The sequence below is a fragment of the Lycium barbarum genome, chromosome 5 (assembly GCF_019175385.1).
Source record: "Lycium barbarum isolate Lr01 chromosome 5, ASM1917538v2, whole genome shotgun sequence".
In the NCBI taxonomy this organism is placed as follows: Eukaryota; Viridiplantae; Streptophyta; class Magnoliopsida; order Solanales; family Solanaceae; genus Lycium; species Lycium barbarum.
Window position 1 is genome coordinate 5,407,945 of NC_083341.1, and position 121,896 is coordinate 5,529,840.

The following is a 121,896-nucleotide window of genomic DNA, read 5'->3' on the forward strand; positions in this document are numbered from 1 at the left end:
TGAGGACGAGATTGACACATATGTGGCCATGCAGCGGTCCTATGAGGCGAGCAAGAAATCCAGGGGGGCCTACCGAACCTCGAGGGCGGGTGAGGCCAGTTCATCCGCCGCCCCTCCAGCTGACACACTATTTCCCCCGTCTGTGGGTCCTGAGATTGTGACATTCGGGCCTCCATTGATAGTACCTCCGTTGGAGGTCCTCCCTGCTGCTTAGACACCATCGGACGCTCGACGCGTCCATCGTGAGTTACTCATCTCTTGTACTACATTTGATGCATTGGGGACACTACATATTCCTTTTGTTGGGGGTGGAACAGCTCACGCTTCATATGTTTGTTTTTGTTGTTGTAGGATAGCTCATGTTTAAGTTTGTGAACTTGTAGTTTTTCATTGCCAAGTATAATAGTGATGGTTGATCAGTTTATAGCATAAATGTTTTTGTCTTGTTTCGTTTTTCCATCGTATTTTAATAACACTCCTCTCCCAAATTTTTTGCATATGTACTCAGAGGGAAGGAGCAACACAAATATGACTCGTTTGGTGACATACAGATGTTTTGCAAAGCCTAGAATGATGGGTTGAGAAGTAGTTAGAAAATAGCAAAGTAATCCATGTGCCATGTGTGTGAGAGGTTATTGTTTTAGTCTTGTGCATAATTGTGATCTAGAACTTGCCCGAAAAGTGTCCCAAGGCGAAATCCTAAACTAAACTTGTTTGAAAGAGGATATTAGGCTCTCTTTGGACCGCCACTAAACCTAAAAATTCCTACCCATTGCATTTATATCCTATTTAACCCATTTTTTAGCCTTGACTTTATTTTTCTTTTCTTTTATTACAACCTTGTGACAAGCCCTGTCCCTTTTGCTCTTGTTTACCCACCTTTTGGCACCCTATCTCCCTAAGCAAGTCGAATACGCTAAAATAGGCTAAAGCGCTTAAGTTTGGGGGTGGTAGCTGGCAAGAAAAGACATGGTGTGTGATGGAGAGTAGATGACACACAAAAAAAAGTGTATATGTAGACATATGTGTATAGAAAGGTGTGTATATGTACATATAAATTTTATGTTTAGCTGTGAACACAAGGGTGTGAATAATGGTTGTGACGTATGAAATAAATAGGGAAACTAGAGAGGCAATAACGATATTGGCTAAAGGAGGCACGAATGGGCGGTAAATGCTTAAATGTTGAAGAAGGGATGGATTAGGTGAAGGAAGCGTGTTCGAAAATGCTTAGGGAGAAGTCAAGTCACTCTTACCCAAATTACACCCCACCTTAACCTCGAACCTTAGTTATGACCCGCAAGTCCTAATTGATTTTGAACAAAGTATGTTTACATTAGTGGAGAAATACTTAAAGGGCAAGCTTATGGCACCGCATTTGTGTACTTGTACATTATCTTTTCTGAGTGTGAGTTATTCTCCCCTTATTCGTATTTTGTCCCAGTTGCTATTTGTGAATATGTGTATGTGGGACTTTCTTTGGTCTTTTGTGAGGGCATGTGGATTACTAAGCTCAACGAAAGAATTACTTCTTGACGCTTCATTTGAAGATGTTTCCTTAAAAGATAGAGTAACATTGTGTCACCAAGTGCAGCGGTTGGTTAATGCTCGACCTTTGAGGAAAGGCACCATGTTTCGCAACAAGAGGGAGGGGAACTTATATGTTAAATGAATATGTTTTGACTGATCACGATCATCACTGTAGTACCTTAGAAATTGGCATACATCGTAGTTTTTGTTTAACTGCTTGAAGACAAGAAAAAGTATAAGTTTGGGGGTGTTGATGTGCCGTGAAATTACGGCACATTCGACGCCAACTGCTTAGTCTTTTGTAAATCCCCAAGTACTTTTGATGTCGTTTCTCGTGTTTTTGTGTTAATTTGTAGAATAACATGTGCTGGAAGCGACTCGAGGCAAAATGAAGCAAAAACCAGCTGAAATGAACCAGAACATCACCTGCGAATCGCATGTACTGCATGCGAGTCGCAGGTGTTGCAGCATCTATTGAAAAAGATGGCAAAAAAAATCAAGACAGTGGTGCAACACATGCGAGCACCACATGCGAGTCGTATCTTATGCCGCAGATGCTGCACCACAGCTGATTGGAGATGCAGTACCTACGAATATTTGGTGCAACCTGCGACTCGCAGGTTGCATATGCGACACCAAGTGCGATTCGCACCAGATGCGCAGGCGTATTTTTGTCTGGAAATTGTTCCTGTTTTGGACATTCTATAAATAGATTTTCTAGGGTTTTGGACTCACTATTCTACAAATTTTTAGTCTAGATTTTTGTGGAGCTCATTTATTATTGGTTGGTGAAGCCTTTAAGATATTCCTTTTGCTTTTGTCATCTTCTCCATTCAATACTTTTGTAAGCTTTATAAATACACTTTACTTTATTGCTTTACCTTTAATGAATATTAGTAGCTAATCCTTTTAGCTAAGGTTGTGGGATCAAATGTGTTAGTTATGTGATTGGGTTTCATACTCATACTTCATTTATATGCTAATGATTTTTTCTATTAACTCTTCAAGCATTAATGTCTTATGATGGTGTACAACATTACTTGTGCCTTAATACCATTACTTTGCTTGGAAAAGAAAGTAGAGGTTAGGAAAAGAGTCAATAGCAACAATTTGGGTCATTAAATCAATCTAATAGCTTGAGTTAGGAATAAGAAAATTAGTTGAGGCTACATGAGTGTTCTCGTATAAAACATTCTAGGGCTTGGAAAAGCCTAGGATGAAATTTGCTAATTTGGTTGGAAAACTTTTAGCAAGATTCGCGTGACCCTTGGTTTAATACATCTAGGCATATAAATAAGTTGAATTGATACCCAAGCGCATTACTTTCCATTGGAACCACAACCTTGGTCCCATTTACCAATAGTTTATATCTTATAACCACTCTTAGTCTTTAATGAACAAACAACAACCAAACTACTATTATACTCCCCTCTCCCTTGAAATATAGACTAATAGTCGGGTGTTACACTTGACAAGTATATTTCTTCATTGTATTCTCTCTGGGATTCGACCCCAAACTCGTTGGGTTCTATATTTGACAACGCCCACTTACTGCTGATATTAAAGGTGTAATTTGGGCGTATCAGAAATCAATTTAGTGAAGGAACTGCCTAAGAGGGTACAAATTAATGTTGTACATGGGACGAAAGTGAAGTCTAGGTGGGTGAAAATATAATATGACTTCATGCCAAAATATTATAAGAATTGTAAATTGCAAAGTCATGATGAACAAGGTTGTTGGAAAATTCATCCTGAACTTATGCCTGAGACTGAGAAGGAAGAAGATGACAATGGTGATGAGAAAGAGGAAGGAAAAAATCCAAAGATGGAACCAAACCCTAGCCATGCAAACTCTAGACATGAAAAACCCTTGAAGGTATTAAAAAGAGGATTAGTTGTGGGCAATTTTGATGATGTTAATAAATGGAAGACTCAACATGGTAAGAAGAACCAGAGGAATAAGCCTAAGGGCCAAAAATAGGTGTCATTACCAACTGATGATCAGAGAAACGATACTAATATACGAAAAAACAATAGCCTATCAATTCCTAATCCTAGTACTGTGAAATAATTTGCAGCACTAAAATTAGGAGAGGGAGGTGGTAAGGGTGTTGGTGATAGAGAGAGTATTAATGAGGATGTGAATAAGGAGGTGGTGGAGGTAGCTGCAATGGATGTTACTAATACACAGATTCAGCTGAAGACTCCTTTGGATGCAGTTACTACCAATGCTGCAGTTATTCCTAAGAAAAAGATGAATTCACCTGAGGCAACTAAACAATGGGTGAATAGGTCACTTTTAAGCCTGCTGCTGATGGTATTATTGATGGTTCTAAGAAGAAGCTAGTGGCTTTGTATCAAGAATTTGTAGATGTGCCATCTACTACTGGCTCTGCTGAGAAGACAAAAAGGAGGTGGAGTGATGAAATGGAAGAAAATGGGGAGGAAGATGCTATCCCTTTGGATGCAGCAGATCATGATATGTCTACAAATTCAATGACAACTTCTCAACAAAGGAAGGACATGTTGAAGAAAACTGCATATTTTATTGAGGATCCAATCTCAAATGATTGGCCTTTGACAAATATGAAGGAAATTGATGAAAATAAGGTGATTGATAAGGATGCTAAAGTGCAGGAAATATCAACTCAGAAGGCAAGCAAATGTGATGATGTTATTATTAAAGAGGTAATTGAGCATAATATGCATAAGAAGTCTGTAGTTGATATTGGAAATAAAGTGATGGGGAATGACAAAATTCCAAGCTCTAATGTTCTCAATGTTACTAACGATTCTAATGAAAGGATGGTTGCTTCTGATAGCAGTACAAAGAAACATGGATCAGGTAGGAAAGGAGTGGTTATCAATAAGAATAAGGGCAGTGCAATATTATTCTGATTCATCTAAAAAGAACCACAATCAGGTTGCAATTACTCAAAATGTCAAAGGAAGTATGCAGGTGGCTATACCAGATGAGAGAAAAGAAGATAGGCAAATTGATCTGGATGAGGAATCTACCACTCAAAATTTCATGAATACAGCAAGAGAAGGTGACTTGTCTCCTAAACAGATAGAAAAATTGATTGGGAAAGGCAGGAGGAAAGCAACAAAAGAAAACAATGCATCTCAAGCTCATAGGGTGCACACAAGAAAAACTGCATCTAATTCCAATAGTGATGATGAATGCACTAATTTGGAATATAAGGTTAGTAAATACTAAAAAGAAATCCTTTAAGAGGCTTTTGAAAATGCATAAAAGACACCATTTCTTTCTTATTGGTTTGATGGAACCTTTCCAACAAGCTTATAAGATGGAATCATACAGGAGGAGTCTTGGACTTGAAACTGCAATTGCTAATGTCTCTAGGAAGATTTGGGCATTTGTGGATGAAGAATATGAAGCTACTATCCTTGTTAATAGTGTACAACAGCTAACATTGAGTTTACTTAATAAGAATCTTAGCATAGAATTGGTGGTTACACTAGTTTATACTAAGTGTAACAGGTCTGAGAGGATAGATTTATGGGATTCCTTGCATCATTTGGCATCAGATATGACAGCATCTTGGCTAGTAGGAGGTGATTTAATGTTATTATTAATGAAGAGGAGAAATATGGTGGATTGCCAGTCTCTCTTGTTGAGGTTGAAGACTTTAGACAGTTCATTCAAACTTGCAACTTGAATGATTTGGGACATAAAAGGAGTATTTATACATGGTGCAATGGAAGAGGAGGGGATGAATGCATATTCAAGAGGCTAGATAAGTGTCTAGGCAGTCTTAAATTGCAAGAATTGTACCCTTGATTAGAGGTTAGTCACCTGATTAAAAATGGATCAAATCACCCTCCTATGTTGATTGAGTTCAAAATATAGGTGCCACAGTTCAAAAAATCATTCAAGTTCTTGAATTTCTGGACCAAACATGAGTCATTCACGGATGTGGTAAAAGAAAATTGGAACATTGAAGTTGAAGGTAATTGGAGTAGATCCATATATAGGGATATTTTCCAGAAGATCACAAACTTGGAAGAGGTCATAAAGGTGCATGAGGCTTTATTTGAAGCAAATCCTTCCTGTGTTAACAGAGGAAAGCTTATGAAGGTAAATGTTGAATACACACAAGTCTTGGCTATTGAAGAAGAATTTAAAAAACAAAAAGCTGGGATGACTTGGTTCCAAGAAGGGGATAAAAATTTCAAATTCTTTCATGCTTATGTAAATTGTAGAAGGAAGTTTCTTCAACTTAGAAGGATTCAAAGCAATGGTGGGGCTTGGTTAGAAACTGATCAACAAATTGCTGATGAAGCAGTTATATTCTATCAAGAACAGTTTCGTGAATCTACTAATGCTATAGATTTTAAGATCTTACAACATATTGATCCTATGATAATTGCAGACCAGAATCAGGCACTTGATGCCATGCCTATTAAACAAGAAGTGAAGGATGTTGTATTTGGTCTTAATCCTACAAGTGCTGGTGGACCTGATGGGTATACAGGTTTGTTTTCCCAAACTTGCTGAGAGGTGGTTAGAGATGATATCTACAGGATGGTGCTTTTTTCAAGGCAAGGAACTTCCAAGGTATGTTACTCATACTAACCTTATTTTACTGCCTAAGAAAAAGAATGTATAGAATTTTGGTGATATGAGGCTAATTAGCCTTTGTAACTTCATTAACTAGGTGTTCTCAAGGGTGATTCATAACAGACTTGCAAGCTTATTACTTGATTTGATCTCCTCAAATCAAGCAGGATTTGTGAAGGGGAGAAGCTTAGTTGAGAACATTTTGTTGACTCAAAAGATCATTACAGATATGAGGTTTACAACCAAAAGAAGTAATAAGCAGATTATTCCTAATGTAGTTCTGAAGTTGGACAGGACTAAAGCCTATGATAGGTTGTCATGGAGTTTTTTTGACTAATGTGCTAAGAAAGATGGGGTTTGGTGAAAAATTAATTGCCCATATATGGGAACTGGTGGCTAATAATTGGTATTCTGTGTTGATTAATATCTAATCGCATGGATTTTTCCACTCTAGTAGAGGGGTGAAACAAGGTGATCCATTGTCACCTACCTTGTTTATACTTGCTGCAGAAGTCCTCTCAAGAGCTTTGAATTCTTTGCATCATAACCCTTGTTTATACTTGTTGCAGAAGTCCTCTCAAGAGCTTTGAATTCTTTGCATCATAACCCATGCATCTGTGGATTTGGTTTGCCCAAATGGTGTCCAAGATTCAATCACTTATGTTATGCAGATGATACCATTATATTTGTTACACCTCGGAAAATTTTTCGTTGATGTACAGTGAATATACTAACGAAGAGCACAAAGTATGCAATAATTTGATAAGTGGGGAATTACATTTGATGACCCTAGTTAAGATTTCAAAGATGTTGGAGATAGGGGAGGAAAGTTTGCCCAGAGAAGGCAAGGCTTACGATAGGTATCGAAAAGGAATTACGAGTAACGAGTTAACGATGACTTAAGGGTATTTTGGAGAAAAGTTACAACGTCCCTTAGATGGTTAATGAGGTGATAGACAAGTGCTAAGAAGGTTCCATAAGGATTGGAGATCGAACGAGTCGACGAAAACGAACCTCGGAGATTGGGGATTATACGGCCAAACATACTGGCCGTATAAAACATACGGACCGTATGTTGGACCGTAAAATCATCCCAGATTGTCACCATTCTCTGGACAAATTCTACGGCCAGACATACGGTCAGTATAATTTATACGGACCGTATGTTGGTCCGTAGAACTGGTCGGGAACAGATTGGTGTATTTAATGAGGGATCCAAGTTTCATTTCATTTCATTTTCCATATCACACCCCTTCTCTCTAAAACATCTCTCTACATTTATTCCACAATATTTCAAGAGATATTAGTGATCAACTGTTGCACCTCATTTTTACCAAAGGCTAAACAAAGCACAACTTATGGAGCTCTGAAATAATTAATTATGTACAGAGTCGCCACCTAGCATTTAAGGTATACTAGGATACCTATAAATTATTAATATATGCAGCTTAACATGGTCTACAAAAATAAGTGAGATTCTAGGTAAGGGTTCAAATTATTCCGAAGGGAAGGTGTTAGGCATCCTTCAGAATCCACAAATGTGGTTCCCGGCTGGACCAATTTAACTATACGAGGGATGTGTAAAAATGCTTGATTATTATTTACAAAAATTAATAAAATTTAGACTAAAGAATTACTAATATGACTATTCACATAAATAATCATGCAATACGTATTTTATACATATGTGATATAATAATTATTTTTAAAAAAAAGTTATGTGCAACTTAGAAGTTTGGGTATGTGAAAAGAGTATAAGGAATGGACATGAAATTACTCAAGGTAAGTTAACTAATTTAACTAGCCTAAGTATGTACGCCTAATCAATTAATTATGAGAGTATATTCTAAAGCCTAAATATTGAGGCAAATCACCCTATTTATTTACTTAAGTGTGCTAAGCTATTGAATTAAAACTCTAGCAAAACATGATAACTAGAAGAATATTAGCTACGAAAAATAATAACTGCCTAATATTAATTTGTCTAAAACACATAAAATTTAAATCACCTAAGCAGATCATAAATAAATACCACCAACCTGCACCCTAAAAAGTAAAGTTTCACTATATTTTATGCTTGCATAATTTAAGAATGTAAAAAAAATATATAAACAAAGAATTTAAGAAGCTATTTGAACTTCTTTTGAGTGTCATCTTCAAAAAGTAACTCTAGATACTTGTATGAGACTTAATAAAATGTTAGTAAGAGAATAAATGATTATCGGATGAATTAAAAAAAAACAATGAATAAACTTAAAATAAAAACCCGTCTTTGTACATGGAAGGCCTTGGAAATCGACGAAAATTTCTTCATCGGCCAACATCCTTTTCCGCTATATTGTCACACCTTATGTCATCAACTTCAATATCCGAGTTGTTGCCCAATCCATCAACATCAACCATACAGTACTCCATTCAAACCAAATGAAACAAATAGTCATTTCTCAATATCCAACATCGTTTCTTGAATTTTCAAGCAGGACCCACATCAGAAATTCCATGAATTCATGTAATTCAACCAAACAAAGACTGCAAATTCACACAACCAACATCTCTAAAAAAAAAAACATAAAACCTAAAGGAATACAAGCCAAAAAATCATCGAAGCTACAATTATTATTTTTGTCAAGTAATGGCAGATTTCCTCCCATCTATCAAGATATTACATTAATTTACTCAAAGTTCAACCAGAAAAGAAAACATAAAAAAACCAAACACAAAAATAAAAGTTTCTTTGGGGCTAGAAAATTTCAAACTTTCTAACCTGATATCAATTCCAATTTTATCCATAACAGCCATGTGTAAACAAGAATTTTTTTTCTTTTGCCAACAGATTAAACCCAAAAAAAAGGTTATCAGATTTTCTACCTATATCTTTTTTTTCAACCGAAAAAGGGAATAAAATAAAAAAAAAGGCAAAAGGGGTTTTAGAAATGAAGAAAATATATAAATGCAATGTGTCTGTGAAGAGAGAGAAAGCCCAAAAAAAAAAACTCTTTCTCCAACAAAGACAAAAAACATAAAATAAAATAAAATAAGAAGCACTAGTTGTAACTAAATCAAGAACCTGTTAAAAACGTATTAAGAGGAGATGTGAAGAGAAATAAATGCCAAAAGGGTGTGAATGGGATTTTCATATGTAACAAACAAAACAAAAACAGAACCAAGATAAGCTTAAAGAAAAGATTTACTGAGAATGGGGCTGTATTTCGCGGTGGTGGTGTTGTTTGGTTGTTGGCTGCTACGGTTCACCGGAACTAGAAGCTCCTCGCCGGAGCGGCGAAGAAGACGAAGAGAGGGAGAAAGAGAGCGGAGGGCGTAGTGGGCTGGCGGTGTGATTGGCGTTCGCCGGAGCTCGGTGCTCTGGCGTGAAGGGGGCTGGCGGCGGTTTGTGGGGGGAGATGGGAAATGTTTTTATTAGGTTTAGAAATCTGAGTGTTTGTGTGTGTGTGTGTAAATATATGTAGAAGATGAATACCCCCTCCCTTTTCTTATAATGCAAAATGGCCCCTTGTTTTGTCCAAAGAATAGAAGATTGCACCCTTTTGTCTCCTCAATGCTTACTTTAATCCTTTTTTAAAAAAAAGTAGTGAAACCTTGACTTGATCGGATTTTACTCTGCGTTTAAAAATTAATTACTCCGATTTTCTCTGCACTGTCAGACTGTACTAAAATATAGTTAATTAATACATGTATAAATAATAACGCAAGTATAAAATATAAACATTAATGTCTATGATATGAAAATGTATTACTATAAAATTAAGAAACAATTATTAATTTCACAAAAAAATGTAGTATTACGCTGTACATGTGCAAAATAATGATTCTTGAAAAATGAGAATAAATCGAGAAAATTCCTAAAATAAGGATAATCATCAATAAATTGTTGAAAAAATGTAAAATGTGTAAAAAATGTATTTCGTGCTCTTTAACGAATCAGGGCCCCCAAAAACGTTAATTTTAAGCACGTCGAGCCAAAATTAGGTGTCAACAACTTGTCCCTCTTCGACCGGAGACGATGAAAGAGTTTTCGGACGATGACGTTGACATTTAGCCTATTTTGGATCGACCAAGAATTGCTAAAAGGATATGTACGGAGAAAGAGGCTAGACGTTGGTAGAGCTTTGACAATACTCTCAGTTTGTCGGCAGGGTTGCGATAAAAAGAAAAATGATAAAAAGGGGAGGATTGTATACTTGCTGGGGAAAGAATGATTCTCGCCCTGATGTGACCGAACTCTGCATAGAGCTTCCTACATATCTCGTCAATCACGAGAATCGGGTCAATGTAGTTCGAAAGGTGATAACTAATAGAAGTTTTTTTTTTTTTTTTTTTTAAGCCGGCATGATGCAATGCGTTTGAAGGGTATCTGAAAGTGATAATGCAATGCATGTGCAGTGTGTTTGCGATCATTCGCAAAGTAATGATGCAATGTATGTGCAGTGCATTTGCGAGCATTCGCAAAGTAATGATGCAATGTATGTGCAGTGCATTTGCAAAGTAATGATGCAATGTATGTGCAGTGCATCTGCGAGCATACGCAGGGCATTTAAAACAAACAAATGCAGGTACGGTGCAATGCGTCTGCGAGCATACGCAGGGGCATTCGAAAACAATAAAACAATGCAGGTGCAGTGCAATGCGGCTGCGAGCATACGCAGGGGCATTAAGAAAATAATAATAAAACAAGGCAGATGCGGTGCGATGTCTTATGCAGAAATTTTCAAAGGGCGGTGCGCGGCCCGTGCAACATATAAAAGGCGGTGCTCAGCCTTATGCAGAAATTACAAAAGGACGGTGCGCAGCCTTATGCAGAAAATTGAAAGGGCGGTGCGCAGCCCAGGCAACATATGAAAGGCGGTGCTCAGCCTTATGCAGAAATTACAAAAGGGCGGTGCGCAGCCCATGCAAAAATTACAAAAGGGCGGTGCATGGCCCATGTAACATATGAAAGGCGGTGCTCAGCCTTATGCAGAAATTTAAATGGGCGGTGCGCAGCCCATGCAACATGAAAGGCGGTGCTCAGCCTTATGCAGAAATTACAAAGGGCGGTGCATGGCACATGTAACATATGAAAGGCGGTGCTCAGCCTTATGCAGAAATTTAAATGGGCGGTGCGCAGCCCATGCAACATGAAAGGCGGTGCTCAGCCTTATGCAGAAATTACAAAGGGCGGTGCATGGCCCATGTAACATACGAAAGCGATGCAAAGGGCGGTGCACAGCCCATGCATCATATGAAAGGCGGTGCTCAGCCTTATGCAGAAATTACAAAGGGCGGTGCATGGCCCATGTAACATATGAAAGACGGTGAGCAACCTTATGCAGAAATTTAAATGGGCGGTGCGCAGCCCATGCAACATGAAAGGTGGTGCTCAGCCTTATGCAGAAATTACAAAGGGCGGTGCATGACCCATGTAACATATGAAAGCGATGCAAAGGGCGGTGCGCAGCCCATGCATCATATGAAAGGCGGTGCTCAGCCTTATGCAGAAATTACAAAGGGCGGTGCATGGCCCATGTAACATATGAAAGGCGGTGAGCAACCTTATGCAGAAATTACAAAGGGCGGTGCATGGCCCATGTAACATATGAAAGGCGGTGAGCAACCTTATGCAGAAATTTAAATGGGCGGTAAGCAGCCCATGCAACATGAAAGGCGGTGCTCAGCCTTATGCAGAAATTACAAAGGGCGGTGCATGGCCCATGTAACATATGAAAGCGATGCAAAGGGCGGTGCGCAGCCCATGCAACATATGAAAGGCGGTGCTCAGCCTTATGCAGAAATTACAAAGGGCGATGCATGGCCCATGTAACATATGAAAGGGATGCAAAAGGCGGTGCGCAGCCTTATGCAGAAATTACAAAAGGCGGTGCATGGCCCATGTAACACATGAAAGCGATGCAAAGGGCGGTGCGCAGCCCATGCATCATATGAAAGACGGTGCACAGCCTTATGCAGAAATTTAAAAGGGCGGTGCATGGCCCATGTAATATATGAAAGCGATGCAAAGGGCGGTGCGCAGCCCATGCATCATATGAAAGGCGGTGCACAGCCTTATGCAGAAATTTAAAAAGGGCGGTGCATGGCCCAGGCAATATATGAAAGCGAACTAGCCTAAACTGTCCTATTAAAGGCGGACTAGCCTAAATGTTCAATTAAAGGCGGACTAGCCTAAAATGTCCAATTAAAGGCGGACTAGCCTAAAATGTCCAATTAAAGGCGGACAAGCCTAAAATGCGGTACTTTTGCGAACAATGATGTTGCCTCTGCATGGCATTTGAAAGTGATAATGTAATGCAGGTGTGGAAGAAAACGCCTTTGCTTCGGCGCGAATGCAGTGCAGAAGGTAAGGTCCTTGGGCCATGAAATGGTGCCTTTTAGGCGATGAGAATGATGCCTTTAGACCATGATGCCCTCGGTGTCCTGTTTTGGGGCTGGACGAGCCAATGCAGCGCCCTACTGTGGGGCTGGACGAGCCAATGCAGTGTGCTACTGTGGGGCTGGCTGAGCCCGTGCCTTTTCTCTCAAAATGTGCCATTGGTGGAATTTTTGAGGGCCCCCTCAAAAATTCTGTCCCAGTTTAGAAAACAAACAAAAATTTGCATACTTCCCGCGAAATGCGATGTGCACTTGCGTTTTTTTTTTTTTTTTTTTTTTAAGCTACTCAAAAGTGTTCTCCCAATTTCATGCTTCAGCGGAGAAATACGAGGATCTTTCATGGTAAGACCAGATGTCGATACCTCCTAGAGTTAGTAACAACACAACAACCTTGAACTATATTTACTGTGCAATAATAAAAAACAAAATAATAAAAAAATAGCAAAATAGCAAAATCATGAGAGAAAAATCTAGCAAAAACAATTTTTTTTTTTAATAACAATGATTGATATAACATACCTCAACATTAATTGGTACGAACAATTAGTATTGTGCATAAGAATTCACCATTATTTATCGTCCAACAAACCAAGATCGACTTATTGGTAATTCCTATAGCTTCAAGTGGTACCTCAGACATACCTAAGGATCGACAAGATTGGTTCATTTTGTTTCAAACAAAGATTTTGAACTATACCTATCCTCATGTTTCAAGTGCCCTCACCAGAAAGAAAGTCCCTTTTTCACACATATTCAATATATTTTTTTTTTTAACTTTGGGATGTCTAGAGAAGTACACTCATACTCAGAAAGATGTTCAATGCATGCAATTGTAATACCATAAGCTTGGTCGTCATGTAAGTATCCACTAATGAGAGAAACTTTAGCATAGGATCACGTAGGGCTTGTTATGGTGTTGTAATGTAGGCTTGGGAAAAGGGTAGGATATTATTTGGGTAAGGAGTGACTAACCCTTCCCTAAGCGTTGCACTATGTCTGTGCTTAGTATTTTTGTGCTCTGACACTTTGTTTTATTGTCCATTTCTTTTGTACTTGTGCGACCTCTTTTGCAAGTTAAAGCCGTTTTTTTTTTTTTTGAGTTTAGGGTTGCATGCCCGAAACTCTGTGGGGATTAAGAGAATTGACCTGGGTTGCACGCCCGAGGTCTTGATAGTAATTCCAGATTGTATGCCTGAGTGTAAAAAATAAAAATAAATAACGGGTTAGATGTCCGAGATCCCGAATGACTGAGTTTTTTTTTTTTTTTATGTGTGGGCTCCTTCTTGCTTTGGAGGTCATTCTTAGCCTTTGTTTTGCTGGGACGGTCGAATCCCCCTTTTTTTTTTTTTTTGAAGCTTCATCTCAGATCTCTATCCGCAGTTGCATGTTTTTTTTTAGTACGCTCAGGGAGGTTGGGCCAAGAGAGAGATAGTGCATGTAAGCACTCAGAAATGGTATAGGCTTATGATGTGGTGGCCAAAGAAAAGGCTTTAGGCTCAAAGGTGGAATGCTAGAGATAATGTCATTTGGTAGGCTAGAAAGGCTCAAACGGGTCAAAGAAGGCCTACGATCCTTTTCTATGCTGAGTGTTACTCATAATTTCGCCTCAACAGACATTCAAGCCAAGTTCTAGATCACAATGCAATGCAATTGAACGCTATCTAAAGCTCACCACAAAATGCACATGAAACAATGAGGTCGGTTTTGTTCTTCTCTTACAAGCATGTAAGAGAATTTTTTCAAGTGTCACTTAAAGTATGAATGAGAGGTACCAAAGAAACTATAGTTTATCACGAAGTCAGTCCTCTCCATCATATTGATCGTTACTTGTTTCATTCCTATGCACATTCCTAACTGTGTTGGTACCAACCAAGTCAAAGATATGAATCTAAAAAATATTTTTGTATTTTTTGAATAGGGGTACCGAACCCGAAAAGGGTTGCCATAAATAACTGCCTAATATTAATTTGTCTAAAACACATAAACTTTAAATCACCTAAGCAGATCATAAATAAATACCACCAACCTGCACCCTAAAAAGTAAAGTTTCACTATATTTTATGCTTGCATAATTTAAGAATGTAAAAAAAATATATAAACAAAGAATTTAAGAAGCTATTTGAACTTCTTTTGAGTGTCATCTTCAAAAAGTAACTCCAGATACCTGTATGAGACTTAATAAAATGTTAGTAAGAGAATAAATAATTATCGGATGAATTAAAAAAAACAATGAATAAACTTAAAATAAAAACCCGTCTTTGTACATGAAGGCGTTGGAAATCGACGGAAATTTCTTCATCGGCCAACATCCTTTTCCGCTATATTGTCACACCTTATGTCATCGACTTCAATATCCGAGTTGTTGCCCAATCCATCAACATCAACCATACAGTACTCCATTCAAACCAAATGAAACAAATAGTCATTTCTCAATATGCAACATCGTTTCTTGAATTTTCAAGCAGGACCCACATCAGAAATTCCATGAATTCATGTAATTCAACCAAAAAAAGACTGCAAATTCACACAAATAACATCTCTAAAAAAAAAAAAACATAAAACCTAAAGGAATACAAGCCAAAAAATCATCGAAGCTACAATTATTATTTTTGTCAAGTGATGGCAGATTTCCTCCTATCTATCAAGATATTACATTAATTTACTCAAAGTTCAACCAGAAAAGAAAACATAAAAAAACCAAACACAAAAATAAAAGTTTCTTTGGGGCTAGAAAATTTCAAACTTTCTAACCTGATATCAATTCCAATTTTATCCATAACAGCCATGTGTAAACAAGATTTTTTTTTTCTTTTGCCAACAGATTAAACCCAAAAAAAAGGTTATCAGATTTTCTACCTATATCTTTTTTTTCAACCGAAAAAGGGAATAAAATAAAAAAAAAGGCAAAAGGGGTTTTAGAAATGAAGAAAATATATAAATGCAATGTGTCTGTGAAGAGAGAGAAAGCCCAAAAAAAAAAACTCTTTCTCCAACAAAGACAAAAAACATAAAATAAAATAACATAAGAAGCACTAGTTGTAACTAAATCAAGAACCTGTTAAAAACGTATTAAGAGGAGATGTGAAGAGAAAGAAATGCCAAAAGGGTGTGAATGGGATTTTCATATGTAACAAACAAAACAAAAACAGAACAAAGATAAGCTTAAAGAAAAGATTTACTGAGAATGGGGTTGTATTTCGCGGTGGTGGTGTTGTTTGGTTGTTGGCTGCTCCGGTTCACCGGAGCTAGAAGCTCCTCGCCGGAGCGGCGAAGAAGACGAAGAGAGGGAGAAAGAGAGCGGAGGGCGTAGTGGGCTGGCGGTGTGATTGGCGTTCGCCGGAGCTCGGTGCTCCGGCGTGAAGGGGGCTAGCGGCGGTTTGTGGGGGGAGATGGGAAATGTTTTTATTAGGTTTAGAAATCTGAGTGTTTGTGTGTGTGTGTGTAAATATATGTAGAAGATGAATACCCCCTCCCTTTTCTTATAATGCAAAATGGCCCCTTGTTTTGTCCAAAGAATAGAAGATTGCACCCTTTTGTCTCCTCAATGCTTACTTTAATCCTTTTTTAAAAAAAAGTAGTGAAACCTAGACTTGATCGGATTTTACTCTGCGTTTAAAAATTAATTACTCCGATTTTCTCTGTACTGTCAGACTGTACTAAAATATAGTTAATTAATACATGTATAAATAATAACGCAAGTATAAAATATAAACATTAATGTCTATGATATGAAAATGTATTGCTATAAAATTAAGAAACAATTATTAATTGCACAAAAAAATGTAGTATTACGTTGTACATGTGCAAAATAATGATTCTTGAAAAATGACAATAAATCGAGAAAATTCCTAAAATAAGGATAATCATCAATAAATTGTTGAAAAAAATGTAAAATGTGTAAAAAAATGTATTTCGTGCTCTTTAACGAATCAGGGCCCCCCAAAACGTTAATTTTAAGCACGTCGAGCCAAAATTAGGTGTCAACATCAACAACATAAACTAAGTGAATCAAGTGTAAGAAAACCCATTAAAGATCATCCAAGTCAAGAAATCTCATTGGAGATGAACTAGGGTTTTGACTCAAGTGAAGTATTTCCACCCAAAGCTTGTTCCTACAACGTCTAAGGTAAGTTTTATGGTATTTCCGTGTTGTTTAAGATATTTGAAAGTTGAAACACTTCGATTGTAGAAGAGTATAGAAAAATGGGTCATGAATGTTGAATAGTGCTATTTTGAGTAATAGCTTGAATTGAGTCATGATTCTTGATATGTTGTGGAATGAATATGTTATAAATGGCGTTAAGAACATGAGATAGACATTGTATATGAACAAACGTAGTCGTGTGTTATGACCATGGACATGAGTGATTGGAAGTGAATTGAGAAATATGGATAATGTGGATGAATAATGACTATTGTTATGATATTGTGAAACTATTATTGACGTTGGGAGTTGATATATGGTATGGAGGAATGTCGTATAAATAAAGGAGATGCTGTCCAATTTTCTCTAGCCTTAGTCATGTATGCCAGCCATCGATTTCTAATGATAGTATGACTTTAATGAAGGTAGAAACGTGAGCATTGAAGGAGAACGTGCGAGTGGTAAAATAGTTGAACGGAAAGGTATATAAGGATAACCCTTCTTTCATAAGGCATGGTTCTTGGGCCAATCATCTAAATATTCTATATGTCTATGATGTCCTCCAAATGATTCTATCTTCGGAGCTATTAAGCTCATGATTCTTGATACGTATTACAATTATACTAAGTTCCTCATATGACGAGTAATCCTATAAGGATAGACGTAATGAATGACGATAATGGTAATGACGATGATGATATAAATAGTAATAGTAACGATGCTAAAGATGCTTATGAGCTTATATGTATGCGTGTCTATGTATGGCTATTGCGAAACCCCGAGCCTATATAACCGGGTAGAATATATAGATGTATATATATGTATATGACGATGCGCGCGCACCACTGCAGTTGGGTATGGATAACCCCGAAGCCTTGGTAGGGTCAGGTATGTGGAACCCTGAAGCCTTGGTAGGGCCAGGTACGTGTAACCCTGAAGCCTTGATTGGCCAGGTATGTATATGATATAAGTATGTATATGATATGGATATGTATATGATATAGATATGAGTACGAATACGAATATGATATGAATATGAATACGAATAGGTATACGAATACGATTATGGACACGAAATGTAAATGAGTACGGATACGAATACGGATGTATGTACATAATCTCGCATTAGTAATGGAAAGTCCCTGTGAAAGGCAAGTAAGTGCTTATGAGGATGATTCTACTATCTCTCATCTTATGTTGTTTCTCATATTGCTTATTATGCTTCTATATTGATATTGATCATGCTTTACATACTCAGTAAATTTTTCGTACTGACGTCCTTTTGTTTGTGGACGCTGCGTCATGCCCGCAGGTGGCCGGGGAGACAGGCTTGATCCATAGCTATATTTTCTCAGGGACTACATAGTGGAGCTCCACTTCATTCGGAACTATAACTTTTTGGTATTGATTCTTTTGTGTACATATTTATGGGCATAGCGGGGTCCTGTCCTGCCTATATGATATGACATACTCTCTTTAGAGGCTCGTAGACATGTGTATATGGTTAGATGTATTTGGCTTTGTCGACCTATATTTTTTGATATCATCTTGTTAGCCTCGTCGGCGTATGTACTTTGATATGGGCTAGTTGCTAATGTTGATATATAGGCAATGCTGCCCAATGGGATTCGTATGATTGATGAATAGAAATTTATGATTGTATATGTGTCTCACCTAGATGCAAATGTAAAGGTATGCTAAGGGGTGCCCGGGTGGGCTAGCACCGGGTGCCCGTCGCGGCCCTCTGGTTGGGTCGTGACAAAAGTGGTATCAGAGCAGTTCTGTCTACGAGCCGTGTCCAGTAGAGATGTGTCTACGAGCCGTGTCCAGTAGAGTCTTAGTTATGGGTGTGTTGCGCGCCACACTTATAAACAAGAGACTGCGGGCATTTTTAGGAATGATTGACCTTCTTTCTTCATAACATCGTGCGATAGAGCTATGAAATAAGAACTTCCTTCTCCTTAACAGTGTATTGTGTATTTCAGAGATGCCTGTGAAGAGAAAGGCTACAGCAGCCCAAAAGGGAAAGACAGCGGCAGAAAAGCGGGCTGAAAGAGCACCGCCAACAGTTGTAGAGGAAAGTGAGTCCCAGAATGTGGCTCAATCTCAGTCCTCCCAGTCAGTGCCTATTTCTGATGAGCGTGAGGGAGCCTTAGCCCCAGCTCCAGCACCTCCGGCTCCTCCCCCGGATGCTTCAGGCCAAGATGTAAAAGAGGCCATTCATTTGCTTACTTAATTGGTTGCTGCCCAGACTCAGCGGTAAAGTACAGGGCAAGGTGATAGGGCTGTTAGTGCAAGGGCCCGTGATTTCATTAGTTTGAACCCTCCGGAATTCTTTGGATCAAAGCCGGATGAAGACCCTCAAAATTTTATTGATGGGATGTAGAGAACGCTTCGTTTGATACATGCTTCGGACACCGAATTGGTTGAGTTAGCGTCATATAGATTGAGGGATGTCTCGATCCATTGGTACATAGTTTGGATGGCTTCACGGGGAGCCAATGCGCCTCCCCCGGTATGGGAAGAATTTGTTGATGCTTTCCTCCGACATTATATGCCTCCAGAAGTTCGGCGAGCTAGAGCCGATAACTTCTTGAATTTGAGGCAAGGAAGCATGAGTGCTTTAGAGTATAGTCTCCGCTTCAATTCTTTGGATACATATGCTTCGGCCATGGTAGCGGATATGGGTGACCGAGTGCACCGATTTGTGAAAGGCTTAGGGCCACACTTGATGGATAGGTGCTTGACTGCGTCCCTTCAGGACAACATGGATATTTCACGCATTCAGGCCCATGCTCAGAATTTAGAAGAAAGCCTACAACAACAAAGAAGTGAGCGTGAGCATGATAGGGGACATTGCAAGAGGGCTAGATCTTCGGGTCCGATGAGTGAGTTTAAAGGCAGGCACAGACAGCAGTTTTCTAGGCATTCGGGCCTTTCTATGACTAGTGCGCCTCCACGGTTTTTAGGCCAGATATTTGATAGATCTACTCGTTCCGGGCCGAGTCAGAGTTTTTTGGGTTCTCAGTTCAGAGATGATTCGGGTTAGGCGAGGCCACCCATACCACGATGTTCCCAGTGTAGGAAGTTACATTGGGTCAGTGCTGATTGGGTTCAGAGGTTTGTTATTCATGTGGTCGACCGGGCCATATTATGCGTGATTGCCCCTCAGTTCATGGTAGAGGTAGGACCCAACCTTCAGGGTCGGTAGCCGGATCTTCATCATCTGTACGCCCTATGGGGCCAGGTTCATATGCGCCAGTCGGCCATGGTAGAGGCAGAGGGAGAGTTCCCAGTTCTAGCGGTCCTCAGCACCGTATTTATGCTTTGGCTGGACGCCAAGATCTTGAGTCTTCTCCTGATGTAGTCACAAGTATATTATCGGTATTTTCTCATGATGTATATGCTTTGGTAGATCCGGGCTCCACATTGTCATATGTTACTCCGTATATTGCGGGTCAATTTAGAGTCGATCAAACTTTTTGAGGTGTCTACACCCGTTGGTGAATCGGTAATAGCTAGCCGAGTATATAGAAACTGCATAATCGTGATTTGTGACCGTCGTACTATGATTGACTTGCATGAGTTAAAAATGGTAGATTTTGATGTTATTATGGGAATGGATTGGTTGGCTTCTTGTTATGCCAATGTTAATTGTAGAATGAAAAAGGTTCGTTTCCAATTTCCGGGAGAACCAGTTTTAGAATGGAAAGGGAATATTGCATCACCAAAAGGTAGGTTTATTTCCTATCTAAAGGCAAGGAAAATGATCACAAAAGGATGCATTTATCATCTAGTTCGGGTTCAAGATGTAGAAGCTGAACCTCTAACTCTTCAGTCAGTTCCTTTAGTAAATGAATTTCCGGATGTGTTCCCGTAAGAGCTTCCAGGCCTCCCTCCCGAGTGGGAGATTGATTTTGCTATTGATGTGTTGCCAGACACTAAGCCTATATCTATTCCTTCTTATAGAATGGCACCCGCAGAATTGAAAGAGTTGAAAGAGCAATTGAAAGACCTGTTTGAGATAGGCTTTATTAGGCCTAGTTCATCCCCATGGGGAGCACCTGTATTGTTTGTCCGAAAGAAAGTGGCTTCTTGAGAATGTGCATTGACTATCGGCAATTGAATAAGGTGACGATTAAGAACAAATATCCTCTCCCGAGGATTGATGACTTATTTGATCAATTACAAGGTGCCAAATGGTTTTCAAAGATAGATTTGAGGTCCGGGTATCATCAAGTAAGAGTTAGGTAGAAAGATATCCCTAAGACAACCTTCAGATCAAGGTATGACCATTTTGAGTTCCGGGTAATGTCATTCAGGCTTACTAATGCACCAGCAATATTTATGGATTTGATGAACAATGTATTCAGGCCCTTCCTGGATCTATTTGTGATTGTATTCATCGATGACATCTTGGTGTATTCTAGATCCGAGGCAGAACACGCGGATCATTTGCTTACCGTCCTTAGAGTTCTTCAAACTCGAGAGTTGTTTGCAAAATTCTCTAAGTGTGAGTTTTGGTTGAACTCAGTGACATTTCTGGGGCACATTGTTGCAGCCGATGGTATTCGGGTAGATAGCCAAAAGATTGAGGCTGTGAAGACTTGGCCAAGGCCCACAACTCCTACGGAGGTTCGTAGCTTTCTGGGCTTAGCAGGTTATTACAGGAGATTTGTTAAAAGTTTTTCTTCTATTTTCGCACCACTCACAAAGTTGACCCAGAAATCAGCAAAGTTTCAATGGACAGATGCTTATGAACGTAGTTTCTAAGATTTAAAAGATAGATTGACTTCTGCCCCAGTCCTGACACTTCCAGAGGGATTGGAAGGATATGTTTTTTATTGCGATGCTTCAGGCATTGGGCTAGACTGTGTGTTGATGCAATATGGTAAGGTGATTGCGTAGGCTTCAAGGCAATTACGAAAGCATGAGAAGAATTACCCAACCCATGATCTAGAATTGGCTGCAGTGGTTCATGCATTAAAGATATGGAGACATTATTTATATGGTGTCCATGTGGATGTTTATACAGATCATAAGAGCCTTCAGTATATCTTCAAGCAGAAAGAGTTGAATTTGCGGCAACGATGATAGTTGGAATTGCTAAAAGATTATGATGTTGATATCCTATATCACCCCGGAAAAGCAAATATTGTGGTTGATGCTCTTAGCCGCAGATCTATGGGAAGTTTGTATGATGTACGACCCGAGAAGAGAGAAATGGCTCGTGAGCTCCAGTAGTTATCTAGCCTAGGAGTTCGAGTAGTGGACTCAGGTAGCAGGGGAACTACCATTCAGAATTCAGCAGTCTCGTCGCTAGTAGCGGAAGTGAAGAAGCGACAATACGAAGATTCCATGCTAATGCATTACAAACATACCCTCCCTCATAAGGAGGAATCATCATTTGAGATTTCAGAAGACGGAGTTCTTCGATGCCAAGGCAGATTATGTGTTCCTGATGTGACAGGACTACTCCACCAAATATTGAGAGAAGCTCATTGTTCCCGTTATTCTGTTCACCACGGAGCAACGAAAATGTACCATGATCTTAAGTCTATATATTGGTGGAATGGGATGAAGAAAGATATAGCGGAATTCATAGCTCAATGTCCCAACTGTCAACAAGTGAAAATTGAGCACCAAAAGTTGGGCGGATTGTTGCAAGCTATAGAAATTCCAACTTGGAAGTGGGAAGTAATTAACATGGACTTCATTACAGACTTACCCCGTTCTCGACGTAAGTATGATTCCATATGGGTGATTGTGGATAGACTCACAAAGTCAACTCATTTCTTACCAGTCAGAACGACATATGTGGCGGAAATTTATGCAAAGCTTTATGTTAAAGAGATAGTGCGACTCCATGGCGTCCCAGCATCTATTATCTCTGATAGAGGGACTCAGTTTATGGCTAATTTTTGAAAGTCCTTCCAAGAGGGTTTAGGGACCCAAGTGAGCTTTAGCACGGCATTTCATCCGCAGACCGATGGACAAGTTGAGCGTACAATTCAGACTCTTGAGGATATGTTACGGGCATGTATGTTAGATTTTGGAGGTAATTGGGATGATCACTTACCCCTCATCGAATTTGCTTACAACAATAGTTATCATTCTAGCATTCAAATGGCACCGTATAAGGCTTTATATGGGCGAAAGTGTAGATCCCCAATTGGGTGGTTCGAGGTAGGAGAAACTAAATTGATAGGGCCAGACTTGGTCCAGCAAGCCATAGAGAAAGTCAAGCTCATACAAGATCAGTTATTAGCAGCTCAAAGTCGTCAAAAGTCCTATGCGGATAATCGTCGAAGGGGCCTAGAGTTCCAAGTGAAAGATAGGGTATTCTTGAAAGTGTCACTAATGAAGGGTGTAATGAGATTTGTCAAAAAGGGGAAGCTTAGTCCCCGGTACATTGGGCCTTATGAGATTGTGTGCAAAATAGGCAAGGCGGCCTATGAGTTAGATTTACCTCCTGATTTAGTCATTTCACCCAATTTTCCATGTCTCAATGCTTCGTAAATGTGTTAGAGATCCTTCTAGGATCGTACCAGTAAATGATGTTCAAGTGATAGAAAAGTTGACTTATGAAGAAGTACTCATTTCCATATTAAATAGGCAAGTACGGAGGCTTAGAAACAAAGAAGTAGCCTCAGTTAAGGTTTTATGGAGAAACAATAAACGAGAATAAATGACATGGGAAGCGGAAGAAATTATACGATCCAAGTACCCGCATTTATTTCATCCCCTAGAAGAGACCCAAGATGAGACGTCAAGATCATAAGATATGTATGTTTTCATTTTATGCTTTTGGGTCGTGTGTCGCCAAATTCTATTGCTATTATGTTATGGCCCTGTGAGGCATTGTTATTATGGGATGTTGTGACAGGATGGTAGTGTCATATTACAGGGGAAACTCTGGCGAAATTTTTATAGAATCCCCGAGGACTTAACATTCGAGGACGAATGTTCTTAAGGGAGGAAAAATGTTACACCTCGGAAAATTTTCCGTTGATGCACAGTGAATAGACTAACGAAGAGCACGAAGTATACGGTAATTTGATAAGTGGGGAACGACATTTGATGACACTAGTTAAGATTTCAAAGATGTTGGAGATAGGGGAGGAAAGTTTGCCCAGAGAAGGCAAGGCTTACGATAGGTATCGAAAAGGAATTACGAGTTAACAATGACTTAAGGGTATTTTGGAGAAAAGTTACAACGTCCCTTAGATGGTTAATGAGGTGATAAACAAGTGCTAAGAAGGTTCCATAAGGATTGGAGATCAAACGAGTCGACGAAAACGAACCTCGAAGATTGGGGATTATACGGCCAAACATACTGGCCGTATAAAACATACGGACCGTATGTTTGACCGTACAATCAGCCCAGATTGTCACCATTCTCTGGACCAATTATACGGCCATACATACGGTCAGTATAATTTATACGGACCGTATGTTGGTCCGTAGAACTGGTCGGGAACAGATTGGTGTATTTAATGAGGGATCCAAGTTTCATTTCATTTCATTTTCCATATCACACCCCTTCTCTCTAAAACATCTCTCTACATTTATTCCACAATATTTCAAGAGATATTAGTGATCAACAACATAAACTAAGTGAATCAAGTGTAAGAAAACCCATTAAAGATCATCCAAGTCAAGAAATCTCATTGGAGATGAACTAGGGTTTTGACTCAAGTGAAGTATTTCTACCCAAAGCTTGTTCCTACAACGTCTAAGGTAATATTTATGGTATTTCTATGTTGTTTAAGGTATTTGAAAGTTGAAACACTTCGATTGTAGAAGAGTATAGAAAAATGGGTCATGAATGTTGAATAGTGTCATTTTGAGTAATAGCTTGAATTGAGTCATGATTCTGGATATGTTGTGGAATGAATATGTCATAAATGGCGTTAAGAACATGAGATAGACATTGTATATGAACAAACGTAGTCGTGTGTTATGACCATGAACATGAGTGATTGGAAGTGAATTAAGAAATATGGATAATGTGGATGAATAATGACTATTGTTATGATATTGTGAATGTATTATTGACGTTGGGAGTTGATACATGGTATGGAGGAATGTCGTATAAATAAAAGAGATGCTGTCCAATTTTCTCTAGCCTTAGTCATGTATGCCAGCCATCGATTTCTAATGATAGTATGACTTTAATGAAGGTAGAAACGTGAGCATTGAAAGAGAACGTGCGAGTGATAAAATAGTTGAACGGAAAGGTATGTAAGGCTAACCCTTCTTTCATAAGGCATGGTTCTTGGGCCAATCATCTATATCTTCTATAATTCTATGATGTCCTCCAAATGATTCTATCTTCAGAGCTATTAAGATCATGATTCTTGATACGTATTACGTTTATACTAAGTTCCTCATATGACGAGTAATCCTATAAGGATAGACGTAATGAATGACGATAATGGTAATGACGATGATGATAACGATGGTAATAGTAACGATGCTAAAGATGCTTATGAGCTTATATGTATGTGTGCCTATGTATGGCTATTGCGAAACCCCGAGCCTATATGGCCGGGTAGAATATATAGATGTATATATATGTATATGACAATGCGCGCGCACCACTGCAGTTGGGTATGGATAACCCCTAAGCCTTGGTCGGGTCAGGTATGTGGAGCCCTGAAGCCTTGGTAGGGCCAGGTAAGTGTAACCCTAAAGCCTTGATTGGCCAGGTATGTATATGATATAAGTATGTCTATGATATGGATATGTATATGATATAGATATGAGTACGAATACGAATATGATATGAATATGAATACGAATAGGTATATAAATACGATTATGGACACGAAATGTAAATGAGTACGGATACGAATACGGATACGAATACGGATGTATGTACACAATCTCGCATTAGTAATGGAAAGTCCCTATGAAAGGCAAGTAAGTGCTTATAACGATGATTCTACTATCTCTCATCTTATGTTGTTTCTCGTGTTGCTTATTATGCTTCTATATTGATATTGATCATGCTTTCCATACTCAGTACATTCTTCGTACTGACGTCTTTTTGTTTGTGGACGCTGCGTCATGCCCGCAGGTGGCCAGGGAGACAGGCTTGATCCATAGCTATATTTTCTCAGGGACTACATAGCGGAGCTCCACTACATTCGGAGCTATAGCTTTTTGGTATTGATTCTTTTGTGTACATATTTATAGGCATAGCAGGGTCCTGTCCCGCTTATATGATATGACATACTCTCCTTAGAGGCTCGTAGACATGTGTATATGGTTAGATGTGTTTGTCCTTGTCGACCTATATTTTTGGATATCATCTTGTTAGCCTCGTCGGCTTATGTACTTTGATATGGGCTAGTTGCTAATGTTGATATAAAGGGAATGTTGCCCAATGGGATTCGTATAATTGATGAATAGAAATGTATGATTGTATATGTGGCTCACCTAGACGCGAATGTAAAGGTATGCCAAGGGGTGCCCGGGTGGGCTAGCACCGAGTGCCCGTCGCGGCCCTCCGGTTGGGTCGTGACAATATTTGCCACAACTTGTGAGATTTCACTGAACTTGATCACGAAAGTGCTTGCAGACTATGAGAGGGCATCCGGTCAGTTTATTAACATGATTAAAAGTGCAATATATTTACATGATAGAGTTAAGGAGACTGAAGTTCAAAAGGTTGAAAGGATAACATGCATTGCAAGGCAAGCTTTTCCTATTATCTATTTAGGTTGTCCTATCTATTATAGCAAGGCTAAAATGGATTTCTACTCAGAGTTGATCAGAAGAATAAGAGATAAGTTACAAAGCTGGAAAGGAAAGTTATTATCTTTTGGTGGTAGAGTTGTCCGGTTGAAACATGTTTTGCAGGCTATGCCTATGCACTTGTTATCTGCAATATATACTCCATCTTTTGTGATTGAAAAGGCAAAGCTACATAAGATTTTTTTTCTCAATTCTTTTGGAGCAATTCAACTGGTTAATAGAGAACACATTGGGGTAAGTGGCACACAATTTGTTTACCTCAACAAGAAGGTGGTCTAGGATTTAGATCTTTAAAAGAAATGTCTTTGGCTTTATTTGCCAAATTATGGAGGAACTTCAGGACCAGGCCTTCTTTATGGAGTGCATACATAGGAAACAAATATCTAAAGAAGAACAATTCAGTCCTAGTTCCTTGGAAACAAGGATCACTTGTTTGAAGGAAAATGGAAAATCTTGGAGGCCAGAGACAATACTGATCATCATATTTCGTGGCAGCTGAGGATGGGATCTTCTTTGTTCTGGTTTGACAAATGGACTGGTATTGGTCCTTTATATTTCATCACTCCATCATATTTCTACTGCAATAAAGATATTCAAAATGCGAGTGATGTTATAGCACAAGGAAGATGGAATGAAGTTGGCTTGAGAAACAATTCACCAACAGAACTGGCAGATTTCATCATTAATGAGATCAAGCCTCCTGCTAGATGGGATGAGATTGATAAACCATGGTGGATGCTAGAACCTAATGGAGACTTTACTGTTAAATCAACATGGGACCTCGTTAGAAGTAGAGGTGAGAAATTGGAAGTGTATGACACAAGATTTGTGTGAAAGAACTTCCATTCAAAATAGCATTCACTATGTGGAGAGTATGGCATTTTAAGGTACCTTTTGATGATGTAGTGAAGAGTTGGGGTTACAATCTGCCATCAAAATGCATGTGTTGTCCTGATAATCCTAAAGAAGAGACTGTTACTCATATATTTCTAGGATGTGAGGTTACACAAAAAACTTGGTCTTACTTTGCTTCTGCTGCAGGTTTAAATATCAGAGGAATGCATTTACATCAAGTTATTATGACTTAATAGAATGCTGATGGTTTACCCAGAGTGAAGCAGATGTTTAATGCAATTCACTCTATCATCATATGGCAGTTGTGGAAGAAGAAATATGGTGATAAGCACAACAACAAGGTATCAAATTCAAGGGTGTTATATCAAGCTTCTACTAACATTCAGCAGCTAGTAAATCTTAGGAAGCCAGGCATCAAGAAGGTACCACACAGATGGGCAGATATCCTCAAAATATTGGAACAGTTTAAGCCTAAATTGCAAGTGATTTAGGTTTTATGGAAATTGCCTCCCGAAGGATGGTGGAAGTGTAATACTGATGATGCTACTAGGGGAAATCCTGGTAGAAGTAGCTATGCATTTTGTGGCAGAAATACTAACGGTGATCTAGTTCATGCAAAGGCTAAGGAGATGGGAGAAGCTACAAACATTGAATCAGAAGCTTTGGCTCTCTTGGAGACTGCTAAGTACTGTTTGTCTAAGCCTATGTACCTTTTCATACTGGAAACAGACTCACTGAAGATGAAGAAGATAATAAATAGATAGTGGAGACCACCTTGGAATATTGCATTTGTGATAGAGGAATTGCTGAACATAATTGACAATGCTGATGTAGAGGTTCTGCATATTATGAGAGAGAGAAACCAACTAGCAGATCATCTAGCCAACATTGCTCTAGATGATGGAGAGGTGGTGGCCAATAACTTTGTAGAATTAGACTCAAAGGGGAGGAGGATTATTAATAGTGACAACTACTATGTCCTTATTTGAGAATCAGGACTAAAAGAAGATACTGATGTTGGAGACTGTTGTAAGGATGTGAAGAATCATGTCTCATCTTGCTCAAGTCATATGGGAAGAGAGTAAGGTGGGAATTTTTTCTACTAATCTTGTTTTCTTTTTTGCAGGTTACAGTAATGGAAGTTGGATAATGAAAGAAAGCAGGAACAATAGGAGCACTCTTTTCTCTGCGGATATCTGTGTCATTAATCTTGCTCATCATGGAAATGATATGACTCAGTTGTTGCTCAATAGACTTTTTAACAATGTTTCTTTGATCATTGCACATGAAAGGATAAGTAAGCAGGCAATTCAGTGCATCACTTGGGTATTAGAAATAAGTCAAGACTAGATATCAACGATCATATTTTATCAGGACACAACTTGGTTATGGTTTACTAGTGGAGATTACTGCAAATGGAGTAGCATGGTGTTACAAGGATAAAATCTTATCAGAATCCTTGATGAGGATGGCATAATTGTATCAGAATGTTTTAACTCATTGCTCTATGTTGCAAGTTTCCATACAAGATATATATTTTGCAGGATTGTATCAGAAGATGTTGAGTTTGGAATATCCATCAAATTAGACATGATCTGTATATTAGCAGATCCTCGTGTAGTGGTATTAGCACCTTATGCTCATTTTACATAAGAAATGACAGTACATGGACCATGTTCTGATGGGGGTTGAAGAAGATATAAGAATCAAGTTTGGAGATTTTTGGCTAGGAAGACTGGTTCAATGATGCATCAAGGCTTCAAAGTTGGGACATCATACAAAATCAGTTATTGCAGCAGTTGATACTTATATACTAATCAGATACCTGATAGACTATAGTATACTTTCAGTATATTGTCTGCATATTCTATAGGTAATCACACAACTTTGGTTCTCAGGCTTGATACAGGATACATCAACACATATAGAAGATACTACATGTTTTAGAGGCTGATATACACAAAGATCTCACTGATATACAATATTCAGCTGGGGTATATTGTGCAGTATATCCAGAAGTACACAAAACTTCAACATGTCTTTGGTGCTACTATTCTTCAATGAAGATTCCAGTACAAAGTCTCTCTACATGGTGCATGAAATATGCAAAGATGTATGGAATATATTCATGCAAACTTGTCTTTACTTTATGTACATTTTTTAGTCCATTTGTTCTAGTTGTGGTAATATCAACTTGGGACATCTTTATCCCAGGTTGATCATTAGTCTACCCTTTTGCATTTTATTAGCCATTTTGGCCATTGGTGTAAAGACTATGTGAGTTTACGGTTTGAGGAAAATCAATAAAACAGCCCTAGGCCTTCAAAAGCCAAGTGAAATTGCCTTAAAAGAAAAAAAAATCAACTCTTCTAAATTTTAGTTTTTATTATATGTTATTACAGGAAAGAAAAACATCGTCCTAAAATTGCCAAGTGATTTTTTATTAGCTTACCATTTGGCTTATTCACATTGCTTGTATGTCTATATATATATATATATATATATATATATATATATATATATATATAATAAAGTGCTCAAGGGACCGTTATATCTAAGCCTACAATTTAGAAAATAGTATTACTAGCTTTAAGCCATTATTTTCCTTCTTTCTAGGCTTTATTTTAAGTAAACCCGTCAACCGGTTCAGTTAAACCGGTAACCGGACCGGTAAAACCGGAACCGGTAGAACCGGTTAACCGTTTAAAAGGTTACCGGTCCGGTTCCGATATTTTTGAAACCGGAACCGGACCAGTTAAACCGGTTTAACAGATGAAATTAAAAAAAAAATAGCGGTTGGGCCTGTCCGTTAATGGACCGTTGGCAACGGTCCATTTGCAAAAATGGCCGTTGCCAAATGGTCATAAAATTATTTTTTGGCCCCCCAACCCCCAAACTTTTTTTTAACACTTTAACACATCCCCCACCCCTATATAAACCCTTCTTCATTTTCATTTTAATTCACACCAATTCACTCTTCTTCATCTTTCTCTCAAATCTCAATCTCTCAATTATAGTCACTTTGCAATAATTAGCCACAAAGTCTTATTATAGTTTCAACTTTCAATTATTAATTTTGCAATTATAATATTGTTGGTGGAGTTGGTGATTTTGCAACAATCCGAAGTAGCTTTGGTGGATTTGCAATTCTAGCCGCCTTCACTTTGTTGGAAATTAATCCGGCAATTTGGTACCTTCGTTCCAACTCTATTTTTATTTTTCGCAATTTAATTCTAGCAATTTATTTTTTGCAATTTAATTTACGCAATTTAATTCTAGCAATTTAATTTGTTGTAATTTATTTTCTTGTGATTTATTTGATTGTGATTTAAATTAATTCTATTTAATAATGTCAAAGAGATTAAGACGTGGTGCCGGTAGTAGTAGTGGTATTGTTAGGGGTAGGCTTAATGAAGAAACATTTGTGGAAGAAACGCCTAATTTAGGTATTGATGTTGGTGGAAATAATCCACTTTTAGGTCATGAGGCAATGCAACAACATTTTACCGACACTTTTAATGAAGACTTAGATGATGATGATGAAACACAACCCCCCGAAAATCCCATAGGAGATACATGTCCTGCACAATCACATAAACAAGACAAACCGCCTAGAACTCGTAAGCCAACAGCTAAAGTTTGGAAATTTATGACTAAGAATAGGGAAAATCAATCAGCTGCATGTACCCTATGTGGACAAGTATTTAGTTTTAAGCAAGGAACTGGTAAGGATGGTGAAACGGGTACACTAAATGCTCATATGAGAACCAAACATATGGATGTTTGGGGAGAGCAAACGGGTTCAAATGTGGGGGGGATTCAAATGACGATAGACCCACGAACCGGTAGAAATTTTAAATATGACAAGAAAAAAGAGCGTGTAGAAATAACTAAAATGGTAGCTTATGATTGTTTACCATTTTCCTTTCCCTCAGGTTTGGGGTTTGTTACTTGCATTCAACGTTGTTATAATCCGTTATTTGAGGGTATTCCTAGAAGTACTTGTAGAGCCGATGTTATAGATTTGTTTAAAAAATATAGATTTTATTTGCGCCATGTATTTAATTCTTTAAATTGTAATGTTTGTCTTACCACTGATTTGGGTCTTAGTCTTAACAAGTTAGAATTTTTTGCTATTACATGTCATTGGGTTGATGACAACTGGGTTATGCAAAAAAGAATTATAGCTTTTTTATATGATGAAGGAAAAGGTCGTCACGATGGAAATTTTTTAGCCGATTCAATATCTACTATTATGAGATTTTTTAACATTTATAGAAAAACACTTTGTATTTCTTTAGATAATGCTTCTAATAATACAAAGGCGATAGGTCTTATAAAAAGAGAACTAAACCCTCAGCTAAGAAATATTTTTCATGTAAGATGTAGTTGTCACATTTTAAACTTAATTGTTAAAGATGGTCTTGTGCATTTTGAAGATTCTGTTCAAAAAGTTAGAGATGCGGTTCCGTTTCTTTTTTGTAATGCTAATAGGGGAAGAATTAGAGATTTTAAGAATGCTTGTGTGGAAAATAACCTTAGACCTAAGAAAATTCAAGTAGAAATTGAGACTAGGTGGAACTACACTTACATTATGCTACAACAAGCATATGAGTATAGGATTCCCATACAACAAGTTCACAACAAATATAATACTGATAGTGATGATTGGTTAAATTATTCGCATTGGGAAGATGTTAAAGAATGTGTTGAACTCTTAGAAAATTTTTATAATGCAACTCTTGCTTTTTCTAGACAATTCTATCCCACGGTAACCGAAATTTTAGCCTACTTAGCGGAAATAGCTAGAGTTTTACAAGAGTATAAATATAAACCCGATTATCAAGTAGCTATTTTTGAAATGATAATCAAATTTAAGAAGTATTTTTTTCCCATCCCAACTTTATTTATATTGGGTTCTCTTTTAAATTCTTGTTTAAAAGTGTCTTATACTAAAAATTTGGTTAGTCAAATTTATACATTTTTAGAAATTGAAGAGGGAGTTCAACCATCTTTAGCTGAAGCCGAACTCGCTATTGATGATGAGTTTAGAAAAGTTTTTACTCATTATTCTAGTTTGGAAGAACGTGCTACACCCGTTGCTCCACGCCCCACTACTTCTCAGAGTAGCAAAAAGGGCTTGTCGGGTTTAAAAGTTTTACATTCACAGCCAACTTCTTCTTCTACTGCAAACTTTGATGAATATAACTTTTATTTGATGCAGCCAAATGTGGATATCAAGGAACTGGATAACTTGGACGTCTTAGCATGGTGGAAGAAGTACAAGGCAAGTTATCCGGTACTTTCAAGAATGGCTTGAGATATCCTTACGGTTCAAGTATCAACCGTGGCTTCGGAGAGCGCATTTAGCCAAGGAAGACAGCAAATTGGAGACCATAGACATTCATTATCCGGCTTTAGCTTGCAAGTACTAGTGTGCATTCGCGATTGGATTAGATCGGAGCGACGCAACCAAAACTTAGAAGCGGAGGAAGGCGAAGAGGAAGAAATTGAAGATTTGATAGCTAGTGGACCGGACCAAATGGAAGACTTTGAAGATATTTCCATGACCGAATATGATGTGGGGGAAATTAACGAAATGGTTCAAAATTGGTGATTTTATTATTCTACTATTTTTGTACAACTCATGTATTATTTGCAAGTTAAAAAAAACTACAACTTGCAAATAAATGTTATCCAAGAATGAATAAAATATATGACTCATTGAGCTTTCTTCTATTTACTTGTGTTCATATTTTTACTTTTATTAAGTTAGGAATATACCTAAAATATACTTAAATTAAAAACTAAAAAGTTATATATTTAAAAAATAACTAAAATATACTAAGAATATACTTGTAATGTATAGTATACTATAAGTATAACTTAAACATATATACATTAATACATGTTTAAGTTATACTTATAGAATACTAGACATTACAAGTATATTCTTAGTATATTTTAGTTATTTTAGTTATATATATATATATATATATATATATATATATATTAAGTTATACATATATATAAGCTATATATAACTTAAACATATTTATATATATTAAGTTATATAACCTAAGTATATTGATACATATATTGATATATATATATATAAGTATATTCTTACTATATTTTAGGTATATATATAATACAAAAAACAAAAAAAAAACATGTTTTGGACACTTTGAACCGGACCGGTTCCGGTTTGAGGTTTCAAACCGGTAAACCGGAACCGGTTAAACGGTTCCGGTTTTTTAACCGGAAACTGGCCGGTTCCCTAACCGGTTACCGGTCCGGTTAAACCGGTTGCCAGGTTTAATTTTAAGTTAAAAGTTTTATCCTCGTACAACTTTCCCGTTGCATAACCCTTACCCAACCCCCCCCCCCCCCCCCAAACTTCTTCTTCTCCAATATCCATAGACTCACATTTCTTATCAAAATTTTTGGATAGGCAGGCAAGCCCGTAATCTGAATGAGTTGTCAGTCCAATCCAGTTCTACGAGGATTACGTATCAAACTAGTAGGGCAATTTGCACGATTGCCTTTATTTGGGGTGGTCTTTAATTTTTTCCCCTCAAATTGCTGGTATTCAATTTTTGTCCTTTACTTAAAATATCCCGAGGTTCTGGATTCGAACTCTAGCTCAGTTAGAAAAAAAATCGCAAGGCAGAGTTTCGCTGTAAAATTAAGTCTTTTTGGACAAAAGTTAGGCCTTAACTTTAGTACAATTTCAGCAAATTAAAAAAAAAAAATTATCTTAAGGCACATGCAAACCTCTGTCTTAAGGCAAAAGGTTTTTTTTTTTTTTTTTTAATTCCTTAAGGCAAATTCTGCCTTATAAGGTAGATTTTTCGCGAAGCCTTATCTTGCGATATATATATTTTTTTTTTACTGAGCGGGAGTTCGAATCTAGAACCTCGAAGTATTTTTGGCCACTTTTTTAAGCGAAGGGCAAAACTTAAGGACTAACAATTTGAGGGGTAAAAATTGAAGAAAAACGCCTTTGAAGGGAAATCCGTGCCAAAAAAAAAAAAAGAACTATCACATATATCAGAACAAATGACTTATTATTAGGAAATTCAAATTCATCTTTAATATTTCGAAATTATCGGAACTTTCTAGCTCAATGAAGTTTTCAAGTTATTCTCCTCGTTATATTAGTGGGATTAATTTAAAATACTTTCACTCGAACTATGACGAATTCGGGAGAACAAGTCTGCAATATTATCTGATTGGTAGTTGGACTATAATATTTCTAATAATTAATTGAAGAATTTTCTGTGGAAAATAAAATATATTGACATGAGCTCAGCATATACGAAGTCGCATGTCTATTCATTTTATAATTTATGAATCGTTCAAACCAATTTTTTTCGTTTAATATGTTCTTTTGTTTCTTTATTATTTATTGTTTATTAAAATAAAACACGCCATGCTATAAGGGTAATGCAAAAATCATAATTAAGGTCATAAGCTGGCTAGTAATTAAGTCAAGTTAATAGTCTGTTTGGCCAAGTTCTAAAATCAGCTTATTTTGAAAAGTATTTTTTTTTTCAAAAGTGTTTATCAAAAAAGTACTTTTGTTGAGAAGCAGTTTGTGTTTGATCAATTAATTTTAAAAAAAAAAAACCTTTTAAGCAGCAATTAGTTTTTTACCAAACTTTTAAAAAATGCTTCTAAGTGTATTTTGAAAAAAAAGTGCTTTTGGGAAAAAATTATTTTTTTAGCTTCTAAAAAATTCGCTTCTGCTACTTCCCAAAATCACTTATTTTCTTTTGAAAGCTTGACCAAACACTTCAATTTTTTTCAAATAAGCACTTTTTGAGAAAAATAAATACTTTTTGAGAAAAATAAGCACTTTTGGAGAAAAAATAAGCTTGGTCAAACAAGCTATAAATTATGAAGTTTCGAACCAATCAAAGATGTTCCCTATTGCCTAAGGCACGTTCCCTATTGCCTGAGGCACCCATCGTTCATTAATTCATTGCATCAATTGCTTCTTCAAACTAATTAATGACCTATCTCTACATGGTTGGAATTAAACTAAATGTCTTTGAATAAGTAACGTCACAATTTAAAATGGGTGGCAATAAAAGTCAATATATAAAATTGTGTGGCTTAGCACTTGTTAAGAGGGATGTAAATCACGGAAATTAAAGTTCACCTTCAGCAAAGACAAAAATATTAGTAGGAATATAATTTTATCGTCCAAACCTTTGTGTCGTGCTGGTGAAAGTTAATAGATATATTATGAAATAAGCGAAATGCGTAAATTATTTCGTGATAAAGAAGAATGCAGTATTCAACAATCACCTTGTGGTGGAAATATCGGTTTTATGGCCCTACAATTGCCTTTTAGTTGAATAGCCCTTTTATCAGGGGATAGGTAAAAATAATACAAGGGATTGGTGAATAAAACACAAGAAAAGTAAATATAAACATTCGTTTGTCAATATAAAAGGTATTTTGAAACAAATTATAGTTAACTTTGAAAACTAGTTATATGCAATGAATACTAAGTAAATAAATTCTGAAAAAATAAGTTAATGCCCTAACATTTATATATGAAATCATTCAAAATTTTAAATCTTAGAGAACAAAAATAAGGCGCAATTGTTTAAAAGTAAAGAAGATTTTAATTTAAATCATAAACCAAAAAAAACATATAGAGAATTTCATGCTACTTCACTAGTAGAATTATTACATTATCTCCTCTATTTTACTAAAGTCTCTCCACTCCCTTAATACACTTCCTACAAAAATATGCCTATCCTTTTTTTTTTTTTGGTTTATAAATAGTAACCTCTTCTCTTACCATTTTTCAATTCAACGAAGGAACGAAGAAGAAATTAATTCTCTCCAACTCGTTCCTTCTTGTAGAAAAAAAAAAGGAAGAAAAACTAAAACAAACACTCTCTCTCTCTCTCTCTCTATCTCTATCTCTCTCTCTTCCGTTCACCACCGTGCACCACCATGGTTCTGTCCAAGACCGCCTCGGAGAATGATGTCTCCATCCACTCCACCTTTGCTTCTCGCTACGTCCGAGTTTCTCTTCCCCGGTAATTATTAGTAGTATACAATACTTTTGCTCTTGCTTGTCTATCTTGTCACTTTGCTGTCGTTATTTTTTTTCCTTCTAGTATGTTTTGGTAATGCGTTGTTGTGCCGAGAGTCTATAGGAACAACCTCTCTTTCCCTCAAAAGGTTGGGGAGGGTATGCGTACATCATACCCTCCCAAATTCCACTTATTGAATTACACTGAATATATTGTTATCGTTGTTTTCGCTCTTGTTTACGTTTTCATTATTAATCTTCTTCCTATAAAAAGAATTGAAATTAACAAGTATGAAATTTCGCTAATAGCTAATAAGATATTTTAATAATCCCTATTTGTTAAATAGGATTAGCGATGAATTTTTGCTATTTAGGGATAAAAGTTGTCCCGTCCCTAATTACTGTTTCTTTTTGTAGTGTTTTTTTAAAAAACAAAAAAAAAATTACCATTATTTTTTTATGAACACAATCATCCCTTTTTATCCGGACTTAGGATCAACTATGCGATTCTCACACAGTATTATATATTTTCGTTAATTACTTGTTCATCATATTACGATTATTAATTGATTGATTAATCATTTTGCTTTTCTAGCCTTTTTCTTGAATAATTTCTTTTGGAGATCTTGAGAATTATTGAAAGCTCGAATTTTATTTTATTTTTTGGTTTTTTGCAAATTTTTAGGTTTAAGATGCCAGAGAATTCAATACCAAAGGACGCAGCATATCAAATAATAAACGATGAGTTAATGTTGGATGGAAACCCAAGGTTGAATTTAGCTTCTTTTGTGACAACATGGATGGAACCAGAGTGTGATAAGCTAATCATGGATTCAATTAACAAGAACTATGTTGACATGGATGAATATCCTGTCACCACTGAGCTTCAGGCAAGTTGTCTTTTTTCCTTTTCAATAATGGGTTTAATCGGGTTAGTTTGCGGACATGTCGACTATTTCAGCTAATATGCGCTACGATGTTTGTTTTTTTTTTTTTTTTTTTTGCTTAATAGTGTGTTTGACAGAGTAAGTTTGCGCACACATCAACTATTTCATCAATTATCTGCCTAGCATGTTGTCTTTTGTTGTTGTTGAGATAATAGCTTTTTTGGTCCCTTAGTTATTATTCAATTTTAATTTTGGTCCTCGTGATTTATACCTTAGCACATTTTCACATTTCACCTTTAATTAATTAAAATGGGTGCTTTTGATCCCTTTATGAAGGATATGTGTTATATTTAGATATTTTATAATTATATTACCGTCAATTACGAAGTAATAGTACAAAATTAACATAACACACAAGCAATTAAGTGGTGAAATAGTTCATAGTTGTGATAAAATTGTGATATTCATAAACAAATGGATCAAAAGTACACATTTTAGTTAATTGAAGGTTAAAAGTGTTCAGTTAGATATCACAAGGACTGATATAAGAATTTATCGATAATTGAAGACCAAAAGTGCTATTAACCCTTCTTTTTGTTTATCTTTCCAAATACTGTATTTGATCGTGTCAGTTTGCGCATACCTCAATTATTTCATCAAATATCTGCTACCTCTGACGTTATCTTTTTCTTTCTACAGTCTGTTTGATCAAGTCAGTTTGCAAACAACTCAATTAAACAATTCTTAGAAGTTTAACTTTTTTTTCTATGTTTATTTATATATTATTAATAAAATGCAGAATCGATGTGTAAACATGATAGCACATTTATTTAATGCACCATTGGGAGAGGGAGAGGCTGCTGTTGGAGTTGGAACTGTTGGATCCTCAGAAGCAATTATGCTTGCTGGATTAGCCTTTAAGAGAAAATGGCAAAACAAGATGAAAGCCCAAGGAAAGCCTTGTGACAAGCCCAATATTGTTACTGGGGCCAATGTCCAGGTATGTTTTCCATTGATAGCCCATTGCTTTTGAGCATTATTCTTACAATCTTATCTTGTGAAATTTTCACCACCCGTCCCTTTCTGGAATAATTGTTTTATAATAGTAGCTGTTTCTTCTTCTTCCTTTGTTTTTTTGTAATTTATTAACCTTTTAGACCACAGTTAAATAATTCATTTTTCAGCAAACTGAAAATCTTATGAGAAAACATTAGATCACGATTTAAAATTTTGTGTAAGTTACTGCAAATATTAGGCGAGATTAACATTTTGTCGGTAAGGTTGAACAATATATGAGAAAAGGATTAGATTCGATTCTTACATTGTGCACTTATGGGACTGTATTGGGTATTGAGTGTAACATTATCCAAAAGAGTAATTTTTGAAGGACTATATTTGCACAATTTATAAAAATAAGGACAAAATCTAAATGGTGACCTGAAAAAGGGAAATTTGCATAAATCAGCCCTTTTTTTCTCCGTATTTTTTTTAGGATGGGGATGAACACATAAATCAAGTATGCATAAAAACTTCACTTCTCTAAGTTGAAGAACACAGAAAATATATTAATTATACAATGCATACTGACTAAAATATATAAAACATAAAGATTAAGGTTATTTTTGTTGTTGTGCGCTTTGTTATGCAATAGTATAGTCTAAAATCCCAAAGTATTTTCCTTAAAGATCAGTTATGCGAAGGCCTTCTTTCATTTTGTGCATTCAACATGGTATAACTGTTATACATACTACCGGAAAAAGTTGAATTGTAATAATAGACAACTCTTTATATCAAATCTGATATGATAATATGAAAAATAAAGTAATTTCCTATTAGAATTGATTAATTTTCATTGATAATATAAATTTTATTATTTTTATATAGCTTAATAATCCTTAATTTTACAGGTATGCTGGGAGAAATTTGCAAGGTACTTTGAGGTAGAACTAAAGGAAGTGAAGTTAGAGGATGGTTACTACGTGATGGACCCTGAGAAAGCTGTGGAAATGGTGGATGAGAACACTATTTGTGTGGCTGCTATTTTGGGTTCCACCCTTAATGGAGAATTTGAAGATGTTAAACGTTTGAATGATCTTTTGGTGGAGAAGAACAAAGAAACTGGGTAACACATCTCATCTTCCCTTGTCTTTAATTACGTCGGATTCAGAGTTTTCACTAACGGAATTCAAGTTATTAAAAAATAAATATACAAAGAAGTCAAAGAAATTTAACATCTACTTGTATATATGCATAAAAAATATACATACATAATTGAAGTTTTCCGACGACCCTTCTTTATGCCCCGGGCCCCTACTTCCATCCCGGCCAAATGTATGCCTTATTCCGCGTAAAAGTTATTTTAATTAAATAGCGGTTCCTCCAAAAAAATGAGCATATGGTTCAGAATTTTAGCTTCTTCTCACTTATTGTTCTCTACAAATTATAAGTTATGTTCTGATGGGAAATTTGAATTTATTGTTGAAATTTGAATTTTGTTGATTTTGTAAAATCTTGGAGGAATTCTGTCACAAAGCTCAAGCAAAAAAATAATGAAGGCTTGAATTCTCGAAGGACTGAGATTACTCTGTCACATCGTTCAATTAATTTGGGTCTCTCTAGTTCTAATTTTCCCTGAAAAAATTAACTATTATTTACCAATATAATGTACATGTTTTTACATTCGTGTACATGCCTAATGCACTTTATAAATTGTTAATAGGTGGGATACTCCAATTCATGTGGATGCAGCAAGTGGTGGATTCATTGCCCCATTTCTCTACCCAGATCTTGAATGGGATTTCAGATTACCATTAGTGAAAAGTATTAATGTAAGTGGTCACAAATATGGTCTTGTTTATGCTGGTATTGGTTGGGTTATTTGGAGGAACAAAGAAGATTTGCCTGAAGAACTTATTTTCCACATCAATTATCTTGGTGCTGATCAACCTACTTTCACACTTAACTTCTCTAAAGGTAATTACATTAAATTATGATGATCTTTAATTATGAAAATGTTTTCAATACATATTATACAAAAACTTGAAACATGAACTTACTGTACCTTTTATTCAATGTACAACTAGCAAGATATTGGGTACAATATCATAAAGCAAACTTGATGCGTATCAAGCACTAACGACAGACAACTTTTGTCGCTAAATAGCAAAAATCCATTGGTAATACTTACGAGAATTAGCGATGGATTATCAAAAAACTTTTTAGCTACATGCTATTTAGCAACGAATTTCGCAGCTACCGTGATGTGTAAAATAACGACAATGTATAAAATTAATTTTAGTAGGCTACTTAATTATCCTTTTTCAATATTATCCATAAACTCTTATTATAGACTGTTTTTCTATAATGAATATTTTGTTTTACGATTTGATAGCGTCAAGTTAGAGTTCTTCTACTATTAGTATATAAAAGTTAAACTCCTAATTTTCTCTTGACATGCAGGTTCTAGCCAAGTAATTGCACAATATTACCAACTTATTCGCTTAGGCTATGAGGTAAGCTCAAAATTATGAACAATCACTACAAAAGAAAAGGAATTAGCGACGGACAATTTCCATCGCTTGTGTCGCTAAGCAGCAAAAGACCATTGCTAATTTTATTTAACAACGGATTATGAAAAGAAAAAAAAAATCATGTAGCTAAAGGAGATTAGCGATGAATTTCGTAGCTAATTCCTATTTTCTTTTAATGAACAATCATAAAAAAAAAAAAACCTTTTAACCTCAAGATTATTATTGTAATAATTACCATTATGAATCATCACATTAACCAGGGGTACAAGAATGTTATGGAGAATTGTCAAGAAAATGCAAGGATACTAAGAGAAGGACTTGAAAAGACAGAAAGATTCAACATAGTCTCCAAAGAAATCGGAGTCCCATTAGTAGCATTCTCTCTCAAAGACAACAGCAGACACAATGAATTCGAAATTTCGGACCATCTTAGGAGGTTTGGGTGGATCGTGCCAGCTTACACGATGCCACCTAATGCTGAGCACGTGACCGTGCTCAGGGTTGTGATCAGGGAAGATTTTTCCTGCACATTGGCCGAGAGGCTCGTGGTGGACATTCAAAAAGTCCTCCACGAGCTCGACACCCTCCCTGCCAGAGTCTCGGCTAAGTTAGCGGCGGCCGAGGAGAGTGAAGATGGAGTGCATAAGAAATCAGCAATGGAAGTGCAATTGGAGATCACCAATGTATGGAAGAAGTTTGTCGCTGAAAAGAAGAAAACCAAAAATGTAATATGTTAAAAAGGTTTAAGAAGAAGAACCAAAGGGGAATTTGATTTTTCATTTGAGTTCTTGGGCTTTTGTTTTTGTTTTGTTTTTTTGAGTGTTTTAGTACTAATGTATTTTGAAGGTCCGATATATGGAGTTTGGACCTCTTTTGATGTTATTTGTTTTCTCTTGGTGTTGTTTCGACACCTTTTGGAAGAAAATTAAAGATGATTTTAGCTTATTAATTCTAATATTGCTTTTTTTCTTTTACATTTAAGCAGAATGCGTTGGATCCGGAATTCAAAGTTTATAGGTTCTTGTAATTACTTAGAATTGATACGTACAATGATGTGTCGAGGGTCTACCGAAACAACCTCCCTACCTCCCAAGGTAACGATAAGGACTGTGTACATTCTACACTTCTCAGACCTCAATTTGTGGGATTTCACTTAGTATGTTATTGTTGTTGTTGTATAATGATAATTGTGTTTACCGTCAAATATTCAATTATTCATATATATTTATTAAATTTCTTAATATATATACTAGATTTTGGAAAAAATTACTAAATTCACGGGAACTGTAAACCAACACTATAGATCTACTCTTGCAAATATTCATTTTTAAATATGTAGTTTACGAATTACGATAAACTAGTAGTACTAGTTTTCTTGATTAAGACTTTCAGTACAAATGTAAAATTTCTACAAACACAATATTGTTTCACAAAAGAAATGAGAATTGACTATGGGGAAACATGATTTCTCAAAATTGTGTATAATGAACAGAAGAATTATATTTTAGTTAAAAGTTAGTACCATGCATCTTCACGTTGATAGATAAATAGAAAAGCTTAAATACAAACACTTTATCCCATAAATCGCTACCTGATGATTTACACTGAGTTTGAATTCAAATGGGGTTGGGAAAAAAAAAACACAAAATTTACCTTATACGAGGAAAAACACATTGTATAATTTTTCTTTTTTGAAGAAATTTCAACCTTATGAAGTGAATTGACCTTGAGTTTACCATTTGAGTTTGTCCTCCCCTGGCACCTTGGTCACCATTTAATTGTTCATGTTAACAAGTATAAGATACATACATACAAGCTGAGCATGATTAGCATGTGGACATGTTGAAGAAGTGTTAGTAGCAGTGCGTCTACCAAACAGTCTATGGGGAGACCTGGTTGTCTATCAGTTTTCTCAGACAGTGCAGTAGGTAAATAACACAAGATTTTACCGTGGAAAACTGTTGCTCAAGAGATTAACAACCACGATCTACCACATAGGATTTCACTTCACTACACTGAGCAACTTCATATTACAACCTTTTGCGATCTAGGAATTTAACTCACATAAATCCCTCACCCTTACAATACACCTATTGTAAGCTACAACTCTTGACTACTCTTAGCCAAGCACACAATCACGTTTGACTAATTCTAGCCAAAACAACTAATACACTTGACTAACTCTAGCCAAGGGTATCACTCAATAGACTGAATAGGTAAACTGCCTAACAACTACTGAGAATTTAAGCTACCTACAACAACTTCTTGAAAGAAGAGTAGGTTTACAGTTTAAAGAACAAATGAACAAAGACTCACAACAACCTAAAGAACATAGACATAATTTGGTGTCTGGATCAGGTTCTTCAGCTTGTAAGTGACTTTGTTCCTGAGAGCACTTGAGAACTTGTGGTGGCAAGGATTTGCACAACATGGTTTAGGTTTTCAAGTGATACACAATATGTTGGAACAGGGTGTATAGATATTGGGGAACATGTGGGTGAGATAGAGACCACTCATCCCATGTTTGACTTAAAGCATGGGCCGCAATACTCTTGTACAGTTGGCAGTGCAGCTTTACAACTGTTGCTGTTGATTGTACTACGTACAGAAAGAGCAAATAGCAAACCAGCTCTCTCTTTATTACTTCAGCAGTTTGACAATCATCAAAACACAGAATGTACTTTATCTTATTAATTTCCCCCTTTTTGATGATGACAAACTTTAACACAATGTTTCCCTTGAGAATCAAGTCCCACTTGTTCCCTCTGCGACATAGACCAATTTTTAAGCATAATACATCTTAGCAACACGATCCCCTTAATCATAGCATCTCAAAACAACAACATCCCTCCAAAACAACATGGAATGATCCCTCCAAAACAACATGCATTGATTCCTTCCCCCTTTTGGCATCATCGAAAAGTAATTAAGGTACAACATGAGCAGAAAACAAGTAAGCCAATAATAACGCACACGTCAGATTAACTTCCCTGAAGTAGAGTAATCACACAAAAAAGTAGTAGTCCAATCAGGACAAATATATGATAAACTAACTACCATTATACCACCGAGCAAGGGGAAAGACAACAAAAGGGCAGGAACTAGCAAGATTTTAGATAGAAGGGATGAAAGGAAGGATAGACACTAGGAAGGATTACTAGGGACAGTTCAGTGCTCGAAGGAGCTTATCAACTTTCTCATTGTTTGTCCAGGGAACCACCACCTCTAACAATCTTCGTCGCTAGCGAACAACACTAATCGCCCTGTGTGCCGTTATTATCAACCTTGTCTACGCAACCACCACCAACAATCACTTCCACTATCAGTCAGCATCGCACAACCATCACATTTAATTTTCTCACCATTTGACAATAATGCACCATCGGCCACCACTACACAACCGCCGCTGCCAACAACCTCTACCAATCATATCAGCGATCACCTCACAACCATTAGATTTGACCATTCCCACCTTCGTTTGCCACCATCTCTAGGTGTTTTTCAAACAATTTTTATAAAACCATATAACTTGAAAATTTTCTAATATGTTGTGGATACAATATATTTAATTACATGTTATTTAAATTTTATATTCATTACTTCTAAATAAATATAAATTACACACATTTAAATACTACAATAATGTTGTCTTAATTATCAAATATTTAAATTTTTAGACAATATCTTAATAATTAGACATATATTTAGACTTTCATCTTATAAAGCATAATTTTAAGCACGTCAATTTTTAGTCCATCTAAACGTGATTTGATATATTTCCTTAAGTTACATATAACCCAAATGTAACCTTTCTTTGGCCTTTAAAATTCCAGTAACTTTTTACTTAAGGAACCGTTTTGGTTGATATTAAATTTAACTTTATAAATATCTATCTTTGTAATAATTAATATAATTTTTTGCATATAATTGCATGCAAAAAAGACTAAAGAGAGATATCATAACTCATAAAATTTTACCTATAACAGTTTATTGAAAATATATGCACAAATATAGCAAAAAAAGAAAAAAGAGTATATAGAATTAAGTTGACCGACAGTCACGTTCTCCTTCCTTATATCTGTTCTCAGGTCAACATCGAGTGTACCTCACGCTCCACAAAGCGCGTGATTAATCAAACTATTTATTTCTCCCACGTTTTAATTTCACAGTCCCGAAGTTACTCTTTTATGCTGATGGAGATCGAGACCTGAGCTCTTACTTCGAGAAAAAGCTTAAAATAGTCCCTTATCTTTGGGTACAGATTCAAAGACATCCTTGTTCTTTCACATGAAACATTAATAGTCCTCCATGTTTACAATATTGGCGCACTTTTAGTCCTCCCTCAAACTTCTGTCTCTTTTTTCACGGGAGAGATTCATCATCTCAGATTTCACGTGCAACAATACAAAATTTTCTTTCCTTGCACCGTCATTTGTCTGCAATAAATTTGATACTCTCTCTATTTTAATTGAGTGAATCCCGCTTTATCCCCTAACATTTAAAGATTGAGAAATAATACTTCCTTCACATGTTGAATGGGAACGATAACTCCTGTAATGCTTTTCGGTAATAATTTTTTTTGGTTGTTGGATAAAGATTTTTTTTTTCTTTCTAGATTTAAAATATAAAAATGAAAAGGATCAAATATACCCCTCGTTATACTTTCGACCAAATATACTCCTCCCACTATACTTTGAATTTCTAAACAGGAGGAATAGAGTATTTAAAATAGGGGGTGGATTATTTGATTTTGAGCTTGACACATGTCTTTCCGTTAAAGTTGAGGGCAAATTTGTGCTAAAGTATAATGGGAGAGGTATATTTGGACCGAAAGTATAAGACAGGGGCATATTTAGACCGAGAATATAACGAGGGGTATATTTGCCCTTTTCTGTTTTTATATTTTAATTCTAGAAAGAAAAAGAAAAGATCTTTATTAAAAAAAAAATATACCGGAAAGTATTATATAAGGGGTTATCGTTCCCATTCAATATGTGAGTAGGGTATTGTTTCCCAACCCTTAAATGTTTTGGGGGGGGGGGGGGGGGGGATAGATTGGGATTCACTCATTTTTATTTGTTTGTCTTACTTTTCCCTTTTACTAAGTTTAAAAAAGAATGTTATTTTCTCTTTCGGCAACTCTTTAATTTCAACTTTCCACATGACAGCTTTAAAATCATAAGATTAAGGGGTATTTTAATACATTTCATATATCTTTAATTTAAAACCACAAGATTAAAAAAATTTCTTTACTTTCTTAAACTCCGTGTCAATTAAAAAACTAGACAAACAAATTGAAACGGAGGCCAGAGGGAGTTAGTTCGAAAAGAAAAAGTAAGTTCTTGGTTTAGCTGGCGATGAACATTCCATATACTCTCCCGTCCCAATTTATGTGACACCTTTGGGTTTTCGATATTCAAATAAGTCTTTTTTTTACCATAATTTTTTCATATATTTTTTAAATATTTTGAATTATCAATTATTATGACTTATAATATTTTTTACGTAGTCTCTAAATAAATAAATTTTATTTAAAAAAATAAAATTTCACAACTAAAATTAAATTATTTGTATTTCAAAATTGGAATTGTGCCACATAAATTGAGAGAGTATTAAATTGCGGACAAAACCCCGTTAAAAGCAGGCGGAAGTTTTAGGGAGGACCAAAAGTGCTACCAATATTCCAAAAATGAGGGACCATTAGTCCTCTATATGAAAAAAATCGAGGATGACTCTGAGTCTTAACCCAAACATAAGGGACTATTTTGCGCTTTTTCTCCCCCAAAAAAATTCTCTATATCTAACGATATATACGTTCATGTATACAATTATGATAACGGAAATGGAGAAGAAGAAAATAACGATGACGTGCCACGTCGTCGTTTTGATCGTTTTATGTTGTGTTTTACCGGTTAGATCGGACGGTTCAGATCATAAGTACAAAGCCGGAGATCCGGTCCCACTTTATGCTAATAAAGTTGGTCCTTTCCATAATCCAAGGTCATTAATATTTCTAACTTTGGATTATTGGCATTGTCTTAATTTTATCTAAGTTTAAGTTTTGTAATGTTTGATGATTAAGTTGTACATTTTTTAGATTAAATGTAGTGTGTTTTTGTATGTATTGAGCTTATAATGTTTCTGGTGTGTGCGTGCGTGGATATATGTATGTATGTATGTATGTATGTATGTATGTATGTATGTATCTATATACATTGAGTACATGTATGTATGTATGTATGTATCTACACACACATATATGTGATGTATGTAGTTTTTATATGGTTCCGAGCAAAAGTTAATTTTTCGAGTAGAGGTGGATTCAGGATTTGAAGTTTATGGGTTTCACGAAGTTCTCAAGTTAATATGCAATAATAACTGAGTTCACAGTCAAATATTTACAGATATTTAGGGAGTTTCTTAACACATATATATGGTCCTGGGAAAAGCTGCTAGGTTCATGTGAATTTATAGGTGTCACTCTAGATCCCGCCCTTGTTAACGATTTAATGGTGCAGTTCAGATTTGATGAATTTCTCTTGGTACACAGCTAGTTGGTAGTGATTCAGTTGAAGTCCTTGACAGAATTGATGAGCTAACCTGCTACTTCTGCATTGTAGAAAGAGCTAAAGATAAGAAATTGGTTCTGTAGATTTTAAGATTGAATTTATATCATCTTCTTAAAGGAAACTGCATATTGCAATGATCGATCTGGAGTACCGTGTCTGATGTGGTTGAGTTTTATTTGTGAACTCTATGGCTCGAGCTCTTTCTTTACCCTATCTGTTAAGCTCATATAAAGATATTGTTTGACACAAACATGTTATGCAACTGGAAACACCGAGTCTATGTTATTTTATACTCCATATGTTAGAGGACTTCAAAATCTCTTTCTTTATGTTGGTACTCCTATTATATAATATGAGAAAGTGAAAGAAGAAAAGAGTGTGTCTACATACATTTATGTTTGAGAAAACTTAAGTACAACGGAAGAAGAAAACACAAGATAAAATGCAGATATTATGTTAGGCAAGAAGCCCACACTCAAATTCCTGCCAACTGATTTATACAAGTTGTTATTGGATACCTGAAAGGTAATTACTTGCTTGTGGCGTAACAAATAGGAGTAATCATAGTATTCAGGGACCTCTAATTGACAGTTATATATGCTATAAGTGGTTCTTGTAGTTTGCCTGTTGGCAATAAATCACGTTAGAATAGTACAAACTGCAACCTTCACATTAAAAACAATTTTAACAACTATAAACATCTTGATCAAAAAGAAGGTTTTGTAGGACTTAAAAAATTAAACGAGACAAGCATGTTCGGCCCATGGGCATGGAGTGTATTTTTCTTTTTTGTATTTGCAGTGTCCTTGTATTATATGCGGCTTTCCTTTCTTTCTCTCAGAGTCTTAGTCATTGTTGACAAGACGAGTCTCTCATTTTTCCTTTCAGAAGAAATTTACAAGGCCCATGCATATAGATGTAGATAAGAAGTGATGATCCAAGGCCTAGAGTGTAAAAAAACATTGGGTTTTAACAAATTAACAAATTGGAGATTGAAGTAGTCATAAAATCTTTTATCCTTCTGTCACAACATTTTTTGTTGAAATGATTAAAACTAAGAAGTGGTGTATTTGCATGGCATATGTTATGTCCTTTTGTTTGTGGAATAGCTCATGGATTTTTTTTTATTTTTTTTTGCATTTCTCATTTCAGTGAAACGTACCGTTTCTTTGATCTTCCTTTCTGTGCACCAGGTATGCAGTCGATGTTTTAGTTTTCTTCGTTTAAGTCACTCTGTAGATTTTAAGTTTCAAGCTCACTGAAGGTTGTGTTTGCAGCTCATGTGACAGAGAAAAAGGAAGCTCTTGGTGAAGTCTTGAATGGTGATCGGTTGGTTAGTGCTCCTTACAAGCTTGACTTTATGTACGACAAGGATTCAGAAATAGTGTGCAAAAAGAAGTTATCCAAGGAAGAAGTTTCTCAATTCCGCAGTGCCGTTGCGAAGGACTATTACTTCCAAATGTATTATGATGACTTGCCCATTTGGGGTTTCTTAGGGAAAGTCGATAAGGAGGGAAAATCTGATCCCAGCGAGTACATATATTACCTCTTTAAACATCTCCATTTTGAGATCTTTTACAACGATGATCGTGTGGTTGAGATCAATGCACGAACCGATCCTAATGCCCTGGTAGATATCACAGAGGACAAGGAAGTAGATGTGGACTTCATGTACTCTGTTAAATGGAAGGAGACCACTACTCCTTTTGAAAAGAGGATGGAAAAATACTCGCAGTCTTCATCATTGCCACATCACTTGGAAATCCATTGGTTCTCAATTATCAACTCCTGTGTGACAGTTCTTCTCTTAACTGGTTTTCTTGCCACAATTCTTATGCGTGTCCTTAAGAATGACTTTGTCAAGTAAGTGGTAATTTAGTTAATAAGGTTGGTTTGCCTACATTTGTTGGTCTTCAGAATAAGTTTTCTCTCTTGTGTACTCATGTCAATTATTTCTTAATCAATATTCAAGGTATGCACATGATGAGGAGGCAGCTGATGACCAAGAAGAAACTGGGTGGAAATACATTCATGGTGATGTTTTTAGGTACCCGAAGTACAAATCGTTGTTGGCTGCAGCACTTGGTTCCGGTACCCAACTTTTTACACTGTAAGTATATTTTATCTTGAAATTTTGTAATCTCAAGCATGCATGTTTCTAATGCTCTTTTCCCACTCAATTTCCAGGACCCTCTTTATATTCGTTCTTGCACTTGTTGGTGTTTTCTATCCTTACAACCGGGGAGCTTTATTCACTGCACTGGTTGTCATATATGCTCTCACGTCAGGGATTGCTGGCTATACTGCATCCTCTTTCTACTGCCAACTAGAAGGGACAAACTGGGTTTGTTTTCATGGCTCTAACGCATCTCCTTTCCATTTCAATTGATACTCTTTCCGTTTTAATTTATGACAGTCTTTCTAATTTTGGAACATGCCAAAACATTTTACGCTATTCCATTTTTATATTATTTTTCAACTTTCGAGAATTCAATTTCATTAAATTTTTTCAACCTTTAAACCTTGATGTGATGATTTTCCTATCAAACTAACTTTTCGACCATTACTTCAATATATTCACTAACATAGTAAAAAGTCAAATTAACACCTTAAACTCTGTGTCAAGTCAAATACCGTCATATAAAATGAAATAGAGGGAGGATTATTTTATCATCTCTAAATCCTAATATTTAACTTTTTAGAAAATTTAAAGGAAAATCATCCCTAATTCTGAATTTCTGATTATTGGATATTTATTATTTAATTATAAAAGGGGATGAAGCTCTATTGATAATTATTTTTCCAAACGTTGGCGCTTTCTCACAGTTGCGTGCCGTTTGCTTAGAATCATTTTTCTCTAGCATTTTTTTTTGGGAAAAATAAAGGTGTTATATAACAAGACGGCTTATTTGTTTCCCAAGGCCTTGCCTGTGTAGTAAGGGATCTCTCCCTGCCCTTTCCTCCTTTGGCTAACCATAGGGAAACGACAATGCTTTTTCTTCTGAAGTAAATTAATCAACTGGGTGAAATGTAAAAAAGAAGTACTAGCTTTAGTCTTTCTTGTTTTAGGAGACAATACTCTTTTTTATGATAAGTGTTGTGATATCTAATCCTTGCGCTGAAAGCATTTTGACTGATGACTGTTTATTGAGAAAAACATTTTAACTTCGTCCACACAAGTAGTTTAAATTTATGTGATGCCCTTTGTCATTGCCAAGACTTGTTAAGAGAACTATTCAATATTAGTATCTGCGGGTTATTATTATTTGCCTAATTTCATCAAGTTAACTAAGAACTTATGTATGCTCAAGTAGATTGGTGTCTTAGCTAATGAAGCACAACAGCTGAAAATGGAAATAAGTGCAACAAAATAAAAAGATGGTGTTTTTTGTGCCGGCAGGTCAGGAACTTGATATTGAGTGGTGGCTTGTTTTGTGGACCTCTGTTTCTCACATTCTGCTTTCTTAACTCCGTTGCTATTGGCTACAGTGCCACTGCTGCACTGCCTTTTGGAACCATTGTGGTCATTTTTCTAATATGGGTTCTTGTAACGTCACCTTTGCTTGTCTTGGGAGGGATAGCTGGAAAGAACAGCAAAGCTGAGTTCCAAGCTCCTTGTCGTACCACCAAGTATCCAAGAGAGATCCCGCCATTGCCTTGGTACCGGGGAACTCTACCTCAAATGGCGATGGCTGGGTTTTTGCCTTTTAGTGCCATATATATTGAACTTTACTACATATTTGCAAGTGTTTGGGGTCACAGGATTTACACAATTTACAGTATCTTGTTTATAGTCTTCATTATCCTTCTTATTGTCACCGCTTTTATAACCGTGGCATTGACATACTTCCAACTTGCTGCTGAAGATCACAAATGGTGGTGGAGGTACGATTGCTCCTTGACCTTTTTTATTTAAAACATTCTTTGCTTCAGCAATTTGGTTCTTCATTTCTTAAGTGAAATGTGAAATGCAAGTATCACTTGTTAATATTCGTTACATTCATGATCTTTATGTGTATTGCAGTACATTGTGCTGGTTGACAAAGATGTAATGTCCTTCATTTTATATGTTATTTCTCTGAATAGGTCTTTCCTTTGTGGCGGATCAACGGGGCTGTTCATCTACGGATACTGCTTGTATTACTATTATGCACGTTCTGATATGACAGGCTTCATGCAAACCTCGTTCTTCTTCGGGTACATGGCTTGCATCTGCTATGGTTTCTTTCTCATGCTCGGGTCTGTTGGTTTCCGTGCAGCCCTATTTTTCGTCCGTCATATATACCGATCAATCAAGTGCGAGTAGAGTTGTTAGGTGGTCTTCCACGTCTTACAGATTGCTTTCCAGATTTGGTAGGGCAATCTGGTATCAAATAGGAACATGTAGGATAATTCGATTTCTTGAGAGGAAGCTTGTATTATCATACACCGGCACTTTTTCCATATAATTAGAATTTTGTATTTGTAGCTCAGACATATATATTAACATAATAGGTTTAGGTTTTGTTAATGCTATACAATGAGATACTTATAAATCAAAATGCTCATCTTGTATATTTCTCTCTTTTGCTGTGGGCAAACTCTGGCGAATGATTGTACTGGTTTCAAGGTCTTAAGCTAAGCATATGGAATTCCGAAGGAATTTAAACCTTTTTTTGCCCGGATTACCCTTCATTTGGAGTGGTCTTTAATTTTTGTCCTTCAAATTGGTGGTCTTTAATTTTTGCCCTTCGCCTAATATCCCGAGGTTCTGGGTTCGAATCCCCGCTCAGTCAAATATTTTTTTAATTTTTGTCTTTAATTTTTGTCGTTCGCTAAAAATTTCTTGGTTTCGGGTTCGAAGTCTTGTTCAGTCAAAAAAAAATAAAAAATCACAAGGTAGAGTTTGGATTCGCAAGACAGAGTTTCAAACTCTACCTTAATGATTTTTTTTTTTACTTGGAATTTTACAAACTTCTGCCTTAAGACTTAACTTTTGTCCGAATAGGCCTAATTTTGGGCAAGGTAAACTTCTGCCTAAATAGGCCTAACTTGCTACAAACTTGTGCCTTACAATTTTTTTTTTAATATTTGATTGAGTGGGAGTTCGAACTCAGAACCTATGAATTTTAGGTGGCGGACAAAAATTAAGGATTTCAAATTTGAGGGACAAAAATTAAAGACCAGTGCCTCGCACAAAAAACTCAGAATTTAGGCAATTGGTGTCCATTTTGGGTAGATGAAGCCCAACATCTACCGGGTTCGAAACCCGTTTTAAATTCGAAAAAGCCCACAATAGTGTGCAAGTATTCTCTTCCTTCGGCATGCAGAAATAAATTCAGAATTTTAAATTTATAAAATTCAAATTGTAAGACCATACAACAGTAACAATAAGATTTAGTTAGCTCCTGATGCAATTAGGAGTTTTTGGTGCAATCATCGAATTGAGTACGTATCTATTAAATTGTATCTACTAGTATGGATTTGCATCGACGATTTTTACTGTATGAAAATTTATAACCACGTATGTTTCTATATAGGATACTCGATTTTAGAGGCGGAATCAAGATTTAAAGTTTATGGGTTCTGAACTTACCATTGACTCATAGTTCGTTTTACTTACTGGGTTCATAATTAAATATTTGTACATATTTAATAATTTCCTAATACACACAGGATTGTCTAAAAAAAGTTATCAGATTTGTCCAATTTGTATCTAATATTGTAGCTCCGTCCCTCCCTCGGCCTTAACTATTTTATTAACGTACATGTCCCGCTTATAGTAAATTGCTAAGTACTAACGAGTATACCAAATTTGAATCATGCAATACAGATAAAAAGTAGTGGTAAATGAAAAGGTGTAAAGTGAGTTCCAGATGCCCTGCAGTTATCACAGAGACAAAACTTAAAAAGCTGCATACCAAAAGGTGCCATTTTCGTCCCTTATCACTTTACAATTTTCACTGTTTTATCTTTTACGCCTCATGACATTTATAATAATTTGCAACAGTATATTCTGACGTACACGTGCTATTGTGCAGATATTCAAATTAATGTAATGTGAATATAGCTTTTACTTTTGCCATAAGATCCATTAATGTTGTGGTCAACATTTTAATGTCAACGGGAGTTTTTTTTTAATTTTTTTAATTTTTTAATTTTTTTTAAAAGAGGCTATGGGATTTTTCCACTGGAGCAAGCGACAAACTGTGACGCTCACGACGTAGGGAGGTAAAAAAAATTGGCAGGCCTTTAGGCTAGCATGTTTCTAAAAAACAGAGTGCGGATGATACTTTAGACGGATCTCACATCGGAATAGAGAGAAAAATGAAGAGTTTTATAAGACATAGCCCTCGATAATTGTGTAGCCCAAGAGACAAATCCGTGAGGCATATATGTTGGACCAAAGAAGACAATGCGTGTCATATGCTTGTGTTGTGATAATTGACAAATATGGCATCAACGGCGAACACTGCCTCAAGATGGTGGCGGGATAAACCATCTTATAAACTAGCAAGCTTCTGAAGAGGGGGTGCACATAACACTCAAAGCAAATCCTACATCAGAGTGGGAGAAGAAAGCGGAGAATTTTATGAAGCACAAGTTAATGTATGAGCACTTTGGGCTTGATGATGGCATAACTCAGTGGACAAATCTCTCAAGTTTATTGAGCCAAAACGGATAATATGAACTTGTGTAGTAACACAACCATTAGAAAACATTTTAAAATAAATAAGAATTGGCAATTGAATGCTTTATACGGTGATAGTGTGAACCATTTTTACATTATATAATATAATTGACTAGGATTTAAGTTATATGCATTGATAATGTAAAATTTTTAGCACTATCAGTTCAATTTACTCAGATATAGCAATTTATTACTTCCTTCGACTCAATTTAAGTGTCTTACTTTCCTTTTTGGTCTGTCCCAAAAAGAGTTCATCTTTTAATATTTAGCAAGTTATAATTCAAACATCCTACATGACTAATTTAAAACCACAAGATTCAAAGGACATTTTAGTACATTAAACACATCTTTAATTTAGGATCACAAAATTTAAAAGTCTCTTTTTCTTAAAATTTGTGCGTAGTCAAACTAAAACACTTAAAATGAAACAGAGAGAGTGCCTTTTCTTCATGTTATCATAATAGGGTTGCTATGAAAATTTACATGATGTAAGTCAAATTAAACTGATAGTATAAAAAATCTGTGCGCTGATAATGTAGAGAAGTCAACTGGCTCTATATTTTTCAGGTTATCTTATCAGGTTTGATATTAAATTTATTCTTCTACTGTGTTTCTGCTTTACTTGAGCCAAGAATTTATCGAAAACAACCTCTTTAATCTGCCAAGGTAGGATAAGGTCTGCATACACTCTACCCTCCTAGACTTACTTGTGGGATTACACTGGATATTTTGCTGTTGTTGTTGTATTAGCTTATAAAAATTAAACACTTTTTTGACCCAATTACTTTTTTTGTCAAGTGTTGTGAACAACCATCAGATCTCACTACTCTGGTATAGGAGATTGGACTGGAGACTCTGTGGACTGTTTTTTTCACAAGATAAAACTGAATAAGCCAAAAGATAAAAAGGATTGCACCTCAAAGAAATAGTAGTATATTGCTTATAGAAAAGTACAAGTCATAATTTTCACATGTTGAGCAGTAACTTTAACTGAAACTTGTAAATATATTCATACACTTCCCAAATGTTAAAGCAATGGATAAAATATATAGTTCAAGAAATCTTATAATCTCCTTCAGAAAAACTTGCGCAATCAATAATGGATAAGTGTAGTCTCTCTCTCATAAAGCTTATTTTTATATAATACAAACACATTGACCATTGAGAAAAGGGGCTTTGAGATTTGTATTTGTTTTTTGGATTAGTCGGTTAGCTTCTTGCTTCATGATCAGCATATATGTTTACAAAATTTGCCTACCACCAAATGTCCAGGTCTCCACAATCTTACCGTCATCCGTTATCAAAAGAATTTTTCACTTATTTTGATCTATCAAAAAGAATTGATCATGCATGTATATATATGTGAGGGGCATGTTTGACGATCAATAGAGGATCTAGGATTTTAATAGACATATATATACAATGTAATTTTCAAGCAAAAAGATGCCAATTGATTCCTTCTGGACAAGTGTGGCTCCGCCACGGTTGACGATACAATTAAGTACCTGGATATCATCTCTAGTAACATAAATTTATGATCACACACTTTAATATGACAACATTCATATGGGTTGTCTCCAAAGCAAAGAGTGTCAAGTTGGAGCATGGGAATCAAAAATGCCCAACTTGGAAAGCAAGAGGTCAAACTGAGTTTTGCCGAGAGCTTTGGTAAAAATGTCTGCCAATTGTGAAGATGTCGAAACGTGTGACGGAGAAATCAAACCTTCATTAATTGCATCACGAACAAAGTGACAATCTACCTCAATGTGCTTTGTTTGTTCATGGAAAACCGGATTTTTGCAATGTGCAAAGCGGACTGACTATCACAAAACAATTTGATCGCCTTGGGATGTTGTATACCTAAACTCAACAACAGACCTCTCAGCCACTTCAACTCACAAGTGACCGCAGCCATGGACCTATATTCAGCCTCTGCAGAAGATCTAGAAACTGTGTGCTGCTTCTTTGTCTTCCAAGAGATGGGAGATTGACCTAGAAATACTAGCCAACCTGTCAAAAAACTACGAGTAAGCGGACAAGCCGCCCAATCAGAATCACACCATCCCTGCAAAGTCAACTCACTGTCGGCACGTAACAAAATACCCTGTCTTGGTGTGCCTTTCAAATAACGGACCACTCGTAAGGCCGCGTCCCAATGTTCAATCTGGGGTTCTTGCATGAATTGAGACAAAATATGAACAAAATATGCCAAGTACGGTCGAGTGACCCCCAAATAAATCAAACGCCCAACTAATCTATGCTAGACCTCCGGGTCCGACAACAAATCTCCATTTGCAAGGCCAAGTTTATGATTTTGCTCAATAGGGAACCCACTTGGCTTTGCACCTAACAATCCTGCTTCAGAGATAATATCAAGAGTATACTTGCGTTGACACAAAAACAACCCTGATGAACTACGAGCTACTTCAATACCCAAAAAATATTTGAGAGACCCAAGATCTTTCATTTTGAAACAATCACTCAAATAGGCTTTGAAAGTTGCAAGTGCAGCGGAATCATTCCCAGAAATAATAAGATCATCAACATAAACCAAGATATTAATCTGAATATTCCCTCTAGTAAATGTAAAAAGATAATAATCAGAATAAGATTGAAGGAAACCGTACCCTTTCAAAGCAGTCACCAATTTTGCAAACCAACATCTAGGGGCCTGTTTCAACCCATACAACGATTTGCGCAAACGACACACCAACGTAGGATCTGGACTTTCAAACCCGGGAGGGAGCTTCATATACACCTCCTCATCAAGGTCACCATGTAAAAAGGCATTATGAACATCCATTTGGTGAAGTTCCCAATTTTTGGATGCTGCAATGGCTAGGAAGGCTCGAACAGTAGTCATCTTGGCGACTGGAGCAAAAGTTTCATTGTAGTCAATCCCCGCTTGTTGATGATTTCCCAACACAACCAAACGTGATTTGAGCCGTTCCACATCTCCATTTGACAAAAACTTGGTCTTGTACACCCATTGATTACCAAGTGCTTTCTTACCCGGGGGAAGATGTTCCAAAGTCCATGTACCATTGTCTTCCAATGCACGTATCTCTTCTTTCATTGAATGTCTCCAACCTTTGTGTTTCATGGCTTCTTTGAAGGTCTTAGGATCCTTACCCGAAATAATAGCTGTAAGAAACTTACGATAATTTACAGAAAAATTGTCACAATTAATATAGTGTGCCAAAGGATAGGGAGTACCTGAGGATTGATTGTTAACAGGAGTTATAGGAGACGGACTATTAGCAAAAACTGAGTGTGTCACATAATCACGAAGCACAACAGAGGGAAATTTCTCCCGAAAACCACGCCCCAAGCCACCTTCCACATTCGTGACTGGGGTATGGTGTTGCTGCCCCCCCCCCCCTCCCCCCCTCGCTGCCAGCGGGCTGTGCAGTGGCTGTTGGCAGCCGCTCAGCCTCGCTGCCAGCGGGAGCTGGGTTCCCAGCGGGCTGAACAGTGGTCGTTGGCTGCAGCTCGGCCTGGCTGCCAGCAGGCGCTGGTTGGGCTGTGGTTTGCTGCTGCTGCTCGCAGCCTCCGAACTATCAACTTCGCCCCCTAATTCATCCCCGTACACCATAAAATCACGATCAATTTCAGCATCCTCATCAAAAAAACTAGACGAAATATTAACATCTTCCGGACAAGCAAAAGGAAACACATCCTCCACAAACTTTACATCACGAGAGACAAAAAATTCCTTCGTATCAAGATCAAACAACCGCCACCCCTTCTTACCAAATGGATATCCCACAAACAAACACTTTTTGCTCCGACTAGCAAATTTGTCACCTTGGGTTTTTTGATTATGAGCAAAGCACAAACACCCAAAAGTACGAATAGCATCAAAGAAGGAGGTTTATTGAATAAAATTTCAAAAGGTGTTTTATTTTCCAATTTGGGTGTGGGGGTACGATTTATGAGATGAGATGCAGCAAGAACACATTCACCCCAGAAAAAATAGGCAAATTGGCCTGAAATCTTAGAGCCCTCGCAACATTCAACACATGTTTATGCTTCCTCTCTACCCTCCCATTCTGTTGCGGAGTACCCACGCAAGAGGTTTGAAACAAAATACCAGTGGCGGAAAAATAATCGATCAAACAATTAAATTCGGTACCATTATCACTTTGTACAACTTTAATTGTTTGATTAAATTGTCGATCAACCATAGCAACAAAAGCCATAAACATCGGAAATACTTCTGTTTTATCAACCAACAAGTAAATCCAAACAGCTCGGGAAAAATCATCAACAATTGTTAAAAAATAACGAGCTCCACATGACGAAACATGGCGATATGGGCCCCACAAATCACAATGTATTTTCTCAAATATTCTAGATGCATTATTATCACTTAAAGGAAATTTGTCTCTAGGATGCTTAGCACGTAAACACACTTCACAATGATTAAATTGTCGATCAACCATAGCAACAAAAGCCATAAACATCGGAAACACTTTTGTTTTATCAACCAACAAGTAAATCCAAACAGCTCGGGAAAAATCATCAACAATTGTTAAAAAATAACGAGCTCCACATGACGAAACATGGCGATATGGGCCCCACAAATCACAATGTATTTTCTCAAATATTCTAGATGCATTATTATCACTTAAAGGAAATTTGTCTCTAGGAAGCTTAGCACGTAAACACACTTCACAATCCTTTGCTAAACTACTGTTATCACTACTGACATGAGGAAGCAACTTAACTACTCTTTCGGAAAGATGCCCCAATCGTCGATGCCACAATTCCAATGCGGACGTTGCCACGACAGTAGACACATGTTGCACCACGTCCGGTTTGCTAAAATAGTATAGTCCGTCCGGTTTGCTAAAATAGTATAGTCCGTCCCTCCTAACTCCCGTTCCAATCAACTCCTTTAGTGGGTCCTGAATAGCACACATATAAGAATTAAAAGAGACAATAGTATGTAAATTATCAGTAAGTTGGGGGACGGAGAGTAAGTTGCAACGTAAATAAGGCACATAAAGGACATGATGTAAGGTGATTTTATCTGACAGTCGAATAGAACCTTCCAAAGAAGCAAGCACCTTTTCACCATTAGGCAAACCAATAGGACAATCAACAGTATGGACATTAAACAACCAAGATTTCTCACTGGTAACATGATGAGTAGCACCAGTGTCAATAATCCAAGAAAAAACATTAAACTTACCATTCAAGCGATTTTCGGGAATTGTAGCATTACCAAAAAATCCCGTAATAGCCTTCCATTGATCGGGAGTAAAGTGCTGACCGACGGCAGCGTTATTTGATGCGGTTGTTACACAATTTGCCACGGGTGAAGGCGTGGCAGTAGCACGCAGTAAGCCACGACCTTGACCAGCGGAAGACAGCCGTCCATTCTTTTTAGTCCAACCATCGAGATAACCCACGATGTCATAACACTTACTAACATCATGACCACGTTTCTTGCAATGAGAGCACACCAAAAGCGACCAACACTTTTCAGTCACATGTCCTACCTTCTTGCAAAGTGAGCACACAGGACGATCTGCAGAACCACGACCCCGTCCTGCAGTAGCACGAACAGCAAATCCAAGAGCCTCGGTCGGCTGTGTCTCAGATTCTTGTTTGGCCGTACGAACACGCTCCTCTTGAATCACAAGCTGATAAGCCCTATCAAGACTTGGTAACGGATCTTGAGACAATATATTAGTCCGCAACGAAGAGTAATACTCGGAATACAAACCCATCAGAAAATCGTGAAGTTTAGATTGCTCACGACGAACCTTATGTAAACGACCTGCCGTACAACCGGAGCAACAAGTACAAGAAATCAGGGGCTCGTGATGATCCAATTCTTGCCATAGAGCATGTAATTTGTTGTAATATACGGACATTGACATGGTTTTGGTCTGTTCACAATTATCCAGGGAAGACCGAAGCTGTTGAACTCGTGGTCCATTAGTTTCTACAATATAGGTCCTTGTGATTTGATTTAATAAATTCTACCTAATTCTTCTTCATAGAAAAAAAAACGTGTGGCTCTGATACCATGTAGAAACTATACAATCTTGGCTTGTGCCATTCATTCACCAAGAGAGAATATATATAGGATACAATCTTGAACCTTAGTGAAACAAGAAAACTGAGATCCTAGTGAAACAAGGAAACTAACTAATATATGGTAATTATCTCCCTACAAATATGCTACCAAATAATATAAAATCCTACAAAGATATTTACCGCAATAAAGAGTAATACTGAATGGAGTTCTAGGTGGGAAAATATGTATCAACAGGTTATGGGCCTTATTCCCAAGACTGAATGTATTGTGGTTAAATGGTTGAAGCCCCTTGAAAATTGGGTGAAGATTAACACTGATGGAAGCAAGGATGCAATTGGTAGAGCTGGAATTGGAGGAATTTGTAGAGATCACAGAGGAATAATTATCATGGCCTTTGCTCGAAGGGTGTGTATGGATACTAGTAATATGGTTGAAGCCAAGGCTGCTCTAAATGGCCTGGAATGGTGTTATCGAAATGGGCATAGCAATGTAATCTTGGAATGTGATTCAAAGATTGTGGTTGAGATGATCAAAGGCAACTACCATATCCCTTGGCAAATGAAGAGCATCATTACTCACATTCAAAATATATCAAGTACTATTGCTTGCGAGGTTCGACATTGCTATAGGGAAGCCAACCAAGTCGTAGATGCCTTAGCAAAATGGAGTATTACAAATGAGGATTTGAATATATTTGCACATGCGCATCTTCCATCGAGAGCCAACGAACCTTACAGACTTGATCTCATACAAATGGAGTCCCTTCGGCATAAACAGAGGAAGAATTCTTTTGTATAAAAATGGTCCAATTGAGATTGCCTATCACACTAGATTTGTATATTTGCGCAAAGCCTGGTGGTTGTCATCTTCTACTGTATATTTTAGCCATTCTTGGGATCCTTTGATGCTACATTCCGAGATCTGTTGCCTTATTTTTTTTTAGCAGTAAAAAAAAAACAGCAATATTCAAAACTTCTAGTTAACCTGAAGGTATTGGCGGAGCTAGGATTTTCACTAAAGACATCCAAAATATAAAGAAGTAATCACACCAAGAAGTCAAGAGGATTCAACATATAAAATAACTTTGACCTTATATATACAATATAATTTTTTGACGAGTATATCGAAATTTAAAGCAGCTTTTGCAGGCTTGAGAACTAGTTGGTATTCATCAAAAGGATATAAATAAACTTGGTCATGTCATATAGTTAGGCCAAGAACTCAAAAAACAAGCAATCCAACATGAAATTGGAGTGAGTAGTTAGTCCTCATTTAAAGATCCACAATGCCTTTATTATATTAAAAGCACAAAATTCTTCAAATAGTGGGCTCTCCTGCTAAATATGATATGATGAGAGTTTTCAGAAGAGTGAGGGGTCATATACTGTGTGTCTTGTCTAGGTTTGAAAGGGACTAAAGCATCTGCATACACTTACAAATCGTGGCACTGAAAAACATGGCATTTTAATGAGCATTAAAATTGGAATAGTACTATTGAAAAGGACAGTAGAGAAAATATGGAGAGAAAAAAACATTAGCTTTTTAATTTTATTTTCCAGCCCAGTCTTGTACTCATTGGTGGCTTCATATTCTTATGTGTACGAAATAGACTTTATGGAAAACATAGCTTTAATCCTGTTTCCAGCCTTCTTTCTTGTACTCATCATCACTGGTCCACCACTCAAGACCATATAGTAACGACGTGGCTTCATATTCTTTTACATGAAATCGACTTTTGGAAACTGACTGCTGAGGTTTGTAATTGAATGGATAAGATATGTTTCATTTTAATTAGAGATTTTGAATTTAAGTAATGAATATAAAAAAAACACAGATGAAACACATCTTCTTCAATAAGCCTTATGAATATAGCTCCGAACTAATAAAGTCCCAATATGTATACGAAATGCCAGGGAAAAAGAAAAAAAAAAAGAACAAGAAGAAGACTTTTTGGATTCTGTTAGTTTAATTAGGTGTAGAGGTGGAGTTAGATAATTAATCCCATAAAATATTTTGAGAAGGAACAATTCTATGAAATTCATGAATCTACCTAGGTCAAAAATTTTGTGGATAAATAAACTACAACAACAACAATGACATACCTAGTGTAATTCCACAAGTGAGGTCTGGAGAGGGTAGGATATATGCAGACTTTACCCGTACCTTTGAATTATTGTGAATTAATCAATAAAATAAATTATTTTCTAATTTTCAGACACCTTGAAAAAAATATAAATACCACTTAATACATTACTTTTGACTTGATCCATGAGTATGTTTTTTCTATCAAAGAATTGTTCCTCATAGAGTTCTTGAAACCATAATACCTTTTGAGAAATTAATGATGTAATAAGTTCCAGTTTCTTATGTTAAAATTAAAAGAGAATGTGGTAATGGCCTTCTGTAAAAGCATATTACATATATTTACATGTTAAGACACTACTGTATTAAACAAGTTATGTTATATCAACTGTCTTAATTAAGTAGGGCTACAATTTAGCAAAAAAAAAAATTGTTATCTTTGTATCCCACTTGTGAAAGGTAAATATCTAAGTTATAACCTAGGATTTTTATAAATACCTTGATAAATTAATCTACAAACTATATGACAAAAGAAGCAGTTTAGTAAGCCACTATGAACCAAATAAGTTATTGACAAATAGAAAAGACAAGGGAGAAAAGGGAAAAAACTCAGCAAGGACTTTCACAAGGCTGATGACACGAAGGCCCTACACAATGCAAATTTAGATTAGTCGTAGTGGCAGAGACAATTTTCACCAAGGGATTCGATTGTATAGAAAAAAAAATGACCTTATATATATAGTAGGATCTTCTGGCGCCCTTTCGCTCCTCAGCCAGCTCATGAGCCCTAACTAGTCGGACAAGTGAATTTCAGAGATGATTAAATAAACAAAAAATATATGAAAAAGAAGATTACATGAAGGCCAAGATAAGATCTCTGGAGTAATAAAACCAACTTTATTTAATTAGTCTTACAACAAAAGATAAGAGTTTACATTGTTCACTCCATATACCAATAACTGATCACTTCAATAGCATTTCATGATGGCCGCCAAAACGAATTAATTCAAATACTGTTAAATTACTCAATATTTTCACCTTTTATAAATGGAAGATGACAAATAGTTAGTCAAAGCTACAGGGTAAACCTCTCCACAAGCAGTAACCTCTTTTAATGACACAGTTTGATGGAACTGTTTATTATTACAATAGCCACATTTGATTATCTTCACATGTGATGATGAGTCAACACTTTCTCTAATTTCCCTTGCCTTTGCCATTTCAAGATTGGCTAAATCAATCAAACACTTTGCTTCTTGTCTCTTCTCTGCAGCCATTGCCTTTTGTTCCATAGCCATTTTGAGGATTTGATTTGCTTCACTTTTCAATTGTGATACTTGTGTTGTTGCCTCTTCAATGATCCCTTTGGCTTCATTGTTTTGGACTATGTAATTATGATGACCACTTTGACCACCAAATGACGACAAATTAGATTGTGGGGTATGTTCATTTTTTTCCAAGAAAGGAGAATAATAGTGTGTATTTTGGTTATAATAATTAGGAGAAGTGAAAAGCTCAAGATCAAGATTAGGCAATAATCTTGAATATTGATGATTATGTGGATGAGTGGTAGTACTAGGCAAGAAAATTGGCTTTGGTGTTTGCACAGCACATTCGTTAGTAGTAGTTGTTGTACTTTGTGCTTTGCATGAATCTTGATGTTCAATAAATGCTTCAACTCTGAAAAAAGCAATAAAAATGGGGCAAAAAAGAACTAGATTAGAAGAAGGTATATATATGGAAAATTAGTACTATAATTCAAACATATAATTCATTCACAACCAAAAAATCGCTAATTCTTTTGTGAAAATTTCGGACGAATCTGTTGGAGTTAATTAACTAGCTATTGGTAAGTACGTTCTAGTAAAAAATCCCTTATCGACGAGCCAAATTCCGGCAGACACATCCGCCGGAAATTAGCAATTTTTTTTATAGTAATTCCACAATATAATATTGTTTGAGGTCAGTAAATTTTATCTTCACCTTATAGTACTGTTTTTAACTAAGATAATTGCACATATAAATAAGGAAGAGATCTTCAAAAGTAAGCACACTAAATATGTAGTACCTTTACAAGACATTCATTAGGTTTAACACTAAAGGATGCTACCAATTCAAGTAACATGGTAATCTCATCTTGATCTGTACTGTGTATAAGATGTGCTCCATTCTTTTTTATTTGAGTTTACTTAGTATACACTGTCATTATTCACTATTAGGTTATTTAAAAGATAACTAATTACAAGTATCTGTCCATAAAAAGTATGATTAATGATCTTCAGTACTGGAAAAACGCGAATTTTCGATAGACGTTTTTGTATGAAGGCCAACAGAAATATGAGATTTCCAACGGAAAGTTTGGTCGTCCATTGGAAACTTTTCCTACAGCCAGTTTCCGATGAGAATATGTATATTTTTAATAGTGCTTGGAAATAATAAGATATTTATTATCTGTTGCAAAAAATTAAGATATACTGATAGTGTTATTTTGTTTTTAGATAGCTTGTAATATATGTCCCAAAACAGAAGGCAAAAAGAGTTTGAAGACTTTATATATTAAAAGTCTTGGTACTTTCAAATTTTATTTAAAATTTGAAGTTAATGAATATGTCTATTTATGAAACAAGATGATTATTTAGAATAATCACCTTTCTGACTCTATAAATAAGGCCTTCATTCATGAAGTGGCTATGAAAAAACTGCAGGTATAACACGGGCTTTGTTGTATCCTGAAGGGATTGCTTGTATTTTTCTCAATATGTATACGGGCAATATCTCTTTAAGGAAAGTGAAGTCGATTCTTCCACAACTCAAAGCCATTTCTTCTTCTATTATGTTTTCCTATTTTTCTGACATTTTTTTTAGAATGTTAATTTATACCAATGGATAAAAGAAGATGAACCTGGAGAAAACTCTTCCACAGTCACAAGAATGCCCTCTGGTGCCACAAGTTTTGATGTGAGCTTTATAATCTGACTGAACAGCATAGCCTTTGGAGCATTTTTGACAAACCCATTGTTTGTAATTGCTATGTTTCCTTCTGAAATGCTTCTTAATTCCAACAAGGTCACCTAGTGCATGGCATGGATCATGGTGTACACAACTTGGCTCTGGGCACACATATACTCTCTTCTTGATCACTTGATCCATCTCATTTTTCTCTTCTTCCTGATCAGTTTGAAAACATAGTTAGGTAAATAAAATTATACTATCGATTACTAACAAAAAAATTAAATGATATTATCGCACGATTTGACGTGATAACAGTTAGAGCAGACATATGTCTTCGGTTCAATTTTCGTTGTCATCCATCATCGTAAGAAGGGAAACCTTGGAACAACGGTATAATTTCTCCGTGTGACCTATAAGGCGTTGAATTAAACTTTGATGTTTGTATTAGGCTAGGCTGCCTACATTGCGCCCTCTAGAGGTGCGACCCTTTCCCGTACCCTATGCGATGCGGAATGTTTTGTGTACGGTTGCCCATTTTTTGAATTATTAGAAAAACTTCACGACTTGCACGTGAAGGGATGCGTTGAGATATCTATAATTTAGTTAATAGAATTTGTATCCCATCATACCTTTCTCGGCCTTGTGGCTAAGATCAAGTATAATACTTATCTGTTTAATATGTGATACGTGGACCAATATCAGTCTAAATAATATTAACTCAATGTTTTTAGGGGCAAGGCTAGTGCTACCTAGGCCATAGCCTAGGATAACCTAGGCTTGACGCACCCCACTAAATGAAAAATTGTATCGTATCAAACATTTAAGATTTTAGATGAGACGATGACTTAGCTAATAAATACCTTCTTCTTCAACTTCCATGGAACCTTATGACGGCGGCGGTGCATCTGAAGATTCTGCTCTCTTTGAAAGCTAAGGTTGCAGATTTCACAGACGTAACGGTCAGATTCCATTAACATCTCTGCTGTGAGATATACAACTTGTGCATCAGGATCTGCAAATTAAATATGGAATTTAATTATATAGCTCACTTGATCAACTCCAAATTAATGAAAAGGAGAAAATACAATAACGGAGTTAACTACGGGTTCAACAAAATTCAGATCTCGAGGTTGAACCCTACATATGCATGTGTAAAATAAATATAAATGGTGGCGGATCCAAATATTCTCACAACGAAGATTCAAAAAAAGGCAAAACTACTATATTTGCTAAAAATTTCTCTTATGTTAGGACGAAAGGGGATTCAACTGAACCCGTTCCTTACCTTTAGCTTCGCCATTAAATATAGATGGAAAGTTAATCAAAATCCACTTTCTCGCCTATAACGTTTAAATTCTGAATCTGCCTCTAAATAGAGGCTCTGAGCTAGAGAGGTGAAAAAGGGATTTATCTGAATTCCTTTCACTGAAAAAGTATATTGTATATACACGGTTAAATTATTTTTTTATTCATATATAGTAGATAAGGAAACCCTTGATGAAAATTTTACCTCTCTCGTTGACTGAACACGATGATTTTGATAGAGTTGTAATGGATACCACAAGAGCTAAAACTCAATATTCCACAATAACTCACATATGAGAAAAAGAAAATTAAAGTTCTTTATATATATTTAAGTAATGAAGATGAAAATTAAATACCTGGAGTACCAGCAGGTCTTCTTTTTCTTTTGATAATAAAACCATTTTCTGGGGAAGAAAATGGATCAGAATTAGAAGGAACTGGAAACAAGAAAGAGTGGCTGGCTAACATGGAGAGAGATTATTATTGAACTGAGATATTCAATATGAAATGTTGTGCTCTTGTTTTTTGCTTCTTAGCTTTTTGTTTATCTGGATTCTGGATAGATGAGGAGAACGATTTAAAGCCAATATATAGTACGGTTCCACATGATTTTTTCTTTTTAAAACAAAGAAAAAATGATTGTTTTCACCCGAAGCTTTTAAGCTGGTTAAATTAATTTATAGTAGTATTTTTTGATTTTTTTATGAGAATTTCTACCAATTCTGCTTTTATTCATTAAAGCTCGTCCTAAGCTCCGTCGAGATTACTGCCCTAGCCTATCCTATCATTTGTATAATGAAGTTCGTCATTTATTGAAGAAGTGATTGTTAAACATTAAAAGTATTGTTTAATGTTTATAACACTTTTGATTTGACTAAGCTTTACGATTTTATCCCTACTATCTTTGGTAATTTTCTAAATATTTTTCCTAAAATAAAACTATTAATTATCTCTCTATTTTATTAATTTCTGTCATTGGTCTTTTTCATGTAAAAATATTTATAAATAGATCACTTGGATATTTTAGTCATTTTAATAGAAAAAGTGTTTATCAACATGTTTTGTAAACATACTAACTGATCTATTATTATCAGCTTCGGCACTTTATCCAAACATGTACTACTTATTTATTTTATCAGTTTCAACACCTAAAAATATATTTTAACACTTGATGCTTATCACCTACTTTTAATAACCTAACTCAAACGAGCTCAATATTCTCATGCTATCATATATTCTAGATATGATCCGGTCCTTGTTATTAAATAGGATTGAGTATATACAATTACCTGTTAAGTGATTCAATTGTGTAAATTTTCTTATATCATCAATATATATAATTTGAATTTTATTTATAAAGTAATACAATATGTATATACTAAAAGTGTAATGATTTCTTTTTGCACCATCGTCATAATTTAACATGTTATTTATCATTTCTAAACCTTAAGATATTATTTAATTAATGGTACAACAACAAAAACAACATACCCAGTGTAATCCCACAAGTGGAGTATGGGAAGGGAAGAGTGTACGCAGATCTTGCCTCTACCTTGTGAGGTAGAGAGGTTGTTTCTGATAGACCCTCGGCTAATTAAAGTAAAAGAAAATGAAAGCAGTTCAAGAAAGAGGTAATGATAATGAGAAAACCATGGCAAAATATTATAGGAAGCATGCATGTCTAAGCATTCTAAAAAATGACAGTAGCTACAACAAAATAATACGAAAATTGAAGTACAAGAAGCGATAGTAAGGCAATCGAAGGATAAAAAACTACAAGTGTAGTACTACCACTATTAGTATGGAAGGATAAGCGGGCAAACACACAACTAACTACTAACCTAATTCTACCCTAATTTGTGTCCTCCACAACCTCCTATCTAATTAAGGTCATGTCCTCATGAGTAAGCTGAAACTGCGCCATCTCTTGCCAATCACCTCTGCCTCCGGCCTACATTTATCTTTCCTGAAACCATCCATAGCTAACATGTCACACCTCCACACTGGGGCATCCGTGCTTCTCCTTTTCACATGTCCGAACCATCTCATCCTCGCTTTCCGCATCTTGTTCTCCATGGGGCCACTCCCACCTTATCCCGGTGATTAATTAATTATTGTATCAAAATAAAATATTGTATCAAAATAAAATATTGTATCAAAATAAAATTAACTACAATTATCCTTTTAAGTGATCTAATTATGTACTTTTTTTAATATGGTTAGAACATAGAACTTAGCATATTAAGTAATGTAATCATAGTAAAACTCCACAATAAGCATTAATTGATAACATGATAAAAATAGGAAATAATCTGCTATAATAAAATAACCATACTAATAATGTAAAAAGATTATTACACTATTGATGTATATAACTTGTGTTCAAAATTAATCTCGTTACTCTTTTTTTGTAAATAGGACAAATATTTTTGTGACATGTTCTAATTTGTACCCTATGAGTGAAAATTCCCGTGAGATTTTTTTTTTTGAAAGAGAACTAAAACTAATCGAATGAATGAGACCTAACAACATCTCCTGTAGCACGCAAAAAAAAATGCTAGAATGCACATTTGAATGTCATTCAAAGCGAGACTCTTGACTAAACGCTAAATTGGATAAGCCATCAACTTTCGAATTAGCCTCCCTATAGATATGAGCAATATAGACCACCCAATTTCTAACCAAGAGGTGATGAATACGGTTGACATGAATATCATTATTCCGACGAGGCACAAATGATCTTCCCGTCCGCAGCACATGAACTACACTTTTCATGAGAATTTTTTATAGTAATATAGAAGTGCCTAAATCTGAAAGAGGCACAAAACATCTTTTCAAGTCTAACTAAGTGATCCTTTTCTGGTGGTTGAAACTTGGAAGATCGCTAATTAAAAAAAGCCAAGAGGAAATGATTATTTTGTGCAAACTTGGTGGATGCAGTTCTCTACTTTATTGCTTTCATATTCTGTCTACGTTAAAATCTCACGTGATAGTTTTTATGGGGTAAAAAGAATATCTATACAATTAGATCAATCATAAAATAATTACAAGTTATAATATACATAATTAGTATTCTGATAAAAATAATAACAAACCTACTAATCTACTATGACTTATTAGACAACACTGATTATAATGTGAAAACAATATTTACTGTTTACATTAAATCTAAAACCTACTTTACTGTTTTATATATTCCCTCCGTCCCAATTTATGTGGCACTTTTCGTTTTTCGAGAGTCAATTTGACTAAACTTTGAAGCTAAATTGGATTAGATTAACTTAATATTTTAAGATTAAAATTTATATATTTAAAAAACTACATGCATGAAAAGTACTATAATTTGTAACTTTTCTCATATCAATTTGGTGAAAAATACATCTTAATGTTGGTCAAAGTCGTACAGTTTGAATCTCGGCAAACAAAAGTGCCACATAAATTGAGACAGAGGGAGTATCACTTAATATCATTAGCGATAAAATTTAATATCCAAGACATATATCTTGTATTTATTGTCGCTTTGGTGTAAACAACACCTGATCCAGGTAAGTTACGTTTTTTTGATGCGCCTAATAGAGGGCGGATCAAGCAGGATTGATAGATTTCTAGGCTAATAAGCTTCAAAAGATGAGGTGCATAAATGATACCTTAAGCGAATCTCAGATTGGAATAAAGGAAGAAAATGAAGAGCTTTATAACTAAGGTAGGTTAAGTTCACATAGTACACGCATTTTTGGGCTCGATGATGGCCTAGCCATGAGACATATTTGTGAAGTCCGTTGGTCAAAACGGACAATTCATTCTATAGACTTGGATCGTGATAGTTCTTTCGGTCTCGTACATGACTATCTAAAACGAAATTTACGAAATTTTCGTTCATTTCTGGAATGATATATTAGATGAATCAATTCTTATTAGTTTGGTAGTTCAACCTGGAATTATTAGCACTAGAATTTTAGAATGAATATAATTTTTTTCTGAACTATTGATTTTGAAAGTTAGAGAGCATGGTAGTGCATTTCAAATATACATTTTGCTCTTTCAATCTTATACTGGCTTGTACCTAACGGTGATGCATTACGTGTAACGCAATTATTACTTATCATAAATAAGTGCTCAATTATGTATGAATTAATTAGACAAGTAGAAGGTTTTGTCAATTTTCATTTTCCTAATCTTTTAGTTCATCATGAGTTTCATTTTCATGTATTCAGCCTTGAGAACGACTTGACTTGTTCAAGTATATATAGGTGGAGGAAATTAATTAATTAAGTGTCAAATTAACGAACAACATAAACACAAGAATTGTCCCTAGTTAGCTCTTTGGAACCAAACAAGAGAACGTGAGGCTTCAACTATTGTTGAGAGAAAATTGATGTCACAAACTCTGGATTTAATTTCTTCGTCCACATCATGGCGTCTCGAAAAATCTTTATGCACATAATCTTCTTATATATTGCTAGCGTATCGAAGTTGAACTATAGATTTTAGCAAACCTAATTTGTTTTTATTAACAAATGATGCTCAAGAAAATTAATTAAAATCTAATTAAGGGGAGATTCAAACACAATTATAAGCTAGTTATGCGTTTGATCGATCAGTAAATATATATAGTCAAACCTCTTTATAACAATATCGTTGGGTCCGAAATTTTTCAGCTGTCATAGCGAATTGTTGTTATACGCCTAAAACAACATTGACATTTAAATAATATTTTATTGTTATAGGCAAAAAAGATGCATGAAATCTGATTTTTAATTGTCAAATCCTAAGCTTAATCACACTTTGTATAACGAAGGAAAATCTTTTAATGATCGAATTATATATTCATATAATATTCTTTGTCATAAATGGTGTATTAAAGTCCCAAAATATTTGGTGAAATCTCTACACATATTATTGATAATCATAAATATTCTATTTTTATAAAGATTGTTAACTATTATATTACCAAAAAAAAAAAAGATAGTTGTTATATGGGGGTAATTTTACAAGAGCGTACTATTATAAAGTTAATTGTTGTTGTTATATAGGTAAAATTCTGTTATAGAGAAGTAAAATATAACATAAAAAATCGATTCCGAAAAAACTTAGCTGTTATGGAGAGGTGTTGTCATATACGAATGTTGTTATGGAGAAATCTGACTATATTAAAAAAATTCAACCAAGCGGTACTCGACGCCAAAACTAAAAGAACGCTAGAGAAGCAAATGAGAGGTTTTCATAAAAATCCTTATAGAATGAAAGAATGAAGTTTTCATTTTTTTACATGCCAAAATCATGAGTTATAATTAACTGCGCTTCCAATTTTCAAAAAGAAATCCTTAGTATATATTTATCTAAAAGAGGATTGAAGAAAATTTTGCCTCTTGCAAAAATGTAAGGTAAGGTTGCGTATAATAAATCTTTGTGGTCCGGCCCTTCTCCGGACCCTGTGCATAGCGGGAGCTTAGTGCGACAGGCTGCCCTTCTTTTTTTTATACGATTGAAGAAAATTTTGGGAAAACGTCAATAACTACCAGCTTATTTGTCAAAAAAAGAAAAGAAAAATACATTATGTTATAAAAAAAAATTCGTTAATTTGATTAACTTGAAGTTTTCGACGGAGCCCGTCAGAAATTAACTTGTCAGGAAGTTGATAAATTCTCCATCAGAAATACGACGATATTCCGATGACAATATCCATCACGACATTGAAGTTTTCTTAATAGTCCTAAGATGACTCCGTCCCAGCAGCCAAATATCCCTTCTAATTAATATAGTCCTTAATATATTATCAAATAATTTTTTACGAATGTGTCAAAACATTAAACGACAAAAGATAAAAATTAAGTACGGTAAGTAGTAGTACAAATTTTGTTTTTAAAATCCGAAAATGACCTCGTGGTTTCAAACCAAGCCTTGATGGTGGAGATTAAAGTGAAGGACCAAGTTGCTGCAGGTGCAATAATAATGTGTGCCTTGGATCTGAAAATTAAAGATATGATTTGTTTGGATGTGAAGAGTTATAAAAAACAATAATGATAAAATCAATAAATAACAAAATTGAATTGCAGATTAGTTGTTTTGTAGTGTTTGTAAAGGACCCCCCATTTAAAGGATACAAATTCTTACATAAATAATTTAGATTCTCTACGGGATACAGCATATCACAAAGAATGAATGTCTTCGTCAGTCTTTCAATTCTATGTTCCCCTACTCATTATCATCAAGATTCCTTTTCTGGTAAATTCATATATTTTTCTGATTTTTATTGGTTTTTACTACTTAAAGGTCCACATTGTACAAACAGAGATGGACTTGACATTTTTAAAATCAACTAATATAATTACGATAAATAGTAATCCGAGAAAAATGATAATTAAGTTGCTTTCAGATGTTAAAATTTATCAATAGTGTAAAAGCATTTATATTGTCCGTGTATATAATTTAAATCCTTAAATATTTTGAGGCATTGGCGGTAGAAATTAAAGATCTTCCAGCAAAGGCAAATCTAAAGCATGGCTGTAAAATTTGAGATTCATAAATTTGGGAACAAAAATTCAGGGGAACCATCATGGATGTTTATATGGTTTCTATTTTCTGTACAATATCATCAATAGGTTCAGGATAGCAGGTCCAAAATTACATACTAACCGCTTCAGTTTATGTGACGGTATTTGATTGGGTATGGAGTTTAAAAAAGAGATAAATTTGTAAGTTTATAATCTAAGACGAGTCATAACCATTGGTATGAATATATATATATATATATATATATGTAGGGATCAGGGATGTCAAATGGGCAGGCAGGGCTGAAGTTGAGTGAGTCAACATGGATTGAGTTAATAAATTGGTAGATCATTAATCCACTCAAAGGATACTTGAGCTGAAATGAGCTGTATCAAAATGGGCTAAACAATGGATCAAGAAGGCAGGGGCGTATACATAGTGTCGGGCTTTCGGCTACGAGTTCATTCGAACCCCGTAACTTTTGACCTAAGTCTTATATTTATCTTATAAAACTCATTAAATATGTATAGATTATTAATTATGAATTCAGTAACACAAAAAAATTTAGAGGCCGAATTCATAAACATCAAATTCCAAAATTTCTTTGGTTCATGAAGAATGTGAGTGTTAAATAAATGAATGTTCAAGCCAACTAAATAAATACTAGTGTGTAATCATATACTCGTATATACGGCTGTACGATTATACACTATAACCCAAAGTGTTTTGCCCAATATGTAATCCAGTGGTGGGTTCAGATTTCCACCGAGGAGATTCAAAAGATAAAGAAGTAAAAAAATGAAAAAGTCAATTGAGGAGATTCAACATCTAGTATATATACAATAAAAATAATTTTAACCTTTTATATAGTGTAATTTTTTTTATGAAGGAGATTCGGATGAACCCCTTTACAGTACCCTAGCTCTGCCATGACGTAATCCTTTTTATTTGTAGATGTATCGTATGGAGTTATCCAAATCAAGGTTTGGCGATGACATTCATCGGATCAGTTAGGCTCGATTCTACATGGGCTAAAAAAATCTTATTTCAATCTTATCTAGAGAAAAGGTTGGGTTGGTCTCATGGGTCAAACTCATTTTGGTGGCTCTATATGAAACTGACGATATTAGTTATTAAAAGGAAAATCAACTAAGATCACGTTAGTAGTGAAAGTTAAAGAATGTATTGAAAGTTGGGTTAAGGCATGGAATACACCTAAATTATGATGAGGTTGTCAATTACATACTTAAACTATGCAGGGGTCCTATGACCGCTTCCCCCCACCCCCACCTCCAAACTATTTTTTCGTATTATTTATCTTGTTCACTAATTACCCGATAAAAGAAAGTTAAAACACAACGTATGCAAACATGCGCTTATTCAAGACTAAAAGAAAAGGGTCTTCCAAGAAGAAATTTGTTTTGAAAATTTGCAAGAAGTACATCTGCGGCAGAGTCTAAGGCAAATTTAGCAACATTGAAGCTACTTAATTGGAGGGGGAAAATGTTGAAGTTCCGATGATCTGATCCACTATCCCAAAGAGTCATGGTGCAAAGTGTATTTCAGTTTGGGATGCAAAATGAATAAGAGTGTGTTTGCACATGTCCGTTTTAACTTATTTTTCTTGCCATGTAATTAGTGAGGGGTACAAATTATATAAAAAAATAAGTTCAAGGGTCATAAAAACCGCGCATAATTTAGATATGTAATTAATAACTTCGTCATAGTTTAGGTGTACTTTCTAAGCCTTATCCCATTGGAAGTTGAAATTCTCAAAAAATGTCAGTTATATATTTAAGGGAAAAGGGTCAAAATACCCCTCTACTTTGGAAAAAGGGCTAAAAATATCCTCCGAACTTATTTTGGGTCAAAAATACCCCTCTCATCCTTAAAGTTTTCAAATATATCCCTGTCCGAAATCATTTTTTAAACCCGCTCCATCATTTAAACCCGACCCAACTATAATAACATATAGGATCCCCTTATTCCCCCAATTCCCTCAAACTTCAAACCTACGTATTGGGGGAATAAGGAAATCTTATGGGTTATTATTTAGTTGGGTCGGGTTTAAATGATGAAGCGGGTTTAAGAAATAATTTCGGGTTATTTTGGGGGATAATTTTCATCAAGACACGGAGATATTTGAAAACTTTAAGGATGAGAGGGGTATTTTTGATCCAAAATAAGTTTGGAGGATATTTTTAGCCCTTTTTCCAAAGTAGAGGGTATTTTTTACCCTTTTCCATATATTTAAACTTCGCAAGAGTTCTATTGCTGGGGGGGGGGGGGGGGGGGGGGGGGGGCTTGACTATAACAGCAGGTTTAATTGAAACATCGAAACTCCTCTAACATAGGAAAATATAGTGATAAAGAGGGTTTACAAATTATTTTACATTCACAAGTTAATTTCATTATTATTACTCTCTAGATTATTATTTTTTTGATCAAGACTCTCAAGATTTTTTTGAAGTGGAATTTTTTAAAAGTTTAACATCAAAGCAAGTCAAGTAATCAAATTAAAGACAATTTGTAATAGGCTTTTTACTCGATTTTTCAGTTCGATTTGATATTTTTTCTTTACCAGTATATACCCCTAGTTCAGATTAACTTGTGTGAAGTTGCCGCGCATTTACAGTTGAGATTGGCGATTGTAAATTTTTACTAGTTTAGTTAGTTGAACATATGCTAATCACGTGCTCTTTGATGAAACAATCTATAAATAGAAGTAAACCACTTTTGGTTAGGATTTAGTATTTGTTAGTTTCTTTAATTCATGTCTAAATAGGATTTATAGTTAAAACAATATAATATTGAAATAGGTTTTCCAATTCCTAGTCAAAGTAGGTTTTGCATTATTATAAATATGACCATTAGTAATGTAGAAATCAGTTCTAACAAAAAGTAATCTCTCCCGAATTTCCAGTTTGATCTCACGTTCAATTTAAAAAAGCCTTTGGTTACGATGAAGAAGACGCTGTTTTACAATTTCTTCCCATCAATAGCAGAAGAAGAGGCATGCAAAGTTACCAACATTCCATGGGTACCGACTCGAGAACTAATAGAGTTAAGGGACATATACCCTGCCCCAAAAATTGATCTGGAAAATCCATGGCAGATCAAGAAAAAGATTACTCATGACGAGGTCGTAGTTGGAAAGCTGGTGATTCCATTTACTGATACGTTTGAGTACATTATTCGATACTGGAAGTTGGACGAGGCCAAAAGTTTGGTGAACGGGTACGGAATTTGTGTTGACGTGTGGGATGTAACTGAAGAGAATGAACCTAAGAAGTGTGAAGGTGGAAGCGTTTGCTTTAGGAAGTTGCATAATGATGACTATTCTCTATCGTGCATAAAATTGTTTGATGATCGTGGATTGGAAGTTGGTGATGAAATTGGGCTATATTGGGATCCTAGGAATTCAAGTTTTATGTTCAAATTACTTTCTAAGGTTCATGCATAGTGAAACTTTTTAAACTGTTCACGAACTAGGACCAAAAGTGATATACCGTAGTCTTTTTTCTGTCAATCAAAAAACTCCTTAAAATATAATTTTGAATGTCTTGGTTATGAATTTTAAGTTTTAACATTGATTGATGAAGCATTTCCTCGTTAAATTAATGTGGCTATATGTTAAATAACTATAATTGATTTCAGATAGGCAACTCTCTCTTGGTGAGGGATTTTCCATTCAGAAAAAATATTAATCCTAATAGAGAAATATGATGGGTTTGTGCTGATGTAATTTATGTAAATTGCATGTTCTGATACCTGAACAGTTCAGAATTGAATTAGAATGAATAAGGAACTGAAACTTCAAGCAGTTTGGTTATAATTTTTCCCAAAACCAGTACTAAAAAGTCATGTAGTATCCTTTAATCAGTTTAATAACTTCTTTTGATAGAACCTCTTGTGCATTTTTTCTACAAGATAATCATCGGCCTCACACTTATCGAATCTGTTGTTTTACCAACAAGGGTTGTGGTGGAGTGGTAAGTACTTCTTCAACCTAAATCATAGGTCTCGGGTTCGAGCCCTGGGTATAGAGTAGCCTTTGTTAGGGAGTGTTTTACCCCCAATGTAGAACTTTCTGGTGCGCATTCAGACTTAGTCGGTCCCCAATGCGGGTATTAGACACTTTGGTGTCTGCTCCAAGCACTAGTCATAGTAGTTTTCAGCATTCACTAACAGAATATGCACAGCAATTACATGAAGCAGAATTAAAGTTGTCCATTTTGCTGTCCTGTTTCTGGGTCGGTGACTGCACTAATTAATTTCTTTGTTACTTGAAGTAAGAGCGTGTATATATGGCATTATATTGAGTCATTGAGTACACTTGAAACAGCAAGCAGATTCATAATTTTTTGGAAAATAGTGTTTGGCTCATTCAATGGAGATGTTGTGTATGGTATTAGGAGCAAAATAAAGATGTGAGTAGATTTAAGGCATAGATTTAAACACATCAAAAGACAAGTTTAAATGGTCGCACAACCAGAGTAGGGTATAGTTTGCAGAACCACTATTTTCTACTAAGCAAGTTGAATTCAAGAACTCTCTATTTCAGTTTTACCACTTACTGATCCTCAATCAATAAGTGTTGAAACTTTTACAGACTACCATTATATGCTCACCAATTCCAATTTAGGCTAGTGAATCTGTCCAACTCGTTGGTAGAAATGACTAATACAATGATAATTATCAGAATGACTGTATTTAGCATTTAAAATAGAAGATCAGATTGGAAAAACAGTGCTTAACCACAATGGACGAAAGGAAATGAACTAAAACAGCTTGAAGAAGGCATAAATGTGTGAGGATAGATCCAGCATTTGAAGCCTCAACAGGTTGATGTGCTGGACAAAGTAAATCGTCTGCCAACCTTTATATGAGCTCACTGCAAAGAAGATTATACAGGTTAAAGTAATCAAAAAAAGATATACGCACTGAAAAGGAACTTAACGTAGGAAAGAAGTTAAGATACTCACAGAAAATGCCTGGAGATAAGATTATACAACTCAGTGTTCCGCAGGCAAACTCAGTACCTGCACTTTACCTCAAGCATGTCTTCTCCGGTCAGTTGTTCAACATATTCCTTAATCTTGAAGGCCGACCCTTCAAGCTGAGGGCTGCCCACACTGAGATAATCTTCAATGAAGTAATATCCCCAAAACTGTCTGGGATCTCCATAAGCTTAGTACAATCTAGTTTTTTTTTAATGCCTCGAGCACGGGAAAGGATTCATCTGCAATAACCTGCCATTCAGAAAAAGACACATCATCCAATTTTAGAGATTTGAGATTCTGGAAAGTCACTTCTTTCATGTTCCATCTTTGCCCCCCTCGATGATTGTATATGCTAGACACAGGCTTTGAAGGTTGGGTAGTCTCGCAATTCTTGACTGAATCGGATGTCAGAGCGAACCCTTTCAACTCCAGTTTCTTCAAGCTCGAAGGGAGCCATGTGTATATTCACTGAATGAATCCCAAGAAACATACACACGAAGTTCTTCAAGCTCATTAAGGACATCCAATCTTGGAAAACAAATCTTCTCTACTGAAAAATCCGGTAGTTGTTTGATCACGAATCTAAGGGTTTGAAGATTGGGAAACCTTTTGAAAATATCCTTCGCGTCTTAAAAGGTGGGGTAGATATAACATTCTCAAATTTTCCAACTTCAATTCCTCTTCTAGCAATGTTGGTTTGTTGATGTATGGATCAAAGAGAGTACGACATGTCATGCGCACATCTCGTAACTTTGAAAATCTCCAAATAATCGGTGATAGTACCATGCATGATCCCTCCAGGTTTCCACCACCAGAGTTTCTAGATTGCAGCGGTTTGAAAATGACTGGGGGAGAGCTTTTGCCTCCGTCTGAATGTTTAAGAAGTTCAAATGACAAGCATGCCTATTTCATTCAGTAAAAATCTGTCACTATATCCGGCAGCTCCAACCTTTTAAGAGCCTCAAGTGTCTAAGGCGACAATTATAGCGCATCATATATCCTGCATTATCATCCATGTATACCTTCAAAGAGAGGAGGTGTCTAACATAAGGATTTTCCTTTTCTGCATTGAACAAGTCAAAGTTTCCATCCGAATGAGAGAAATGTTGATCATAATGAACGGTCATTCCACGTGGCATCAGATCTAAAGAAGACGAAGACGGAGCACTTGAACTTATCAAGTCAAACAGCCTTTCCTTTCTAGCTTTTCTCAAAAAAAAAAAAAACATGCACAAGATGTGGGATTTCACTGGGTTGTTGTTGTTGTTGTATGCACAAGATCATGAATTTGGCAACTCGGGTATGCACCTCTCTCATTGGAAACTAAAACCAAGCTACTGCTAATTAACTCATCCACATAAACCTCCATCTCAGTCTGCCTCACCAGTCCTTCGGCAGTCCATAAATATTCCAAATCAAATATTGCCATGTATTCGTCCTTTGGATAGCTTGCAAGGTAAAGGAAGCACGGCTTTAGGTGATCTGATAAATGGTCATAACTTAATTGTATAACCTTCATCACCTCCTCTTCATCCTTAAAAATAAAGGATTCCAAATTATTTAGAACTTCCAGCCACAAAGCCTTTTTCTTTTCCTTCCTTGCAATTACTCCACCTATCAGATCAAGTACCAAAGGAAGCCCATCAGACTTTCGGGCTATTTCTTTCCAACATCCTTTAGTTCATGGGGGCAACATTATTCTCCGAATACCCTTTTCTCTAATAACTCACAACTTTCCTCTAGTGTGAGCAATCGAAGATAAAGAGGATCACTATGGCGTTTCCCATGCAAAGCCACTTCCTTCTTTCGATTTGTTAAAATAACTCTGCTTTTTTCTGAAATTCGGGGAAAGGTCTTGTTAGCTCATCCCATGTTGCAGTATCCCACAAGTCATCCAAGACAATAAGATACCTCTTTCCAAACAGTTGTTTCCGTAGCTTATCAGCAACGTCATAATCTATGCAATCCTCACTAAATCTTTCTTTCAAACCAATAACTTGATTGAAAATTTTCTGCAACAACTTTTTCTCATTGCGTTCCTGGCCGACTGTGCACCAAGCACGAATGTCGAAATGATCAACAACAGACTTATCATTATATACTCTGTAAGCCAAAGTAGTTTTTCCTAGCCCTGGCATACCGACTATGGAAATGACATCTACCACAGTTGGTCCGCTGGTGAGCTTCCTAATTATCCACTCTGTCTCCTCCTGAAAACCTACAATTATTTGACCAATTGTTGATGACTTCCTAATTTCAACTGGCTTGTTGGGGGAGTTTACCACAACAAGGCCCTCGTTCTTGGAGATCTTCTGTGGTACCTCTTTTCCGATAAGCTTGATCTTTTCTATCGTATTAGGAAGTAAGAAGATAAGCTGCAAGAGACCGCGATCTCTGACAAGAATTGAATTAATGGCATGCTCCGCCTCATATGCCACATCCAGAACACGAGTCCAAAGATCTCTATTCAATTCTTGCTCAACATTCCCAAAGAATGATCTTATGGACTCTAGGTCTTTTTTCACCAGCCCAATTTCTTCTTTTATCAAATCAACTGAATAAGCATTGGAATTGAGCAAGTCATTTAAGTTTTTGAGTAAAAGAGTCATGAAGAGCGGTCCATCACTCATGGGGAAGCAGAGTTGAGATGAGTCTGCAGGGGCACTTAAGAAAACATTCTTGAGATCTTCCTTCAGGAGTTCAATAAATTTTTTCCAGCAAGTTTAGACTTGAACCACTTGTTTCATTCATCTTCTCTTCATTCCTTGCGTTCTCTTCTAAGTTGCTAACAAGAACGAATACCTCCTTGGTAAGTGCTTCAACACATGCCAAGAGAACAAACAATTTGTCTTGATGAATAATGTCCTTGGGCACATCAGTAAGAATAATCAATAGGAACTCTATCATGACATAAATGTTGTACAGTGAAGTGCTAGAAGTAATAGCATTAACCATGTGCTCTTGCAGATGAACTAGAGATTCTCTAAGAATGTCTAGAGAGGCTTCTCAGAGTTGCTTAATGAAACGTTCAACTTCTTCAGACTTAGAAGCTTCCAAATTTGTAGAACATATGTGCATAACCTCCAGTTCAACAGGAATAATCTCCACAAGTAGATTAGCTAGCTTGGAATTAACTTGAGAGACATCTGATTCATCGAGTTGATAATCCAAAGGGTAAAACAGAAGTTTCCTACTTGCTGAGCCATAAGTTGAAGCTGAGGTAAGACATATTCAATTGTCTCATACTCAACGCAACCATCTACTTTCAACTCATGGAAATTTCTTAAATTATCACATACTTTCTGAAGCAGCTCATACTGAGTCATAAATGGGAAAATCAACTCCGCACAACACTTGGGTAGATAATGGAGATACATGAGGAGCGAATCCAAAATTTCAACCAAATGATTCTCGGTCATGGTCACACTTGATTCAGAATAGCTATGTGAGCTGATATAACTTTTGATATTTTCCTGGAGGCGAGGAATGGTATCCTTTAATTTAACCAGCATTTCATCTCCACTCTGATGAAAAAGTGACTGAACCAGATCATGAAACTCATATGATATGCAAGACATTTCAGTACTAAAACCTTCTGAGATGAAATAATAAAGATGAAAAAATGCGGACACAAATGTCAGATCCAACGTCAGGATTTCAATTTGAGCCATGTCAAGAGCAATTTGAACACGTCCATTCTTTAACCTCTCTATGAAATCTAGAAGATTGACAACGTCCTTGCGAAGTAGTACAATGGATGACACCTGCCAAAAGACCAAATGTTGTTTCAAATTTTCAATCCCACATATTTACCATGATAAATTGTACTCTAGATTACAACAGGCAGCTAACACAATTGCAGAGGACTTTCTCCGGATCAATAGCCTAATAGATAAGCTAAATGTTTGGCTTGTTACAGCTTATATTGTTTATCTAGGTTCTTTTTGCTTTTAACTGTAAACATGTGATTAACTTCGTATGTGTGAGCTTTGCTATAAACATGTGATTAGCTTTGTCTATGAACAATATAATTATTCCCTGGACCGTAAGTTTTTGCTTGATTCAATTTAAGTCTTTTTTTAACTTATATATTTTTTCCTCTTCATCATGTAACGTTGGTCCAGAAACATTCAAATTATTTGGCTTGACTTAATTAGTACTCCATAATAATAGGTACTGGTTTACTATCTTTTCGATGCATTATTATAACGTACAATAACAATAATAACATGTAAAGCAAAAAGAAAATATGTTTTACAGAAACAACATGACACTTTTATTTTCAAGATGATCAAGATGTTTAAGTCGATTAAGCTCCATAAAGCAGTGAACAAACTTACAAGAGTAAATTAATTATGAAAAATATAAGTAACTAAATATTGTATGACATACCGATGAGTTGCTTGCTTCCCCTTTCTCTGTTTCTCCTTCATTTTCTTTTCCTCTTTCCATGTATGCAATTTTCACTTGTCAAGCCAAAGTATTTTTCCTTCCCTTCATTTTAGTTTCTGAAGATCTGGTGTATATAAAGTACATAAACCTTTATTAGAAACACAAGAAACTGAAGGAAGAAGCATAAAGCATAATAATTGACGTTCTTCGTGTTGGATGCTGCATTTGTTACTAATAATTCTTACTATAATATTTTAACACAATAAGATTTTCATCTGGTCATCATGTATAAAAAAAGAATACAATCTTAATCACACATAAACTGTTTAGATGAGAAATCATACACATACTATCAACACAAGTATTATTTTTTTAAATAAGAGAGGTTCAACAATATAACCATACCTTTAAAGTTCAGAAAATTAAACTGGCCAAGATTAAGCTGTGACAATCAACCTCTTGCTTGTTTGAGAAACAGGTGAAGTTGAAGTAATTGGCTAAAGAGGAACTTGAAAGGCCACTCAATAGAAAGAAGAATCAAACACACATTCACAGTATCATCATAATAAAGCTGTAAAGGTGTTAAGATGAGCCCATAAAGGTGGATTACTTTGGTTTGCTTTTTTTGAACTTATGGTTGTGTGCGTCGACCCTTTGTATTATAATACTTCTTCCGGTTTAAAATGAGCGTCCACTTATCTATTTGCACGCTACTTAAAAAATATTAACTCATAAGCAAAAATAGGTAACTTAACTAAACTATCCCTAATTAAATAGGTATTGAGATTTGATCACTTAAAACTTAATGAGGGCAAATTTGGAAAAATAAGCTTAATTTTTTCTTGATTTGATAAATGAACACTCTTTTTGAAGAAAAAAAAAAGGCTAAATGGACAATCTTTTTTAACCGAAGGGAGTAAACTATAAAATCATACAGATATAATGGCCAAAAACACACCTGAACTATCATTTTTCTGCGAGTTTCACACCCTAAATATCACTTGTTTCCTTTTCCCACTTGAACTATCACCATCAATTAGAGTTGCTCGAATCGGCAGATAATTATGCTTGACGGTTGCTTATCGATTATCGACTTTTAAATGTACTACTCCGCTAGCCAACTGATAAGATATCGGTTGATTCGTTATCAAGTTAGCAATTATCAGACAATTATGAGGTGATGTATCGCCTCAAAAAAAAAACTTCTATTTCTACTAGCACTGTATGCCACAAATTTGTTACACATAAGAATTATAGGTGGAGAATAAAATAACATATAAACTACTGGGAACAAATAAAAATTCAAAGAGAACTGAGCCATAAGAAGTTTCACTCTGGAAACTTTACACAACATAGCAAAATAGACTCATTGCACGGTCCAGATTTTCACAATGACAAATCGAAACAAACTGAATCACCAGAATCAGTTAAAAGTAGAGGATTTCACCAACCTTAAGCTTTGGGTTTACACTTTATAGTAGATACTTTATAATTTTAAATATGTAGGGTGAAAATATAAATATGATAATTCTTCACGAGTGAACGGTTTACCCGTTAAGAAAATTGAGTAATCCTTCACCGCACCGTTATGGGTATTTCTAACCTTTTTCCCAAACAAGTAGTACCAATTTCCATGAAACTCTTTTTCTACACCCGTATAATATAAAGCACCAGAACAACAACAAATCTGAACAATTATATCAAGTGTACTTGTCCCGAATTTTAAATGGATGACAAAATTATCCCATTTCAAATCGTTTGAGAATAAAATTGACCCATTTTCCCTTATATGTGAAAGGATACGTTTCAGCTAGTTGAAGGATATTTTTGAGCCAAAAAGGCAAGAACATAACAGGGTAAATTTAAGGGAAAATAACACTTTATGTCTATTTAGAAACAATATTTACTCGAAATGGCCCATTTTTTTAATATTATCCGAAGTGGTCCTTTTATACATTATCATACACTTTTATACAAAATTTACACTGTTTACAGTAATTGTATAACCTTGTGTATCGTGTATATAAACAATGTTGCAAAAAAAAAAAATTGGCTATTTGGATGTAAATTAAAATTAAAATATGACTACGTGAATGTAATATTTTATGCTGGATTGTATATTATTAAAATTATCCCTAAATTTAACTTATTTCAAATAGTTTAGGGGTACTTTTGACCTTTTCCCTAACAAGCAGTACCAATTTCCATTAAAACTCCGTTTCTACACACCCGTATATATAAAATTACCACGACAGCTACAAATCTGAACAAAGCCTTTTGATTCTCTTAAACATCTCTCTAGGGTTTAAGGTTTTCCCCCAAATTTCTAGGGTTTGGAATCTTGTCAATTTTGCAACCATGGCGCGTAACGAAGAGAAAGCTCAATCAATGCTTAATCGATTCATAACAATGAAAGAAGAAGAAAAAAAGAGACCAAAAGAACGTCGTCCCTATTTAGCATCAGAATGTCGTGATTTAGCTGAAGCAGACAAATGGAGACAACAAATACTGCGAGAAATCGGTCGTAAAGTAGCCGAGATACAAAACGAAGGATTAGGGGAACATAGATTGAGAGATTTGAATGATGAGATTAATAAATTGATTAGAGAGAAAGTGCATTGGGAGAGAAGGATTATTGAATTGGGCGGGCCGAATTATACGAAGCATTCGGCGAAAATGACTGATTTGGAAGGGAATATTGTTGATGTACCGAATCCAGGTGGACGTGGTCCTGGGTATAGGTATTTTGGTGCAGCTAAGAAGTTGCCTGGTGTTAAGGAGTTGTTTGAGAAACCACCCGAATTGCGAAAAAGACGAACGAGGTATTGTTTTACTACACTCTTGTTTTTGGATGGTTGTTACATTATTGTTTTATAATGTATCGTGTTATATTGTATTGTATCGTACTTAATTGTTTTGATGGATATAGTTTATGGGGTAGAGCTACTATAGAGAGGTGTAAAAAATAAAATAGGATTATTAGATAAAAAGTAAAGACAAAATAAGGTAACGACTCGATCACACCAAAATTCGGTCGAAAAGAGTGGAGATCCAAGACAAACAACTTGGTAACGTAGATTGCGTGACTTGAATAATGAGATTAATAGGTAAATTAGAGTGAAAGTACATTGGGAAAGGAGGATTATTGAACTTGGTGGATCGAGTTACACGAAGTATTCAGCGAAGATGACGGATTTGGGAGGGGATATTGTTGATGTACCGAATCTGGGTGGACGTGGGGCCTGGGCATAGGTATTTGGTTGCTGCTAAGAAGTTGCCCGGTGTTAGGGAGTTGTTTGAGAAACCACCCGAATTGCGAAAAAGACGAATGAGGTATTGTTTTACACTTGTTTGGATGGTTGTTACATATTGTTTCGTAATGTATTATATTATATTGTGTTGTGTTGTATCGTGTTGTATCATACTGCCTAGCAGAGGCGAAAAATAATTCTTCACATCTGCCTAGCGAGTTACCAGTTACTTGAGCTGGTGGAAGGCAACAAGTATTCGGTGGAATTGTCGGGGTGCGCGCAAGTTGATTCTGACACCGCCATGATAAAAAAAACATTTGTCTTCTATTGCGTGAAGGGTGGCGTGATGGACTAAAAGGATAATGCATTGGTGCCTATCTCAATAAAAAATGTTAGAGTTTTTGTGTACGGTCGATTCATAACCCGTGCATAATAGTTGCTTCCTGGCATTTTCCGTGGAGGGGATTATTTGTTGTTCTTTGTTGTACAATGACATTTGCTTAATTGTGTGCAAAGAAAATCTATCCGATTAGAAATAATGACAAGAAAATGTTAGTTTTGGTTTCAAAGGTGGATATTGGATAAAGAATTCTAGGTATTTGTAGACCTTTTTGTCCATTTCAAATTATGTTAGCTTTTTCGAAGAACAAAACTATTTGTTATATACTCCCTCCATTCAATAATAAGTGACTTTTTAGACTTTTCATTTTGTTTCAAAATGAGTGGTGCTTTAGGATTTCAAGAAGAAATTGATCTTCGTCTTCCAAAATGACCCTTATTTACATAATCAAGAATCATTGAGCTTTTCTTTTTCTAGGCATTTAATTAGGGGTAAGTTAGTAAAAACACTCTTAATTTTCTAGGAGTGAGCACTTTCTTAAGGGGTGTGCATAAGCCTAAAAAGTCACTTATTATGGAATGAAGGGAGTATAAAGAAAGATAGACAACATCCGCAAGGGTGGCTCAGTTGGTTGAGCATAGGGCTTCCATAATGGAGGTCTCAGGTTCGAAAATTCCTGCCTACAACAATAGGGGATTTGCCTCTGGGTCGAGCTTGTCGCACGGCACTTGCCTAGTGTGGGTAGTGGGCTATTGCACAGGAGCGGGGTTTACCCTGTGTGCACCCAAAGGGTAGCGGTTGCGGGTTCCCTTGTCATCAGAAAAAAAAGAAAAAAGATAGACAATAGCAATAACTGCGCTTCAATCTCAAACTAGTTTGGATCAACGATGTGAATAACAAAATGGGTACAATGTTAATGTACTGCAGCCATGTAGTATGTTAGCAAGAACTATATGTATATATGTGCATGTATGGGTTTTGTTGACCTGTTACATAACTGTTAGCTATGTACCTATTTTTTTAAAATACCCTAATTGGACATTGCTAACGCATTAGTAAAATAGGTACATTTGTCTTTCCATCTCAAGAACTAGATGTAGTTTATCTTTCCTCTCAATTAGGCCCCTTGTCCTCTCCCCTTCTTTCCATTGCAAACCCTGAACCCGCAAAAGTAGTGATGCGATGGGTAAAAATCATCAAGGCAACTCTTAAAATATTCTTTCTCTTCAATACTAAACATTAACATTAAAGCTAGTGTCGGCAGCTTCAAAATGCTCAACCTAGCTACTATTGCTTTCTGTATTCCTATAATTTTTCCAATTACTTCAATTGCTTCACCTTAACGTATGCTGAGGCGGTCTTTGTTTGGAAGGAAACGGAGAAAATGAGAGAATGGAAAAGCAATGATAAATTGATAGGTATGCTTTTCAATAGTTTTCTCGTTAGAATAGAAAACAAAATAGTAAAGGGGAAACTATTGAACATGTCTTGAAAGGGATATATTGCTCAGAGAACTTGGAAATTCATTCATGATACGTTGTTTATGGGTATTCTGGAATACTAGGTCGTATCTCAAAAACAAGAGTCAAGAATGATTTTCGTTGCTACGACTGTTTCTACCTGCTGGAAAAGATGGCTAAAACTACAGGGAAGGCAATATTTCCTTGGCCAAGATTACTTTTAGAAGACATGACCAGAGCTTCACCCGAACAGGAAGTTACTTCTGAGGGAAAGAGAGGGGGGAGATGAAGAGAAAGGATGGGCTGTCTTTAATTTTTTGGGTTAAAAGATTGAAAAATCCCCACTATAAATGAGATTAGTAAGGAGATGTAAGGGAAACGAAAATTGGATACATTACCATTGTCTCCATTTTTGTTTTCCCTTAAAAGCCCTTAATGTATCATTAACCGCAAGGACTTTTTATGCATTGTATCATAAAATAAACCCGAACTCGTCAGCTTTTCTCTTTTTCGTCTTACCCCTCTTATCAATTTCCTTTAATAAGAAGACCAAGTCTGGACAGTTTAAGTTCGGTGACCGGGATATTGATGCTGGTCTGAGCATAAGTGTTCGGTGAAGCTCTTAGTATTGTGATACCCCCATTTTGGCTATTTTGAATACAGGGAACATAATTCTGGTTTGCGCTTATGCTTTTATGTGCCGTTCACATTTGAATTAAACATAGTAGGACTAATCAAGCCTTATTCTCCGTTGGTAAGGTGGAGAAGTGACCAAGAAGTCTATTTCTTCACCGTTAATGAATCACACCCCATGAGCTTGGATCGTGTTTCATTGTCAATCCAATTCCAGTTCATGTTTTTTTTTCCTTTTCCTATCAAGTACTAGTTAAATGTATAAATTTCTCGAAAAAATAATTTAATTGGTTGGATTCTGAGAGCAAATTGTTTGTCTGGTTTGAGAGAAAACTCCATTAATACCCAAAAAACAAAGAAGAGCAAACTCCATTTTGTTTTTTCATGTTAAAACCTGTCTTTTAGTGACTGGTGGCATCCCCAATTTCTATATGAGATTGGATACGTCCTCATAAGGCAGTGAAAGGACAAGTAGCTAACAGTACAACAACAACAACAACAACATACCCAGTGTAATCCTACAAGTGGGGTCTGGGGAGGTGGTGTGTATGCAGCCTTACCCCTCCTTGTGAAGGTACAGAGGCTGTTTCTGAAAATAGACAGACCCTGGGCCCGATAATTAGTTAACAGTGTGGATAATCCTTTACCAAAAAGTAGTTAACAGTGTGGATAATTTTTTGGACTTTATTAGCTCCCTGATCTTAGCTTAGATATTGTACAGGGGCTGACCTTTGGTCATCTTTTGTTATCTTTTGTAAATGTGCATCTTCTTGATGCCTTATCAATGATACTTCTTATGTCAGAAAAAAAGGCATTGAAAGGACTAGTAATGGCTGACGTTTTGAAATCTAGTATCGGACAATCGGAAGTTATCTGATGAACTACCTGCTGAAAATGTGATGGTAGTCACAGTTCAGCCTCTACCATCCAACTTGAAGGATTTTGTGTGGGTGTGGTGTCACTAGTTTTCAAGGAGGTGGGTTTGCCATATTTTTAGTTCAAAACTGCTCCAAAAATATTGCCAAATATCAAGCACTTAAGATCGAGCTTGAAACAGCTCTTGAAATGAAATAGTTATGGTTGCAAGTCCTCAGCAACTTCAAGCTAGTTGTCAATTAGCTTCTTATTAACTGCAAAGTCGAAAAGTCTATGTTGCTTCCATGTTACAATTATGCTCAAAAGTTTTGGACTTATGGCTTTCTGACGTACCATAAACATAGAATATGTCTCAAGTACGGAAATAAGAGGAATGATGCATTAGTTGCTCTTCTCTCTACATCAGTGTTGCCCTACCAGATGAAAGATATTGCTCATGAAAAATGTGTAGTGCCGTTGTTGTATTTAGATGAATATTTAGAACCCTGAGAAGCACATCTAGTCAATATATGTGAAGTTGAGAAAGTAGGTGGAAAACAACCCCATCTGGTGTCAGTTCTTCCAGCCTGCGTACAGTTGTCAAATAAGCAGATCATAAATTGCAGCTCAAGTCTATAAGCCGTGGTATTAGAATGGCATCCCAATATTAGTCCTGCTATGATACTTGTCAAATAGCACTTTTTCCAGCTCGCTAGCCATGTCACACTAATTTAATGACCTGCTTCATGCACTGACATCCTTATGTATGGTCATTACGAATGTAATGCAAGTAAAGATAAAAAATTTCCATTAAATATATTAGCAATGTCGACAGGTTGTGAGTGTGTGTGTGTGTGTTTTTTTTTTTTTATCTTGAGTTAGTAGGTTGAAAGTTTTATTTATGACTTGAACTTTAGTTTATCAGAATTTTTTGAGTAGCTTTATGCTGTTTATGCATGTATGATGGCATCTCATAGACGGCAAGGTCAGTGTATTCACATCCATGCTCGTTCTTCATGCTTGGAAGACTGCAATACATTCTTGGAAAAACTCATATTTGTTTTTTTAGTGCAATGTAGCCATTTACATTTTATTGTGTTTGACAATCTAAGTTGAATAAATGAAGCTTTGTTATGCACCTCTTTTTCATGCTGTAAATATTACTATCGTTTAATGATTTTTGTGGATATTATAGATTTTCTGCTGCTTGATATTTTATTCGGTAATTCTTATGTTGACTTAAAATGTTGTAGGTATGATATATACAAGAGGATTGATGCCAGCTACTATGGGTATAGAGATGATGAGGACGGAATATTGGAAAAATTGGAGGGACCAGCAGAGGAGAAGATGCGGGCTGCAGCTGTGAGAGAATGGATGGAGATGGAAGAGATAAAGAGGGAAGCCAAGAAGGCGGTGAAGAGTGGGGAGGTAGTGGAAGTGGGTTTGGGATCAAAGATATTGTTCGAGGAGGAAGAGGATGTGATAGAGGAGGAAAGGAGGGAAAGGGAGAGGGAGGAGAAGGATAGAGAAAAAGAATTTGTGGTACATGTCCCATTGCCGGATGAGAAGGAGATCGAAAGGATGGTGGTGGAGCGGAAGAAGATGGAGCTTCTGAGCAAATATGCTAGTGAGGATTTAATGGAAGAGCAATTGGAAGCTAAGGCCATGCTTAACATTCAAAGGTAGGTTGGCGAAGCCTGGCCCTTGGTTAAACTATTACATAGAGCGCTTGTTTCTACTCGATGTAAAGATGACTCTTTTTAGGAGTTCTTGTTGTCTTTGATCTAAGCATTAATGCAACTGTTTTAGCTTTTTTGTACTATTTTCACGTGTAGAAAACTAGCAATGAATAGAATGATAATTTCTAGCTTCTATTTTCTTCTAGTCCAAGTGGCTTTGCTTCATGGTGTAGTTCCTTTGCTTTCTATCGAAAAGATTCCTCTCCCGGTTGCCAATTCACTCCAAAGGGCAAGAAACTATCAGTTGCATGTCAAATCGTCCATTAGCATTGAATTTCCAGTTGCAGAATAATGTGAGATGTGCATCAAATGTGGCTTAATCAATTTCATTATGTTTGTGTTTATATCACTCCAGTAAACCGTTTTGACATTTCTAGAGATGTTTATCTCGTAAATGCTGAACAACATGCAGAAACTACACCCTCAAGTTCTCTCAATTTCAGCATCTAAGTGATTATTTGCTGAATTTTGGCATTTACGTTATGTCCCAGTCACTATCTGTGCTTTGTGCTGGTTTGTAGACACTGCCAGTCCTAGCTACAAACCCCTCTAATTCATACATTTTTTAGTTCATACAAAACTTGAATAAAAGACAACCCTGAAAAGGAAACAATTTGCATTATTAACACAGATTTCAGGTCTATTATTTACCATTTTAACTTCCTTCAAAGAAGTCTACAATTTGATCAAACAACAAGGGAGATTCAAAGTAGTATGGGAACTTGTAGCACATGAAATCTAAAACATTTGTGAAGTCAGTGTGACTTGCAAATGTGACTCAAAGCCAGCACTAAGACGAATATGCGAGCTTTTAATCCCATCCGCAAAATCTTGATGGGCAGATTTACTTGTTAGTCGGGGGTAGGTAATACTAGTATACGATAAATTAGTCGAGGTGTGGTTATGTTCATTCAGATACCACCGTTATTAGAGGAAAGAAAGGTTATAATCACAATTTGAATGCACTATATCATGCTATCATGTCCAAAGTCAACTTCACTTTGATCTAGACCAGTCAGTAACTCCTCCAAACGAAAATAAGGGACATCTTTCCCATCAGCCATCAGTAACATATGTGATTTCCAATGGGTTTTTTCTTTCTATTTAATACTCTGAGTTCAATGTCTGTCTCTAATTTTCTTTTTCATTTTCAAAGCTCCTGCTTTCCATGCTTACTAAACTTGGAGCAACAGTTATTAAAAATAGGGAAAGGGAAAAGGGTCAAATTTACGTGGGTTAAGAAGCTTACTTTACAAGCTTGTGTCAAGTCTTTTCTGATCTCAAATTTATCAAGTATCCTAACGGAGAGGGCAAATCTCTTCTCAAACTTTGATGAGGAGGGCAAATTTGATCTCAAACTTTGACGAGGAGGGCAAATTTGATCTCAAACTTTTTACGGAGAGGGCAAATTTGATCCCAAACTTTGACGGAGAGCAAATTTAAACTATAAACCATACTTGGAGGGTAAATTCGACCCTTTTCCTTAAAAATAATATCCATTGTACATACACTGGAGTGCAAGTCAAAGACCTTTTATTTAGATTAGAGTAGTGCAGTGTCCAACATGTATTCTGCTGATCTATGTTTTATACAATCAATTGAAAAGAAATTTTCCCAGAAAAGACTTGACACAAGCTTGTGTGCAAATGTTTTTGAGGATATAATATTCATCAATTTCATCAAACTGGAAATCTTGAATCCCAAATCAGCTAGTACATGGGCCAAAGCCAAGCAGCTTTGTCCCAAGAAACAAGCCCGTTTTGTCGATGTCATTGAATTGTCAAATCCCTTATTACCTGCTTCTTGCAACATAACACAAGTAAAGGTCACATAATTAATTAAACCGTGAATTGACTGTCTCAATTTTTTTTATTTTTTTTGCTTTAATCATCTGAAATCTGTTGACCGAACTAATCTGAAACTCACTTACCCAACTAATCCGGATTTATGTCAGGTAGCCTATATATCCCCGGATTGTGGGTAACAATTAAATTTGTAAGTGGTGAATAGAATATGTGGGTGGACTTCTTCTTTTGTGATTTGGGATTCTATCGAAGATATATATATATATATATATATGATGTAAATTAGTAAGTTATAGCAAGTATTATTGAGCAATAACACTAGAAACTAGAAAGGAAGAGTTATCAAATGCAATGAGTTGGTCCGGTTTGGAATGAGCTTCTTTTAACTGAGCCAAAGTGCTTGAAGAAATAATATTGATCCTTTGCTGATTACAATTTTCTGAATAGTGAAAAACTAACCTAAAAAAGGAAAGGATAGCCCTCTATTTATAAGCCACAATAAATGGGCCTTAGTCCAATACTAAAAAGCCTTTCTAGTAAAACCCTAAAATGGATAAGGCTGGTCCGTACGGTCTGACACCCGTACTATTGTCAGCGCAAGTGGCGAACAGTTGGGTGACGCGTGGCCTGCTCCATAACAGATTTTCCGGACCCATGTAGAGCGTGCTATTTAGGCTCGGATTTACCGTGTCCGGTGAAATACCCTTGATGTTGAAGCAGAGTTGATTATGTTCGGGAGACCTCGGTTCTACCCTTTACTCCGGTTTGCCTCGGATACAAGTCTATCCGATTTTTACCGTATACAAGGCCCCCAAAGGTGAGTAAAGCATGCTATACCAAGAGGTTTTTCATTCCTACGATTGGAACGCCCTCTAACTCTTGTTAAGTGCCAAAAGATCCCGATTGTTACAACATTCGGCTACAACTCTGGGTGATATATGTTATTGCCTCATTAATAGTCAATCGTGTGTGTGAAAAATGTAGGAAAGAGTAAGAGGGGTAGGGCGAGCAGGAGCGGAGCTACAAACGCTAAGGATGGTCAATTGAACACCTTCACCTAAAATTATGCACTATAGATATGTACGAATATTACTTTTTATACATATATATTAAATCCTGACCATTTAAGTGAGCTGCACTATTGATTACTTGGGGTGTTCATGGTTCGGTTATTGATTAAAACCATAACCAAACCAATTTAGTCGGTTTTTAAATGTCTAAAACCATAACCAAACCAAATAAAATAATAACCACCGGTTTGGTTATTGTCGGTTTGGTTCGATTTTTCGGTTTATGACTAGCAGTCATGAGACTTATCAGTAAAACATTAAAAAGTTAAAAAAGACATGTCTTTTTTTTTGTTCAAACGATAACTTTTATTTATAGTTTAAGGTGGAACATACATCACAGAAACATTTTCATTATTAGTGATAGTGTAGTACTCAAGTTACCCAAAGTTGCTAAACTATTACATATAGAGCTAAAAACTAACTTAGTAGTGGCTGCACCATTTTGTCATCTTAATACACATACCTGGAAATAAAATAGAGCATAGGAGCTTTTAGTTGTTGTTACAAACATACATATTAATTAAACATAAAGACTACCTAAAATTAAAATGAAAATATATGAAATAAAAAAAACTGTGTAATGATCCCAAACTTTGGGACAATACTTGCATTTTGCCCTCAATTCTCCCATTTTATTAAAAAAACTTTGTATAATGATCCCAAACTTCAGATGTTTTTCTATCATTATCCCCAAGGTTAGGGTCTCGATTACAAGGAGTTGTTCTTTTCCGCTTTTTAGGAGGATTACCCACGAAAGAAGTATTAGGGCATTACCATGTGCTTGAGTTGCAGTAAATGCTGATGTTACTGAAGTATCTTCTATAGGAACCTCCAAATCTACAACCTCTGCGCTTTTCATATGAAAATTATTAGAAGTTTAGGACCCATTCAAACAAGAAAAAAGAAAGGTATAAATTCGAAAAGAAAAAAACAACCTAAAATCAAATGGCTGACAAAGAAAGACTAAAAATTTAAGTTAAAGACATTAGACTCTAACGTGAGCTTCTGTTAGTAGGTTTACACTTAATACTTAAAAGAGTTAAAAGACTTAAAAACATGAGCTTGGACATATTCTTAAAAACATTGGCCTTAAACAATCAGGTGAAATAAGTAGACCAAAAATCAAATTAATGGTTAAAAGGTATAAAATATTTATAGTTATTTATGAAAAACGAATATTATACATATAAATAATTATAAAATTTATGTATATAATTTATCGGTTTGGTTCGGTTATTTATTCGGTTATTTTTTAATAGAACCATAACCAAACCAAATATTATTGTTTTTTAAAATTTGAAACCAAATCAAACCAAACCAAACCAAATGTCGATTTTTTATTCGATTTGGTTATATTTTCGGTTTGGTTTTGGTTTTGGTTTTAACCAAAACCGTACGTGAACAGCCCTATAATGATTACTGTAGATGCTCAACCTGTTGAGCCAATGGCTTAATGAGAGTCCCATAGCATGAGAAGGTCTACTAATTTGGGCTCTGAAATAGTCAAACAAAATCAGATAAGATGGACAAACTATATTTGAACCCAAAAAAGAATGTTGGAAACACTCCTAACTTAGCAACCTCCTCTTGGTCTTTGTACTTTAAAAAAAACCATAGTAGAAAAATCAAATTGAATTACTGAAGAAAAACAAGCACTTTTGTAAGATAAAAGTCAAAATTCCATTGACACAAAAGTCAATAGTAATACTCAAGAAAGCTCAAATCTCAACCAACATCTACTTTGCCTATATTAGAGCCTTTCCTAATTTTTGCTGACATTTAATACTCCCCCTTACATAGTGACATAAATAAAGGCCGTGACAGATACCAAATTTATGAAAATATTTATGAAAAATTTGGGTCCAGTGTCAAATACTCACGGACTGCAAAACCAAGAATTAAAAAAAAAAAAAAAATCACCTTTGGAGCAATTGTTCTCTGGAAAGAAGGAAATCAATAGGTCAGAAGAACAGCAACAAAACAACCATAAAAAGTTCCTTTAAATTCCAGACTAGTCTGACTTAAATTAACTCATCTTTTAAAAAATAAAAATATTAAATTTAAAAGTTTCATGTAAAATGTTACAACTCAAGGTGAAATTTTTAATTCCAACTTATTGAAGTTGTAATTATAGATTCATAATATTTACCCCCAAATAGGGGAAAAAAAATGAGTTAATTTAAGTGGGAAAAAATCATGTTTACGGGGAGAACTATTCTCTCGTTGCGTAGAGTGTAATATTAGGAGTTGTAAAAACCGCCATGACATCAAATTGTTGGGGTTTCTTGCCCTGCAATTTGCAAATTTAACCTCCGCAATTTGAGTTTTTTTTTTTTTTTTTTTTGGTAGTGATACATTTCTTCATTCCAATTTTTTTTGCGTGTCAGCTTGAAATGGGAAGTCAATAAATTTATTATTAAAAAAAATATAACATTAGTAGAAGCTGCATGAGGAAATAACACAATCTAATTTTTTTTTCCAAAACATAAAAGGGATACTTGAAAATACAATCAAATCATATAATTAATATTCTTAATAATGGTATTAAAAAAAGTGACAAATGATTCAAGACAAATAGAATAATGACCCTCCAAACAAATATTAAAAACAGGTATAATGTGCAGCGCGCAGAGGTACATTACATTACAACATTATAATATGACAGTGCATGAGATTGGCATTATGTGGAGACTAGAAAGTAGTAATATACACTATGGGTTCGCTTTAAATGCGAGGTTGACAATACATCTGCTTCTTTAATTTAACCTATCCCTCTCATGTCTCCGAAAATTATGGTAGGATGAATAAAATCTATCCAGCTTTAATTAGAATTAGAGGTTTTCGAATTTGATTGTTTGTGCCCCAAAATGAAAAAAAAAAATATCCTGATAAGAGCGCTTTCCTTTTAATGGATCTTACTTGACACGGATCTAAAGTAATGAGAGTGTAAGAACGGATATAAAACGCCAAATAAAAATATATAGAAAGAAAACAATTCCTAATAACCCCATTTTTCCACTTGGGGATCCTTACCCAAAGATGTGAAAACTCATTCATATACCCTTTACACCCCCTCGCCCACATGGATGATACATATTACAATCTTTTAGATTATATGTTGGTTATTTTGTGAGATATTTATTATCCTTTATCAATACAGATATCATATAACTTTACCTACTATAGATAGTTATGATTGAGAATATAAATTTGAACTATAAAATTTTAAAGGCTTAATATCAAAACATCAATTTGTACTTATCCTGAATATTAAAGTCGGTCATCAAACTTCGGACTTTCTCAATTTGACACCTCTGGTTGAGCAAATGATGTACTGAGCACCTTCGTTGACATGTATAAGCTCTGACTTCTGAGAATAATAATAAAAAAAAATTATGGCAGGGAGTGTCTTCTCTTTAATAGGCCTTATGTGGCACGACTTCAAATTAATCCGGACCCCAAAATAAATATCGAATATTTGAACACTCATTCATATATACCCTTCACTAACACCACCCCCTTGGGGGATGATACGTATTACTATCATTTAGATTGCAATCACTTTCATTATTTTATGAGAGATCTATTATTATAGGTATCAAGTACCTTTATCTCCTAAGCTTTAGATAGTTATACCAGTGAAAAACATTATAAACTACAAATTATAAAGTTTTAAAGGCTTATAATACTTACATTTGACACTTGTGTTTGTTCTGAATTTTAAGGTCAGCCCTAAACCTTACCACTTTCTTATTTTGACACATCTGGTTGGTCACACGAAAATGTTTATGACTTAATGTAAATCACAAAATTTTAAAAATTTATATTTTAAATTGAGTATCTAAGCAATACCGTCACATAAATTAAAACGGATGAAGTAGGTAACTACATCTACATGTATACATCTTAGGGTACTTTCTCTTTCTTTTTTTCTTTTCATGTTCCCTTAGGTCTTTTCTAGGCTCTAAGTCACCATCAAGGGAAGGGGACCACGTTGGATGGAGAGGGATGAGGGAAGCCACTAGATATCAATAAATGCAACTGCGAAAAAACCACAATTCTATTCTCTCATCATAGTGCCATCATGACTAACAAAAGTAAAGTGAAAAAAAGAAAAGAGCTTTAATTAGGACAGCCTTTTCTTACTTTTCTTCCTTCTTTAATTTTTTCTTCCAAGGAAGAAAGAGAAAGACCAACTAAAGTTGTAGTAAAAGTGGCAACTAATTTTTCATTTTTAATCAGATACCTCGGGATTGGGTACGAAGTCACCTCTATAAAGAAGTGTTTTACTTTCAAATGTGAAATATCTCGGCACTAATTTAAATTTAATTGAACGCAGATATTAAACACCAGATGAAAGGAAAAAAAAATAGAGAGGAAGTCCTCATCACTTTTTCTCTTTCTTTCAATTGGCTCTCTCTCTTTTTCTCCATTAGTGATGTATCAGGTCAGTGAATGACTTAAAGGAAATATAGCAGGGAGGAGTAATGTTTTTACTTTGACATTATATATACTTTGGACTTCAATCATAAAGCAATTGATTACAAAATGATATACTCTCTCTCCATCTTTTCTGCTTTGCCTGAAAAAAGATGTGTACCCTTCTGTCCCCTTGCATTTATTACTTCCCATTTTCCTCACCCACCCACCCCACACTTGCTACCCCTCCTCTCTTTTCTCATCTCTCGTATGTCAACTCAATTGTTCCCTCAATGAATTAGAAAATATCATATTCGTCCTTGTGACATCATTTGACTTAATATAAAGTTTAAGAATTTTTTTTTTGAAATGTGTGGTCTAAAACAAGTCTCATATTATAAATGTGTGAGTGTAAATCATTCTAGAAAGTTAAACTATTTCTAAATATAGAAAGTTGACATTCTTTTTGGGACAGACCAAAAAGGAAATGGTGCTACGTAAATTGGACTGAGGGAGTATAATGGAATGTATGAGATTTTTTCACCATTAATTACAGCTTTTGAATTCAAATCTTACAAATGATTTTTTTGTAGGAAAATATTACAAAAGGAAGAAGGACAAGCTTGAAAGAGAGTAGTTTAATATTATTTTTTAAAAAAAAAATTGTTCTTTGTGTTGGTGTAATTTCCTAACTAATAAAAGTATTGAAACAATAAACAGCTATATATGGCCTTATTTCAGTCTCATTATATTCTCCCACCGAAGGGATTTTGAAATATCCTCAGCTTGTTCCCCTTAATTATCTTTTTCGTTCCTTTTAATTATATGTATTGTTTCAGTATCCATACATAGAACTTAAATATATTTTTAAATTTTAAAAATTGAGCTGAAGTTTAATGAAGCAACCACTTAGCTCTATAAAATTGGCACATGCCTTTAGTGAAGCCGATTTAAACATGTATGTGGGTACCCAAACAAATAGTACTACCTTAAGTTAGGTACGTAGCTAATTCTTCTTGATTTTGCACTTGACCTAAATTATTCTTTCAGTTGGACAATGATTTTTTTAGCTGTTTAAAGCGAGAAAATGGAATTAAAAGAAATACTCCATCATCGTTTCATTGCATTAACGAACCATAGTGTGAATATATAAAATATTTTATACTGCTTCTTTGCTCCTTTTCCCAACTTATGTACATATTTATTGCAGAGATAAATTAAGAATTTGAAGTTTATGAGCTAGTTTTTACTACGACATCAAGTTAATACAATACCGTATACAATAACTAGGTCCATCACTTATTTATAATTATTATCTAATAAATTTCTTAATATATATACATAGCCTGAATAAAGCTCACTAAATTCACTTGAATCTGCAACCAATACTGTAGGTCCGCCTCTGATCTCTTTGGCCATATTTGAGGTCTTTGAAGCTTGATGTTATACATTATGTCTCAGCTATATCTTTTTCTCCTATTAAAGATAAAGGAAGAATATATTTAGAAGTGAGCTTTTTGTTGTTTTCATTTGCTTGATGAATATTATTATTTGCTATTCCACTTTCAGCATTATTATTAGATCAATATCATTGATCCACATTTCTACAAATCATTAAATAATAGTAATATACTGTAATAAATAAAGAAAATATCCAGCTATTGTCTGTATTTTATTTTTCTGAGACAACAAACGCACCTAAACGTAGTGGTCGGAGGTTACTATTGGTTTATTTGTCTGAACATATAAATCAGCAAAAAGAAATAATTCGAAGTTTCTTGAGTACAACTTAAAAAAAAACGAAAAACTCCACGTGAAAATTCGAATTAATGTCTGGGGTTTTGAGACATCCTCTCCAACCACCAAAACACTATTGTAAATTACGAAATTGAGTAAAAGAAATTTTTTTTTTTCTTCTCAAGTTAAATACGTGTAGGCGTCTTAACATAATATATCTCTGCAAAATACGATAAATATATTTTAAAAAAATTACAACATTATATGAGAAACAGTAAATTCGAAACTGTTGATCTTTTTTCTGATCACTACTCCCTCAAATCGAATTATACAGAAACTCTTTCTTTTTTAGTCAGTCCTAAGATGAATGATATGTTTTTATATTTAGTAATAATTCAATTTTAAATTTGCCTTTCTAACCTTAATGAAATTATTTCTAACCACACAAATTCTATGATTTATTTTGGACCATAAGTTTAAAAAATCTTCTTTTATTTCTTAAATTTAATGCTAAGTCAAACACCTTCATATAATGGAAAAATAACACTGTGTCTATTTGGAGAAACTTTTTACCCGAAATGACCCATATTTTTAATATTACCGGAATGATCCTTTTATACATTACTATACACTTTTATACAAGGTTAATACATTATTTATAGTAAATGTATAATGTTGTATATGATGTGTATAAACACTGTTGCCAAAAAAAAAAAAAACTGATTAATGTAAATGTAAATTAAAAATATGACCACTTGAATGTAATACTTTATGCTGAATTGTTTATGATTGAAATTATTCAGTAACATAGAGACGTAATCGATTATATATATACACGTAATTAACCCTTTACAAAAAAGGGGTAAGAAGCATTATTGATTTGACGGTGGAGGTATAATAGTCAAAGCATGAAAGTACGTGCCAGCGTCAATTATTCTTCTTTAATGGTTAGGTAATTTTAGGGAGATCAGTCAATTTGTTTTACCTTACCAAAATCATTAAATAAGTTTTTGCCTGAATAAGTTATTTAATTTCAAATCAACCTCTACCAAATCAATAATCTTAAATCATGATTTCAAGATCATGTCCAAATGCATACATAATCGCATATTCAAGTCTATACTTTTACTTTCTAACATTACCCAAATTTAGTACTCCCTCAGTCCCAAAAGTTTAAAAAATCTTCTTTTATTTCTTAAATTTAATGTTAAGTCAAACACCTTCATATGAAGGAAAAATAACACTGTGTCTATTTGAAGAAACTTTTTACCCGAAATGACCTATATTTTTAATATTACCGGAATGCCCTTTTATACATTACTATAAACTTTTATACAAGATTGATACATTATTTACAGTAAATGTATAATGTTGTATATGATGCGTATAAACACTGTTGCCAAAAAAAATTGACTAATGTGAATGTAAATTAAAAATAAGACCATTTAAATGTAATACTTTATGCTGAATTATTTATCATTGAAATTATTCAGTAACATAGAGACGTAATCGATTATATATATACACGTAATTAACCCTTTACAAAAAAGGGGTAAGAAGCATTATTGATTTGACGGTGGAGGTACAATAGTCAAAGCGTGGAAGTACGTGCCAACGTCAGTTATTCTTCTTTGATGGTTAGGTAATTTTAGGGAGATCAGTCAATTTGTTTTACCTTACCAAAATCATTAAATAAGTTTTTGCCTGAATAAGTTATTTAATTTCAAATCAACCTCTACCAAATCAATAATCTTAAATCATGATTTCAAGATCATGTCCAAATGCATACTTAATCGCATATTCAAGTCTATACTTTTACTTTCTAACATTAGCCAAATTTAGTACTTCTTCAGTACCAAAAAAATTGACACTTTTCGCTTTTAGAGAGTTAAACTTTTTAATTTTGATCGTATGTTTGAACATAGAATCTTTAAAATTTTCAAAATAAAATTTACAATACGTAGAAAGTATTATAAGTCACCATAATTAATAATTTAAAATATTTAAAAGACATATGAAAAAAATTACGGTTAAAGAACAACTTTTTTTACTCTCAAAAAGCGAAAAATGTCAATCTTTTCGGGAGGGAGGGAGTACAAAATGACATTACTTATGACCATATAATTATTTTCATAAGCCACGTGGCTTTGATAGGGTTATTTTTGTTTTTGACTTTTTTCTGCGGAAGACTACCTGCTATGTACTCATGGCCAAGTATTTTCACATGATTGTATAATCTTTGTTTTTTTGAGAAAAAAAAAACATGTGGGATACCGTATTTGGAGATGTTGTTGTTGACTTAGGAGCCCGTTTGGACATGATTTGAAATCATGATATGAAATCATGACATAAAATATGTTTGGATATGCAATTTGGATTTCTTAAGTTGCAGTTTTTTTTATAAACATAAAAACTCCACAAGTTGTGAAAACCATCAAAATTTTTCCAATTCTCATACAATCTTATCAAATGAGTAAATCATAGTTCATAATAAAATTAATACGCTACTAGAAGACATTTCTAAAAAATACAACATCAATTGATCAAACTTTAGTTCAATAAAAAAGAAAATTTAACATGAATAGTAATGTAACTACTCTTTAATATAATCCTCTCACATGGTACGAACAATCTCTTCACGCCGAGCATGCATTTCCAGATCAGATGACCGAGAAGACGAACAAACAGATTAATATTTAATACAAATGGTTGGTAAACATGATTGGTAAATTTATCTACCAACTTATGGGTCTTTTTTTACAAAATATAAATGTATGGGTCAAATTTTACATTTATATTTTTTGAAATCATGATTTCAAATCCCAAATCATACCTTTTTGGATGATTTGAGATTTCATCTCATGAGATGAAATCAGAGATGAAATCACATGTTCAAACACTGATTTCATCTCATGAGATGAAATTACATGTCCAAATGCCTACTTATAACAACCTTCTAATTTTCTTTGGAAAAGTAGAAAGCTATTTTGCACAAAATTTTAAAAACAACATCAGTGTTTGTGGGTCATAAATACCCCAAAAGTAAAGATTGTTTTGGTTTTTCCACAAAAAATAATAGGGTACGGTAGAGATGTGGGGAGGAGAAATGCGAGGGTAGGGCCGTAGGGGTGGTTATGTATGTCATCGAGTTTAAGTTTTACGTAACGACAATGTAAAAATAGTTACAGAATATAGTCAAAATATTTATATAGGAAATATAATTATAGTATTGAATTTTTTTCGAATAGGTCTTGAAAGAAGAAGTAAGATTGAAATGCCGACAACTGTCTATTATATTAAGGATTTACTTGGTAGTTTTTATTTTGGGACATTCAGTGTACATATATCTTTTACCTATCTCAATAGTATTTTATATTATGACGATATAGAAGGCAGGTCATAAGCGTCTATATATACTGTAAAATCAATTTAAGATAGAATGAGACTTTTATTTTGATCAAATGTTCTATTTTGTATAATATTTTATATCTTATTTTATTTTTATATAAAAATTAAGTAGAGAATTTCTTCTTGTTGCTTGAATGTGACAACTATTAACAGTAACAAATTTGTTATAACAGATTAAACTATACTAATAGTATAATAAAAAGTCTATAATCAACATGGTATAACTTGTATTCTTGAGTTATATATTTAGGGCCCGTTTGGCCATGAATTTTTTCAACTTTTTTCCCGAAAATCATTTCACTATATTTGGAAATCAGCGTTTGGTCATAAAAATTTCAAATACAACTTGAAGTTCTATTTGAAATTTGGAAAACAACTAAAACCTTGTTTTCACTTTCAATACATTCAAACAACCAAATGTTATTTGCAAAAATTATAACAAAACACAACTCCATCTTCAGCTCCAACTTCAAAATTTCAAATAAAGTGAAAAATAATTGATTTTCATGGCCTAACGCCTACTTAGTTGTACAAGTTTCATTACGCTGAGATATGACAGATGTCGAAGATATTCCTCCAAGCAAAAAAGGAATAAAAGCAAAGGGATATATAGAAAAGAAGAGCCTATGGCGTACGCCACCTGCAGATAGAAATGACTCAATGAGTAACACTCCTATTTAATTATTTTTAGATCACTTTACAGAGAGTCAGTACTATAGTCTTGCTTTTTTTACGTGCACAACTATGTCAATTTAAGTTTTCAGTTATTTAGACCACTCCTGAAAAGAAGTTTTTATACTTCGAATCACCTACAAGTGAGATACCTTCTTAAAATATGAAATTTAAAATTTATAAAACAAGACGAGTTATCTACTAATATATATACATAAAAATTAAACTCTATTTATTTTCTTGTTGTTTTGTCTCACCTTTATGAAAAAGAAAGCAGTAGACATGTAACAAAAGAGAGCGGAACACGGACCTTCCAAAAAGCCCTCTTGGATTTTGGGAATCATGAAAGCTTATTTGCTCATTTCATATTTCTCTGTTTTGCTATATAAATTACCCCTCCCCCCCTCTAAATTAAAAAAAAAAACTTTATTATCATGAGTATGGAGAAAACGAGTAAATAATTATTCATATTCAGTATTCATATCAAAATCATACTAATTTATCATTATTACACTACAAGAAAGTACAAAAATAACAATAACTTTTTGGCAACAAAAATATTATTTTTGACGACTGTCTTCTTTCTTATACGGTTAAGTGATAACTTTTGTGAAAATGTGCATTAAATAATAACGATTTAGTAATAACAATATATGCAAAGACATCAGTCATGTTGAATTTTTATACATATCGAATAAAAATATTTTTTACCAAACAATAGCATCACCCTATAGTCGCAACTGGACTTGTATACATGAGCGAAGCTAGTAAGGGGCGAAGGGTAAAATAGTCAAAAAGATCCTCTTAATTAATATTTTTGTAGCGAAAAAACAAGAGACAAGTGGGGGGGGGGGGGGGGGGGGTCAAAGCATAAAGCTAAACAGGACCTAAATTAAGGGGAAACAGCTGGTAAGACCGTAAATGTTGGGATGTCCCACTGATAATTATTTTTGGTGCATAAAGAAATTAAAGAATAATAATAAGAAGTAGAAGAACAGAGAGTCAAAATATGGGCCAGAATCATCGGAGATTTCAATCTCCAATATATTCTTTCAGTTCTTTTGATATAATCTTTACTTATACTAATAATATAGTACAGTATATCTCTGTGATGGGAATAATATTGAGTTTAAAAACCTTCCATGAAAGCAAGTTCTGGGGTTTTTAATTTTGTCATGCATGCATGCATGCAAATATAGTAACGTAATGATTTCGTGAACTTTTAGTTTATGATTAGATGAACTTTTAGGTCATGTGACCAGAGGCGAATTTATGCTTAAAATTTGGGTCACGTGAACACATGGTCGCTCGGCTAAACTCGATATATTATGTGTATAATTTTAAAAATATATTTAATATTAACTGAAGGAACACATGATCAAACTAGACTGAATGGAGCACTGGTTAGGGACTATGTTTATTTTCTCAAGGTCTTGAGATCGAACCTGAGCTCTTGTGCATTTTTGTTTTCTGCTTTTATTTTCTAAAGCAGTCTTTTAACTTTCATTTTTATATTATTCTAAATCTTTTTTCTTCTATAATTCTAATTACCCAAAAGTAAAAAAACGTTATTTTTTTTTATATTACATCTAATGACCTTTTTTTCCCCTTTGCTTCTAATTTACCCAAGTCCCAAAAGGCAAAAGAAATAAAAAAAAAAAAAAACCATAGGCACTAAGCTACAACGAATCAAAGACAAAAGAAATCAAAAAAATCTCATAGCTAATGGTGAATCCATCCTCTTAAAATTCTGGATTCGCCTCTGCATGTGAAAACATCTTCCCTCACATGACCTCCCACCCAACCCAAAGAGGGGATCAAGCTTTTCTCTAATCTCATTGGAATTTGTATAACCTCATTTTTTATGGTCCAAGTTCTAAGAACTCACTATACTGAAAGAAGAATCAATGAGAAGTCACGATATTAAAAGAAACCATTCACTCAAACAAAGAAAAAAGGATATGGAAACCTTTTACTCAATTTTTCATTATTAGATAGAATCTTGTTAAGATATATAATTAAAAAGATAAAATTATTTTTCTTTAACAACTATAAATTTTAAAATAAAATTCATTGACACGATTTAATATGCCACCAGAATAAAAATAGATCTTAAATTTAAATGAGATTTCTAGGGATGGAAATACGGGATGAATCTCATTTTCGGAATTTATTTATATATAAAATTAAAATTATTTTTATATTTATATAGTAGATGTTGCATTCTCTTTAAGTCTTAGTATGTGAAAATTCTGATTTCGACGGTTACTATCCATTATTAGCAAAGTATTTTGTCCATCTGTTAGTCTTAAAAGAAAAAGAAATGTGTACACGAGGGGCATCTAGCAAAGTTAGATTACGACATCAAGTTATCAACCAAAGAACACAAAAGTTATCGAACCTTTTTGACTATAAGAACCATCATTACACCAATTATTGAAGTAAAATTTCAAAGAACAAACAGATAAATTGGGACGTCGGAGCACGTGAGCAAAAGGCACTAAGCCAGTGTTATATATACTCACCCAAATCTTTAACATTTATAACCTCTTTTGCCGAGTTTTTGAAAATTAAAACTATTTATTTTTATTTTTTATAAAAGAAATGCTTACTTTAGTGAAATAAAGTGTTTTATCACACTTTTAGAAAAAAATATTTTTAAGTAGTAGTAGAAGTTATCTTTCAAAAGCCGAAAAAATAATTTTTTCCCCAAGTACTTTGGAACTATAATCAAACACAAATTGTTGCGTTAATATTGATAAAAATATTTTTAAATTGATTAGACAAAAATAAAATGCTGGACTATTTTCAGAGCTATATTACTATCAAATGTGGAGTAACAATTCAAGTTCAATATAACACATAGGTAAGTAAGTGGTAGAACATTCGATAATTATGATAAATTTGTAAATTTTCACAAGCAAAGGATCAAAGTACACGTTTCAACTAATTGAAGGTTAAATATATTTAATTAGATATTTCAAAGACTAAATAAGAATGTAGCGACAACTGAAGGACCAAAATTGCAATTAAACCAATAAACTAAATATTATAAAATATTCCTCCATAAAGGGATCAAAAAATATATTTTTTAATTAATTGAAGGTTAAATATGGTTAAGACACAAGGGCATTCAAAATAGGAATTTACTAATAATTAAAGCAATAAACTGCAATTATCCTAATTCTAATTCATAGGTAGTCTCTGTCTTTTTTTTTTTCAACCAAGTCCTTAGTTCCCCAAGGGATAAATTTTCTTCAGAACTTTGGCACCTAATAATTTTAATTTATTGCATTGTGCCCAAAATGGAAAGAATTAATTGAAAGCAATCACTATATGCCGACATAAACTTTACAGGATATCAAAAAAAAAAAAAAAAAAAAATCGCTCACAGGTACTCATTTGATACAATTGGCTTTAAGGAAAAGCAAATGGTTTCTTTTCACCTTTTTTTTCAGGACCCTTTCACATTTTGATTTGATTTCTTGAGAATATCAAGTTTTTTAGTGTTTTTCAAAAGCTTTTTGACATTTTTCTTGAGATTTCGCCATCATATCATATTAAATCTTGAATTTATTTAACGAAATTATTTTTTCACCTTAGGATACTTTGGGGTCATAACTTAAACTCTTTCTTTAATAAGCATGGATACATACATTTACATAGAGAAGTTGATTATTTTTTAAATGTATATTCTTTTCTATCCTTTCCTTTCCATCCTAGCTATCCAAAACAATCTCCACTCAATTTACTTATTTAATTTTCTCAAAATAAAAGAATATGAAGTGGGTTGGGGGGTTGGGGGGGGGGGTGTGGTTGTTGTGGAAGAATCATTGATGTATAATTGGGTTGGAAGAAGAGCTTTTCTAGCCCAAGTTAAAGAGTCCAAATCATTTCAATTTTCACATAGCTAATATCCTTCCTTTTATGTTTTCCAACACGAGCAGTTGCTAAGAAGAATTTATTATTTCAATTTTCGACTTGTTATTTGTTATCGGATTTTTTGAATTTGCATACGCAAAAATTGTTGAAGTATAAGGGTTATTTGGGGAGGCAAAGCATTAAATTGGGCGTTACTGGAACCGACTTTACGAGCTTTTGTAATAAAATGAAATCTTCGTAAAGCTGATGAATTTGTCTCCACACAGTAGTGCACTTTCAGTGTGGAAACTGGAAACTGTTTATATATGCAATCAGGTTACAATTGTAAGGTAACTTAGGTAAATCTCCATGGTGAAAATCAATTAGCAACATGATAAAAGTGATAACTGATATACGATCATATGTTTTTTTTCTTTTTATAATATCAGTATATATAACTTAATAAATCCTATATCAAGATTAATATTTCTAAAGTCCTCTTTTCCTATTCTTTAACACAAAAAATAGTGAGAGAATTTTAAGCGCTTGAAACATGCTATATTGTAGCAACCAGAGGTGAATCCAGAATTTCAAGAGGATGAATTCACCCTAGATTTTTTTTTTTATAAAAAAAGACGCAAAGTACATTTAGTTGGGTTCGATCCCACAACCTTAAGGGATTAAAGGTAGCACTTAACCAGTGCTCCATTCGGTCTAGTTTGAACATATATTCCTTCAGTTAATATTAGATATATTTTAAAGATTATATACATAATATACCGAGTTTAGTCGGGTGACCATGTGTTCACGTGACTCATTTTTAATACATGGATTCGCCCCTGGTAGCAACAATAGAGGCAATGTCTTATCACTTTCCCTCAAACGTAAATGCGTTTTATAAGCTTGGAATGCATGCAAAAGGCAGATAAATAACGAAGATGAAAGAATGGAAGTGCATTAACTGTACTTAATTTTGAAAACTTCATGGTGAAAGTTACTTCCCTAAAAAAGGACTTCATAGGTGCGTTTTGATAACAATTGTTTTGCTTAGAATAAGCTCCATATATAGTGATATCTTTCTATACATATTTTTAGAGGTAGATGAACTTTAAGTATCACTGTTTAAGTTACAAGCAGAGATAGGATCTCAAGATTATGAGTTACGAACTTTGCTGCCAAAATCATAGCTCATTTTAGTTACTAGATTCATAATTAAATATATATAAATTTGATGGATTTCCTAATAAAATCTAATCGATCTCTCTATAGAACAACGCCATCTGTGGAGTATATTTTTTGGCTACAATAGCAAGATAATGTTATAAATAACATATAGTAATATAGCATAATACGAAAGTCGATTTTAAAGAATATTTAGCCACTAATTATAGTAAAATGTTGTCATATAGAAGTCTAACGGTATAAATATAGAATCTAAGCAATAATTATTGAGTTCGTCTGAACCCTTATTTATAATACTGTGTAGCTCTGCCTTTATGTGATGGTACATAAGGGTCAATATGACCATACATCACTTCAAAAGGAAAACCTTTTTGTTCCTTTTCATCTTGAGTTTTCACCATTACAAGACATTACATACTGGTAGACATAGGCAAACATTTTCAGTTTCACTTGTTATATTTATGGAAATGTTCTCATTTTGTGCCATAAAATTTTTAACTCATTAAGAATTAGTCTAACTGCAATTTGGCTAATTTCTTCTATTTTTCAAAACTGAGGAAATTATTTGAAAAAAATGATGCAGCGATTTTTTTTCTAGTAGAAATTTCAGGCATTAATTTACTGCATAATATATATATATATATGGACCCTATTTAGAATGATCAATGTCACACAGAAAAATCCAGCCTCATGGTATAGTATTCTCTTAGTCATTAAATAGCCCTACTTTTTCGTTAAAATGCTCCTACCATTGTCGGGAGAAAATAATAATAAGATAATAATAGATAAACAGAATATAAATAAATTAAGAATACTTGATTATGATTAGATTTTGTTAATTTTCCTTTTTTTTTTTCTTTCCAAAACGATTTATCACATGGGACCCTTTAATCTCATGGTTCTGATATGATAGGGAATGAGTCTACTCTACTGTATATATATAGAATTGTACCAAATATTTAATATACATGATAGTACCTAAGGTATTCCATATCCTCTATGTTACATTCTTTTCAAAGTGTACCCCAATTTAAATGTATGCATGTGGCCAATTTTTTCCTCTCAGTATTGAACAACTATTATCAAGTTCTTTTCTTATTTATTTTTTTCCTTTTACATGTGTAATAGTACCAATAGAAATGTCCAAAAGTAGTATATGACAACGACTTATGAATAGTCCCTTTAATTTGGGGTTTTCTGTAATCTGATTTCGAATTGAGATTGACATGTATAAGATCCTCTTCATAGGCAAGCTTTAGCACCGTCAACTTAATAATCTAATGGCACCATTACAACTTCATTTATTATAAGCAAGTACTCTTATGATTAAGACTATTAAGTTTTTCTTAAAGAGTTCGCAAAAACGTTAGTAAAATTTAAATAAAATTGATAGCCTAGAAATTTACAAACCTGAGCAAATTTGAGCTGAATGCATAGTCGAAAACAACTATCGCGTCTCTAATATAGTCTTTGAGAAAATCAGGATCTTTATCACTTTTTAACAAAAATTACCTTGAGTCCCATCTAGTGCCACGTCATGCATTGAGTAAGATTGGGAGCTGTAGTTTTTTTTTTTTTTTTTTTTTAAATGACATAAATCTCACTAAAGCAAGCCACAGAGGCATATTGAATTAATTCTCATATATTTTAATTTTCACTCTGTCGTATAATTTATTGTGTTAAAACTCAAAAATAAGTTATTTTATAATGATGGATAATAGTGAAATTCCGACAGGAACTTCAAGTGTACATCATTCCATACTGGTTATGTAGGCAATACATTACCCAAAACTTGAAATTCATAAGAGTTTGTCTTCAACACTTCCAATGGAATATATTTCAGCGCAAAGTTTTTTTCGAAAACAGGAAAGCTGAAATAAAATTATGCTACAAGCATAGAACCAAAATAAGCATTAAATGCTCCAGCCAAACACCACCTAAATACAAATGTCATTTAGTGTTACATTGGTGAAGGTGTCACCCTAGAGAGTAAAAATACCCATAAGGTATAAAAACTTCTAGAGAAGTAAATTCCCAAGAGCAGCTTAATATTTATGGATAGTGTATAAGACATCTTTAAATAACGATCTATAAAAACTGATAGTGTAAGATGGCTTATAAGTAATCTCATAATATATATAAAAAAGAAAGTTAATACACTATCCATAAAAATTCTTTATACTATCAATGCATATAAATTAAAAGAGTTTAAGTTCTATATATTGACGATGTAAAGATATTTACAAGATCATGTAATTAACTTATAATTACACGTAAAATGAGAAGTTTAAGTTATATATATGTCGTCAGGGTAAATAATTTTTTTTTTTACTGTCATATGTTATTCACCTGTTACAGGCTTAGCATGTAATCTGCTCTATTTTCAAGATCACAAATCTCACTTTTATGAAATTGCTTACTTGCATATACTCTTTGAGTAACCTGATAGTGTAAAAATTCTTTAACGTTAACGATGTATATAGTTTAAACTCTAAAACCATAACTAACTTAATAGATAATAGTTTAAGCAACACTAGTGGTGTAAACAAATTCTTTGTATTATCACAGTTGCATATATAAGTAATTAGATCCCTTCCAAATATATCTTAATTAGAAGAAAGAAAAAGGAAAATTGAGAATAAAGAAATGAATATTAACCCTATGATTTAGCCTAGGGTTTTGAAAACATTAATACCTCAGTGGATATGATTCATATTTAGTGGTCTATATCATGTGAGGGAAGACATATTAAAACCCAAGATGCCAGACAAATTTGTCGAAAGATTAGAAGGGAATATTTGGGAGTATGAAATGGAATTAGAAGGTAATATATGTGTGTGTTTTAATTATTTTTAGGTTTGTGCACATGATAACCACATATTCTACTACTAGAGAACAAACACCCCTTTTTTTGGTTCTCCCTCTGCCTCTTTCTCATGAAGTCAATGGCTTACTTGTACTTTAATGTTCATACATTTATTTTCCTCCATACTTCTCTTTTATTGTTACATATGTATAAGTTTGACCTAAAAACCCTATAAACATCCCCTAATCTATTTCAACATATGTATAAGTTTGACCTAAAAAACCCTATAAACATCCCCTAATCTATTTCAACATGGTCACAAAAACATATATAGGTGGGGATAGTGCTAGAAACCAAAATCTTTAGTTGAAGACTTGAAGTTGATTATATTGATGTACTTAGTAGAGAAAAAACATGTAACCTATGCACACCGATAACATAAATAACTTTAACACTATTAATGAATTTTATTCTCATTTATTATAAACGGTTACTCATACTCTCGTCATCCCAATTTATGGGTACTGTTTGACTAGATACGTAGTTTTAAAAATGAAGACTGTTGAAATTTATTATATAAAACAACTCTTAAGACATTTGTGTTGTTATAAATTTTTACGGCTAAAATGAAATTTTTTGGATTAATTTGTTTCTCTATACTGAAAAATGACATTTCTTTTGTGACAAATTAAATAAGAAAGTATGTCATACCAACAGGGTCCATAGCTTAGTGTAGAGCATTTGACAGCAGATCAAAATGTCATTGGTTCGAACTCGATTGTGCCCTTAAATTGTTAACCTTTTAATTTTGATTTCTTCTGATCTATCCAATGCCTTTTATTTTGATTTATTTCCATCTATTCAATGAGTCTTGATGAATATTAGCAGATAAGATACCTTATAAATTGAGGCATACAAATAATATTATCTGACTGACATGATTAAAAAAAAGACAAGAAGTAGAAGCGTAGAGAGTGGGGGGAAAAGAATCACAGAGAAGATGAGTGTCTCTTTCTCACTCAAACCATTTTTAACCCTTTCTCTACAGAGAGGAAAATCACTCAAAAAGTGACCCATTATCTTTTTCATTTCTTTCTCCTTTATTACTCCCTCTGCTACTATTAGTAATTCTTTAATTTTAAAATTTTTAATGACATATTAAGAATCACAAGATTTGAAAAATATTTTGGTACATTCTACATATATTAAGGACTCGTTCATGAGAATTATTTGTTTTTTTCTGGAATTTCTTTTCACTTTATTTGAAAATTAAGTTGTATTTGGAATATGGAAAACACCTAAAAGCTTGTTTTCAATTTTTTTTTGTTCACTTTTTACACTTTCAGTATATTTAAATAATCAAATATCTTTTTGCAAAAACTATAATCAAACACAACTCCATCTTCAACTCCAACTTCAAAATTTTTAAAATAAATGAAAAATATTTGATTTCTATGGTCAAACGCCTATACACTAATTTTAAGGTTACAAAATTTATCTCTTTTTTTATTTTTGTGTGTGTAAACTATAGACGTTGTTAGTGTAAGAAATAATCATCTTTATCTATTAAGTATAACAGATAAGCTGTTGTATTTTGAAGATAATAAATTTGTATCATATGTTAAAGAATCTTACATATAAATTTCCTTTAAATGAAATAATAGTGTAAAAAAAATTTTACCACCATTTTATGTTGCTTTTTTTTTTTTTTTTTTTTTTTTGGTTTTGTTTATTTGCAGTGTTTTGACTATAGAGTAGAAAGAGAAAGAAGCCTTGTGTTCAAGTGTCATTTTCCAATAAACAGTACTTCTCGAGGACACAAGTCTCCTATCCCTTTCTCCTTTTTTCTCATTCCATAAAGCCTTTCTTGATTCCTTTCTTTCATTTACCAAACACATTTAATTGTTTGTTTTCTTTTCCTTTCCTTTCCTTCTATTGTTTTCACAAACACCATTATCCCTCCTTCTTGTAGCTTTTGCTCTTCATATCCACTTAAAAAGAAGATAAAATAGCTCAAATAATCTTTGCCCTCCTTTTTTCACTTAGACACTTAGCTTTTACAATCTCCAAAAGAATAAACTCTCTAACTAGCTCTTTTATCTTCTCTCACTTTTTTCCACCTAAATCTATCATCAAGAATCAAACTTGAAGTTTGTTCATCTTTCTTTCATTCCTTTTCCCATCTTGTGTCTGCAACTTTTTATTCTATTTTTCATCATTTTGGTGTTTTTGAGGTATTAACAAAGAAGTAAAAGCCAAAGCCAAGAACCAAAGAGACAAAGACAGCAAAAAAGAACAATCTTGAAGTCATTATTACTTCAAAAATTTATCGACAAAGATGCCCTTAGAAGGGGTTTTTGTTCAACCACCATCTTCTAATAATTCTTCTTCAAAGCAAATCCCTGATCTTTCTCTCCATATTAGCCCTCCAAATAGTTCCTCTTCTACATTAACATCAAACAAATCAAAAAATTGTCTCACTGAGCTTTCTTTAGCACATCCCACTAGCCTTAATGAAGAACATAGTTGGTTTAATTATGGTGATAGAAGGAATTTTTTAAGAAACTCTTTACCCCAACAAAGCCAAAATAACAACTATATGATTCAACCAAGTAGCCAAATGAATCAGATAAATCATGGGGTTTCTTTATTAGATGTTACTTCACAAAGTTTAAGCCCCATAAAAGGTATTCCAATTTATCATCAAGATTCATTTTCATTCCCTAATTTCTTAGAGAAAGATCCAAAGAGATTTGGATCACTTTATTCACCTTATCTCAATGGGGGTAATTTGGATCATTTACCATTCTTGAATTCTAGTACAAATGCTTCTTCTTTTTCTTCTCCTTCTCCTTCACCTTATCGGATACCTTTGGCTAATAGATTTCACAATCAACATAGCCAATATTATGGAGTAGGATTAGGAGTTTCTCATCATGAAGCTACTTCACATCATAGTTTGATGAGATCAAGATTTTTACCAAAATTTCCAGCTAAAAGGAGCATGAGGGCACCGCGAATGCGATGGACTACTTCACTTCATGCCCGGTTTGTTCATGCTGTGGAACTTCTTGGTGGCCATGAAAGTAAAACTTCATCTTCATCCTCTAGTTTGAGTTATATTTTAAAGATTTCATTTTTAGGTTTTTTCTTTTATTTTTATATATTTTGGGAGTACATAATGCACTTCTTGGTGGCCATGAAAGTAAAACTCTAATTCTTACTTCCCCTATAGTTTGAGTTATCTATCAAGAGTTCATTTTTAGGTGTTCTTTTGATTTTTTTTTGTTTGGGGTATATATATAATGCACTTCTTGGTGGTCATTAGTGTAAATTCCAATTCTTATTTCATTCTTCATCCCCTAGTTTGAGTTATCTTTCAAGATTTCATTTTTAGGTGTTTTCTTGGTTGGGTTTTAGGGGGAAGGGAGGGTTTTACATAAGGCACTTCTTGGTGTCTATGAAAGTAAAGTTCCAATTCTCTTACTTCATCTCATCCCCTATATTTGAGTTATCTTTCAAAAAAAAAAAATTGTTGGGGTGGGGGGGGGGGGGGGGGGATGGGTGGGTTGGGGGTGGGGGGGGATTATGAATTCTTAGTGGCCATGAACCTCAAATCTTTCTCTTGAATTTTTTTTTTCAACTTCCTCCCTTAGGTGATTTGATTTTTACGGTACATTTGATTCAACTTTTATTTTTTCATCAATCTCTTAGTAATTTTTCGGGTACTTATTTATACTTTATTTGAAATTTGTTGGATCCAGTTGAACTTGTTGCTTAATGTATATTGCATCTAAAAGTCTAATCTTTTTTTTTTCCTTGAATTTTAGGGGCTACTCCAAAATCAGTCTTGGAGCTAATGGATGTCAAAGATCTCACTCTAGCTCATGTCAAAAGCCATTTGCAGGTAAAAACAAAATGAAAACTAAAAAATATAAATTACAAGGAAATCAAAGTACCAAAGAAATTAAAAAGGAAAATTCAGTTTCAATTTTTTTTGTTTTTGCTCTGGGTGAATTGTTTCTCCGGCACAGTAGCCGATGAGTACAGTGAATAAATGACTGAATGAATGAATTAAAGAAACAAGTCTTCTGATGTCTTTTCTGATAGTATGCAGAGATAAAGAAAAAGAAAACAGACAAAAATAAGTCATCATTATTCAATAATAGTAGTACTTACACTCTTCTTCTTCTTACCTTATCAAAAACGTCAACCTCGTGATTAATTAATCAATTTTTAAGAAACATTTTGACTCAGAACTCAAGTACTATCTCCCGCTCTCATCTTTCTTTTTCTTTTGTAACATTATGTCAAGAAAGTAGTCTATGTTAAAGAGTAGATATCTATAGGTGCAATGGGTAATTCTTATTTTCTATTTTTTGGTATTTGTTGAAGTTTTCCTGAGGAGAAAGTCTTTCAGAAACAGTCCTCCTGCCTTAAAAGGCAGGGGTAAGATCTATGCACACTTTATCCTCTCTAGATTTCACATTGTGGGATTTTCACTGAATATGTTATTGTTGTTGTTGGCATTTGTTGAAGGGTTTAAGCTATATTTTTACACTACAACAGAGCAACAAAGCTCACAACAACAAAAAATAGCTCTAAATTTTATTTTTTACAGACTTTAGTGAGTGTAATTTGTGTATAATCAATGTGTATAAATTATATGTTGCCGATGATAGCTACTGATGGTTATGACTAAGCGGGTAAACAAAAATTCAGACTCCTTGGTAGAAATGTTAAAATCCCTAAGCTAGATACGTTGTTGTAGATGCATTGTCAATATAATTTAAGTTGTTATTGCAAGCTATTTGATTTTTTTTTCTCTGAGTTATTAGATCGTTAATCTGACGTTTTTTAAGGTAAGTACTTCATGAGATTGTGTAAAATATTATAAGTACACTATTAGTGCAAATAAATTCTAAAATGCAAAATGACGCAGATATTTCCATAGAAGCACTCATATCTCTTCTTCCATTCATTTTGTTTTTCAACATTATTGATTAATTGTTGTTTGAAATTCTAAAGTACATTTTTAATGCAGATGTATCGCACTGTTAAAACCACTGACAAACCTGCAGCTTCCTCAGGTAACGAATTATTCTTGCTCTAGACTTCTATAACATTAATTAAGGATTAATCAACAAAAATGAAGTATTATTGCCTAATGTGTATTGTCCATATAAAGTACATTGAGTATTTAAGCATTAGAGTTTGATTTGTTATTATTTCTTGAAGGACAATCAGATGGATCAGGTGAAGAAGATCTGTTAGCAATAGACAGGATTTTGGATCAGAGAGATGGATCTGATGATCATCCTTCTACTACAACTCCTACTCTTTGGAGTAACTCCTCAAGGTACAAAACATAAACAAACCTTTGAGTATGATTATATATGTTGGTTTTTCTGTTAAGTTAAATTAAGTTATATGTACTGACGGTATAAAAAATATTTGTATAATATTACGTTGCTTGTAAGGTAATTACACGTAAGTTAATCTTTATGATAAGCAATACTTCTTGTCATTTAATATGACACACTTTCCCTTTTAGGCTGTCCAACAAAGAATAACAACTTTCTATATTTAAAAACAATGTAAGGTAATTACACGTAAGTTAATCTTAAGACGTGTGCCCGTCTAACACATACATTGGGATGGAGAGAGTAAATCATAACCTGATAAACTTTGTAATAAACCTGCTATAATAGGTTGAGTTTAAGTTTATGTGCATTGCAGGTGTAATTAGGAATATTTCACAATTAAGTTACTTAAAAGGTACTTAAATGTAACTCTATTTAATAAGCATTGATTAGTGTAAACTCGAATAAATTGTCAAGTAACCTGCTATAACTAGATGAAATCCGATAATAAAAAAGGATTTACATTATCATTATATATAGCTTAAATTAATGAGTCCGATTACACTAATCGTCTAAAATGTTTTTAAAAAAATCAGTGTATATATGTAAATTTTTTCGTTATTCTTCTCCTCGTCTTCATAACATATCCTAATTAAGGAGTACTCCCTTTGTCCCAATTTATCTGGTACTTTTCATTTCCCAATATTTAAATTGCATGAACTTTAATCAACATTTTAAGATGTTTGTTTTCGCCAAATTGATATGACAAAAGTTGCAAATTATAGTAGCAAATTATAGCACTTTTTATGTAGTTTTCAAATATATAAATTTTAATCTTAAAATATTGAGTTAATCTAATCCTATTTAACTTTAAAGTTTAGTTGAATTGACTCTCGAAATTCGTTGGGACGAAGAGAGTAATATTTTATAAATAACTGAAAAATGGGTGGAAATATTTCACATGTTCAACTTTTGAAGTAATGATGGAGTGATGAATAAAATTGATAAAGGTGGGGGTTGTAGATTTCCTTTTACTTTTTGCATGGAGAATCCTGAATCTTTAGAAATGCAAACCCACGTACATCATTTTCTAAATTCTAAAGAAATATATAAAAGAATTCTTGTGACAGCTTTTGCTTTTCTCTGCTATTTTCCTTCTCTTTTCTCCTCTTTTTATTATCTTATTGTTTGGTTCATATTTCTTTTCCACCTGAAGATTTACCGACGTACACCCTTTGTTTTAATTAAAGAAACACAAAAAGAAAGATAGTACACAAATGGTAGTACTTATTTACTGCAACTAGCACTTTATCTTTTCTTTTTCTTTCTTTGCATTTAATTGGAATTGTTTTATTTTATTTAATAGACAGACCCTTTTACTTTACTTTGTTGTTATTCTCTTCACGAGGAGACTTTAGCACATAGGTCCAAAAAAAAGGACCTGTAACTTGACTTAAGTGCTCTCTTTTTCTGAAAGTTATACTAAGTACTATTTATTTGTTTAAACAAAGTATTTATTTATGCATGGTGTTTGTGTGGACGTGTATTTGTCTCTTCTGTGTATAGTTAATATTGTATATGTATATATAGAAAACAATGTCTATAACAGAAACCAATGAGATCTTGTTAATTGAAATTTTAAATGCAGCTTCCATGTATGTACGTATTAGGAAAACCCCTGCACCTATAGATTGTCCTTTTCCTTAATTATATTCTATTCATGAATGCCTTCTTCTCCAAAACATATATCCATAGTCCAAAAACTCACATAAATTCAATATAAAAGACTGAGCATTCAACCCAAACCTTTAGGTTATATCTGTAGTGGCAAAACAAGAGTCTAAGACATTAATAAATCCTTTTGAAAACTCTTATGCAAGTAATAAAAAATAAGTGTATTCTGACACCTTCCACAGTATAAGTAATCTAGTTCTAGGGGCTACACGACTATATTGAATTCTTTTTTTTTTCTTTTCTTTTCTTTTTGTTTTTTCTTTTTGAGGAGAGACTGCGGCTAGTGAAGTAGGGAAAAAATGAACATGTTGAAGACCAGGCTTTTGGTAGAGAACCCGGCTGGAGCTAGAAGGGTGCGGGGGTCAATTGAACCCCATTTGTTAAAAAATTATATGATGTAGATAGGGTAAAATAATTTTTATTTACATATATATAAGTTTGTTGAATCCCCTTCACATTAAGAACTTTCTTTTTTCTGAATCCCCTTACCTGAATTCTTGGCTCCACCACTAATAGAGAAAGAGTAAGCTCAATAAGCTAAAGGGGTGGGGGGTGGGGTGGGGGGCTGGAACAAATGTCACTGGCTCGATGGGCTAAAAGAGAGAGATGAAAGAAGCCCAAAACGGCTTGATGTGCTGATTTGATTAATTAAATGAGACGTTTAAGAGCGATATATACAATGGATATTTTAGACAGACAATCTAATAAAATTAAGGCTATTAAATGTCTTTCTTAAGAAGTTAATTAATTAATTATGGATTTCTTTCCTGTTTCATTACTAAGGTTATGGACATAACACGTGCTGAATATTTTATTTTCTACTTGAATTTTCAGCAGTAGAGAAAAATGGTCACAAGCTAACTTCAATGAGTCCACTGGCCTCATCAGATCATCCTCTATTCCATCTCAACATAGATCCAGCCACCATATAGAGGTATACTTCCCTCAGCCGTTTCTTGTTTTTTTTATAATCATGATGCCAAAATCAACTTGTGCCTATCTTAACTAATTCCTCACTCTTTTGTCTGTTTTATACCGTAGAATGCCCCTATCATTCAATATAGTGGAGTAGTATTTTTGCTAATATAACTTTGCGTGGAAGAACTATCAATTGTTTAATTTTCTGTTTTCGCCAATTGTAGTTTAAATTTCAGAAATTGTTCAACTTTTAAACCAAAAAGGGATAATAACACTTTTGCTCTCTCGGTAAATTCTGATTTGGTCCTTGTGATATCTCAAAAACACATTATGTTAGCCTTCAGCTAATCGAAATGTGACTTGCAAATGTTTTACTTATGGCCCCCTATTCTTTTTCTTTCGTATAGTGGTCTACGTTTAGTAAACTCCAGCACTATATGGAGATTTTATTCAACAACAAAAAGCTGACACTAGACCAACAATAACTACGTCTCAATTTCAAAAAAAGTTGAGGTCAGCGAAAATCTTAATGTACTAAATGTGTGAAGAAATTATTTGCAGGAATATGAATATTCAAGGCCAGTGAGCTATGTAGGTTGCAGTTTGGATCAGAAAAACCCTAGCTTGGAGTTCACATTAGGAAGACCAGATTGGGTTGAAAAGGAGCATGACTGAAATATTGTTCATCAATCCTTCAATTAGTTTTGTTTTTTGTTTTTGGCTTAGCTGATTCTTTTTTTTTTTCTTTGTAATTTGAGATGAAAGAGATGTGACATGCATCAAAATTAGAATATTAAGAGCTATTGGATTAGAAAAGAAAGCCAAAAAAAAAAAAAAAAGGAATGGTTTTCATTAGTTAGCATGGCTAAGTTCCCATGTAGCTTCAACTATTGCTGATCTTCCATGCATATATAACCTAAGTTGTGACTTGTGACCTACCTATATATACAGCCTACATTATTTTTTTGGTTTTTTTGATTTTGTTAATTTGACTTTTTTTCTTCTGTTTTTTGGTTTATTGTTTCTTTTTTGACCTCTTGGGTTGGCTCTATGTAATGCAAAAATTGTTGGAAGAGTAATGTAGCTTGAGGCGTGAAATTTTTCTTATTCGTATTAACAACTACTCTAAGGGAATGTTTTTTTGCGATATAAGGACATTATTATTCAAGATATTAGCGCAACAACAAATAAATTAACGATGAGTCACTCAAGATCCAACAGCAAAACATCAAGAATATAAACTCAAAATTAAAGACTGTAATACCCAAGAAGTAGAAGTGATCGATTTATGTCTTGTGTATTTAGCTAGCTAGCTTCATGATAAAGTCTTGAGGAGTCAGATAAAATGAACCTCTTAATTAAATTTCCCGCTTTCTTGAGTTCAAGAACAGATTCGTTCCTTATCCATCAGATAAAGGTGGTAGCAAGACATAAAGGGAGAAGGTCGAAATAAAAGTTGATTCTTTTATGATAGATTGAATTTGGCCAAATGAAAATAGGAGAAATTTCAGAAATATACAATTTGCTCACTTACATTATAAAAAAATAGCCCAAAACTTACATTGCAAAGCTTTAGCCCAAAAACACTTTTATACAGTGTTATATATTATATACAAAAGACAGGTACATTATTTATATAGGTGTTTGAAGGTGTATTATGTGTAGGTATATACATTAAATTATACAATATTATACCCGAAAATACTCAAGTATACACATTTATACACAGTTATACAAATATTGTATAATGCGATAGGTATATACACTAAAAAAATATAATTATAAAATATTATACCCGAAAATACGCAAGTATACACATTTATACATAGTTATACAAATATTGTATAATGCGATAGGTATATACACTAAAAAATATAATTATACACTAAAATACGCACGTATACACATTTATACACAATTGTATAATGTGTAGGTATATACACTAAAAAATATAATTATACAATATTATACACAATTATACACGGCATTTGCTTTCTCTTTTTTGTTTTTTCTGAGAAATAAAAAACTAAATAAAACTGACCGTTTCTAATATGGTGAAATATGGATGGATCTGGAAAACCAATAGACACAATATATGTAAACAATATGGAAGATTTGTAAGATACGGTGGTTTGCGGCGGAGATGTGGTGGTTCACGGCGGTGAAGAAACGGGAAAGAAATGAGAAAAATAAGAGGATAAAGGTGGTGGTTAGAGACTCTGAAGTCTGTATTGTCAGTTCCCGCTTTTTCAGGCAGTGGGCATAAGCGGGTTTCGATTCTAAAAGCTTCAATGATGCGTCGACGGCCGCAGAGAGAGGAGGCCGAGAGTGAGGGTGAGAGAGAAGAGGCAGAAAGAGAGAGAGTGTGATAGAGAGAAAAGTTTAGGT

General features: G+C 34.7%; 5 protein-coding genes and 2 pseudogenes across 9 annotated transcripts; 5 read left to right on the forward strand and 2 right to left on the reverse strand.

Moving 5' to 3' along the window:
- Nucleotides 1–36,103: 36,103 nt before the first annotated feature.
- On the forward strand, nt 36,104–41,690 carry LOC132640245 (glutamate decarboxylase-like). Its single transcript, XM_060356755.1, has 7 exons — nt 36,104–36,322; nt 37,004–37,208; nt 38,005–38,205; nt 39,113–39,327; nt 39,925–40,178; nt 40,665–40,717; nt 40,996–41,690. Exons 1-7 carry the CDS (start codon nt 36,237–36,239, stop codon nt 41,470–41,472), a joined length of 1,491 nt encoding a protein of 496 aa, XP_060212738.1. The 5' UTR covers nt 36,104–36,236; the 3' UTR covers nt 41,473–41,690.
- A 4,796-nt stretch (nt 41,691–46,486) lies between these two features.
- Nucleotides 46,487–51,860, forward strand: LOC132640246 (transmembrane 9 superfamily member 3-like). Of its 2 annotated transcripts, XM_060356756.1 has the most exons (7): nt 46,487–46,735; nt 48,457–48,497; nt 48,582–49,167; nt 49,277–49,414; nt 49,492–49,648; nt 50,705–51,189; nt 51,391–51,860. In XM_060356756.1, the coding sequence occupies exons 1-7, from the start codon at nt 46,554–46,556 to the stop codon at nt 51,608–51,610; spliced, it is 1,809 nt and encodes a 602-aa protein (XP_060212739.1). In that variant the 5' UTR covers nt 46,487–46,553; the 3' UTR covers nt 51,611–51,860. The 2 variants fall into 2 exon arrangements, with proteins under 2 accessions (XP_060212739.1, XP_060212741.1); XM_060356758.1 differs by lacking the exon at nt 48,457–48,497 and having other exon boundaries at nt 46,488–46,735.
- Nucleotides 51,861–62,979: 11,119 nt separating this feature from the next.
- Nucleotides 62,980–66,958, reverse strand: LOC132642221 (zinc finger protein SHOOT GRAVITROPISM 5-like). Its single transcript, XM_060359478.1, has 4 exons — nt 66,722–66,958; nt 65,921–66,072; nt 65,011–65,276; nt 62,980–63,788 (listed from the first exon to the last, which is right to left on the reverse strand). Exons 1-4 carry the CDS (start codon nt 66,831–66,833, stop codon nt 63,143–63,145), a joined length of 1,176 nt encoding a protein of 391 aa, XP_060215461.1. The 5' UTR covers nt 66,834–66,958; the 3' UTR covers nt 62,980–63,142.
- On the forward strand, nt 65,686–65,851 carry LOC132642943 (U2 spliceosomal RNA; annotated as a pseudogene).
- Nucleotides 66,959–77,415: 10,457 nt separating the features above from the next.
- Nucleotides 77,416–82,867, reverse strand: LOC132640248 (putative late blight resistance protein homolog R1A-10; annotated as a pseudogene).
- A 1,630-nt stretch (nt 82,868–84,497) lies between these two features.
- On the forward strand, nt 84,498–90,678 carry LOC132640249 (uncharacterized). Its single transcript, XM_060356759.1, has 2 exons — nt 84,498–85,074; nt 90,045–90,678. The coding sequence occupies exons 1-2, from the start codon at nt 84,611–84,613 to the stop codon at nt 90,478–90,480; spliced, it is 900 nt and encodes a 299-aa protein (XP_060212742.1). The 5' UTR covers nt 84,498–84,610; the 3' UTR covers nt 90,481–90,678.
- A 22,699-nt stretch (nt 90,679–113,377) lies between these two features.
- On the forward strand, nt 113,378–120,480 carry LOC132640250 (transcription repressor KAN1-like). 4 transcript variants are annotated; one of them, XM_060356763.1, is made up of 6 exons: nt 113,378–114,579; nt 115,324–115,400; nt 116,538–116,583; nt 116,741–116,852; nt 119,428–119,524; nt 120,070–120,480. In XM_060356763.1, exons 1-6 carry the CDS (start codon nt 113,832–113,834, stop codon nt 120,181–120,183), a joined length of 1,194 nt encoding a protein of 397 aa, XP_060212746.1. In that variant the 5' UTR covers nt 113,378–113,831; the 3' UTR covers nt 120,184–120,480. The 4 variants fall into 4 exon arrangements, with proteins under 4 accessions (XP_060212746.1, XP_060212743.1, XP_060212744.1 ...); XM_060356760.1 differs by having other exon boundaries at nt 113,379–114,579; nt 116,732–116,852; nt 119,425–119,524; XM_060356761.1 differs by having other exon boundaries at nt 113,379–114,579; nt 116,732–116,852.
- The last annotated feature ends 1,416 nt before the right edge of the window (nt 120,481–121,896 follow it).

Excerpts from the sequence above, each read along its gene's own strand:
- LOC132640250 (XM_060356760.1), top strand. The coding sequence starts at position 113,832 with ATGCCCTTAGAAGGGGTTTTTGTTCAACCACCATCTTCTAATAATTCT. Across the intron at positions 115,401-116,537 it reads ATGTCAAAAGCCATTTGCAG|ATGTATCGCACTGTTAAAAC; the intron begins GTAAAAACAAAA and ends TTTTTAATGCAG. Across the intron at positions 119,525-120,069 it reads GATCCAGCCACCATATAGAG|GAATATGAATATTCAAGGCC; the intron begins GTATACTTCCCT and ends AATTATTTGCAG.
- LOC132640245 (XM_060356755.1), top strand. The coding sequence starts at position 36,237 with ATGGTTCTGTCCAAGACCGCCTCGGAGAATGATGTCTCCATCCACTCC. Across the intron at positions 36,323-37,003 it reads GTCCGAGTTTCTCTTCCCCG|GTTTAAGATGCCAGAGAATT; the intron begins GTAATTATTAGT and ends GCAAATTTTTAG. Across the intron at positions 39,328-39,924 it reads GAGAAGAACAAAGAAACTGG|GTGGGATACTCCAATTCATG; the intron begins GTAACACATCTC and ends AATTGTTAATAG.
- LOC132642221 (XM_060359478.1), bottom strand. The coding sequence starts at position 66,833 with ATGTTAGCCAGCCACTCTTTCTTGTTTCCAGTTCCTTCTAATTCTGAT. Across the intron at positions 65,277-65,920 it reads CATGGAAGTTGAAGAAGAAG|GAAGAAGAGAAAAATGAGAT; the intron begins GTATTTATTAGC and ends CAAACTGATCAG. Across the intron at positions 63,789-65,010 it reads TGTGGAAGAGTTTTCTCCAG|AGTTGAAGCATTTATTGAAC; the intron begins GTTCATCTTCTT and ends TGCTTTTTTCAG.
- LOC132640246 (XM_060356756.1), top strand. The coding sequence starts at position 46,554 with ATGTATACAATTATGATAACGGAAATGGAGAAGAAGAAAATAACGATG. Across the intron at positions 48,498-48,581 it reads TCTTCCTTTCTGTGCACCAG|CTCATGTGACAGAGAAAAAG; the intron begins GTATGCAGTCGA and ends TTGTGTTTGCAG. Across the intron at positions 49,649-50,704 it reads AACTAGAAGGGACAAACTGG|GTCAGGAACTTGATATTGAG; the intron begins GTTTGTTTTCAT and ends TTGTGCCGGCAG.
- LOC132640249 (XM_060356759.1), top strand. The coding sequence starts at position 84,611 with ATGGCGCGTAACGAAGAGAAAGCTCAATCAATGCTTAATCGATTCATA. Across the intron at positions 85,075-90,044 it reads TTGCGAAAAAGACGAACGAG|GTATGATATATACAAGAGGA; the intron begins GTATTGTTTTAC and ends AAAATGTTGTAG.